Here is a 109,435-nt window from a genome sequence, read left to right on the forward strand (position 1 = left end):
ACTCGGCATGAGTGTCACCCACTGGGGAATGCCAGGGGGGTTGGCAGGGGGAGACCCTTCAGGGACCGTTGATCTCCGGTGTCGGAAAAGGGCTGCTGCGCTTCATCAGGCCAGCAGCTGCTCGGAAGGCAGAAAGTCCTTTTCGGCGATTAGCGTCTGAGTTAAAAGACAGGCGGGCAGCTTCTCCGTTTTATCCTTTCAATCGTTTTGATTAAAAGATTTTACATATATAATGAGAAATACATTCAAAGGAAAAATGTAGTGAATATGAAAAAGAAAAAAAAGGAAGAGACAATGAAGAAGGGAGAGAGAACAGAACAGAAAATATGAATATATATATATATATATATATAAAGAATTGGCTTCTGATCTTCCTCTCGCATTTCTAATCAAACCTCTCTAAGATTACAGCATAAGTCCCTTCTTTCTATAATCTAGTCTTTCTAATCATCAAAACCATAAGTCACCAAATCATTTTCTTGTTTATGCAAAAAGCCCAAAAGGGGTTTCTAGTCATTGATGAATGTCAATAATGACCTTTCTCTAATCCAGTGTTTCTCAACCTCAGCAACTTTAAGATGTGTGGACTTCAACTCCCAGAATTCCCCAGCCAGCCTTGGCTGGGGAATTCTGGGAGTTGAAGTCCACACGTCTTAAAGTTGCTGAGGTTGAGAAACACTGCTCTAATCAAAGAAGTCAGTTTCTCCAGCAGGAAGCTTTTTCGCTTGGAGCACCGCCATTGTTCACACAGTATTGCCATGATGATGATGATGATGATGATGATGATGATGATGATGACGATGATCATCATCGTCGTCGTCATCATCATAATCTGTCCTCCTCCACCTCCTCTTCTCCACCATCTCAACAGGTGAGAGTACCTGGCTGATTCTGTCCACTCCCCCCGCAGCCCCAGAGCCAATATGGGGTGAGGGTGAAGATGCTGGACTAGCAGTGGGGAGACCCAGATTGTGGTCTCCCTTCAGCCATGGAAGCTTCCGGGGGACTCTGGATCCCCCCTTCCATGTTCGATCCGGATGTCATTGCAGGAAAAATAGGAGGAAGAACCCTTATATGCACTACTTTGCCCTTCAATCATTTTTCAATGCTAGAAGGTCCACATGTGCGTGGAGCAGGGTTTCTCAACTTTGGCAACTGGAAGCTGTGTGGACTTCAACTCCCAGAATTCCCCAGCCCTGGTGTGGAGGGTTCTAACGATCCATCTGATCCCTGAAGTGAATTGTATATTAACAGGTGAGGCCTGGAGAAAGGAAAAGCAAAGCTAAAACTGAACCCAGCAAGTTGCAGACGTGTCCTGGAAAGGACGCAGGCTCAGCTCACCATCTTCTCCTGACCCTGACGGGGAAAGTGGTTGTGGAAACTGAACGTCGAGCGAGTCAAGGGAAGAAAGACCCCCCCCCCCGCTCCACCTGTCCCTTTCCTTTGCTGCTCTGGCCAGCCGGGGGATGGATGGGGAGGCGCGAGAGCCAAGTAGCGGCGAGAACAGGAAGTCGTGGCTTCCCGTGTAGAAATCGAGGCGTAGCCAGGCAGGGCTGAGAGGCAGCGGAAGCAGCCGTAGGAGAAGCTCTCAAAGCAACCGTCTAAATGAGCTGAGGGGGAAGAAGGCCAGACGCCAGCAAAGCCAGAGCAAACATGAAGGGGGTGACGAGGCGCTGCCGGAAACTGCCAGCGATGTGAACACAAGGGGACCAGACAGGTGAGGGGTGGGGGGCTGACAGGCCACAGAGAGTGGCTTCATCCAGTTGACTTTGCTTATAGGCAAGGAGCTCTCCTGCTTAGGAAGTGCCTGTCCAGCCGAGAGGGTCTCAGGAGGCCTCCTGACCTGGGACCTTAGACCGCTGCTCCAACCTGCCGCCTTCCAGATATTCGGGGTACAGCCCCATCCTTCCAAGCCAAGGGACTAGTCATGCCAGACCTGTGAAGACCTGATTCTTCCACCAAGCATTGGGCTAGGATGGGGGGTGAGCTGTGATGGGGGGCCGGGTACCTTCGCTTTTAACCACGTTTTATGGATTGGGTGAGCTGCCGAGAGACACCGGGAGATAGGCAGCCGTATAAATCCTGTAAGTAAGTGAATAATGAATACGTAAATAAAACCAGATTGTGGAAGACTGGCTGAGAGAGGACTCCCTAGACAGGGTGGACCACAGCCCCCAGAATTCCCAAGTCAACCAGGAATTCTGGGAGTTGTGCCCCAACACATGGGGGAGATCAGACTGGAGAAAGTTGGCATAGTCAGTCCTACTGCACTGGAAGTTTTTACTGCAAATGCTTGCACAGAGAGTCAAAGAGGCAGATGTTGTGGTATTTGGCTGTGTCTAGTTGTGGATCTTTATGAACCAGGTTGCTAATGCGAGGAAAGAAAAGCTGGGCCAAATTGGGAACATGGTATGTAGGAACTGGGGCTTGACATCTTTGCCCCATCATCAAATCTGGGCCATCTCGTGCCTCCAGTTTATAAAGGAGAGAAAATACTACAGTACTGTCACATGCTAGTTGGGAGGAAGGCTTGATTTAATCAGATTGAGGGCAAAGAGCTAAATACCTCCACCCACAGACTTTGATCCGACTAAACGTAAAGCTGAATCATCATCATTATCACTGCAATAAGGCTAAACAAGCCACTAGCTTGTCCCCGGTGAAATACACATTTGTGCAATTGTCACGGCATAAGCTACAGGTGGCAGGGAGGTTGTGATTTTTCTTATACTGGGAGCGAAGCAGAGAATTCTGGATTTTAGGGCTCAGAATCTTGGAAATGTATGCTGAATGCCACCTCAAGTAAGATAATTTATGAATCTCCCCTCCCAAAAGAATTGCTTGTTGCTATTGTTAAGATCAGAGTGATTCTGAACACGTTCAGAAAACATTTCACTTTCATAAAAATAAGGCAGTAAAAATGCAAATATTTTCTGGCCAGGATGGCTGATGTGTGTGGCTGTTTGGGGTATCTTAAAGAGAACGCAAGGGTGATAGGCATGGGAGTCTTCCCGAAATCCTACTTTCTTGTCATCCTACACACCCCTTGGATTACAGTCCCTGTGTACACAGCCAGCACGGCCATTTGAGTGAATATCCTTGATGTTGTAATCCATCAGATCCAGACAGAGCTAGATTGAGGAAGTCCTGCTTGAGTGCAAATCCCTAATGTGAGCAAAACAACAGAATCCAGGCCACAAAGTGGACCAACAGCTGGTTTGGGGAAGAACTGAAGATTTGCAAAACAAATCATCCCTCTATAAAAAAAGAAAAAAAGGGGGGGAGGGAGAGTTTAACTGGAGGAAAAACACTTTAAAAATCCTGTCCCATTAAGATGAGTCTTAAACTAGCAAGAGGAAAAAGGGAATTGAACAGATTATCATAGAAGGGGTACTGTATTTCTGGGGCACTGTTGATTTGCAGGAATATTTTATACTGCAACATTTTGCTGCTGTTCTCCTTTTTATGATCTCTTCTATCCTGGCCACTGGCCATATTGCAGGCAATGGTTTCTGCGAATGAAAAGAGGGTGAGAGAGAAGAAGGTAGGCAGTTTGCAGAGAACCGCATGTTGTGTATGTTCAGAGTACAGATAGCCCTTGTTTAACCACACGGATTGGGACTGAAAACTCCATCGTTAAGTGACACAGTCGTTAAGTTGGAAAACCACTTGGTCCCACCGCTTAGCAGCGGTAGTTCCAGCAGTCCCTGTTGCCGTGGTTAAATGCGGACCACACAAGTCGTTAAGCGAGGACCTCATGTGACCGCAGCTTCCAATTTCCTGCCGGCTTCCCCATAGATTGCTTGTGGGAAGCTAGCAAGAAAGGTTGCAAATTGCATCATATGACTGCAGCTCGCTGCAACAGTTGTAAGGATGAGGTCTGGTCATGACTACCACTCGTTCAGTGCCATCATCGTAAGTTTGTTCGCTGAACAAGTGGTCGTTAAACAAGGACCAGCTGTAAAACTGTTTCATTTGTCTCAATGCGTAACACGTTTCAAGTGTCTTTGAAGCGTCGATACACACACATTTTATTTATTTATTTATTTATTTATATTTCAAATTTGTCACTGCCCATCTCACTGCGGGGTGACTCTGGGCGCACACACACACACACACCAAAAGTCAGGCCCCACAGACAATTTATTACATAAATGACATTAAATATTCCACTTAGCCATTTTCTTCTGAGCATTTCCTTACTTGTTTGATGCATGAACTCTGAGCATTCTTGAGTAACCTTTTTTCTCCAAAAAAAATTAATTATTAATTAATAAAGCATATTGTTATGATGATTATTTATTACATTTATTAGCTTCCCAACTCCAGTGGACTCTGGGCAGCATTCGAAATTAGAGAAAACATGAAAACGGCTAAAAGCATTGAATCAAACAGACAGCTCAGATTAAACTCATCTAATAGACAGCAAAAAATAAAAGCAGGGGTCATTGAACAAATAATACGCAAATAATAAACATACTGTGACTGGCTTATGGGGCCTGGCTTTTGGTACACCACACATACACACATACAAACATGCATACATACTTAGACACCCACACAGCATGTTGTGACTCAACCTAGAACCACAGATGGAACTGAAAGTCCTTGTTTTACATGTTTAGTTCTTAACTAGAGAGAAGAGGCAGGACAGGAATCAGGCTGAAAAACTGTGAGTCCAAGCAACAGGTAGACGGCCACTAGCCTAGGATGCTTTACAGTACTTGGGATTCCAGCATGCCAAAGGAGTGGATGCTCTCAGTGGCCCTTCTAGCCCTAGACGTCTATGGAAAAACCTTCGGAGGCTCGGCATCACTAAGACAGAAGGTCCGCAATGGCCGCTTACCCAACCGATGCTGAAATCTCTTCTTCTGTGCCAGTCTTTCTCAATCTCAGCAACTTTAAGAGGGGCGGACTTCAACTCCCAGGATTCCCCAGCCAGCATATTTTAAAATTGCTGAGATTGAGAACAACCGTTCTGTTCATTTATTAAAGCTAGAGAAGCCCCGATTTCATTCCGCCCAACCCCTCCAGACTTGGGAGCTCATCCTTTTTCACCCTTCAGGGCTCCTCCATCTTTAAAAACTGCTAAAATGCATTTCCATCCAAAGAAAAGGATTATATAGTGAACATCTGATCCTAGGATATCTCTTAACTATGCAAGAGTGCACGAAGAATGGGGCAAAACACGTAAGCCAGTGTTGTCCAAACTTGGCCACTTTAAGATGAGTGGACTTCAACTCCCAGAATTCCCCAGCCAGCCAGCCTGTCCCATTAAGATGCTGGTTGGGGAATTCTGGGAGTTGAAGTCCACTCATCTTAAAGTGGCCAAGTTTGGACAACACTGACGTAAGCCCTAGACTTCCTACTAAACTAAAACCATTTCTTTTATTTTTATGTCCTCCTTCTGGTTTAGGTAGTCTTCATGCAATTGGGCGGTGTTATTATTGCTTTATTTGATAAACAAGCAAATAAATAATCCCCAGATTGACTAAGGCTGCAATGTGCAGCAAACTTAGTTGTAGTCCTGCTTGATTAATAATAGGTGGTTGAAATGTTCCCGTTTGTGTCTTTCTCCAACACGTTGGTATTTCTGTGTTCTTATGACGTTTATCATTTTCTATACTGCTTTGCCTCTTGGATTTGGTGGTCTTAGACATCTAATAAATAACATCATCAACAACAACAATAATGAAATAGGATCCACTAGGACTTGTAAACTTAATTGCTAGTACAAAGTTAAGGTTAGGGACAGATCATCGTGGAGAAAATCTATCTGTGTGGCTGCTAGGAATTGAAAATGACTTGATGGCATATAATCAATCAATCAATCAATCAATCAATCTGCTGTTAAAAAGGCACCAGAACAGTGTTGGCTGGGAAAAAGGGCAACACTGTTTGAAAGAACCCAAAAATATGAATGTACTCACTTACCCTCTGTCAGCTTTTAGCTAACCATTTTTGCTCCTTTAACAGCAACTTGAACAGGCTGCTGTAACAGACAATCCTTTTTTTCCCCTCATGCCTCAAAAAACTTGGCTATGCTGCTTTTCTCCCAAGTGAATCACTAATTAAAGGCCCAGGAGCAGGAAATGACTTTTCCCTGGTAAATTGGCAACCCTAATTCCATTTCTTTGTAGGGTTGCCTCTCCCTTCCATTAATTGTCTTCCTAATTGTTCCGCTTGTAAATTTACAGGACGAGGAGCTAATATGCTTGGGTATATTTCTCCCCCAACAAAGAATATGATTTATGCTTATGTTTAAATACGTAAGTGCTGACGGCAATATATGCCTGAATTAATTGCACTTGGAAGCAATTCTGATTTATCCAGAGCACACTTTATCTTAATTTATAAACACACAGACCCCTCCTTTCTCTTAGAACCAAGAACTTCTACACCTGAAATTTTCAAATAGGGCAGAATCTATTTTTTTCTTTCTTGTAGCAAAGCAGAAAAACCTTCCACGTAAAAGAGTCCTCAGGCAATCGGTTTGGAGCAAGCAAACAAAATGGAGCATGAAATGAATGCCATAGAAAAAGAAAAGACACCGGAGTGTAGTGTTTCTGATGCAGAAACTGCAAGAAAACGGGTAAGGGGCATATCTGTCAAGCAGCGGCACGTTATGAAAACATTATCAGTCCTGCTATAACGCAAATGCTATCGTTCCCTATCTCTTGAGGGAGGCTGTAGCATAGGATGAACCCCCAAGTGTGCAAAAGTACAAATTAAAAACACACGCAGAGGCAATTTCTCTGAACAGTCGTGGGGAATAGACTAAGTGGGAGAGATGGAATGCAGCTGGGAAAGAAGAGAGAGGAGAATGAATTGGCCCTTTAAGAAAAGCCATAGACCCGCCTTCCTTAATGTCATGCCTTCCGGATGAGGTAGCACTCGAGGTCCTGGAATTCCTCAGCCATCTGGGGATAGTAGCCCCAAACATCTGGAGCGGAGTTTCCCAATCTCGGCAACATTAGGGTGTGTGGACTTCAACTCCCAGAATTCCCCAGCCAGCATGCTTCTGGGTGAGCCTGGAAAAAAAAAGATGCGGCTGTTTTAAAGAGGCTCGACAGTTCATTAAACCAGCTGCATCTTTCTTCAGACTGTGGTAGAAAAGAGGTGGTGTGCTCCTGCAAGGTCCTAAACGCTTCTCCCAAACTGTTTCTGAAGCACGCGCAGCCCTAGAAATCCGGGGCCTGCAAAAGAGTTCATTGTGAACCATTTCAAGTACAAAACCATGCAAGATTCTGAGAATTTTGGAAGTGGCAGTTTTGCAGGGTGAGTTATATCGAGGTTTCACTCGCAGTGGTTCAGAATGAAACATCCCCACTACGGCGACTAAGTTTAGAGTTTTCACCTGCTTTATTTCCTCAAAAAACAGCTTGTGCCTTTAATAACAGCACGGCAGACAGAAACGTTGCTGATTTGATGGTTTTACTTTATCTGTTTTCAGCTGGGGCTAAATGACAGTCCCAGCGGCCCGAGCTAGCAAGGATGATCGCATTTGTTGGAAGATGTATGTAGTTAGGCGCCCTGGGGATGTATAGGTTCCCGACGAGCATCTCGGGCTATCTTGCTTGCTCCGAGGGCCCGCCATCGGGTGCTGGCCCTAGGCTTTGATCTGCATCCAGTAACAATGGTGATGCTTTTACCACACTCTTTCTTTAAGAAGTTTTGAAAAGTACAGACAGCCTTTTAGCACCACCATCCCCTCCCTCAGCAATGGCGTATAGGATTGTTTATTTATGGGTGTTTGAAATGGACATCCTGCCCTTCCAAACCAGGTTGTCTCAGGCAGTAAGCCGTTGTATAGAACAGATGTAAAGTCCTCTAACAAGATTCTAAAACAGTAGAACGTACAACAATCTCTAATTAAAACACAACCCACTAGAGCAGTGTTTCTCAACCTTGGCCACTTGGAGATGTGTGGACTTCAACTCCCAGAATTCCCCAGCCAGCCCCCAGCTGGCTGGGGAATTCTGGAAGTTGAAGTCCACACATCTCCAAGTGGCCAAGGTTGAGAAACACTGGTCTAGACTCTACTCAGATAAACACCCATTCCACTTGTGCTGTTTCTCTCTCTTATTCTTCCCATCCAGAGCCTCTCTTCTCAAGTTGATTTCAGTGCTCCGCCAATCCAGGGTGAATGTATTTTGAGATCGAAGCAAAGAATTCGGAAACACACACCTGCCCGGCCTTGGAAATCACTGCCCCCGACTCCTACGGGATTACTGGAGAATGACCAGACAGGTAAGACAGATCTGTGTATTGCCCTCTCTCATTTCCTAACACCAGGATCGCCATTTATTGACCCATCTGAGCTATTTTTATATTGGATATAATTAAATGATTACAATGGTTGTTCACAGCATCACCAGATGTTTAGACTGGATTTGGCATTTCTGTCCACCTATCGAGCCCTTTCCAAGGATCTCAGATGGGCAAATGTTGTTTTATGGTGTTAAAGGTATCGTTGCAGGATGTAAGCTGTTCATTATTATTATTATAATAAGGATATAGTTTTTTTCCTTTTATTTCTGTAAACGTGTGCGGTTGTAAATTTTAACTGTATATCTATTTATTGCTTTAATATGTTGTGAGCTGCCCAGAGTCCCCCATTGGGGGGAGATGGGCGGGGACAAGTTTAATAAAATAAATAAATAATAATATCGTTATAATAATAATAATAATAATAATAACGAACAGCTTACATCCTGCGTTTATATTTACAAACAATATAATAATTATAAATGACTTTGTATCGTTCTTATAAAATAATTTATAATAAACCGTTTATCATAAATAATAATTTATTATGATAAATTGTCATGATAATAATAAACAGCTTACATCCCGCGTTTACATTTCTAAAGGATATCATTATAAATTATTTTATATCGTTCTTATAAATGATTTTATAAGACCGATATAAATAATTTATAATAATTATTATAAACTGCTTTATGTCATTCTTAGAAAATAATTTATCATGATAATGATAAATTATTATTATTTTACATGAATAAGAACGTAAAATTATTCCAAAGGGGAAACTCATGGCAGCAACTCACATCCTGCATTTATATTTATAAACGATACAATAATGATAAATTATTGTATCTCATTCTTATAAAATAATTTAGAACGATGATTGTAAACCATTATTATTTTATATGAATAAGCATATAAAATTATACCAAAGGGGAAACTGATGGCGGCGACTCACGTTCCCAGAATGCCTCTGCTTGACCCACAGCTCCCATGGGCACGCCTAAGAGAGAAATAGGGTAGATAAATAGGGTTGCTTTCTTCGGACCTGCCCAGAAAAAAAGAGAAAAAGTGAGTAGGTTTCAAAGAGATGCCCTGGTGTCAGGAGAGGGAGAAGAAGACCACCTTACCCAGATGATTTCTGGACGTTTGGGGATTAGCCATTTTGTGAGCGTGCCCACAACACAACCTCAGCTCTCCAAACGTACCAGCTGGTGCCAAAAGTTTGCTTACCCCGATCTGCAGCCATTCATAATGTAACCTTTCTACCCATATTATGGAGGCTCCTTAGCGGGGTTTTTTTGCATTTCCAACACCTGCTCAAGAGCGCTGGAGTAGGTGAGCGAGTTGGGCTACCTCTTTTTTCCTAGTTAGTTGGTAATCCGAAATCTAAGGATCTGGAATCAGAGATTAGTGTCTTTATTTAATTACATTCGACAGAAGATGCCATTCGGGTTTTTTTGTTCAGAGGTTGAAAAAGAAGTTTCTAGCCCTCATTTAAGCAAAGGCCGTGTCAGTTAAAGACCTGGCAGGATCGTTTCCGTATTCCAGTTTCCACCTTTGTGGGCGGGTGGCTCGCTATGGGGTTTGAATCTGTCTGGTTTATTTATAATCCAAGGAGCTGCATGAATTCAGAAAGCGTGCGGGCTCAGGAATCAAGTTTGCAGAATGAAAATCAATTCAGGGTGTTTTTCCACTTATTTTCTTTCTTTTTTCCCCTGCACCGGAGAAAACAGGGTACCCTCCTTCCTTTAATTCAGTTATTTATGCTATTGAGTGTCAAAGTTGGGCCCTACTTTAAGCATCATGCAATGAAGCGATTGGGGGGATAAGATAGTGCTGAGTTTCACAAGGCAGGGAAATTTGACATTCCTCACCCACCACAACTGGGTCATATCAGGGGAATGAAGCATTTAGGAAACCCGTGTGCTTAGATCCCAACCATGTGACAACTCCATTGCTGTTCACTGGTTTCACTGGGAAAACTGGATGTCTGCTCAGCCCCGCCCCCTGTGGCAAAGGACGAGACCCCCAGGAGCTCAACCTTTTAACCAAAATGTGGTAGAAGTATTAGAATGCCCAGGGAGTCAAAAAGGTCAAGATGGTGGTTGCAACTGGGTTGGGAAGCCCCGCCCCTTTTTACACGCGTGATGGGTATCCTTTTGCTTTTTGGTTTTGCGTTCGGTATCTGACAGAAGCCGAAAGCCAACCGCTTGAGAAAATACACAGCAGTTATTTTCTCACTTCCTAATTATAGCATAAACTCGGTTTCTTAAAAAAAAGCCTTTGGGGAACCCTCCTCAATTGTGCAACAGAAACTTCAGCATTTCGTTCGAAATGAGGACTAAGCCAAGTTAGCTTGAAGTGGCAGTGATTAAAATTTCCACAAGATGCAGCTTTTCCGCCAGTTTCAGAAACTCATCTTGCACAATTCTTTTTTTTTTTTTCCTTTTTCAAAAGAATGTGTTCGTGCACAACAAAATAAGAGGAACATTTGAGCATCTGAGGGCTGTGTTTGATGCTCTGGGGACAGAGGCATCTCAGACACGCAACTGGAATTTTCATTTTTTCCCCATGCTGGCTGGGGAATTCTGGGAATTGACGTCCACACATCTTATAGTTGCTGAGATTAATGCTGCTGTAGAGAGTAAGGAAGATGGCCTTGATGGAAATCTGCAAGAACTATTACCTAGGCAAAAGGGGCTGAAACATTTTTTAAGTCCAGAACAACGAGATAACATTCAGAAACGCTCTGACAGGCACCTTCTTGATTCACCGGGGTATAAGAAGGACGGGAAGCACAACAATGTAATGGTATGTGGGAATGACCTTGGGAGACTGGGCCCAGAGACGCTGCCTAGGGGACGGTCAGATAAGAGAGAGCATAGCCCTCAGTTGCATAATGGATGGGGCAAGAGGTTCAGAAGAGATCCTCCCTAATTTCTCCAGGGTAAAGGAGATGGGAGGAGAATGGTACTCTCAGAGTTGCAAGATTCTGTTAATGTAGCTTTGCAATAAAATAGAATTAGCTGAACTGGTAATGAAACTGAAACTGACATGTTTCCTGTCTGGTCTACCTGGTAAGGCTGACAAACACAGACTTGCAAGATTGTATTATTATAGCCCGTCTCAATAAAAGCAGTCTTAGCTTCCTGTGGTGTTGATTTCCTGGTCTAGTTTAACCTAGTAGGGCTGGCAGTCTGTTACCTCAAAATGGTGAAAAGCTAAAGGGCTGATCTTTGACAATTGTCCACAGAAGGGGTTCAGGGCCACACAAAAGGGACTCAGATGATACATTTCTCCCCCGATATATTAGTAGGAATTTCTGAAATGAAAAGGAGAAGCTATTTTTTTTAAATTTGCAAATTTGTGTCTGTGAATGTTTCCCTTTTAATAAGATGCATTAGTCTGAAAAGGTGCTACCAAACTCCTGATTTCTGGCTACCACAGAGGAACATGACTCCCCTCCTATACAAATGCCTGATTTTTAGTGCAAATTGTTCAAAGAGGCTTACTGTTACTGATTGTGAATGACCATCACTGTGAATATCAATGATCTAACCTGGCCTCTGCAACAAACTTCAGAGGCCTAATGCTCTTCTGTGAAGACGTGATCTCCAGAAACCAGGCTGAGGATTAAAAAGTCATTTCCCCTGACATTTCTCTTAGGAAACTCAGGAACAGAATGGACCATTGCCCTCCACCCTCCCATTTTGCAAGGAGATGCCCTTCACCCACCCACCCCCAAAAACCCCGCAGATATTTTATTCCTATTTTATTTTGTTGAAAGGGGGTCCAAAATCATTACCCAGGATTCCCTATCCAGGATTCTCTTGGGGACAATTTCAAGTGTGGGTTTTGTGATGCCTTGTCTCAGTTCTCACTCTACGCTTAACCGAGTCAACATTTAGGGCTTAGTAGCAGCGTTCCTACAACACACACAAACTAGTTAGTTTTAACCCTGGTTGTTGCTGTTTGCACATTGGGTTGGTGCTTTGCTTTGTGGATTGTGCAAATCCAACCCCTTGGGGAGATGATGGTTCAGTGGATTGTACAAACTCAGAAAAGGGGTGAATTTGATCATTGTCATCTCCTCCTCCTCCTCTTCCTCCTCCTCCTCCCCCCTTTTCCAGTCTTCTTCTCGTCTCTGACTTCCCTCCAGGCTGAAGAATTTTTTGACATGGTGGCCACAATCCAGGCCCGGAGGCTCAATGACCAGCGGGCTGATTTCGCGGGGGCTGAAGCTGCAAGTGGAGAGAATTCTGGGATATCGGAAGAGCAACTCTATGACACTATCCTGGCTCACCAGGTACGTGCCATCGACCCTCCCAGGCGAGATCCCAGGGGACTCTTTTCTCTTTCCAGGGCCATCATTGCCCTCCCAAATTGTCAGATTGTAGATTTAGGGCTTAAGCTGTTGTAACAGGATGGTTTTATGGCTTTATAAATCCTAGGGTTTTATGGTTGCAATCCCCCTTGTGCGCCACTCCTTTGGAGCTATCATCGTGGGAAGGGAAAAGGGGTGCTGCCCTTTATGCATAAATAATAAAATAAATGAAGAATAATTCCAGGGTCAGGATTTATTTATTTAATCCATTTCTAAGGCCACCTCCTCACCAGCCACTCTGGGCAGTTTATGAATAAATAAACTGACAATAGCAACAAAAGACAACCGTGCTGGGGAGGAAAAGCAAGATCAACATAATACCGTTAACAATGACAATTACATCACCCTTACACAACCACACAGCCACGTAGCCCAGGATGGAAATGCCATTGTGTGTTTAGACAAAAATAGCATGACCCGTCAGGGGTGAGAAGTTTCAGGAGATTTGCTGAAACCTCAAGCTTTGCAGAAAAACAGAAGGATTTTCAAGGAAAAACCAAAAGCAGCCCAAAAGGTGACCCCAAATGCCCAAAGGAGAACCTTAAACCATTTCCGAGGTTTTCATTTTATCGCAGTTCCCACTTCTCATATCAGCGATACACCCAGAGGGTTTAGCAGTGCCAATTAGAAAAGAAATTGGCCCAGAGCCAATTGTTGCGGCAACAGGCAGCGAACCTGCTACAGGAAGTGTGAGAACAGACTTTGCTTCCCTGTGTTGTAATTATTATTTTTGTTGGTCGCACCATCAGCCAGACGTTCAGGAGGGACGTGGCATATTTGTCCATCTATCCAGTCCTTCCCAAGGCCCTGGGATAGACAGATGTTGTTTGAGGGTGTTAAAAAGGTATCGTCGCAGGATAGAAGCTGTTCCAAGTAAAGCTGCCTTTTGCAATTGACTGGTGGTGATTTTGTCACTGCCGATGGTCTTCAAGTGGGGCTCCAGATGTTCTGGGATTGCACCCAAGGCGCCTGTAACTATTGGTACCATCTTTGCTTTCTTTTGCCACAGTCGTTCTACTTCTATTTGCAGGTCTTTGTATTTTGTGATTTTCTCCAGTTCTTTCTCTTCCATTCTGCTGTCTCCAGGGATTGCAATGTCCCCTATCCAGACTCTTCGTCTTTCTTATCAACAATGGTCAAGTCTGCGGTGTTGTGTGGCAGGTGCTTGTCTGTTTCAATTCTGAAGTCCCAGAGCACTTTAGTTTCTTCATTTTCTATTACTCTGTTTTGTGGTCCCACCAGTCCTTGCTTGCAGGCAAATGGTATTTCTTGCAGATATTCCAATGCACCATCGTTGCTACTTTATCATGCCGTTTTTTGTAGTCCGTCTGTGCAATCTTCTTTTTTTTTTAATTATTATTATTATTTTAAATGTATACGCTGCCCGACTCCCAATGATTCTGGGTGGTTACAAATAAAAACGTTAAAAACAAGACAAAAGACAAAAGACAAAAACGAAGGGCAAAGATGGCAAGAAGGACAAACTAAAAACAGACAGGAATGAAAAGAAACGAAGCTACGCCGTCCAAAGGGGGCTTCACTTTCCTTCGCCAAAGGCCTGGGTGAAGAACCAGGTCTTCAAGGTCCTTCAAAACAGCAGCAAGGTGGGGGCCCATCCAGATCTCAGGAGGAACCTCATTACATGTCTCCCCAACTTAAAAAACTGGAGAGAAACCTGAAGTTTTGACCCCGTCTATACTATTTGATCTGAGGCTGTAGGAAATCGAAGAGAAACAAGATCTACTGTTGCCTTCCATTCGTTCAGACGATAGTAGAAGATCAAGACCCAACCCATTAAGAACAGCTTCTCTCTTTCTTCAGAGTTAAAGAAGCGTGCTTTGTCGTTGTGTTGGTCATTGTGCTGCTTTCATGTCTTTATAACTTAGTGGACATCGTTTTGCTAGGAGCACTTCTGTGAGTGCTGGAAAGCTTCTGCTTATCTCATATCTAACTGTTTTGTCTTTAGACCAGTGTTTCTCAACCTCATCGACTTTAAGATGTGTGGACTTCAACTCCCAGAATTCCCCCAGCCAGCCATGTCAGGATCTGGGGTTGGATGGAGGGGTCTCCTCTCTTGGTGGGGGAGACGTTTGATTGGTTCTGCTCCCCCACATGCCATGGACACCTCTAGTCTTGCCTGTTTGTTTTTAGCTGTAATTCATCTGATGATTCTAACCCTAGGTATAAGACAGGGGTCTTCAAACTTTTTCAGGCCACAGAAACTGTTAGTTAAAAAAAAATCAAGAAGCAAGAGGCAAAGCCATCTGTGATAGGGGGTTCTGCAGAACATAGTGTCAGCCCTTCAAGGAAGACCAGATTGGGAAACAGGATGACCAGAACGATGCTTTCTCAAGATAGGCTATAATAACAGAATCTTGTAAGTCTGTCCATGTCTTCCCTTCCCTCCTCCTTATACCCCAGCAAGGGGCTGCCCTGAGCCTCTTTGTAATCTCCCACCCCTCTGGACTTAACTCACATTTCTTGCGCACTTGATTTTTTCCTAATGGCCTCTGGATTCCTTCTCCAAGGTCATCTCCCTGGCTCTCTACACACAGTTTGAGTGACTCCAGTGTAAGCCACCTACCTCTGAAGCAGCACACAAGTTGGCAAATAAATTAAACATATCTAACATAAATGTTTACTTTTAGGGGTGGGTGGGAATTCACTAACTGATAAAATTAGTCGGGTGAGGGTTTTATTTGTTGTATTGACAGGCTCTGCAAATGCTTAGTTTTATGATTCAATCGGCGTGAGTCAGAAACAACTTTAGGTCATTGTCTTCATCTAGTAGCAGTTAATTTTATTATACATGAGAATAAAATAAATATAGCTCTGTCTAATAAATATGTAACTGTTGATACAATTTACTGCTTCTTTGAAATCTATCTCACATACATACATACACAGCCTTAAAAAAGCTTAAAACTACACTAACTGCACTTTTGGGACTCTGTGTGTGTGTGTGTGTGTGTGTGTAAAGCACACATACACATTCAATCCTGCCCTTTTCCCCTTCTATGACAAAAATGCTGTGAGAAGATGGAGGATGGGATTTAGGGTATCTTCCATTTAAAGCAGATTCTTCTTAGTTTTACATCTGCATTAAGCCTGCTGGTGGCCCAGAACAGGAACATCTCTGGAGGGGTCACCAAGGTCAAGAGGGCAGCTTCGATCCCATCCTTGTGGCTGCCCACTTGGCCTTTTTGCATCTACCTTGCTGGACAACCCTGGCCCAGTCCATCTCTTGGCTTCATTTCCCCCCCAAAAATCCCACTGTGAAATATGAGCAATACAAATGGGGTGGGGCGGAGGGAGGGGGACTCTGAAGAGAAAAGAAGCTGATGGCTACAAGACTTGATGACCCACTTCTGCCCAAGCCCATAGAGAGCTGTGTAACCATTAGAGGTAGATCAATTCCTCTTCTGGATCAACAACTTGGTGAAATCCCAAGGGATCGTTGGCTTCCCTTCCCCTGCAAGCAACTTGTTTCTCCCCTCCAGAAACCAGCGGTGATCCCTAACTCTTTCTCCCTCTTCTACAGAGCCAGCGTCTGGAGGATCAGCGCACGGAGCCTCCTATCCCGGTAGGAATTCAAGGGCTGCTGGATTTACTGCTCACAGCCCAAGGAACCAGGATGGAAGATCAGCGCTCTGCACCTCCTCCTGGCCTTGCTGCCCCACCCTTACTAAGAAGACATCCCTCCTTTCTACATGGTATATGAAACTCCTCCCAAGGCTCTCCTTCCATCATTTGGGAGTTCCAGAGACTTTTGACATGGTTAAAAGCTGGAACTGTGTTGACCTCAAATGAAGGTTTGGGGGACTGAGAAATCAAGCTCTGCTATGTTGGGAAACTTTGTACAGTAAAAGTGCCATGGTTTGTAGCACAAGGATGAGCAAAACTCAGGCTTCACCCCACTGCAGCTTTGCAAACGGCTAATTGTTTACTGGTTATGACATCTGTCCTTTCTAACGCTCGGTGGAGACACCTTCCACCCATCTCTACTTCCTCCCCACCAAAAGCCCTTAGTGGCAACAGCAATGCATTTACAAGGACCGTGAAAAGTCACAAAGTGGTGCCATGATTTTAAAGGTTTAGTGGTGGCATGAGAAAGAACATACTCTTGGTAAAGGGGATGGGAAAAGCCCTATTTGCAATATATGACAGTCTTAAGATGCTTCGAGGCCGTGGATTTAAGCTTAGCACGTTCATCCCAAAAGCATAAGGCACAATATTTCAGCTAACGCGTCCCTGCAGTGGATAAGCTCTTAATTTAGCACTTTTCCTAAATAATTTGATGTTGAGTGCAACCTTTCTGAATCTGGGGCCCTCCAATTGGGGCCATGCAGGGTAAGAATTAGGGAAATGGGTCAACACATCTAGTAAGTTAGACCTAGAGTTTATTTGAAAAGCACAAAATAAATTCAGCTGCTTTCATTTGCTTGCTAAGAAAAGAGACAGCTGATGGACTTCTAATTCTTAAAAACATTATGGACCCTGTTTTATTTAAGAATTTCAGGAGAGGCCTGCTGGATCTGGCCCTCCACCCATGTAATCCAGCATTCTGGGTCACGCAGTAGCCCACTAACTATGCTGGGGAAACTCACAAGCCTAGATTGGAGGGCTTGAGTCTCCTTTTCTTGTTTCTCCCTACTCGTGGGGCTGGGTACTTTCAGACCTCAAGCCCCATGGCAATCTCTCACCCATTGTCTAGGTACGGAGTCCCTGCTGTGAGATGGGCAGGCATATAAATTGTTTAAATAATTATACCATAGGTACTTCCCACCCCAAATATTAAAAAAAAAGGGCTGTCGAAATTAGATTGTGTTCCCATTTGGGGAGAGTACGGTGTTCATGCACGACTTGGTTGCACACGTGAAGTTTTGGAATTTGTAAACTTTGAAGAGAAGGCTTTGGAATCATCTTTTGGGGGTCTTATGTACATCTTGGACCCCCAGATGCTATGTTGCCAACTCTCATTCTTCAGTCTGCTGGACTTCAATATGTTGGGATCATAATTCCCAAAATTCAGGGTGTTGTTGTTCCAATCTCTGTAGATTTAAAGGCTCTGTGGTCAGACTTTTGAGTTCCACACTCCCCGTGCATCTTTGTACTGGAAGTGGAACCGTGATTGGATTTTCTTACCAATTAAGCTATTTTCCCCCATAACATATATAGCACATAAGAGCTAACAAAACCTGCAGCAATTGACTGCTTCTCATTCTTCATGCACAATTGCGCTTTAACGCGGTTGTAATAAATTATGTTGTGAAGCTACAGTATTGTGATTCTATGCAAGAGAAATAGTCAATTCAAGATTAGGTGAGCATGTTCCAGGGAAGTGAATGGTGAATGAACAAACAGGTGATGCTATAGAAAAGTAACAATGGGCAAACCAGCACCACCTGTGCTGGCTCAGAATGATACAAGCCCTAATTCCTGATTTATTTTGAATGAGTGCTGTATGGGTGTAAGCAAACTGTTTCCTCTCGTTTTGTTCCAGCTAATCTAGAAATGGTTTGCTGAGAATTATATCTAAACCTCTTTTCTACTCAAAACAAGCTGGGATCATGACAGAATTTATTTGGGAATAGCAAATCAGGATCATGGGTTTGTCGTAACTCTAAATTATTTGTAGTTTGTTTATCTCCTTGCATGAATGAGAGATGTAAAACAAGAGTGAATGAGCCCTGTGTGCTATTATACGTTGTCCAAGGACACCCAGAATAATCTAGATTTATTCTATCTGAATGTGCCAATTAACACACATTAAAATACAGGCAGAGTTTCAAACACAGTCATGGCCACCATTTTGACTTTTTTGACCATATCTTACAGACAACCCTGGCCAGATGCGTAAAGGGAAGATAAGCGCTTACCACATATTAGAATTGCTTGTGGATTATCGCTGGCTGTTTGGCCAAGCCACTTCTTGTTCTTCTGAGGTCAAAATTAGGGAAAACAATGAGAACAGATTGCGGAAAGTAGAATAAAGTTGGCGGCGGGGGGGGGGGAATTTGACTCCTCTTGTGATTTCTATTCTCCCCATCCAATTGCAGAGCATTAAATGGTTTTGTTTTTTAAGAATGGCTTTCATTCTTTTCATCTGGCAATTTAAAGAGGAACTGATTTGATTTTAATTTAATTTGGGGGAATAAAGAGCATTTAAAACACACAGACACACACACGTGCATATATACAACTGTATCCCCAAGACCCTTGGGGTAAATATTGTTTAATGCCTCTTAAGGGAGTTTTGGCCAAAATGAAAGCTGGCCTGTCGCTCTCCATGGATGAACAGGCTCTCCAAGGAAGGGCTGTGTAAACTCTTGCAAGCTAAGGGGAGAAAAAAAAAATAAAGTGGATACGATTTTAAATTAATTAAAAATGGGTAACATAATTGCTTTCTGTACTGAATTTTTTAAAATCTCTGTCACATTAAAATTGCATTTGGGGGGCTCCTTTTGGAGGGAGTCATGTGTTGAAACACAGTCGTCGTTGCAAGTCAGTTGTAGGCAAAGCTAACTTTTATTTATCTATTTATATTTTTTACAAGGCCACCCATCTCACAGTAGTGACTCTGGGTGGGGTACAAAGTTAAAACCAGCCATTAAAACAATCCAAATAATAAGTTCCAAGGCTGCAAACAGCAAATTCCAACTTAAAATTTATTTATTTGATTTATCCTGCCTTTATTTTTTGTCAATTCAAGGCAGCATACATACCGAAGGCTCCCACCTCCTATTTTCCCCACAACAACAACCCTGTGAGGTGGGCTGGGTTGAGAGAGGACTGGCCCAAAGTCACCCAACCAGCTTTCATGCCTAAGGCAGGACTAGAACTCACCATCTCCTGGATTCTAGCCCGGTGCCTTCACCACTAGACCAAACTGGCTGCCTAATAATAAAATATAATAAAATAAAAAATAATAAAATAAAATAAAAAATAAGGTAAAATACATCGACCGGCATAGCCAGCCCCAATCCTGGAGCAGTGTTTCTCAACCCTGGCAACTAAGATAAGTGGACTCTAACTCCCAGAATTCCCCAGCCCAGCCCAGGCTGGCTGGGGAATTCTGGGAGTTGGTCCACCCATCTTAAAGTTGCCAAGGTTGAGAAACACTGCTGTACTGTATTATGTATTATGCTGCAGCAGCCGCATAATAGGCCAATTCATCCAGTGGGGCAGGGGACAAATTTGGAGCCGCATCAATGGCAGTCTTTAAAGGGTGCCAAACATCAGACATTCATTTTGTGATGGATCTCCTTGATACGCAATCAGAGAAATTGAATTTGTTGGTCTTCGCCTTGTGGAAAAGCCGATAAAGTTTTTGACGCTGGGCGGTTTACCTTTATGGGACAATCTAGACTTGATTTGCCCTTCAAGGTCGCGGGGTGGATTACAGCGTGGCTCTCTACCCACGGGGGGGGAGGAGGTGTTTCACAATGGCCATTATGACGTCACAAACGGAGCGTTCTCTTTTTCCGACGGCTTGAAGGTTCCATCGTACCGTGAACTGCCTTGAGTTCTAAGGAGCAGGCGGCCTATAAATTATTGTAGAAGTCAATCGCCCCAAGATCAACCTGTTTAAACCATAGCAAAAATTCTCAGCGGAGCTAAAATAATGCAACTTCAACAAATGACGTGGCCCACCGTTACAGTAATAAGAACATACTCCAAGGACTAAAAGGCGCTGCTATGGCAGACGGCCGATGCACCCTGGCTACAGAGGACACCGAGAGGGAGGACCTGGAAGAAAACTCGCCGATCCGCCCCCGCCCTCGCCAGCTTGGCCAAAGCAAACTTCTTGGCTGTCTCGCTCCGCCCCTTTCTCCCCCAGCTGCATCGGCCACGTCAGCGAGAAACTCCGGTCCGGCTGCAAGCTTGACAGAGAAACGGGGGTGAGGAAGAGGAGCTGGGGGCGGGACGCTCTGCCCCCCCTCCGCCGAGGACCCTCCTCTCTCGCTCGCCGCCCTTCCTCCCGCCAGCATGGTTCTGCTCACCATGATAAGCCGGGTCCAAGACGGGCTACTTTTGGCTGCTTCCATGCAAGAAACGGAACAGGTAAGTGGGGAGCAAGAACAGGGGCACCCTGTATCCCCCCACGGCTCCAGCCTCTGGATTGGCCACCTCGGTGGTTCTTAAGTGCACTTGCGATGCCTTAAACCAGTGTTTCTCAACCTTGGCAACTTTAAGATATGTGGGCTTCAACTCCCAGAATTCTGGGAGTTGAAGTCCACATATCTTAAAGTAGCCAAGGTTGAGAAACATTGCCTTTGACTAATATTGGCATGATCCGTTGATGTAAAGTGGTGCTTCCCAAACCCAGGTAAATTACCCAAAAGTGGGTAAAAGTGGTTTTTCTTTAGGTAACGACACACGAACCCATTATCCATCACAACAGGGACATTTAAATGGACTTAAAGATTGCCACATGTACTAAAATATATTTAAAAATCTCCCCGAGCATTCCTATTATGATGAAAATCGATGAAATTACCAAGGGTAATCTGTTGAAACGACCTAAAGATCATTCAATGAGATGGTGTTTATAATATAGATACAGTAGTCCTCGAGTTATGACCATTTTGGGGGGTAACGAAGGAAAAAGTTTGGGGAGCACCGCCTTAGACACGCCGTTGTTGACAACTTTTATTGGAGAAAATGGATGGCCTTGGTTTTATTTGCTTTTTAAAACCCTGAACAGCCCATTGTGAGCAAGAAACGCAGCGAGGCTTGCTTTACGAGCACGGAAAAATAATTTGCTTGGTTTTATTTTATATCTCCCCCCTCCCCACTGGTTTATTTGCTGGCATTCTTTGGTTACTGTGGGCCTCCTTAGGCAGAGTGGCAGGAACAGAATAGCAAAGGGCATTCTATTCCTGGCACGTTTTCTCTGCTCAGAGTTCGGTTCGGACCGAAGCAAGGCTGGAGGGTCTTGCTCTTCCAAATGGGGCCCTTCGGTCTTTCTTGTGGGGTGCCAAACTGGCTTGCTGAGGGAAGAAGGCTGAAAATACTGCATTTTCTCTCTTTCTCCCGTCCCATCATCCTTCTTCCCTCGGCAAACGTGGATTTTGCTGCCAGCGGTTGTGGCCAATGGCGGTCGTTGATTTTCCAAGAGATGTAGTTGAGTGGAGGAAGGATCATGCTAACCATGCCTCTAGGACTGACAGCTCTTTGCCTCTTCCTGGGTCATAAGTTCAGGTCAGAATTACCAGTTGTGGGAAGCAGCAAGGAAAAGGGAGTCTCACTTTCCCAGATTTGGAGTTTCTTGAAGACATCCTGGCTGCTGGATAAAACAGAACGGATGGACCGACGGCCGGATCCAGTAAGGCCGTTGTGACATCCTTAGCTGTGCTGAGCATTGGATTCCTTTGGTGGGAATGTGTCAATGCGCTACCACGTGCTGGCAGGAGGCGGACTAGAGGCCAGATCAGAACTAGCTGGGTGGGCCCAGAGTAGAAGTAGGCGGGGCCATCCTCTCTTCCTTGTTCTCTTTCTTAACCCTTTTTCAGTGTTTTTCAACCTTGGCCACTTTAAGATGTGTGGACTACAACTCCCAGAATTCCCCAGCCAGCCATGCTGGCTGGGGAATTCTGGGAGGGCTGGCTGGGGAATTCTGGGAGTTGAAGTCCACACATCTTAAAGTGGCCAAGGTTGAAAAACACAACTGTTTGCTTCTTCCCATCTTCCAGAAGGATGCTTGTATGTGGAGGCAAAAGCATCTACAGGGACAGTCCAAAAGTCAAGATGGCAGTTGTCACCATGCAATGGAAGCCCTGTTTTTTGTTTTTTTTTACGGGTGACCAATGTGCCATGCTTGCCAGTCACTCTCTAAAGAAGCTGTATGGTCTCAGGAAGGTGTATGCTTAACTCAAGAAGGTGCTACAGAGCGCTCAACCCATCCCAACGCATCTCGTTGCACCCTTTCACTGCCTCCTTAGCTCAACAGGACTTTCCTGGGATTGCACGGCTGTGGGAAGCCCAGTTGCATGCCATGCTTCCTCTGAAGAACCCTTTCAGCTTTTGGCTCCGAGAGTTGGAATCTCCCCTTGTTTTATTTCCACATAACAACCCTGCGGGGTAGAGTAGCCAAAAGCGAATTCCTGGCCCAAAGCCACCTACTGCACTTCCATGGATGAGGCCGGACCTGAATCTGGGTCTCCAGAATCCAAGATCTTACCTACTGCATAATATGGACCGCCTTGGAGATGCACCGTTCTTGCCCTTCAGTGCCTTATGGGTCTTCTCACTTGAGTTTTCCCCCACAGCATAATTTTCTGATTGGGGTCTAAATACTGCAAAGGAGAATCGGTAATTTCCCTCCATCACTTAAGTTAGGTGAGATCGATCGATTGATTGATTGATTGATTGATTGATATTTCGAATTTAGATACCACCCACCTCACCACCCATCTAGAGATTGCCCTAGATTTCTCCAACCTGATGCTGTTCACACCTGTATGGGGTTAAAATTTCTCTCCTGCTTTCTGGATTACACAAAGTTCTTCTTTTTCATTCCTATCCATAGTCAAATCGGAATTTCCAAGAATATCACAGTCAAGCCAAACAGCTCTTCCGAAAACTGGGCGAACATTCGCCAAATCGGTGCTCTCTGCAGGCTGGAACGATGACTTTTCAGTAAGTGTTTCCGATTCACAGCAATGTGGAGAAGAGAATACGCCTATTCTACCTGCACTTGAAATCTCTTGCAATGCCCCCAGGTCTTGAATTATAGAAAGAAAAATGAGGGAACACACTTGATGCTCTCCCTCCAATTATCACCGGATTATAAACTCACACCAATATTTGGTAACTTTTGAAAAATAGTCAGCCGGTGCCCTTCTAGCTTAAAAAATTGCAGTGGTGAAACACATAGGGGACTGTGATCATATTTTCACCCTAAAAGACTTGGTTGGATAATCTGATCTTACTTAATTAAGCTGAGAAATGTATGTGCCAACTTTGCACAGCTCCTTTGTATGAACTGTAATTGAACCTTGAAGCCTCTACCAGCTATAGATTCATAATTGTTTAAACTGGGAAATTGCGGTTTAACACAAGCCAGGAAATTAATCCACCTTCAAACCTCAATTTAATAACCTGGCTGTTTCGAAAGCATCTTAACTGAAGCCTTCTTGTTTTATCTACTGTAAAGAAACAACAGACTCACCCACTTAAGTTTATTAATCCAAGCTATTTTCTTGGATCATTCCTGATTGATTTACTATAAAGTCCTGAGAGTCAGTTGAAAGTGGCAGTATGTAAGATGGATGGACGGACGGACAGACGGATGGACGGACGGGCAGATAGAATGATGATCCAAGCAGCTGTTCTCAGGAAAAAAAAACTACAATTTTTAAATTAGTGTCCAGTGAGCACAATATTTCCCATTGCACTGAACTCTGCAGAGCAAAGAAGAAATGAGCTAAATTCCCCTCAGTATAACTGCATGTTGTATGTTTTTAGTTTGTTTGTTTATTTCAGTGTCTACAACTGCCCATCTTAATGTCATGATTCCAGGGGGCTAACAAGAGTTAAAAACACAATATCACAATAATGTCACAATAAATACAAATTTATTCAGCAGGCAGTTGTAAACTTCAGCACCCAGGGATCTTAGCGGTTCCACATTGCAATGCCAGATATCTCCCGCTTTTGGCCAGGGAGATGAGAGAGTCTCTCTTTCCTTGGTTTTATCCAAGGTAGATTTAACTATTTCCCCCCAAACAACTAGGGTGAGCCTGCTAAGGGTCCCTACCTACTGAGGGTACGGTGGGAGGGGACCTGATGGCAGGCCTTCCCCTCTTTCAGCTTGCCCCCCCCCCCAAAGCAAGGATGGCTCTTATTCTTCCAGAAAGAGGTGAAGCTTTTAGGGATTAATTGTAACCATACCAAATGCCAATTATTTTAGTATTGAAATTGGGAAATAGATTGTGGATTTTTATTTAATTAACTTTGAATGCTGGTTTTGCACTGTGGCTATGTTGTAAATTCTGTAAGCCACCTAGAGTCTGTTAGGTTTCAGGCAGTAGATAAATCGCAGGCATGCATGCATGCATGCATGCATGCATCCATGAATGGATGGATGGATGGATGGATGGATGGATGGATGGATGGATGGATGACAGTAAGCTAATTTTTTTCATACAGAGGGGCTTTTTCAAGTGGTGGCACTCTGTTTCTGGTGCTTTCATCCCAGAGAGGGTTGCCTTGCACCACTGTGCCTTTCTTTCAGTACCATAGAAAGACCTCTTTGGTTTCCCAACGTTTGAAGGTGCAGATTTATGACAATTTAATCTCACTTTTAAGCTTTTGTGGCAGGAGAAGAAAATACCTAGAAGGTTTGAAAGGAAGTAAAAATGGCTAAGCCAGCCGAGCCAAACAAGTCTTTTGCTTGGTAATTTATGATGAACGAGAACACCAGCTTTTATGACCAGCTGACAGATTTGCTGCCAATTTTGTAAGGGGATACATAAATCAGGAGATACAGACATCGCCAGGGGTATCCTGGTGCCACTGCATGGCAAGCTTCACCCATTTTGGACTTGCGTGTGACATAATGATGTGTGACATAGCAATGCACATCCAGAAGGGGTGGGACTTGTGTCACGAGGGGTGTGACACACACACACCCCTGACATATGCTGCTGCACCCGCAAATAATTTAAAGATGTATGCAGCACGTACACAGGGAAGTTTATAAAAATTCTTGTGGATTATTGTTTCCAAACTTACATGCAGGCTTACTTCTCCCCAGATCAAAGCCCTTTTCTTCCTGTTTCACCAAATCTTTGCTGCCTTCTGCTTCATTTTGCCTACAGTTACCTGATCAGCCAGGGAGTTTGTTACCTGACACTCTGTGAAGCTACATATTCAAAAAAGTTGGCATTCTCCTTTCTGGAGGAGCTGCAAGCCGAATTCTGGGAGCTTTACGGGAAGAAGGTCTCATCGGTGTCCCGACCTTACGCCTTCATTGAGTTTGGTAGGTGTAATGGAGAACAGGGTCTCCCTTGGCCATGAATCTCATCATACAGATGTCTGTAACATGGCACCCCTGGACACCAGGGTCTCTGTCCCCCTCCCTAAGGGTCATCTGAAGGCTCAGCATGGCCCCATCTTGACTTTGTTGTATGTAGACAAGAACCGGGAACGTTTGGAATGAGCTTTCAAGGTTCTGGTGTCCTATTTGACTGCAATAAACAGCATTCCTAGAATTCTTGCCACGTCTGGTTCTTGACCTGGCTGTCTCGAAGAGCTGAGCTATCCTCGGTCTCCCACCATTTCATTGCATTGGATGATTTTCCTCCACAGGGTGCAAAATTTTATCTGCCACTGTCATCTGCCTCTTGCTCTTAAAAAAAAATTAACCCCCACCCCACCCCCCAGGGTAGTCTTCATGAAGTTGTGCTTGAGACCCAGAATCATTTTTGAGGAGTCTCTCCTGCATCTTTGTTTCTGGATTCCAGTTGCTGGCAGGGAAGAAGAGCAGGGAAAGCCTTTGTGGAGTCATGAAAGTTGGATTGACAGGATCTTGGTTAGACCACAAGCTGTCTAGATAGCTGCCAGAATGAAGGTTGCCCAACAGTGAGTGGGTTGCAGGTTGAATTGGTTTTCTGGAGAGGGGGTGTAGATTAGCAGGTAAATTCACTGAGTTCATCCCAATCATGATTTCTCACTTTTATCTACCGCTTAGGATTGCCGTGAAGATAAAGTGGGGGGAGGGGGAAGTTTACCGCCTTGACCTCCTGGAGGAACATCAGGGCTATGAATACATGCATAAATAAACTCATCCACGTTTAAGTGTGGGTTGTTTTGGCATGCCAAAAGATTGGAGCCAGACCAAGGTGGTTGCACTGTGTTTCCATTGCAATCAATGGGACTGATGTTGTAGAATTAGCTTGCCCACTGATTTCAGTGGGACAGAAGGAGAACTAAACGTAATCTTTATCCAACCCAGATTCTGTCCAGTATGTTGAGATCTTGCCAGGGTACTCAAAGTGGCAGGCTTCCCAACTTGGATGCCCTCTTGGGGGATTCTGGGAGTTAAAATCCATGCATCCACCATGACTGTAGGTCATGCCAAGCCCCAGGCAGTTGGATAAGGCCAAAGAAGGAAGAACTATGCAAATTCCAGTCGGAGTTCTTTAAGGCTCAGCTGGGGGGAATATAGAATCTTGGAATCTGCAACACTGGAAATTTCCCACCCTGATTTCCCTTGAATGTTTCTCTGAACGTTATGGAATGCTTCTTCCCAGGTTTTCTTGCCACCTGGGCTGAGTTGCCATTTTTGAGATAAGCTACCATCAGATTCTCACTTCCTATCTCTTGATTGTTTATGTCTGTTCTCCCTCCCTTTCCTTTCCTAACCACCCCACAATCTCTCATAAGTTGGTCATTACCAAGAAATTAATGAGGCCAAGGCTAGAAGGAGATGTTTCTCTGCTGCGGACCTTGTTTTGTAGAAAATCTTCCTATTGGGGGTCCAGATTGCCCTCATCTTGCTGCCTTTCCAAAAGTCAAAAAGAAGTTCTTCCAGAGGGTCTTTAATTAAGTAATTAATTAACATAGCATTAGGAGGGTTGTTATTGGGATACCATTTCATGTTAAACTAACAATCATGGTTTAAATAGTGGAGTTCTTGGGGCTCTCTGAGCTTGGTTGTTTGCTTGCAGACATTTCGTTGCCCAACTAGTTGTACCAAAAACTCCACAATTCAATCCTGGGTTGTAGATATCCTCTTATAGTGGAATGGTTTAAATAGTTTTACTATTTATTTTATATTGTTATACTGAAGGTATTCCTATTTCTATCATCGTAAGACTGTAAAAGTTTAACTAATAAATAAAATGGGAACCAAATGTTTCTTGCTCTCTTCTGTGGTGGGAGGAATGCAAGGTTGGGCCACAGCTGAGTAAGGAATCTTTTAGTGCCATGGTGGACTGGGAAAAATTTGGGGGGTGCCAGGTTGGAGAAGGTTGGTCTAGATGAAACAAAACACCTGTAATGCAAAGATGTGAATCCCCTTATTTTTCCTTATCAGACATTTACATCCAGAAGTTGAAGAAATCCTACCTAGATACTTGGTCAAAGCGTCACCTAAGCAGCATCAATTTGGAGCTCCAGGATGTTCAGAAAATCATGGTGACCAACATTGAAGAAGTTCTCCAGAGAGGGGAGGCCTTATCAGGTACAGGAGGGGGACACAGTGTATGTGGTCAGACATAGCCATCACCTGACTGAAAGGAACTTGAGGATATAGCTCCAAGGAGAGAGATGATTCTTAGAGACAAGGCTCTTGATCTTGAAGGAGTGGAAATGGAGACAGTGATTGGATGGCAAAGAGCATTGGGATACAAACTGCACACACACATACACACACACACACACACACACATAAAGGCAAGAGGGAATGATGGGGCAGGTGTCAAAGGAATTGTCTGTGAGCACGTTAGTGTCCACCAACACGATGTTGGAGATTCCAACCATAACTGCTTCTTGTACTGTGGCTTTTTCAGTAAGCAGAGAGTGGCTGAGAGGCCTTGCAAAGTCCCTTTATAGTTTTCCAGGTTCTTTCCCAATTCAGGAGCAGGAATCCTATTTCTACAGCTATCCTGGGTTCATCCTGTTTCTTGGGTTGGTGGGGCACATACAGGTAGTCCTTGTTTAGTGACCACAATTGGGACTGGCAACTCCACTAAGCACCATGGTTGCTAGGTGGAAAATCATGTGACCACAACTTGCGATTTTACTTCCATATTCTCCATTAACTCTGCTTGTTGAGAGCCGGTTGTGAAGCACATAAATGGTGACCACATGACTGTGGGATGCTGTGACTGTCATAAATGCGAGGATTGGTCACAAAGCTGGTTTTTTCCCACCATCATAACTTTGAACAGTCACTAAACGAGACAGTTTGTAAACAAGGACTACTTGTACTCATGTTTTGATTTTTTTATAATATATTGTTTCTTTGTGTAGTTGTACATTGTATCCTGTTCCAGTCCCAAAGGACTTGGCTGTTCACTACTCCCCAACAATTAACAATCAATGTTGTATCCAAATCTGATGCAGAATTAAACTTAGAAACAGCATAAAACATGGTAAACATGGCACAGAGTCCAGCAGGCATCTGTTTGCCACCCAAAAAGAATCATGTCCCAAATACCATCTGGAAAAGCTCGGTTTTAACTGCTTCCAGAAGGCCATCAAAAGTGGGAGACTGTTGAAGAATTTTGCAAGAAGGGACAAAGGAAAAAATGAAAAGAAATCAAGCTTTAGGACATTATTTGAAGGGACTAACAAAAGATTTGTATTGTCGGAGGCTTTCACGGCCGGAATATGATGGCTGGTGTGGGTCTTCCGGGCCGTGTGGCCGTGTTCTGGAGGTTTTGTTTCCTAACGTTTGGCCAGCACCTGTGACCAGCATCTTCAGAGGGCAGGAGCACAGACAGGAGCAGTTCTCTCTGTGCCCAGGATGATGCGACCCTTTTTGTGGGTATTTATAGAGATCACCGAGGGTGCCTGAAGGTGGGTGGGGCTGGGGGGATGGGGTTGGGATTGGGAAAAATACAGCCTGCAAAAGGTCAACGAACTCAGCTCAACCACCAGGACCTGTGAACAATTCACACAATGAACATGCTAATCACCCCCAGCAGCCGCTCGTTAACAACTCAGTAGAAAAAACCCTGCCTAATCCCCAGGAAGATACACACATATCTGACACCAAAACAACCAGCCACTTGTTAACCCCCCCAACCCCCCCCCACCTTCAGGCACCCTCAGTGATCTCTATAAATACCCACAGAAGGGTCACATCACCCTGGGCACAGAGAGAACCGCTCCTGTCTGTGCTCCTGCCCTCTGAAGATGCCGGTCACAGGTGCTGGCCAAACGTTAGGAAACAAAACTTCCAGAACACGGCCACACAGCCCGGAAGACCCACACCAGCCATCGTATGCCGGCCGTGAAAGCCTTCGACAATACATAAAGTTAGTTTATTTGATCAAAGTTAAAATAGATACATTGTTATTTCTGGTAACCCTTAATGGACTTTTGCTGATATCAGGAATGAATCAACAAGGTTTTAAGGATTTGTTTATACATAAGAGATGGGATATGGGAAGAAGACATCATTTTTTAAAGAGAAGGTGATAAGTTACTAAAATTGTTTACACTTCTTGTGAAGGTGGGAAGTCATTTCTTTATATATTCCTTTTTTTCTTTACTATATTCTTATTTTTTCTTTCTTTTCTATTTTTCTATTTTTTTCTTTCCTGGACTATTTTTTTTCTTTTTAGTTTGTATTAGTTTTTATCTTTTTCATTGCAATTTTTAATAAGATTACTATTAAAAAAAAACCATCTAACTTCCCTGGGGAGGCCATTCCAGGGAGCTGGCGCTGCTCCTGAACAGCAGCACTTCTGAGCCTTGGCCCCCCTCCATCCCCCGAAAGTGGGGAACCACCAGCAACTTTTCCTGGCAAGGTTGAACAGGAGGACAAACAGAGGCAACTGTGTTTTCTTGATCTTCTCTCCTCCTTCAGCTCTGGACTCGAAAGCCAGCAACTTGTCAACCCTCTCCAAGAAATACCGCCACGATGCCAAGGTCCTCAATAGCCGCTCTGCTTATGCCAAGGCTGCGGCCACCAGCCTCATTTTCGTGATGTTCCTGCTCTACGTACGCTTCTGGTGGTTGGTGTGACCAGGTGTCTCCCTCCATTCCCGAGGCCCGATGTGACTTGTGAAGGAAGAAGGGAGGTTTCTGCTTCGGGGAGAAACATGGAAACATCCCAAAACTTGCCACTCAGGACAATGTTGTTATTTTTCGCATCACCCTTTTGGCACCTCAAGGTCAACCTAGAATGGCAGCTGCGAGATGCCAAGGGAAAAGAGGACTATTTATAATGGGAAAAGGCTGGTTGGCCTGCCTTTTGTAAATTTTTTTATAATAAATTTTATTAAAGTTTACAAATGCAAAGATAAAAGACTTATGCAAACTAAGAAGAATATAAAACGTAAAGAAGAAAAAGTGAAAGGTGCAGAGAAACAGAAGAAAGAATAATAAAATTGCTGATTAGGACAAGGATGAGTTTTTACAATTTGTTTGTTGGTAAGAGATGAGATGTGGGAAGAAGAGACCTTTTTTATTGAAACATTACAGACGGTGTTAAGTTACCTTGTAAGTTACAGAAGTTGTTTATACTTATCTGGAGGGAGAGGGGACTCATTGCTTTATACATTTTTTTCTTATTTTTTTCTTTTTATTCTTTTTTCTTTCTCTGCACCTTTTACTTTTTTTCCCCTTTACTTTTTATATTCTTCTTAGTTTGACCCGCCTTTTGTAAATGAGGAGAGAGTCACTGCCTCTCACTTCTCTTTCAACAAAGGCCTGCAGCGTTTTCAACAGCTAGTGGGGTTTATTGTGGCATTGACCCCTGCCACAATAAATCTGTAAGGTTTTTTGTTTTTTAACATACCCCAAGTCTACGAGTGTATATGCTGCTATCAACAAGCTGAGCCTTCTGATCCCACCGGTGGATGTAAATGTTCCCTCCCACAATCCCCCCAATCCCTCCACACTGACATATGACATCTCAGTTGCTTTTGTTATGCACTAACTAAGTGTGTTTTTGCAAAGGAGTAACCAACACAAGGAGAAAGGTGAGGGGAGAGAAATATTTCTCACCCAGGAGCTAAGCTGAAGCCCACAGATCTTCCAGGCTGAAGGAGGAACCAAGCAGGGTGAAAGAGGAATTGAAGCAAAGGGGAAAGCTGTGGAGGAGGAGGGGAGGAGTGTAAGCTGCTACAGATCAGTAGTGTGTGACTTAAACATTTTAACTTTGAGCCCACCAAGATGTCAAAACATATAGTACAATCACGATGATATTAAGAAATTTAAAGCTGCAAGAAGTTTTAAGAGACCAGGGCTAATTGAATTAGTTGACCCTAAGGACTCTGGAAGCCTGCAGCGCAGATGGTCCATTGGCCATGCATGGTGACTGAGGATAGAGGTGCAGTATGACTTGTAAATTATGGTATGCACTTTTAATAACTACCCCCTCCGCCTCCAGCCAAGGGTTGTCCAGCTGCTCAAAAGACATCATGATCTGCACATCTACTTCCCTGGCTTAGAGGGAACACTAGGAGAGCACGTTCTTGAGAAGGTCCCAAATGCAGAGGGTTCTTCTTTTCAGGGAATGAGTTGTAAGGTGTTTCCAGATGTAGCTTTTATTACAGGATAAAACCAGGTCTCATCTGAGGACTAGAATAGGGATGGGACAGGCATTGTCTTATGTCTAGAACAACCAACTTGGGGGCTGTTCTCGTGATGCTTTTTCCACCTTCTGGCTCTCGTCAGAAAATTCCCCCCAGGGAGGAAAGATTCTGTGTTTTCCATGTTTGTGGACCGATAGCACTGAGACCTCCCAGGGGTTTTCACTGGGAGTTGAACATGGGACATGTTCGTGTGTCTAAAAAGTCAAGATGGTGGCATATGAAGAAGGGATTGGACTTTGATCGCAACTGCCATCTTGACTTTTTTGACCCACCCCATGGACACTCCTGATATTTTCACCAAGTATCCTTATTCTGGAGACAGGTATAAAGGTATACTGTATAAGGACTTAAATACATTCTGGCAACAGAAGGGAATATTTCTTCACTTCTCCCAGTCACATACCTTCTTTCACCTTTCCACAAACTGCTTCCACCTGAGGAAAATGTAATCACCAGGAACCAAATTCAGTTTGAGGGAGTTTTAGCTTTACTTTGTGACTCTAGGCTTTTGCACAATGAGTATAATTGGTAACAATATTCCAATCTTTAGACAACTCTACCTGACACATTCTCAGTGGAAGGTGAGCTGAGTTGCATCAATACACGATGGAATTACAAATCAGAAAAATGGGATGGAAGGTTTGATTGAACGTTCTAGCTTGTGATTATCCATTTCCATCCTACATCTGCTTTTTCTAGCTGGAGAACCTCCATATATGTTCGACTTCAACTTCCAGAATTCTCAGCAGCCTAAATTGGAAGGTTATGCAATCCTTCACTGCACCTCTGGAAAAGAGGCCAACTCTGAAGACTTAGCCTGTATCTTAAGTCCCTCTGAGTTTGAAGAGACTTCCAACTCAGTGGCTATATACTGACCTTTCCCATTCTGCTGCTTGCCAGATGGGCTGGGACCTTGCTGCCAGGATCACCAGCCATATTCTGACAGTTGAAGTCCAACACATCTGGAAGATGTTCTGGGGAAGATTGTCTAGCAAAGTGTGATGAACTGCCCTCTATATGCTTCAGATGTTATAAGATGACCTTAGGATCCAAGTCAAGTTGTATCACATCCCCACATGTCACAGCAGAAACATCTGGAGTACTTGATGTCACTGCTGGAACATCTTCATCTCTCCACATTGCCCCTGGGTATTCCACCCTGCACACTTCACTGGGGAAAGCTACTTCTTTGGCCAAGGCAGTCATCGCTGACCCACAGTGTCCTCACATAGAGGGCGAGGAGTCACTCCACTGCCTGCCCCATGGCCTCTTCTGACGGGATAGCCTCCTTGAAAGATCCCTCGTTCTCTGGAACAGGAGTTAGCTGGGAATGGTTGGGTGGGCGTGGCCATCTGTGCAATTTGAATGAAGGCTGTGGGCGGGGCCTGTGTGGTGAAAGCTGACCAGTCCCATGAGAGGGGCAGGGTCTGTCCAAGAGGGAGAGGATGTCGTGGTGCAAGCGCTCCAGTGCCACATCTTTGGGGAGACGACCCATATGATCTCGGAGGTTCCGCTTGGCGCCATGTTGCAGAAGAAGACACACCACTTGGTAGCTTCCCTCCCGGGCAGCCAGGAACAGCGGGGTCTGTGCCTGCAGACAGAGTGAAATGGGACAGGTAAGACAGGCCTGCATGATCTGGGACCAGTTCTGTTCTCAGATGGTCCACTGGCCTTGTTCTCCGACTGGTAGAGACTTGGAAAAAAAATCTGAAGTCGCCTCTGTGGGAAATATTACTGTCAGATGCCTTGTTGTCTGCCAAGCCTAACCTCAACGATCTAGAGATAAACCCCACCCCTGTTATTTGTCTCCAGCAACTGGTTCGTAGAGATGCACCTGTCCCCGTGCTCAGGTTTCATCAAACTGCCCCGTTTTGCCCAGCATAAAGGCCGCTCACTCCATTATGGTTTTCACTGCCATCGTGTTCACGTTGGCATGGTGCCAGGCTAGGTAAGGATTGTGCGTGTTGAATTTGAGTGCCACTGGCAGCTATCAGGCTGGGGACAAATGAATTCCTGTAGTCTCACCTCCATTCTATGATGCACTTGGGCTTAAGCAATTTTATTGCACGACATTTGTGCTAAAAGTTCTAAACAGCCAAACTTTGAATTTGTTCGTCTGCAGGAAAGGACTGTACCGTCAAGCAGAGCACGCCATCCCAGTTAGCCCAAGGGCAGGGAACTTGTAGTCCTTCAGCTACTGCTGAACTACACCTTCCCAAAGCCCCAGACAACATGGCCTGTGGCTGGAAATTCCACAACCAACCACCTCCCCATCCCTGAGTACTGGAGAAGGGAACAGATCCAACTCTGCCTCAAACCCTGTTCACTTGCTACTAGTGCTAAGCCTGTCATCTCCACTTTGTGGCAATCCAGATATGTGGGGCTACAACTTCCATCATTCCCAGCTAGGATGGTGTAGGTGTGAAAAAAGTTAAGAAGTACACTCTGGGGCAAGGCAGCTTCCTTCGTACTCTAATGTTTTAAAAACTTCCTCCAGATTGAGAAAACAGCTTCTACCCCCATGAGCATTTGAGGAGTTCATTTGGAATCTTCACCAGTTGGTAGCCTTCTAGAGATGGATCCACCAGAAGGAGCAAACGCACATTACCTGGTTGTCCAGAATGTCCTTGTCAGCTCCATTTCTGAGCAGAACGAGGGTGGCTGGAATGTTGTTGACTGCTGCAGCCCAGTGGAGAGCGCTCTTCCCTGTGGGACAACCAAATCCAGGGATGAAGCAAAGAATGTGAGTCTAGGATGGTGGATGGGAAAGTGGACTTGATTCAGTAGTAGTGGGCAAACCGTCTCTGAACTTTTTCCTTCCATGACTTTAGGGAATTCTGAGGAACACTGGAGTCCTGCTCTGGATTCTAAAGTGTATTCTTAGGTAATAAGTGGATGGTGGGGGAATGGTAGCCCTTAGATTGACCTTTCTCAGCCTGGTGTCCTCAGAGAGGTTGGCCTTCAAAGGCCACAGTTCCTAGCCAGCATGTCTGTTGGCTAGACCTCCAACTTGATACCCTGCAGATGGGTCTGGCTTCAAACACCATAATGCTAGCCAACCACAATTGCAGGCTAAGAATTGGGAGAACTGAACAGAGACTCTCCTGCTCTGTTCTCCTAAAACTCTACTGGGCCAGTCCCATGTTTAAAGACAGGAACCTTCAAAATAATTGAGGAGGGTGTTACATAGACAAGGGACAGGGTTTGTTTTCTGCCCCAGAAGACAGAATGAGATTTAATGGCTTTACATTATATATTTATTCACCACATTGATAGACCAACCCATCTGGCTGACTAGTACTAGTAATAGAAAATGAAGAAGCTTCTGGGACTTCAGAATTCAAACAGACAAGCACCTGCCACACAACACCCCAGACTTAACAAGTGTTGATAAGAAAGACAAAAAAGTCTGTATAGTGGACACTGCAATACCTGGAGGCAGCAGAATGGAAGAGAAAGAACTGGAGAAAATCACAAAATATAAAAACCTGCAAACAGAAGTAGAACGACTGTGGCAAAAGAAAGCAAAGATGGTACCAATAGTTATAGGCGCCTTGGGTGCAATCCCAAAACATCTGGAGCCCCACTTGAAGACCATCGGCATTGACAAAATCACCACCAGTCAATTGCAAAAGGCAGCTTTACTTGGAACACCTTATATCCTGTGACAAAACCTCTTGACACCATTCCCAGGTCTTTGGGAAGGACTCAATAGGTGGATAAAAATGCCAAATCCATTCTAAACATCTGGCTGACCAACCATAACAATAATAATAATCTGATAACACAACACATAAGCTCCTCTAATCACTGTAGGGCCAAAAAGCCCATGGTAGTAAGACTGTTTTAGGGCCTTCCTGAATGCAAGGATGGTAGGTGTTAATCACACCTCCTGGTATATCGCATAATATGGAGGCTACTACCAAGAGAATCTGACTCCCAGTCCACATCCCCTTATGGAGGTAAAACATACAAGGGGATATTTACTTATCAGTTTCTATCTTCTCCAGCCTGGATGTCCTCCAGGTATGCAGACTTCAATTCCCAGAATTCTCAGCAAGTGCTGTGTTTTCTGGGGAATTCTGGGAGTGGAATTCCACACATCTGGAGTGTCCCATAATTGGAGAAGTTGGTCTTGACAGTAAAAGCTATTTAATAACTAAACCCTAATTATGCACTGGAGTAGGTAGAGACATTCAAGCAGAGATTAACCATCCATCTTTTGCCAATGACCTTGCTTAGGTTTCCTACCTAGGCAAGACTACATGGACTTCCGAGCCTCTTCCAACTCTTGGGGTTCTATCTAGTCTGACATCTTGCATCTGACAGTGGCATGAAGACAGTATCTGTCCCCTGTGCAGCTTGGGAATAGCTGGTTTCTGTGGATCAGAACATCAATAGCCCCATCCTTTCTCTAGGGTGGCTTCATCCAAGCTTCCTTCCCTTTCTTGGTCAGGAATGAACCTATCTCAGAACTGCAGTCCTTTGGTCTTGTCCATATCAGTTCCCTGGAACAGTTGTCATTAACACTACATAAGCTTACAACTAAGCCAGCACCCCGAGCCACCCATCAAGCTCACCTCTCTTATCTACGGCTTGGATGTTTGCGTGATTGGCCACCAGCTCTTCCACCATATTTTCGACCCCAAGCCGCGTGGCAAGAATGAGTGGGGTGGTGCCATCGTCCGCCAAAGCATCCAGGTCTGTCTGTCTGTGCCGGAGAAGGATCTGATGGAGGCAATTTCACCATCAGTAGATGTCAGAGCAAAGACAAAATGGAATAGTGAGAGATGAAGCTTTACTGATAAACCACCTTGCCTCAGTGGCATTTTCAGCAAATTGTTCAGTTTGGCATTTCTTCTGTTTGGGAAATCAAAATAAACCTGCCACAAGCAAGTTTTCTCACTGCCTGCCCCACTGCCCAGTCTGCAGGATGATCTTGGAGGAAGTGCAAATAATGTAGCTTTTTCCTATGTTTAGATGGCTAGAGAATGGCCTTATCCTCATAAAACAAATACCAATTTACTAGGCCAATGATATGGCCTGGTATTGGGGCATCTGCAATGCATGAAAAAGGGGTGGGGCTTCAACTGAGCAGTCACAGCTCTCAACTTGACTTGTTTGGCCCCCACCCCCTCCTTAGTATATGGCCATCCTAAAGTCTGGAAATTGTGTTTTTCAAGAAAGTTCTTTCAAGATTCTTAGGAGATGGATTGAATGCCCAAGGGCACCATCATCAGCTCTTCTGTGCTCCACCAGAAGCAGAACTTGGGCAAAAAACACATCCATGAGTAAATGACCAACTTGTGAAGCATTGGCCTCGGGGACACAGGAAGGGGGAACGTGTAAAAAAACATCACACTTTCCTGAGAAAGAGGAAGTGTGAGGAAGAAACTCAAAATAACCCCACTGGTTTTATTTAGTATAAGATGGGACAGAGAGAAACTTAGAGAAGCTTTCAAGATTGATATCAGCCCTCTGGGGTTGGCCAGATCAAATAACAGACACCACAAGGTTTCCAGGAGAGCTACTTTATTGTTGTAGGATATTAACAACAGAATCTGGAAAGCCTGACCAAGTTTCTCTCTGTCCCATATTAACCTAAACAAAATTAGGTGGGATTATTTTGACTTCTTTGTTATGTTCTCCTCTTTTCAGGACAGTGTAATCTTTTCTGCAGATCTCTCCTTAAGGGCTTGTTCAATCCTTTCCTACCCCAAAGACTAGCAACGCATTCCTTTACACCAGTGCTTCCCAAACGTTTTCCTTTATTACCCAAATTATGGGTTGTAAATGCGAGCTAGCTGTTAAGCACCTGAATTTTGTTCACATGACCACAAGGGTGCTGCAACTTCAAGGACCAGTCACAAGTCCCTTCCTTCAGCACTGTTGTAACTTCAAACAGTTGCTGAATGAATGGTCATAATTCGAGGACTATTTACATTATAAAAACAATATCACTGAATGATCTTTATGTCATTTCAACAAATTACCATTGGTCATTTCATCGATTTTCATCTTAATAGGAATACTTTGGGAGATTTTTCAAATATATTTTAGTACACCTGGCAATCTTTAAGTCAATTTAAATGGCTTTGTTGTGATTGGGTAATGGGTTTGTGTGTCATTAACCCAAAAAAACCCCACTTTTACCCAATTTGGGGTAATTTACCTAGGTTTGGGAAGCACTGTTTTACACCAACGCATCATGCCAATATTAAGGCAATGTTTCTCAACCTTGGCAATTTTAAGACCTGTGGAATTGAAGTCCACATATCTTAAAGTTGCCAAGGTTGAGAAAAACAGGTCTAAGTTATCCTTTTTCCTCTCTCCCAGCCTTCACTAGAAAACTTTACTCTGGATGTCCCTCCAGCAGCCTCTGTGTTAGACAATGTGCCTTTTTCCCCTCTTTTTCTGACCTGGAATACCCCCAGAGCATCAGCTGCTATTGCACTATGCAAGGGGGTCCGTCCCCACTGGTCCCGGGCATTAACATCAGCTCCAGCTGTCAGGAGTCTGCGGGCAGCATCTGCACGGGAGTATCGAGCAGCTAGGTGAAGAGGTGTCTCCCCAGAGTTCTCCGTCTGCCTGTCTGTCCAGGAGCTCTCCATCTCCAACCCAGAAGAACAAGCCAAGGGCATCGGTGGGGTCAGGCCACAAACTGGAGGCATAAAAAGACCACAGGTGAAAAAAAGGAGCAGAAAGGCAGAGGTTTGTCTACCATCACACATGAAGATCAGATGGGCTACTTTAGCTTGGTTTGCAATCTCTAGCCAACCTTGGATGATCCTGAAAAGATAGCAAGGTTGTTTCTCGAAGAAGACCAGGAATCTGACTTTATTGTTGTAGGGTATAATCAGAAACCTGAAAGACTTTCCCTCTGCCCCCTCTTATATTTTTATTTTCTTCCTCACATTTTCCCTTTCCCAAGACTGAGTTGGCTCTTATTTGTTCTTAACTGTTTCTGCAGCCCTTCATCAAGACTGTCTCTCCATTCCTCTACATCTTATCAGTGCATGGATGAGACACCACCAGGAGATTCCAGGGCTGTGGGCTAGACTAGAAATTGAAACAGTATCCTCGAACAAGGGTATGGCAAACCATTTCCATATTCTTGTTAAAAAATTTTCTTTGAAGAGATTCCCTTTAATGCAATCAGTGACTGGAAACTGGTGATAAACTGCAACTCCTGGCATCTCTTACTATTGGTAACAACATGATTGAATAGCAACATGATTGAATAGCATCTGGACAGCTGGATTAGATAAATACTGTACCCACCACTGCATTAGATGAATACCTGGATGAACATCTGATATAGGTACAGAGACCATATATCCTTTATAATAAAAGATGGTCCTTTATTTCAGAAGGCTGTCCTTTAGATGGATTGATTTTTCAAAAACTCACTTTTGTCTTTTATTTTGGTCATTTAATTTTTACCGTACAAATGGTACCACTGATTACACACGTTTTCACATTCATGGGAAAAATATGGAAAGGGAATTGTCTTTTTAAAATACATTGACCTATACTGTTTGATTTTAGATATTTGTATTAGAATGTGCATTTTTGTCAAGTTTTTCTTGGTTCTGCTCTTAAATTTTCCTTTGTAAAGCAACGTTATAAACATAAACAATTAATTTTTTTTATCCTTATGAACTTCTTTCAGATTTGCCCCTTTTTCAGGCTTGTCCTTTATTTTTTCCAAGGAAATATGGTCCCTGTAGTTATAGGAGAAAGGGATGGCAAGAAATTTCAGCTATAAAGTTTGTCTTCCCATTGAAACTGACTGAAGATTATTAGGGTTTAAGGTGGCTGCCAAGGTTCATATTCATTAATGCTGCTGTTCCTTGGAGTATTTTTTGTTGCCAGTGTTAACCAATCATGCAGATTGTCCTTCAATGCATTTTTTCATAGGTTAATCATTCATTTCTTTATATTGGATTCCTGAAATTTTGCTGATCTTATTTCAGTTTTGCTTAAGCTCCTTAGAATGTATGATATTTGTGGAGTCCTTGGGGTTTTCTGAGCTTGGCTGTTTTCTTGCAAACGTTTCATTACCCAACTAGGTAACCTCTTCAGTGCTAGAATGGAGTGGGGGTTGCTCTGTTTATATACAGTGGCTTGTCCTGCCAGTGTTGCTCTGTGTGTGTGTTGAGTAAACTGCTCAAGGAGTAAACAATACCCTAATCAAAGAACGACCAGGACAGAAAACACACACACACACCCCAACACTGGCAAGCCACTGTATATAAACAGAGCAAACCCCACTCCATTCTAGCATTGAAGGTGCTACCTAGCTGGGTAATGAAACATTTGCAAGAAAAGAACCAAGCTCAGAGAACCCCAAGGACTCCACAGTTCAACCCTGAGCTACACATATTCTCTTCTATTGGTATTTTATTTTATTTTATTCTGTGTCCTCTTCTGAGCTGCTCTGGGTACCATTTTCCCTGAAAAAAGTTGACTACAAATAAACAGGTGATGATGGAGAAATCAATGTCCCCCACCCATGTTAGACACACATTTCTAACCCTGATGCCCTGTTTTCATCAGCTGCAGGGGCACTCCCCAAAAGTGAGCAGAACTGGATCCATTTGGGGAAATTCAGGGTTTTGAATTTGTAGAATCTGTAACTTAAAATGCAAAAGTGGAATCCAGAACCCCCTACACCTGCCAGCCTCCCCAGAGGCTTTATGGGGTCCCAGATTTGACTTTTGGCACCCCTGACTTACAGGAATGAACGTGCATCCTTGTTCTGGGCAGGATTAGAGTTTAAAGATTATGATGATATCCTCTCCTTTATGTGAATATCCTTAACAAGGTACGGCTGGATTTCCACGTGGAACTCAGCCAAAATCCCCACATTACAAATCACAATCGTTTGTTTCACACGTGGCTCTAAGGCAAAACCAAACTGCATTATTACTTCGTACAGGGAGTGAACAAACCCATTTGTTTGTCTGGCTGTTGAAAGTACACAGGCTTAGCAACTTGTTCATGAAATCTGTGCAACTCAGCGGGTGCCAATTTCCTAAGAGTTGCCAGCAGCAACAATTACAACAAAATCCAAACTGCTCAGGCTGAGACCCACCCTTCCTGAGCATGCACAGAGTATTAAAAAACCAACCAACCAACCTGAATGCTCCTAAGCAAGTACAATGCAATCTGATCTCATCTGATTAGAACCAGGTGACCCTGTTTTATGGATGTTACCCCCATTCTGTATCTTGTAAATAAGAAGAAAATAATTCAAATGTAATCATGATTTGGGGGGTGGGGGAAGCAGGGCTTCGTTCTCCCTTGGTGACTGAGCAGGAAAATGAAAAAAATGTAGCTGGCAGCTTTCACCAATATTTAAAATTGTAGCTAAAATGCTGGCTTGTTACAAGACCATCAGCAAGACATGGTGTTGTAACAAGCCAGCATTTGAGCTACAATTTTACTGCCACAGCATTTGGCGTGCTCCCTAGTTGCTCAGTTGTACAATCCTTAATTTGGTTCATGAAACCCCGGAGTTTGCATAGTAGGTTGGATCACAAAGGGGTTAGACCAGTGTTTCTCAACCTTGGCAAATTTAAGATGTGTGGACTTCAACTCCCAGAATTCCCCAGCCAGCATGGCTGGCTGGGGAATTCTGGGAATTGAAGTTCACGCATCTTGCTGGCTGGGGAATTCTGGGAATTGAAGTCCACCCATCTTAAAGTTGCCAAGGTTCAGAAACACTGGGTTAGACTGACATAACACACTAAGACATGCATATGTAGTACACACAAATACAAATCCCTAACCAAGATTAAAACCTTCCAAGCTTAGTGCATTGTGTGGATGAGGCCACAAGGTCTTTGACTTAGATAAGCAATATTCTGCTGGAAGGGAAATGGATCAGCTTCTTCCCCATCACCCAGTCCAGCTTCCCAAGATGGTCTCTATCCATCTCAGCTTCCTATTTATTTTCTCAAAGTTATATAGAGGATTCTGAAGATTTGGAAACGAAGTGATACTTCTGATTGGCACTTTGTTTTGCTATAAAGCAGTGTTTCTCAACCTTGGTAACTTAAAAATGTGTGGAGTCAACTCCCAGAATTCCCCAGCCAGCATCTTGCTTGCTGGGGAATTCTGGGAATTCAAGTCCACACATCTTAAAGTGGCCAAGGTTGAGAAACACTGATTTAGACCAAATGTAATTTCTATGAGCTAAGGGCTATTACAAGCCAGCCATGGCTTTATATGCTCTTCCATTTTCTTCCTGTGCAGCACATGGCAGATTTCTGGATATTTGCTCTCAAATTCTCCAGGAAGGCAACTGCAGGGTAGCCCTAACCATGGTCAGCTTCAAAACAGACTAAGGATGATGAAGCTGTCTTGTTGAAACTAATCATAGCTAGCGCTAAAGCTAATTTTCATCCTTGCCTTAGAAAGTATCCCAAACCGAGTTCCAGAGCACGGAGAACAGAAGCCACCAGAGGCCCTTGATTATGGGAAGGATGTGTGAGAGAGAGGCTTACCAAAGTTCTGCAGAGTCCTTGGGGTTCTCTGAGCCTGGCTCTTTTCTGCAGACATTTTGTTACCTGGCTAGGTAACTTCTTCAGTGCCAGAAGAGAGCGGGGTTTGCTCCCTGTTTATATACAGTAGCTTGCCCTGCCAGTGTTGGAGGGGGGGCGTTTCTCCTTGGTAGTTCCTTGATTAGGGTATTGTTCTCTGCTTGTGTTAATCCTGGTGTTAATCTCTGTTTAAATGGGTGCTGATGGCTGGCGAGGAGGTGCTCTGGTCTTTTTGTTTCCTTTTTATTGTCTCTTTTGAATAGTATGTAGATGTTGTTTATCTCTATGGGCCTGCTGATGGCTGCCTTGTCTGAATACCAAGCTGCGATTCCTTTTGGATTTAGCTTAGTCTAAGATGCTGAGAGTTTCCCAGTTGAAACTATGGTTGAGTCTGTCCATGTGTTGTGAGATTAAGGAGTTTTCATCATGTCTTCTGACTGCTGGCTGGTGTTCATGGAAGCCCAAGGACTCCATAGTTCAGCCCTGAGCTACATATATTCTATTGTTACTAATGAGCCTTCCTGCTGTTGTGGTGTATGCTAATTCAAGGTTCATTGCACAACTCTCTCCCTCTCAGATGATGGGGCCTGAAAACCACCTCCCACTTCACTTCCTAACCTGCTGTTTCTAAACTTGGGCCAATATGTAGGGTGGATCTATCTTCTGCTTCCTGATGCAGATAGGACTTCCCATCTCCCCAACTCATTTCTTGGCCATTAGCTTTCTTCCTTTACCTGGCTCTTGATTTCTGGCTCCTTTTGGCCTGGTATCCTTCTCCAAGATTGGGACCGATGCGTTGCACAATATCTGTTTCTTTGGCCTCACATGGCCTTGATCTGAGATGCGGATGGAATCAAGATCCTCCTGTGCAGAAGAGATGGTTGTAAGTGAGAACCCAAAGAGCATCTGTGGGATGGGCATTTCCCACAGCCTGGAAATCATCTCTTCATCCAGCATAAATACCTTTATATCTTTGGGGTTCAAAGGCCCATCAAAATGGGGGCTGGAGAAGGTATCAGGATCCTCTGCAAAGTCAGCACTGAGTTTTGTTGGCCTGCATTGCAGGGAGAGAGCAAAAGAAAAAGTGGGAGGAAATGTTGTCATCTTATGAAGGCCAACCTGGTCCTCAGGTAGAAAGAAGCAGTTGCCTTGGGCAACAAAGCCTGAGAGCTGGCCAAAAAGAGGCAGAGAAAAGTTCTCCACATCCTGAGATTTCCACAGACCCCCTAAATTCATCTGCTGTCTGTAATCCAGAATGTTGGAAGAAAAACCAAAATATCAGCTTTTGTACATGGAATGGATGGATACCACCTTGAAGCCACCTTAATCTAGGCCAGATCATTTGTTCATCCAAACCAGTACTCTCTTTGGCTGGCATCAGTTTCAAGCAGAAGTCCTCCCCAACACAGTTGCTGGAGACCTTTTCAAGTGGTAGATGCTCAGATCTGAATCTGGGACACTTTTAGAGCATCTTTGGTGCCTCCTTTACTTTTCTTCCACCATCAAAAATAGAAATGCAAGTTCTCTACATTTATTGTTGACTGGAAACCCCTTATAGACTTTTTGTGTGAAACAGACAAAATGAATTTATGATTTATGGTTTTGATGATTAAACAGAAAAGATTATAGAAAGAAGAAAGATACATTGTAACCATAGAGTAAGAGGTAAACTTACAACTGTACTTGTAATTGCTGTAAAGAAAATTGGAAACTACTTTATATCTTTTTTCTTTTTTCTTTTTTCTCTTTTCTCTTTTTTATTTTTTTTCCTTTCATGCACTTCTCTTCCTTTCTTTCTCTTTCTTTTCTTTTTCTTACCTTAGTTTGTGTTAGTTTTTATATTCTTTTTAAAAATCTGATACATATTTTTATACACACACGCGCGCGCGCGCAAGTGATTGCTTGTAAACAAACCTTGCATTAGAGACTTTATCAGGCCCTGATGTTTTTGCAATGAGGTGGCTATTTCATTCCTCCCAGAAAAATGTTCACTTTCTTCTTTCTGAATTATTAAATTAAGTTATTAGCTGAGGTTTTATTTTGCCACTATTAAATAAACAATTTGTGTTCTGCCTTCCCCAGAGAGCTGTCTTCCAGCTGAATTTGGCCAGGCTCACTGGAGGCTGTGGGACTTAATAGTCCAACCATGTGGATGGCTGTGGTTTGGGAGCCAAACTGCAAATTTACATGCTGCCTCTTATCTGACCGTTCCCGTGGCAGCATCTCTTTGCCCCGTCTCCCAAAGTCTTTCCTACATACCATTATAGCCACTGCCTTATGGCTGCCAAGAAGACATGGACATGTCCTTAAAGTCACCAGGATTTGCACTCAATTGGAAGAAAACTAATTACAGGTAGTCCTCGCTTAATGACTACAACTGGGACTGGAATTTCTGTCGCTAAGCAATGCGGTCGTAAACCGAGATGTCACATGACCGCATTGCTTAGTGACCACAATACCGGCATTCCTGGTTGCCTTCGTTAACCAAGAATTGCAGGTCATTGAGTGAGGACCCACCCTCATCCAAGCCATTCCGAGCCTCAGTAAGGTAAGCAACTGCCCCCAACTCCCCCCACCCACCTATCTCCCCCCCATCTCTGCCTTTCTGGCTGCCCTGCACCCAGCTGCTTGCCACGCCTTGGGAAGCTGCAGCCGCCCTAGCCCAGTCCCAGCTGCCCTCACCACCCTGCGCTCTGAGACCCCTGCCACCCTGCGCTCTGCTGCCCCAGCTGACCTTTGCCATCTTCTCACTCCAAAAAGACCCTCTGCAAAAAGCTCCTGGGCGGGGTGGGGCGGGGCTTTTGCTTTGCAGTGCCAAAAGGAAAAAAAAGCCAAAAGCCCCATCTAGCCCTGCCAGAGGACTAAGGCCGGCCCAGTCTACTTGGCGGCTGAAGGCAGAACTGGTCTGCCCGCCTTCTCAAGAAGGAAGACCACTCTACCTGCAGAAAGCAGAAGGGAGGAGGTCAAAGGTGGCTGCAAGGGCCCGGTCTACCCACCTATCATGGCTGGAGGTTCCCAGGAGTGTGCCGGTCTACCCATGAGGAAAGGAAAGAAAAAAGAGGAGAGGGGGAAGAAGGCGTGCTTTTTTTTGGCAGTGCGAAGCAAAGCCCAGCCCCGCCCCACCCAGGAGCTTTTTCCAGAGGGTCTTTTTGGAGCAAGAAGATGGTGAAGATCAGCTGGGTCAGCGGAGCACAGGGTGGCAGGAGGCCAAGAGGGCATAGAAGTTGGGGGAGATAGGCGATGGGGGGGGTTGAAGTGCTCCGGCAGTCATAAATGTGGGTGGGTGGCCAAGCGCCTGAATTTTGATCACATGACCGCGGGGGCTGCTGCAACTGCCATAACTTGGGCACTGGCCATAAGTCACTTTTTTCTGCATGTTCATAACTTCAAACGGTTGCTGAATGAATGGTCGTTAAGCAAGGACTATCTGTATCTGCATTACAGGTGGACCTCAGGTTACGACCACTCGTTCAGCAACCATTCAAACTTGCAATGGCACTGAACAAGGGGGACTTACGACTGGTCCTCGGAGTTCCAGCTGTTGCAGTGTCCCTGCAGTAATGTGATTGCAATCTGGGTGCTTGGCGCCCAGCTCACAGTTACAACATCGCAGTGAGCCCCGCTCACATCATTATGATTTCCGGCATTCCCTGCCGGGTTCCCACAAGCAAAGTCAATGGGGAAGCCAGCAGGAAGTTTAAAGTCATGATGAGGTCCTTGCATAACAACCCTGATGATGACAACCAGGACTGCTGGAATTGCCATCACTAATCGACACAGTCATGTGACATCACACTTTACGACCACATTGCTTAGCAACAGCAGTTCTGGTCCCCACTGCTGTCGCAACTTGGGGACTAGCTGTACTCCATTCAAAGCACAGCTCCCATATGCTTTTCCTTCACTACTCACTTCAGTCCAATTGCGTCTTCGCCCACCGGTTCCCTCCGACAGCGACGCTTCTTCCCTTGGCGTGGTGCAAACCCCGGCGGGAGCCAGAGAGATCCATGCTCCCGATGCTGAGGCCGACGGACTCTCCACACGCCGATAAAAATAACCAGGGCTACCACCAGCGCCCCAGCACCCACACAATAAATGAGGGGCCCAGAAAAATGGGAGACGGAGGCCTGCGGATCTGGTTGAGGGAGAAGCGAGGCTGTCAAATGTCTGTCTCATGCTTTCCCCCACTGCCCCCCATTTTTGAACCCATCTACCCTAGAGACTTTAGATCAGTTTTGTACCAGTTCAATGATCAAAGCTTCTCCCTCTAAAGCCAAGAATTTGGGTTTGGTGGACGTGCTGAGTATTCCCTATTAAATACCCTCACTGAATTCCTACACACAGTGAAATGCATGAAAACACATACGTGCATGCTTACAAAACCCAAGAATATTGGAGAGAATACTGTATTGCCTTTACACATATCTGTAATCTGTATTTTTAATGGATTTGTTAAATCCATTTAGCAAATCCGTTAAACTCTATTTGATCCATTTTTGTTTAACAGGAGGAGGGGGTCTAATGCTAGTTATTTTAGCCCCAAAGACCCCTCCTCCACTGCAGACAAGACTTTGGAGTCAAAGAGAGAATGTGGACCCCAACAGAAGAAACTGTTTCTTCTTCAGAGTCAAAGGGACCAAATTAAGGATGTTTTTATCAAAAACAAACAAACAACCCAAATAGCATTAATATGCATTATAATGCTATTTGGGTTGTTTGTTTTTGGACATACAGGTAGTCCTCGTATAGCAACCACAATTGGGACCAGCAACTCGGTTGTTAAGTGAAGCAATTGCTAAGTGAAACAGCCACTGTGCTTATGATCTTACTTCAGCTTCCCTTTGCTTTATAGACCTGTGAAGGCCACAAATGCAAGGATTGGTCGCAAAGTTACTTTTTCATCACTGTCGTAACTGCAAACGGTCACTAAATGAGGACTACCTGTAACAGGTTTCAAAAACCTAAGGATATTGATCTCTGCTGAATAAGCACAGGATGGGGGATCTGAGATTGTAGAAAATTATTACAAATTCAAATCTAATCCCCCAGGCATGTAGGACTCCCACAAAATTACCAGTAGATTAAAAACTTTACCAGATCATCCAAGTAGAATCATAGAATCCTCAGGTTGGAAGGGACCCTGGAGGTCTTCTCATCCAACCCCCTGCCCAGTGCAGGAATCCTCAGACCCTTCCAGACAAGGGGCTGGCCAGGCCAGTCTTTTCTTGAAAGCCTAGTGAGAAGTAGCTTTCTTCTCACCCAAGATGTTATGGCCTTCCGTTCCCATAATTCCCACCCAAGGCCATGATGTGGTGATGTGGTCCAATACACCAACTCTCTCTTTCTCAAACTCTCAGAAATTCCCTCTGTGTGCATATGGTGGAAGAGCAGTCTGCTTAGCAAAATTGCAGGCCCCTGTGCTGCTTTCTGGCCCTGCCATTTGAGCCTTCTCCCCAGCATCAGCAGGGCAGAGTTGCCAATAAAGCTGCAACCTTGACACGTGGGGGAGAAGATGGGAGGAGAACGGAGGAGAGACACGTGTTTTGGAAGCTCTGCAGCCACCGGCAAACAGAGCAGTGTTCCTCAACCTCAGCAACTTCAAGATGTGTGGACTTCAACTCCCAGAATTCCCCAGCCAGCATGGCTGGCTGGGGAATTCTGGGAGTTGAAGTCCACACATCTTGAAGTTGTTGAGGTTGAGAAACAGTGAAACAGAGTAAAGCAGCCAAATAAAAGAAGGTGTTTTTCCTTCACAGAGACTGGACGGTCCAGCGGAAAAGAAGTATAGAGGCAGAGCGAGGAAAAGCACAAGTACAGAAGAACAATGTGGAAAGATGCAAATACTCTACCCAGAGAGAGAAATTAAGTCAGAATAGTGTTTGTAAGAAGAAAACTTTGCTAAATAATATTATAGGGTATAGTATAGTAATAGTAAAGAGGAACTGTTGTAATAATAATAGAATAGTTATAATATAGAGCAGTGTTTCTCGGCCTCAGCAACTTTAAGATGTGTGGACTTCAACTCCCAGAGTTCCCCAGCCAGCAAGCTGGCTGGAGAATTCTGGGAATTGAAGTCCACACATTTTAAAGTTGCTGAGGTTGAGAAACACTGATACAGAGTACAGTATAGAGGAAATATTGTAATTGAATAGCAATAGAATAGAATATAGGATAGCGGCAATAGAAAACACTCACACATGGATCTGTATGTTTCACATTTCACTTTTGAATCTTGTTTTTTTTTTTAAATAAAACATCCCCCCAACCCTTATAGGGAGCTATGAAGAAGCCACCTGGTCCAGAGTCCATTGCTTCTGTGTCTCTCTTGAGTCTGGGTCAATCTAAGTGGGTACAGTTTTTTTAAAAAAAAAAGAATCCGTGACAGATACGTACCATTTTCTACCGCTTCAAGCCAGGCTGCTACCACTTGGCGTGGGACCAAGGACGACAAAATCCCCTTGGCCATCAAGGAGGCCAGAAGGTTCAGGACAGATCTGGCAGAAGTGGGGCACTGCCCTGAGCATGAACTCCCGTCCACAACCAGAAAGATGGTGTATCTGCAGTAAAAAAGGCAGAACGCTGAGCGATCGGTACAGTGGCCACATTTTCCTGGAAAAAATAAAGGACCGACCTGGAAAAGGGGCAAATCTGAAAGAGGATAAAAAAGAATGGTTCATTTATAACTTTGCTTTACAAAGGAAAATTCCAGAGCAAAACCAAGAAAAACGTTGCCAAAACGCATCTTCTAATAAAAATATCTAATATCAAACCATGTACTTTAAAAAGACAATTCTGATTTCCGTGTTTTCCCCATGAATGGGAAAGAGGGTACCATTTGTATGGTGAAAGTTAAATGACAAAATAAAGGACATAAGTGAGTTTTTGAAAAATCCATCAGTCTAAAAGACCACTTTCTGAATTAAAGGACTGTTCTTTATAACAAAGGGCGTAGGGTCACTGTACTGTAATGACAGGTAAGAAATTGTATGTCAGCAGCCCCCGGAAAGGAAATGGTGCATTTTTTAAAGTGAATTGGACCCAGGGGGCCTCCAAAACAAAACAGGATCAACACACAAACACCAAGTTTTCAATTATCACCTGCCTTGCACTATTGGGCTTGTACAGTATTGTCCCTTGCACTAAACTGGGCCTTACAGAGAAAATAGATCCTCTTATTTCTTCCCTACCATCGATAAAGGTGATAGAAATGGCTGAGTAGCTGGGGATCAAGTTGATTAAGGTCATGTACTTCTGCTGAAACTCACCAGACAAGGGCACGCTTCTCTTTTCCGTTGCTATTTTAACCTGCCAGTTCGCCTGTTTAAATTATTTTAATTCTTAATTGAATAATTATTTTCCCCAGCCTACTGAACTTTGCATGCCAGACTCACATCTGGTGTGCTATTTGTGTGATTCTAGGTGTGGGATTGGGATCTTGCAGATCCTCACACACACACACACACAAACACACACGTATTTAATTTTCCTCCATCCGTCCCCCAAATGTCTGCCAACCGCTTTTCACCCCCTTCAGAGACGATTTCTGTAGGTTGATATGCAGTGCTCTCTCCACAGAGATGAAGTTTCATAATATTTTATAAATCCTGGAGTACCCTATAGAGCAGGGTTCCTCAACCTTGGCAACTTTAAGACGGGTGGACTTCAACTCCCAGAATCCCCCAGCCAGCCCTGCTGGCTGGGGAATTCTGGGAGTTGAAGTCCACCCTTCTGAAAGCTGCCAAGGTTGGGAAACCCTGCTATAGAGACTTATTTATTCATAGACACCATTGCATAGTGTTCTAAAATTACTGAGAATTATGAAATCCTGAAATAAATGTTGACATGAACTTTATCATAATTGCATCCAGCTTAAGGACATGATTTGCTCCACGTGGGTATTTCATGATCCTCTGCGTCATAACGTTAAGCCTCGAAACTGAACGAACTGGTTTCTGACATGCTTTGAGCTGGTTGAACGTTGCCAGGTTCTCGTTGTCGTTTTCTTTTTCAGGATTTTTGTGTTGCAAATAGTGGACATAATAGTTGACTTATGATATAATGGTTTGTCACCCAGAAATGTCCAGCTACAGGTCATCTGCTAATTGTAATCAATGAAAAAGAAGACACTGTGCTTGGAAGCCACAGAGCATCAGGAAATTTAAAAAGCTGGCGTTGCTACAGAAAGGCTGGGGAGGTCACTCTTGGTTCGACCGGATTGACCATTAAAGGTGGGGGAGACAATCTTTGGACCCACTGGAATTTCGAAAGGTGTTCTCTCCAAATGGTTCCAGGGGATGGGATTTGCAGGAGCACAGCCAATCTCACTCACCTGTTTAGCACAAAGCAAACTGGACTGAAGGAGCCCCCAAGGACAGCCCCAACCTTACCCTTTCCTTACCCCCCTCCTTTTCCCTTCTTCCAAATAAGCATAGCCACTACCAGCTGCCATTTAATTTACTTAGCACTCTTAAGGTATGCGTGGACCATCTTGTAAAGGACAGTGTTACTGGAGGCCGATGCTTTCTTTTGCAAGATGCCAGCATCCCATTTGATTTTTGAATTACTGACAGACCTCGCTTAGTGACTGCCTCGTTTAGTGACCATCCGCAGTTACGACGGTGATGAAAAAGTAACTTTGTGACCAATCCTCGCATTTACAGCCTTTGCAGGTCTGTAAAGTAAAGGAAAGCCTAAGTCAGATCACAAGCCCAATCACGATTTCACATGGCGACTGTTTTGCTTAACGACTGAGTTGCCCGTCCCAATTGTGGTCACTAAACGAGCACTACCTGTAAAATGTTTCTTTGTGGCAGGCATACAGAGGGAGTTCTAGAATAAAGACTGCTATGAGAAATATGAGAATCCGTCGTACCCAATAGTCTCTGGCAAAGCTTTTCTCTGAACCCCTGTCCAGTTGCTCTGGCTCCCCAACTCTTCTTTCCCTGTGTAAGGGTAAATCCGCTCCTGGTCCTGACGGTCCCGTTGAACTCGTAGTGCTGCCCGTGTAGCGGCGACCAGGGAACGCAGGAGCTCCGGCAGGCTCTCCTGGGACAGCAGGACCACCAGGGCCAACACGGACTCTGCCGGTGGAACAGAAGATGCGCAGTCCCCACCATCCCAACCACAGGATGCCGAGTGGCAGCCTCTGTCGCAGTGTCCATCCGAGAAGCGGTCCCAACAATATCGCGCGTAGGAAGGGCTGAGGAGAAGTGGTTCTTAATGGGGGCATACTGGGCAAAAGGTGGACACATATCCCTTCTGTTCCCTCTGCTACAACCCTAGAAGGGGGCAGTGGGGACAGCAGGACAGGAGCGGGGGCAGTGGTCTGGGGCCCCCTCCGCAGAAGGAGCAGGAACAGCCCCAAATGCATCAGAAGGACCAGCTTTCTAACCGCTGGGACTACCGTTATAAGCAGGGAAGGAAACCATTCATTCCAATGTCAGAGACAGGAATAGGTAGACCATGGGGTGGGAGTGGGGGCAGGAAATATGGGCTGGCAAGAGCTGCAAGGGGTGGCACGATCGTGCTGTGTCATGGATGGACCAAGTCAGATTGCTCTCTTTTTCCCTGCTTTGTGGGGAAGGGGAATGGGCCAGATTTAGGGGTTTTCATTAACCAGCTGATTTTCCAGCAGTGATCATCAGGGGACTCATGGGGTTGCAAGCAAGAAATTTGGGGAGTGGACCTAGCCCTAAGGCCTCAAGGCCACCCCCTTGTGTTCTAAAATGGGTTAACAGCATCAGGGTCACCCAGTGCAGAATTGATTCTAGGCACACAGCACCATTAGTAGTTGTGCAATGTTTCGCCTCCTGCTATTCAATGGGAAATCCTTTCCTGCTAGCCCCTCCCGGTTCATGGCACCACCTGGGGGTAACTCACTTGCACTCCTTCTGTGGGATGCAGTCAAACCCATCATACAGGCAGTCCTCATTGTCACAAGGGGGCTGGCAGTGCCCATCCCGGAATGCCCCCTGGCACAGCTCTCGCTTCGGGCAGTTCTTCCAAGGATCGAGCAACCCCAGCGCACAGTCCCCCCCATCCCAGCTGGTCTCCGGAGAGCTGCAGACCCGGTCACAGTGGGCATCTCCTGCCAAGGGTGGGCACCTGGAGAGTACAGTGGCATTGGCAGCAGGGCAGGAAGCTGGGGAACACGGAGGCTGCTGGCAGTCTGGTCCAGAGAAGCCTTCCTTGCAGAGACATCGAGGTCCAGATGGACGAGCAATGCAAGTTCCTCCGTTGTGGCAGTATGAGGATCCACAAGGTGGTGCAGGCAGATCACAAGTGGATCCATCAAAACCCTGGGGGTGGAAGAGATCCTTTTTCAGTCTTTCTGGATTATTTTCATTCAAGATACAGGCAATAGGATGGCACTCAGCATTTTCCCACTTAGCTCTCAGGGGGACACAGGAGCAGCCTTATGCTAGATCAGATCCTTGTCCCATTCAGCCAAAGAACATCTCCTCTACCTGGCAGACCTTTCCTTCACCTTCCCAAAGCTCATACCTATGTCTGTATGAAGAGCAGTGCCATCATTCCCAATCAGCACAGATGTGGGACCACATGACTAGGAAAGAAGGGAACTGGAGACATCTGGCGTAGTATCTCATGGGAAAGAGTCCTTCCCAGTTCTGGGTGTCCAACGGCCATCAACCTTATCTTCCCAAAAGCCTTTTGTTTCACCACCCTCCTTCTATTGTTTCGCTCTTTAATTTCCATCTGGTCCTCAGTGTTAATTATCAAGAGCCAGGAAAAGCTTCATCAGCAAGCAGAATTAGCCACTGTTCATATTCCTCTGGGCAAGGAAGTGGCCAGGGTCGTTTTGCCTAGGCAAAAGGACGCTATAAAACACTCTGTGAACTACTGACCAGGTTCTCACTACATGCTGAACCTTAAACCCAGGTTAACCAAACACAATAGCTGTGTTCATATCATACATCATGCCCCAAAAATTCTGTAAATTTGTTCGGCATTCTTGCATGATGTCTTATGAGACTTTGGAATTTTAAGGGATCTCATCAATTTATTATTTCTCAGAGACTGACCGAGTCTCTTGCCTATTGGATGGGTCTCTGGGTGTAAAGTTATTAACTTCTGTGTTAAACTTTAACCTAGCCCACCATCTAACTTCTGCTCCTCAATCTCAGTTCTCTTTGCTCACCCCCATTCATACCTGTGGACAGTGGCAGGTGAATTCAAGAGGGTTCCTGAGCATCACACTACAGCTTCCCCCATTAAGGCAAGGATTTGACTGGCAACTGTCAATCACAGATTCACACAGAAGCCCTGGAGGGCAGGAAGAGATGAACAAACACAGTGTCAAAGAGTACAAAGTTCATTTTAGTTTTTGCTTCAGTTGGGTTCTTCTTTGCAATCTACCAGTGATGTCCTTCTCTTCCCCAAACTTCTGGCAAGACTGATCTTAGCATTACCTACCCCACAAGGTCAGTTTCTGATGACTTACTGATTTTCTCCTTTGACAATATAAAGCAAAACAGGGTTGGAACTGGACATGCACAGTTACTGTAGAGTCAATATCTTCCAGGTAAGAAAGTATAAGAGGCAATCAAGGTCTTTGTGAGGAGGTAGGCCCTATGCAAGTTGGGAACAGCATCCCAAAATGGTCGACGCTTCAGCGGTTCGAGTCCAGCCTTCGCGTTAGCAGGGTGAGCTCCTGTTTCCTCCCCAGTTCCTGTAAACCCAACAGTTCGAAAACTCACGTGAGTAGATAAATGGGTATTCTCACTCCGGTGGGAGGAAAAATGCTGGCGGCGCCTTGCAAAAAAGGAGTCGGGAGCAGTTGCCGGTAAGCGCGAAAAACCGCGCGCGCCCGAAAAGGGCGCGAACCAACAGAAACCCCGCCTCCTGCGCTCGCCAGCTGGGCTCTGCTCTAGGAAGGAGGCTCTGGCAAACCACTTCCGAAACAATTGCCTTGAAAACTGCAAGGACTCGTCCAAGCAGTCACTGCAGAGTCGGTAACGACTGAGCGCAGATTAAAAAAAAAAAAAAAATTCATTCTCAAGGAACGAGGCTATCCATTTAAAATGTAATCCCCAATTATTTCAGTATTTTAGCATTTCCTCCATGGTTCTGTTTACTGGACCATTGACTTCATAAGACAAATAACAATTTAAAAAATAGACTGACATAAGTTGCTATGAGAAGAACTTGAGGACACCAGCTCAGCTGAACTTCTGCTTTGGAGTCTCTCCGACTCTTACAAAAGGCCTTTGGAGTAATTACTGTAATATTATGAGCAGATTTGCTCTGATCTCAGAGATGAACTTCTTGGATCTGTTTCCTGGTGGCCTTTGGACCTTCAGCAACACATTTCAAGGTGCATCTATTCTAGAGCAAACACTTAGAAAGGAAAGAAGGCCCAGATCCTTGCTTGCTTGGTCCCCACTTGGCAGCACTTGACTATCTCCATGATGCTCGAAAGACTGATTCAGAACAGCTTGTTTTTGCTTCATCTGGAATATCAGTGGAAGGACTCAATGTGGTTATCAAACTCATGGTTTGTTCTCCTGTGGGCCAATTCCTAAGATCTTCTTTTTCCTTTACTTCCTTGATCTGGATTTCGGTGGATAGTACAAAATGAGTGGCCTTTTCCGTTACATGCTGGCTGGGAAATTCTGGAAGTTGAAGTCCAAACATCTTAAAGTTGCCAAGGTTGAGAAACACTGCTCTAAATTTGTAATGGTATATGGGAATGACCTTGGGAGACAGGGTGAAGAGATGCTGCCTAGGGAATAGTCAGATAAGAGAGGGCATAGCCCACAGCTGCATACCGGGTGGAGCAAGAGGCTCAGAAGGGACCCTCCCTAACTACTCAGGCTGTAAAAGAGATGGCAGGAGATTTGTACCTCCAGACTTGCAAGATTCTGTTAATGTAGCTTTACAATAAAGTAGAATTAGCTCATCTGGTTGTGTTCCCTGTCTGATCTACTTGGTAAGGCTGACAAAATTGTTGTTAGGTTTGTTTATTTATTTATTTATATGTCACATTTATATAGCAATCCTGTATTTATTAAATCTTACTAGATTTTCAGTATCTGTCTGAGATTGGCTGTAAATTGCCTTGGGGTTGTGGGTTTTCCTCCTGGGTGGGACACTGCATTTATATACAAACTGCTGGGGGCTTTTTATTGCTTTCCTAGAAGCTGAAAAAGCTGCATTTTTAAAAATTGCTATTAGTAGAAAGGACTGGGTCTTGTCGAAGAGATCCAGACCTTCCAGATTAACAAATTAATTGGCACTTGGATTTCAGGTTTTACAGGCATTTCTCTCAAAATGTGAACATAAATGTGCATATTTAAGGGTAAAATGTGTTCAGAAACGCATACTTTGAGAAATTTTAGTAGGTTAAGAGTGACACTAGGGGTATTAGATCTAGGTTACTAGACCATGCTGCCATCTAGTGGCTATGCAGAGCTTAACAGCCCAGGTCTGGTAGCTCTAATAATATAAATATTCAGTTTTAAAAGTTACTCTGGAAAGAAAGGAAAACTGACTTTGAATGAACACATGTAAAACAGACATAGGTCAGAAAGGGGTTTCCAATCCCTAAATGTTACCTACTCTGATGCTTCTGTAAAAAAGTAAGGTCTAATGTTTGAAGAGTGAGACCCTGAACTATGATTCCCAGCAGCCTTAGCTAACATGGCCACTGGTTTGGGATCCTGGGAGTTGTAGTTCATCAACATCTGTGGAGTCCTTGGGGTTCTCTGAGCTTGGTTGTTTTCTTGCAAATGTTTCATTACCCGGCTAGGTAACCTCTTCAGTGCTTCATCAACAATGTCATTAACATCTGCAAGGCCCCAAATTCTTCCCCTCTGAGAAGAAATGGAAGGATCACTTGTACACATTTTAAAAACAGGATAAGTGACTCTGCTGGGATAGATATACCCATTTTGTCCCATCCGGCTCTCTTCTGCTTCTTTTTCCTTACCGGAATATCCAGGGTTGCATAGACACTGGAAGCCATGTTCGTGAGACTGGCAGCTCTGGGAGCCGGGTGGGCGGCAAGGCTGGGAGAAGCAGGCGTCCACCACTCCCTGACACCTCTCCCCCACATACCCAGCGGGGCAGATGCACGAAAACCCTTCAGGCTGAGCCACACAGGTCCCGCCATAGTAGCAGGGGGTGCCGAGAAGCGAGCAGGCGTCCGAGTTGCAACGGGGACCTGGAAGAAGGGCAGAGAGAGCCGTCAGATTGCTCCGTCCTTCCTCCGTGGCTCGAATCAACCCCATTAGTTTTGGCAAAAGGTCCTTTTAATTAAAATTATGGTAATGACAATGCTGCCGGGAAAATTGCCAGCACTGACCTGAAGATATTTCTATCTACCGTGTATACTCACATATAAGTCCATCCGCGGATAAGCAGACCCTCAAATTTTTAACCAAAATACCATGAAAAATGTGCCACCCATGAATAAACTGACCCACATTTTTCATGGTATTTTGGTTAAAAATTCGAGGGTCTGCTTATCCGTGGATGGGCTTATCCACGAGTATATGCAGGAAATACGGGTACTTTTAAAAAGCATTACTGTAAATATTTGCAGATAAACATGTCTGCAGCCAAACCCAATTTATATGTATACATATATTTATGTATCTATCATCCATTTTCCTATTATCTGTCTACCATCCATCCATCCATCCATCCATCCATCCATCCATCCATCCATCCATCCATTTTCTATATCAATAGAAGAGAATATATGTAGTTCAGGGTTGAACTGTGGAGACAGAAGTCTGTCTGTCTGTCTGTCTATCATCCATCATCTGTCTATATTTATTCTCTCTCTCTCTCTCTCTCCCTCTATATATATATATTTATGTACCTAAGTATCTACCTATTATCTCTCTCAATCATCTACACGTTGATCTACAAATCAATTCAGCACCCTTTCTCCCCCCCCCCCCGCTCCCCAAAAAACCAGACATAAGTTGAGATTGCCACAGTGGCTGAGGAGATCCATTTGGAAACCCAAGCAGCTATAAGCGCTTCTGAATCAAATCTTAAACATTTGAAAATACAGAGTGATCAGGATGAATCAGCGCTGGCGGCTGAAGGTCCAAGGGAGCCCCCCTCGGCCTGTGGAAGCACTGAGGCCTCTGTCCGCAGCGGAACGTCATTCACACCTGCGTGCAGGCGTTCGTTCATCTTGTAAGGCTGCCCGGTTCAGAATGACTCTGGGTAGCGTACAATGTTGAAAATAGTATTATTACTATTCCAGATTTGGAAAGGCTGCTCCGTTGCTGTGGACAGCTTGATGTCATCCTTGGGGGCCAGAACTCAGGGCCCTCCTGGATCCCTTCACTCCATCAGCCAGTCTGTGGGGCAGGGGACATGGGGGGCAGAGAGCCTGGGTTGGGAGGAGCAACATGGGCCCCAACCTGGGAGGCTTGTGTGAATGGGCAGGAAGAGAAGATAACAGGCCCCTGTGGCTCTAATCACTCTAATAAAACTGATAGAAGAAATCACTCTCTGTATGTGAAAAAATACTTGTATCCATCAACTAGCGGTGGTGTATTCCCCTCTGGTGAGCTTCCTGCAGAGGCTGGCCCTTTTGTTTTGCGTGGGGCACACCCCATTTTCCTTGGGCTGACGTGGCAGCTGACTCCCGGCACCATATGCCCTTTTGGGGCACAGAATTTATTATCTCAGTTTATCTTAATTTGGGAGCTTCCACCTGGGGCTGGCTCTCCAAGCCTTCTGCTACTTTATTTGATTTTTGGAGAGAGTTGTTTGCTCCTGGCTGCGGGCATTCTGCACATGTTTACGCAAATCTCTCCCTCACCTTTTGTTCCTGGTGGACACAAGCATTGAAAACCATCTGCTGTCTTGGTACAGGTTCCTCCGTTTAGGCACTTTTCTGTTGGTGGGCACTGCAAGGGAGAGTTGTCAGCAGATTCGTCATTACTGTACTAGAAATGAAAAGGTCACCAAGAGGTGATCTTCTCCTTTTTTGGAATTAAGTGTTTATTTCAGCACTACAGTAGCTGTGTCTGCTCCAAAGAATGCCTTAAGAGGGTGCTGATTTCACTACAGGTAGTCCTTGCTATCCAAACACAATAGGGACTGGAATTTAGGTTGCTAAGTGATTTGGTCATTAAGCAAATCAGGGCTGATTTTACGACTTTTTTACAATTGTTAAGCGAATCACATGGTCGTTCAGTGAATCCAGCTTCCTCAATGGACTTTTTTGCCAGAATTCAGTTAACGACCATGTTTTGCTTAACGACCATCACGAAAAAGGTCGCAAATCGTGATTACATAACTGTGGGGGCCATAAAGCATTTTTCCCAAAGTTGTCATAACTCCAGACCATTGTTAAACAAATGGTCATTAAGCGAGGACTACCTTTACAAGCTATTACACCAGAGTAAGCCTTCTGCTCTAGTGATAATAATAAAATCAGACTTGGGGCTATTTAGGTGATCATGTCCAATTCAAGTATCACTTACAGATGGCTGGTCAGTTTCTGCATGAACACGTTCAGCAAAGGGGAGCCCACCGTTTCCCTCGGCACTCGGTTCCACTGTCGAACTGATCTTACGATTAGGACCTTTTTCCTAAAATTCAAGCAAAATCTAGCAACACAAACTACTAGAAAGATAATAAAGTCACAAATGAGGGCTGAAGTTGAGAAACTGGACGTGTTCCCTGCGTGGAGCAAAGCGAGTAACTTTGCCAGCTGGAGCCCCTGCATTTTCCACAGCAGCTTGATTTGCAGAGCAACGCCAAAGAAGATCACGGAGCGGATTTCCACGCTAGGAAGTTTTCTCTGCTCGTATCCGGCAGATGCCAACCCCTCTCCTTTCTAAGCTCACCTGGCAGCCGCCTTTTCCAGCCTGATCCGTGCAGTTGTCTCTGTTCTGATTTGCCCTCTGCTGGCACTGAGGGCCACCCCATCCTGGAGGGCAGAGGCAGTGGGGCGCAGACTCCTTCACTACGCATCGGCCGCCATTCTTGCAGGGGTCTGTGGCATTTGGTAGAAAGAAGCAGATGGGGAGATCAACGTAGCCAGGCATTTTGTTCAGGAAGAGTTTTGAGAGGCCAACTCCTCCTTCCATAGCATTCTGCAATGCTTGGAAGCGGAATTCCTAAAAAGCGGAATTTCAGTGTTTGAGCCTTTATCCAGGTGGCCGATGCAAGAATGGGAAAACTTTTACCTACTGTATTTCTTCTTATTATGATGCAGTTAAAGGTACAGGGAAGGGTGCAAAGAAAGTTGTACCCTGCCCAATTCTATATCATCCTTACTCTCCAGAGTAAATGCCTTACTCTCCAATGGAGAGCAAGGATGATGGCCTTAAAGAGTGTAAAACTACTAAATTTGGAACGTCTCATATAACTCGATCCTATTCTGCACAGTTTGAATCAGAACGTTTGAATTTCAGTCCCGCTAGTTCTATTAAATCGTCATAAACTGTAGATAGTTAGAATCAGAACTCAGGTTGAATTGGAGTCGGGTCTAGGCCAATAATGTTTTCATACCGGAGTCTTCCTTTGTGGTTATTTTATTTCTCATCTGTTCTAACTCAACCCTCTGTCGGAGTCTCCTATTAATGGACATGTATATTCCAACTATCTTAGATCACCGTTCTGCATACGACATATATAACCTCGGGGCTGTTGCCTGGGGTTCTTGTGGGTGCAAAAGATCAGTGACTTTGGAAGCAATAAAATGAATATTAGGATCTTCTCTAGTGGTTGGTGCTTTGAAGGTGAGTTTTCCATCACATAAACCAGTGTTTTCCAAAACTGGGCAACTTTTTAAGATGGGTGGACTGCAACTCCCAGAATTCCCCAGCCAGCATGGCTGGCTGGGGAATTCTGGGAGTTGCAGTCCACCCATCTTAAAAAATTGCCCAGTTTGGAAAACACTGGATAAAGGAAGCATTCCAACCAACTTTGAACTCTCGCTTTTGCATTTTTAAAGTGCACTTTTGCAGGGCAGTGACGTGTGAGAGAATAAACCAAGAGGATTCTTCCGAGACCGTGCCGAGCTGGCGCTGCTGGATACTCACGGGCTGAGCAAAGGTCCAGGGTAACCCGACATTTGGGTCCGGTGTAACCCCTGGAGCAGAGGCAGTGGAAACCTCCAGGGCTGTTCAGGCAAGTGCCAGAATTCCAACAGGGGCTGGACGAGCACTCGTCTACATCTGCCTCGCACGTCGGCCCTGCAAGGGAGGAAAGAGTCAGGGCTCCAGGGAGGAGGGGCCGCTGCGCCCGAGAGCGGCTGGGCTGTCCGGAGGCGGAGCTGCGACTCGGACGGAAGACCGCGTTACCTACGTAGCCGCCGGGGCAGAGACAGCGGAAGGCTCCCTGGCGGCTCAGGCAGGTGGCCCTCTGGTGGCACGGGCTGGAAGTGCAGGCGTCTACCTCTGCGTCACAGTTCTGGCCAGTCCAACCTGGCGAACACGTACAAAGTGGTCTGGGAGGGAGGGGAAGGGGGGAGAAAGAGAGAAATGTTTTTTTTATTTTATTTTATTTTATTTTATTTTATTTTATTTTATTTTATTTTTCATTTCACTATTTCATTTCATTTCACTTCATTTTATTTCATTCATTTCATTTCACTTTATTTCATTTCATTTTATTTCATTCGTTTCATTTCACTTTATTTCATTTCATTTCATTTCACTTTATTTCATTTCATTTCACTTCATTTGATTTTATTTCATTCATTTCATTTCACTTCACTTTATTTTATTTTTCATTTCATTTCACTTTATTTCATTTTATTCTATTCTATTTTATTTTATTTTATTTTATTTCACTTCACTTCATTTTATTTTATTTCATTCATTTCACTTTATTTCATTTCATTTCATTTCACTTCATTTTATTTTATTATTTCATTTCACTTCACTTCATTTCATCTTCACTTCACTTCACTTCACTTCACTTCACTTCATTTTATTTACAAATTACACAGCATCCCATCTCATGGCAGGGACTGCATTTTCAAAATTTTTAGAGTGCCCTCAAAAGTTCAAAATCCTCACACCAGCATAACAGCCAGGTGGAACTTTGATCACACCGTCATGACCACCATTTTGACTTTTCTGACCATACTTAGCAGACACTCCTGATCAAGGCCGAGAATCTGACTTGTCTCAAGCAGTGGTGGGTGGGTGCCTAGACGGCTCTTCCTCTTTTTGCCCTGCCTGACCGGGGCCCAAGATTTTATGGATGTGTTTTTGAAGGATCTAAGAGATTTCAAGGAGCCACAATGCCCTTGGGGGGGGAAATCCCCCTGTCCCCTTTTTCCAACCCTGCTCCTTCTGGAGGGCTCAGGGGTCGGGGGATGAGGTCCTATACGTTGTTTGACTGGTGATGTCCTGAGGAGCATGGTGACTTCTGCCCCCCACTTCTCCCCTGGGGACACCCAGGCTTGCCCACCCACCCCCTGCCATAACACTACAGGGCTGAACTGCTTCTTTCAAATCACGTTGCAGCTATCGCTTCACACGATCATCTCGTGACCTCATGAGAAAGTCAAGATCCGATTCCACAACTGTAATGCTTGACTTATTGGCCAGATTCACTCGCCACGGGGCTGGATTTGTGCATCTTCAAAGCCATGGTTTGGCTTGGCATCACTGAGGACCCCGTGGCTTTTAAACCATGGTTTACTGCTTAGTGTTATGTGTGAATCTGGCCAGGGTGGCTCATTCAACAAAACATGGTTAAACAAATCCATGGCTTGATATGATATGTGAACCCAGGCATTGTGGCTTCTCTACTCAACCATCGTTTAGAATCTAAATCATTCTCATCTCCATAATCTGGTTTATCCGAGATTTGTACAGAAGTATCAACATTTGTTTCATGGTCCATATTATTCATCTTTATCAGCAAGAAATGTTTTTTTCAGTAGGGTGGTGAAAAACAAGGAAAGTCTCTTTGGTTTAATACCTCTGTGTGTGACTGGGTGTGATTGTTTAAATAATCCTGTCTACGGAAAAGCTTTGGTCCATGGTAAACCTGAAATGAGTCTGCTTCGTATTATCCCAGAAGAATTTTGCAATATTCCAACAGAACGATTGCAGGATTACAGGGCAACCCACAGTTTCACAAGCCAAACAGAGAAGAAAGTTTTTGTCATTTGCAATTCTCAGTTAAATGCCAGTGTCCCTCCCCATCACAGTTTCCATGACTTGCATGATAACGTGATGCAAATTATGTGGATTAGGTCATGCACATCAGTTCATGTAATTATGTCATGATGCCAATGACGTTAATTGCCACAAATGATTAATTAGTGCCATTTGCATAAAGAGGCTGCAGTGCTAATGAAGGGAATTGCTGGGAATAAGGAGCACTGGGTTTGCACAGCTTTTAAGGGACTTGACTGGACTCCTTTGGATGCAACCGGCCCATGTGCTATTTGGGGAGCTGTTCCCATTAAACTGGGGACCATTCAATTGAGGTTCTGTTCTGGGATTTGGGAAGGTAAAATTATATAGTACGTCCACCAGACTTTTTTTTCTTTTTTCATGTTCTGGGCCTCTGACCCACAAAAATTTAACAGAGAAGAAAGTCCCTGCCTGAGATGAAGAGTAAGTCACAAGGTGTCCACAGGGTGTGGTCAAAAAGTCAAGGTGGTAACCGTGGTGGTACGATCAAAGCTCTGCCTGGTTTCTATGTGTGTTGCATATGTGATGCACATTAAAAAATTGGTGGTGCTTTGATCTCAGCGTCCCAGTTGCCATCTTGACTTTTTTTATCATACCCTGCAAGCAGTCTGGTAAAACTCTTCATCTCCTTAACCTTTGTGGGTCAACCCCCTGCCAAAGGCATGGAAAGAGAGCCAGGGAAATGCTCATCACTTCATGGTTAGACAAAACACTCAACATGGGCCTGCCTTGAAGAAGAGGTAGAAGCTATCATTGATCCAGAGCGTGGAAGCCTGTCTGCTGATCATGGCAGAAGTTTTAAGTGTGACTCTAATACGGGTAGTCCTCAACTTACAACCATTCATTTCAGTTCAAAGTTACGATGGCGCTGAAAAAAGTGACTTATAACTGGTCCTTGCACTTATGACCATCACAATGTCCCCGTGATTATGTGATTGCCATTTGCGACCTTCACCGCCAGTTTCCAACAAGCAAAGTCAGTGGGGAAGCTGGCAGGAAGTTGTAAGTCATGGTCATGTGACTTGCTTAACGACTGCAGCTGGAACTGACATCATAAGTCAACACAGTCACATGATGTTTCACTTTACAACTGCGTTGCTTAGCAAAGGAGTTGCCAGACCCAATTGTAGTCAGTAACTGAGGACTACCTATAGTTTAATTTATTATTGACTCAAAAATAGAGGGAGAGCATTTCAACTGAACCCTGGGGACAGGCCCCGGGTTAACCCTGTCTTCCTAAGGCTTAGAGCCTTTTCCCATGACTAAGTTGAAACATCTTCCATTTCTTCTTGAGTCACCAGAAAACCAAAGTGGTGTAAAATGTTCTGTCCCCACTGCCAGTCCTTATCCTGTCTCTGTTGTGTATGTAGCCAGTCCCCACACTCATTAGACTTCCTTCCAAGGAAGGGTTAAGCCTAGCAGATAGAAAGCGTCTCAGACAAGATCCTCCCTAGTTCTCACGAAGATGAGGGAGGGAGGGAGGGAGGGAAGGAAGGAGGGCGACAGTGCATTCAGACTTGCAAGATTCTGTTACTATAACCTTATAATAAAAGTAGTATTAGCACACGTGACTCTGGTTTCTTAGTTTACCTTGAAGAGCTGACAGATCCATCCTTACCCGGATTCTGTCCCATGGCAACTGCCTCCGTTAAGGCACTGAAACTTCCAGCAAGGGTCACTGAATTCCTTGCAGAGAGGTCCTGTGAATCCCACAGCGCAAACACATGTGAAGGAGCCGGGGGCATTCACACAGGTTCCGTGCTCGCAAGGGGCACCGCGGCAGAAATCAGTATCTGTCTCGCACTGAAGTCCCTCGAAACCTGGGAGACAAAGCCTTGACACCATCAATCTTCTCCTGCCCTCGTCATTTTGTCCTGTCCTTACCCAAAGCTTCTTTCTATCCCAGGGGTGGCTGCAGGGGTATCAAAAAAGTCAAGATGGCAATGCACATTTTAAAAAGGGGTGAGACTTCAGTCCCATGCTTGTGGCCACCATCTCGACCTTTTTGATACCCTCCTTGCAGACACCCCTGCTCTATCCTGAGTAAAATCAGAAAAAGTTGGAAGGAGGCAGAATACAGGTAGTCCTGAACTTGTGCCCATTCATTTAACAACTGTTCGAACTTATGACCGCACTGAAAAAAGTGACTTACAACCGATTCTCGCATTTATGACCATTGCAGCATCTCTGTAGTCACATGATCAAATTTAGGGCACTTGGCAACCGGCATGTATTTACGACACTTGCAGCATCCCGGGGTCCCGTGATTGCCATTTGCGACCTTCCCAGCCAGCTTCCGACAAGCAAAGTCAGTGGGGGAAGCTGGATTCACTTAACAACCGTGGCAAAAAAAGTTGTAAAATTTAACACAATTCACTTATCGACTGCATCGCTTAGTGACAAAAGTTCCAGTCCCAATTGTGGTCATAAGTTGAGGACTACCTGTTTTCAGCCCTGCCCTGAGAAGAAAATGTGCCATAGTTTCAGCCCAAAATTGCAGCATGCTTAAGACCTACTAGAGAAGTTTAACAGAAATGGTCTTCCTCTTGGTATCCCTAAACAATTCTTCAGAGTTTAGTAAGGGCCACAGCAAGTCCTAACTTAGGGACCTCATTAAAAATGGGGCCCATGCAATCTAGTTGTCATCTCTATTTCCTATCATAAGACTGAACAGGGGCATCTGTAAGGAGTGTATCAAAAAAGTCAGGAGGATAGCTGCAACAACATATTCATAGCTGCCATTTTTACTTTTTTGACTTCCCATGCAGACACCTCTGATATTGAGGCAGCATTATTCTGAAGCAGCCTTCTCCAACATATTGCATTCTAGAAATTTAGGTTTTAATTCCCATAATCCAGAGCCATTTTCTTCCAGATGACACCAGGACAAAGAAATTGGGAAGGAGGGAGGGAAAATTTATACCTTTATTTTAATAATCAAATACAGCTTATTTTATTAATTGAAATCCAATCCCGTTAAGTGTATTGAAATCCAATTAGTGGCATGGCTCTACCTATTGCTATTTCTTTTTTTAACTTCTTCATTTTAATCAATGTTTTTCAAACTTGGCCACTTTACGACGTGTGGACTTCAACTCCCAGAATTCCTAGTGACCCCATAGATAGATAGATTTCCTCCAGCTTGTTGGGGGACATCCTATTAATATAATTTTTGTTTGTTTGATTGTTTGTTGATGGGGCTGTCCTCCAGATGGGAGGTTGAATTCAACTTCCATCATCCCCGTCAGAGTAGTAGCTGGGAGTTATGGGGGTTCGTTAACATCTAACAGCTTTGCAAGGGGAAAGTCGCAGCAAGGCTGCTGTGACGTTTGGGAGAAATGACAACATAGCTGGGTTTGTGGTTCAGGACCACAAGGCTTGTTGTTTTGCTGTCGCTGCCTCCTGCTGGTGGGTTTGGGAAGGGGAGGCTGAGTTTTTTCAATCAGTTGGGGTTCCACGAGAGTTTTTACTCTTAAACTCTCATGGAACCCCAACTCTGATTGAAAAAACTCGGCCTCCCCTTCCCAAACTCACAAAAAAACATCACTCAAACACAGCCAACTTTTTATCCCTAGAGCTTTGCTTCTTGATGAGGGGTTCCAGGGCATTTTTAAAAAAAACTAACAGCCTGAAAAAGGCAATAGATTTATGCAATTCAAAGAGAAGGCAGAGAAATGAAAAAGAGCAATCTTGTTCCAGAGATGAAGGACTGGCTTTTGGAAATGGGTAATTTATTCATTTGGGAAAAGGCGATACGTTCAGCTAATCAGAAAATGAAGCAGTATGTTCTTTCCTGGTAATAGATTGCATGGTACCATCGTACCACAGAAGAGCATGTTGAGATATTTCAAATCCTTTTCTATTGGATAACAGAATAGTTTTATAAGGTATTTTCTGGAAACCAGTGACTTCTACATGATGACTATATATGTATTTTAGATTTTAGTACTGGCACTTCTTAATTTTTTCTGGGTTTTTTAATTTGGGGCGGCTTTTTCTTTCTCTTCCCTTTGTTGATTCTGTTTAGTTTCTTTTGACATTTTTATTGGCTTTAGTATTTCGTTGTCTCTTTCATTACTCCTTTTCTATCTTTTGGTGCTCTGTTGCTTGTAATCTTGTCGTAAAAAACAATATAAGGAAAGAAGAAACAGAACTGGAGGATGAAAACGTTTAAGATCAAACACGTTAGAGCATTTGCAATTTTAGAAAAGCCACAGCCTGAAAAAGTTTAAAACCCCCCTGGATGAGGCCTTTCTCGGAGCTGAGACTGATCCCAAAGGATGTGCATGCCTGAAAACACATGTACGTTTTGCCAGGAACGACTCACAACATTTTGTTGCCTGGGATGGAAGAGCAAATGGCAGCCTTCTGAGAGCAGCAACAAGACCTCGTGCTCAGAAGACGAGATTTAAACCGCAGGTGGTTGGGCGTAAGAGAGGAAGGTTAGAGAGAAGGTGTTAGAGATGTAGAAAATGGGAGGCTTGGCCGAGAGGCAACCTTCGCTTAATTAGCATGGCAAAACACACACCCCAAAAGTGGGGATTTTAGAAAACATAGAACAGGCTAAGCTTATTATAGCATGCTAATAGGTAACATGGAATCAGGTGCGTCTGCGCAACGTTGTAACCAGTTATACCTATTTTCTTATCTCAGTGTAACCAGATATGTTTATTCCCTTTTTTTTTCAACAAGTATAAAAATAGATGTAAAAGTTTGTTCGGGGCTCCTCTCCCCTTAGTGAGACGGAGTCCTTTTTCTTGAAGCGCTTCAGTAAAAAGAGGAATAGCCAATTCTCGTCTTTGGGGTCTTATGGGGGAGAACCCGGGGGAAAGGGGTTTCACACTTTGCGGAAAACACTTTGAAAAAGTTCCAAGTCCTCAAAGATGGCCTTTTGATTCTGGCACGTGAAAAATCTCACTGTAGGTAGTCCTCACTTAACTACCACATCTGGGACCGGCAACCCTGTCGCTAAGCAACATGGTTGTTAAGTGAGACATCACATGACCATGATGGGCTTATGACCTCACTTCCACTGCGGTCATTAAGTGAGACATCACATGACTGCAACTTATGATTTTACTGCTGGCTTCTGTATTGACTCTGCTTGTCGGAATCCAGCTGTGAAGTGCACAAATGGTAATCACATGACTGCGGGGATGCTGCGATGGTCGTAAGTGTGAGGACTGGCTGTAAAGTTACTTTTTCAGTGCTGTCATAAATTCGAAAGGTTGCTAAACAGGGCAGTCATTAAGTGAGGACTACCTATATTGACTTTCCCTGGCTGTAAAACTACAGTGGCATTATCTTAAATCAAGCATAAAGTCGTCTTCTTTCCTGAGACTCAGGATCGCCTTCCCCACTCTGACTAAGGTAGGGTCAGCCCTGTCCTTTCCTTGTTATCTTCCTCCCCTTTTTATCATGTGACTATCAGTGCCAGGGGTCCAAAAAATCAATATGGCAGCCACAATCATGCAACTGAAGGTCACTCCATTCTTACATGCACATTCAGAGGGCATTCAGGGTGCATCGCATGTAAAAAAGGGGCGGGGCTTTGACCACATAGCTGTGGCTACCATATTAATTTTTTTTACCTCCCTGAAGACCCTTTTGATCAGTGGCACCTATTCAGAAGCTTTAAATCTTTGGTTTAAATACTGTACTGATTAGATCAAAATCAGCGTCAACCTCAGTCTGGTTGATCCATTTGCACACTTGATCTCCTGACCCTCACAAGCAAATCCACAGCTTGCTCAGCAACTCTCCAATTGTTACATCTGGTTGATTCCCATTCTCTCTCTCACACATTCACATGCACCATTACACAAATAAGAACATACGATGAAGATGTTCTGCTGGATCAAGCCAAGACCCATCCTAGTCCTGCATTTTGTTTCTCACCACTGCAACCCAATGCCCAAGGAGAAGATGGTGGCCTCCTTGTCTTCTCCCATTGCTCCCTTGCAGCTGCAATGTGGAAGCACACTCTTCCCCTACCTGGAGGCATCCTTGATAGGCCTGTCCTTCATGAATCTATCCAGCCCCTCTCCAAAATCCTACAAGTTCATGGCCATCACCACATCTTGTGGTCATAAATTCCACAGATTAATTATTGCCTGTGCAAAGAAGTACTTTTCTTTGTCTGCTGTAGATCTCATCTATACATTTACTTTGGGGATGGGTGCAACAGAACCCCCCTGCTGAACTCCAGCACTAGAACCCATTCCCCCCAGGGACACTGTCCCAGCTCCATCTGGGTTCCTGAAAACCAAAGAGTGGTGCATTCAGAGTGCATTCCAGATGCGTCTCTCTCTCTCTCTCTCTCTCTCTCTCTCTCTCTCCCCTCCCCCTCCCCCTCCCCTCCTCTCTCTCTCTCCTATCTTAAAATGGTAAGAAATCTGTGAATTTCATCCACAGAGCCATGAAACAGAGGCTTGGGGATTCTAGGTGGCCCTGGAGATGAGGCTGGGATGGACTGTGTGATTGGGTACAAAGAAGGAATCAATGCTCTTTGGGCCACCTCTTCCAGCATCCAGGCTGGGCTCTCTGTTCCCCGTCCACTCACCAGGAGGACACAGGCAGGCAGTTCCATGGCTCTGGAGGACACAGGTCCCCCCATTCAGACAATGGTCTTGGATGCACTCCTCAACTTCACAGAATGGCCCGCTGAAGCCTGCAAAGGAAAGATCTTAAGGAACCAAAAGGAAGTAGGACGCACCTCTTCAGATGCATTATCCCCAGCTCTGTCACAACCTCTCAGCCCTTCTGGCTAATTTGTTTATTCCCCTAATCCTAATAACCAATCCCAATTTTGCTCCTAATCCTTACTATTCAAAATCTGGCTGCTTTCAAGGAGGAGATGGGGTGAGAAAATGACCAACAGTGTCAGGTGTAGAAGGCTGAGGGTCCCCAGGAATTACTGGGGGACTCTGAGCCAGTCATTCTCTCTCCGCCTAACCCACCTCACAGGGCTGTGAGGAAAGTAGGAGGAAGTACTGTGTATGTCACCTTGAGGAACTGAAGGAAAGGGGGATTATAAATCAAATAAAGAAAGAAAAAACATGAGAAAGGGGTAGAAATTATAAGCATGCTCAGCGTACCACTGTCATTAGGATGTGATGTTTCACAGATCCTGGTTAGCTTGGTTCTGTAACATTGGTAAATATTTCTATTTCTAATGTTTCTATTTCTGTTTCTGATTTCCTATTTCTAAAATTTCTATTTCTAATGTTCCTATTTCTAAACTTTCTATTTCTAATGTTGCTATGTCTAAGCTTTCTATTTCTAAAGTTGCTGTTTCTAACTTTTCTGTTGCTAATAATTCTGTTTGTAACTGGGGTGCCTGTTTCTGGAAACACTTGCAACGGGGCTTTTAATGGAGTTAAGACTTAGGGTAAACATGTAAAACATTGCTTAAAATGTTTTTTAAAAAGAGGGAAAATTAGTAACAATGGCTTAAGAACTGGCAATGTTACCAACTGTTAGAAAACTGGATGCGAATCAAGCATTTCTCAAATGTTGTGCAATGTGTATGTCTATCGGTTAAATCCATAACAGGAGAGCCGTGTTGTCTCGCCAGAAACCAGGAGGACCTAGGGGTACCTTTTCCAACTATCAAAGGCATAAACGTCCGTGAGCTGCAGCTTAGCCCTTTTAATAAAAGCTTATTGAATAATGTATTATTAAATGAAATTAAATATTTTAAGAAAAGCTTATGCCTTTGAATAAAATAGGTTAGCCACCAAAGGGGCTGCTGGACTCCTGGTTTGGTTTTTTGGGGTTTTTTTTTTTGCTATTGGCTCAAAATCCTTAAAAGCGATCTGCATTTTGCCTAACCCAAAGTCTTACCAGATGGGCAGAGGCACTGGAAATAGTCCAACAGGTCCAAGCAGGAAGCCCCATTCTGACAAGGCTGGCTGAGGCACTCATTGATGTTAGATTCGCATCGGGAGCCTGTGTAGCCCCTGAGGCAGGAGCAGGTGAATGAGCCAGGCGTGTTGTAGCAGCTTCCTCCGTGTTCACATGGGTTGCTCCCTGGAACAGGAGAGAGGAGGAATCCAGAGAAAAACTCTGCCAACTTCATTTCAAGGACAAAGTTTGCCAACCATTTTCCTGACATTTGAGTCCCGTTCCACCAAGAGATGTCTGTTGGTGCATTGCAAAACTCAGGAGAGTACTGTACACATTTCTAAAAACACCCTCTTATTGTTGTTTTGGGTTGTGCGTGGATTTGAAGGTGCAAAATGAGGTTGGTGGCAATCAAAGGTGTCCGTGGGGAATCTCTTCTCCTTTCCTTCCTCTCTCCCGGTAAAAATCAGCGGCTGAAATCCTACCAATTCCAACATTCTAATAGCCTAAATATTTAAAGGATGGAAAGAGACCCTGCTGAAATTGTCACTGTTGATGAGAAATAAAAAAAGGATAGCAGATGAGGTAGAAGCTCAGATGCTTCTCGGCCCTTTGTGGTCTGCCTCGACTGGGGGTAGATTCTGCTCCTTCATTCTGGTACAAAATAATTACCCAAATCTGTTTCCCTTCTGTGCAGATCCTCAGTTTCCACTGGTCTCTCTGAGAAGCAGCAGCATGCCCAGTTCTAGGGAACTCCAGGGAAAACCCAGTGGGTGGAGCTTCTCAAAAGATAAGCAGTCCCTGATTGCTTCTACTTTTTTGCACAGAAGGGAAAAGAGTATCTTCACTCATTAGTGAGTTAACAACAGCCTTTGCTTTTGACCTGATGCAGCATATGGAGGAACTCAGAAATTTGCACGTTTTGGTGACACTTGGTCTGGGCCAGAAGTAAGTAGTCCTCGTTTAGTGACTGCCTCATTTAGCATCCATTCACAGTTACAATGGTGATGAAAAAGTAATTTTGCGGCTAATCCTTGCATTTACGACCTTTGCAGGTCTGTAAAGTGAAGGAAAGTTGAAGTAAAATCACAAGCACAGTGGTGGTTTCACTTAGCGACTGCTTTGCTTACTGACTGAGTTGCAGGTCTCAGTTGGGGTCACTAAATGAGGACTGCCTGTATTGCTCAGCTGTGGGTATTGGGGGTGTTTTCCTCCACAAGAGCAATGCAACTGTTGGGTTGTGATACATATTGCACCTTATCCCGCCAGCCCACCTTACCCATCCGGCACTCGTCAATGTCTTCATAGCATAGAGCTCCAGCATAACCCAGCTGGCATGTGCAGATGGCATGGCCAGTTAGGAGGTCCGTGTCACAGTGGGCATCGGGATGGCATGGATTGCTGAGGCAAGCATCATGCAGGTGGCAAAGAAGCCCTGAAGAAGTAGATATGGATGGTTAGCAAAACCTTCTGGTCTCTAGAGATGGAACCCACCCCTCCACACCCATGTTCTGGGGTTCTTCAAAATTAACACCAACATTGCATGCTTTGTGACCATAGCCCCAGGCTCCACCAATGTTATCATCTGTTATTGGCAATGTTGCAGTGATGTCAGAGAATGTTCATACTTCAGTTTGCAAGATGGGAAAGGTCACTCATGACCTACTTAGACAGAGGACAGGCCATTCTGGTTGCATGTGCCATTTATGAATGATAAAACCAAATTCTGCCCATTCTCCAGCCAGGTATCTTTCAGTATAGTTTTTCTTCCCTTCTTTTTTGGTAATGTTTTGTATAATTTTTTAATGTTGTATGTATTTATTTATATTTATTGTTTTAATGCTTTGTGTGAACTGCCCAGAGTCCCCCACTGGGGGGAGATGGGCAAAGAGAAATTTAATAAATAAATAAATAAATAAATAGTCCTGGACAATAACTCCCATCATCCCCAGCCAGCATGCCTGTGTGACCTGGTGGGTGATGGCATTCATAATCAGATCCATCTGGAGGGTGCCCAATTAGGGACAGTTATCTTAAGCATTCTAATAAATAAGTTGGATTTATCTGTATATACAGTATTAGTAACCAAGATCTCTTGGCCATTCCACTCTGGAAAATGTAAGCAGAGAGAAAGATATAAAAATAAATAAATGTCCCCCCCCCCCCCGATTCTTCTGGCTTCCAGCCCTTTGGGGATATTTGTTGAAGCAAGATTTTTACTCCAGGTTATTTGAAAATTTACTGTCAGGCTTTGCTAAATGCCAGATCAGCCTATGCCAGCTGGCTCTTCTCGGGAACAAAATTCATTCTGATTGACACGGACTTTGGGCATAAGCCTAAATTAACCTGAAGAATGTTGCATTCAGCATGTTGAAACTAAAACAGCTTACCGTAGGCCCAGAGGCCAAAATGAGGAAAGTTATGAACTATGGACAGGTTTCAAAAAAAGAGGGCATATCCTGGGGTGAACTGGTAGATTATGAGATGTGGGACTTGGAGGTTCTCTGGAGATGGGCCTTCTCCAACCTGGAGTGCTCCAAAAATGTGGGATAATTCCCCAGCTGTGGTAGACCAATCGATCCAGCTGAGGAAGGGCTGGCAGCAAGATCGGCTTGTTGTAATGAAAGGCGAAAGGAAAGGCTTAGTGAATGTTGCATCTGACCTGTCCAGCCTTGGAGGCAGTGGCAAGCATATGACCCAATGCCATCCTGGCAGGTGCCACCGTTGAGGCACTGGTGTCCTGCACAGTCATCTGGATTCACCTCGCAGTACTGGCCGGTGTAGCCTATTGGAAGAACCGGAGGAAATAAACTTAGACGCCTTGTGGACGAAACAAAACTGTCATCAACAATTACTAGCGGGGCTTCCAGATGAAAAAACTCTGAGAGCACGCAGCTCTTCCAACCTTTCGTTTCTTACGGTACCTTGGCATCACACTGTTTCCAGTTCCCCAAACCCTCAAAAAGCAATCTGAAGTAGACTTGGGACCATCTTCAAGTCTGTTGACCTCAAAATGCTAAGAAATGGCAGGAACATGTAGTGACTTGTTTGTAAAAAAACAAACAAACCCAGTGGTCATTATGAGGGGAAACGTCCTGGCTGTTAAGCCACCATTCCTCTGTTGTATTTAAAAATCTTGAAATGGTGACCTGGCAGGAATTTTGCAACCATCTTTCCTAATACAGGTAGTCCTTGTTTAGCTACCACAATTGGAACCGGCACCTTGGTTGTTAAGCAAAGCAGTCACTAAGTGGAAAATCACATGACCACGACCGTGCATAGGATTTTACTTCAGTTTTCTTTTTTCCCCACTGCCCCGCCCTTGGGATTGCTCACCCCAGTGCTGGGATAATTAGCAAGAAGAGAATTAATGTTCGTATTTACATTCACTGGAGAGGAAAGGATTAGAAGAGAGTAAGCAGGCACACAACGGGGAATACACATTGAAAGGAATGTGCTGGAGGGCGGAGCTGGCGTCGCGGCGATACGGCGGGCGATCCTGGGCTCCCAGGATGGCAGCCGATATCTCCTCCCCCGGACGGTCCCGATGGACCTAAGCCGTCCCGTAGAGATGGCGATCGCAAAGGGCACGTCCCGCGGATCTCAGGGACGCCGCAAGTCCCAGATTGATCCGGGGAGAAGCTCTTGAAGCCGGCGGAGGAGAGCCAGCCAAAATGGCTGCGAAAGCCGGGGCAGCTCCAAAGGAAGAAGGAAGAGAAGGGTGTCAACTGGGTGAGATGGACTTTTACTATTTAACTATTCTTAGAGAACACCTTAAGTAACTTAAAGAGATTTTTAAAAGTGAAGAAAAGTGGATTAAGCGGCGAGATCGAGCCTTATAAAAAAAGGGGGAATTTTTTTTTTTTTCTTTTCAACTTTCCCTTTTTAGTGGATTTGGCAAGATGTTTTTCTCTTAAAAAAATATATATTTTTAACTGGATTGGCTTTTTCTTTTTAATACTCAATAACTTTTTATTTTAAGCCTTTTTTTGACTAAGATTTCTTTATTGTTGTAAGAAATTTATACTTTTTGATTTTGAAATGGGGAAAGTGGAGTTAAGAGAAAGTAAATGAAAGAAAGTTGCACTGCCATTTAGAGGCTCGACATAGTGCTTTTTTTCTTCTATTGTGACGCATGCTCAAGGACTCTGTGCTTTCTAAAAAGATAGTGGGATGTGCATGTTTATACAGGTGCCATCCGTAACTATAAACAAGAAAGTGGAGTTGAAAGCGATTTTGAAAATATCAAGATGGAAAATTTGAGCTAGTCACAAGAGCCCTGATTAGTGGCAGTAGCTCTTCTTTCTGCTAGAAGCTCTGCTTTGCTCTCCACTCCCCCCTCAGTTGGGTTTTTTTTTAAAGAGACTTAGTCTTTTCCCTCCTCTTCTTTTTTTTTTTTTTTCTCCTCTTGCTTTTATTTTTTTTTTTTTCTTATTTTTGGCAAGAACAAAGATAAAGAATCCTTTGACTCAATGAAGGTTTATCAAGATAATAAACTACACGAGAAACACAATGCAGAAAAAGATCTCTAAACTATTGAGGATGACTATAAAAAACTGGAAGAAGAGCTGAAGAAATTCCCACAAAAAAAGAAAAAAGATACTAAAGCTAAAATGGACTTAATTAAATATAAAACGGGATCAATGGAAAAGGAAGAAATAGTACAAGAAATCAGAAACATTAAACAGAATTATTGTGGTTAATTAACTGATAAATGAAGAGGGACAGACTTGTTCTTGGTACTGAGGGTGAGAAAAAGACTATATAAGATTATAATGGAAAATCGTACTAAAAGAATGCACAAAAAGAAGAAGTAAAACAATATTGAAAGAAACTATTTCAGATGTTTAAAGAAAAAACGAGGGGAATACAACAATGATGGAACTGACAGAAGCTTCAAAAAGCAGAATGTTTGAAAGGACATTTATTATTGCTTTCTCTTATCTAATAATATAGAAAAAGGAATAAACAGCTAGATATTTTGGGATGTTGAATGAAAAGGGTGAACTCAAAATTATGCAAGCGCTGGAATAAAGTATAAATCTGAGATATATAGTTAAAAATTGTATTTGATTCTAAATATTTTAAGAGATTAGACATTTACATATGGTTGAATATAGTAACATAGATTTTAAACTAGAGATATTTTTGTTGAAACATGTAGTGAAGAATTTGGTTAGAACTGTAACCCGGTTAGAATTGTAACTGATATTGTAACTGATACTGGTTAGAACTGTAACTTTTAAGAATTGGAAAAATTAAAAATCACTTATGCAGGAGGAAGTTATGGAAAATTATGAAATGTGCAGAGATGAGTTAAACTGAGATTTGAAATTAGAGTAAGAAGATAAGTAACTTGTTTTTATTAATGATTGGATGAGAAAATATAGTAATGTAATGGATTAGGAAACTTTATAATAGAAATTTGATATTAATTATTATATATATACACATATAATCGATAGATGAAAATGTATTACTAATCCTATTGAAAGTTAAAATTTCTTGTAATAAATGATTTTATAGATTAGCTATGAATGATTAATAATTGTTAATAGATAAGTATACAAGTATATTTTGAATAGATGATATGAGAATTTAAGATTATGAAAGGGGCACCAACGAGTTGGTAACTGGTTGACACACGCTATAAAATGGAAGATGCTTTTTTTTATGCCTTTTTGTGGTTTTGTTTGTCCATGTATGTTTTGTGTTTGTTGTAAAAATAAAAAAAAAAGAAAAAAAGAAAAAGAAAAAGAAAGGAATGTGCTGGCGCTGGCTGTTTGCCTATGCGCTCGGGGCTGGGAACCATGAGTACCATAGGGAAACAGCAGGGGTATTCTCCATTATGCACCTCCTTATTCTTTTGTAATCCCTTCCTCTCCAATTTCTCTTCTCTCCGAGGGGAGAATAAAAAAAAAAAAGGTCAGCCACAGGACAGCACCTACTAACTGACTAATGACAAACACGTGAGTGAGAGAGAGAGACACTGCAAAGGTTATAAATGTGGCCCTTGGTCGCAAAGTTATTTTTTCAGCACCGTTGTAACTTTGAACGGTTGCTGCACAAGATGGTCAGTAAGCGAGGACTACCTGTACAGCTAAGTGCTACTGGGGATTGCTGTGGTGGCTGAAATGTGGAAGGGGGCGGTAACTTTCTAAATCATGGCTACAGACTGGCACCACTAACAGTAATGACATCAGTTGTTTTGGGGGCTAGCTCAATTCAAGGCATTGGTTTGAAATAAAGGGGTAAACAAATCAGTCCCACCCTTTCTGGGACAAATTTTGGGAGAAAAGTGTGGGGGGGAAAAGAACCATGGTTGCATTTACACAGTGCACTCAATGTGGTTACTGAATTAATTATGACAAATAAGCTGACTTGCCACAAGATGCTATGCTGCAAAAATATTCAGAAGAACAGGAGGAGGAGGAGGAACATTTAATCTCACCAACCTGCCATCTGCAGCCTGAATTAATAGCTTAGATGCAGCCTGTCTCACTATGAACATGCCTGGTTACTAAAGACTGTGGGCAGTGGACTGGAGGGGATGGCACTCAAGACCTCCCCCATCCAGAGTCCCAATCGTTGGGCAAATGGAGAAGAGTTTTCTCCCCTGGAGCTCCTGAACAGTGACTTGCTCTCCCTTCAGAATCCCACTTTTCCTCTGGCTTGATCTTTGAGAAAAAGCTTCCATCCACACTTCCTTCCTTGGGTGTCTTAAACTACATTTTGGGGGCTTTGGGGTACGGCCACAATGCCTTATAGCCAGCAAGGGTGACAACAACGCTAATAACAAAGAACCATAATTCCCTGGCAGGCAGAGGCAGCCGTGGTATCTTTCATCGACGTGATGGCAGGTGCCCCCGTGGAGACAGATCTCCGGGGAACAAGGCCCCAGCTGGTACTGGCAGAGAGGACCGGTGAAGTTGGGCGGGCAGAAGCAGCGGAAGGAGCCGATGCTGTTGACGCAGCTGCCGCCGTTGAGGCAGGGGCTGGGGGACCCAAAACATTCGTTGATGTCATGCTGGCAGGTGTGGCCTTCGAAGCCTGGCCAGCACTGGCAGACGATGACAGGGTAGGTGATGACACACGTCCCACCGTTGGCACAAGGGTTGGCTGGGCAGAAATCCATCAACTGGCAGTTCTTCCCTGGAACAGAAATCAGAGTCAGCATGGTTCCCAGCTTCTCCTCCAGCCTGGGAGGTCAACGGTCAAGCTCCTCCAGCATCTTCTTCCGAACCACTGTCAGCCCATGACTTCCAGGAAACCCCCAGATGAGTGGGAGATCATCACCGTTCCTACTGTCAGGGATACCCTATCTGCGCTGAAAGAATCTTGCAACAACTGGCCACGTTACCGGAACATAACTGGATATTGCAATAGGACCAATCTTATGTGGGTACCTTTTCTGGCACGGCTTCTGCCCAAAAGCACCTTAACCCCAAAGATCAGATTGATGCCAACTCTGTTGGCCTTTCAGAAAGTGATTAATATCTGGAGGTTTGCCCAGGCCTGGGGGTCAGAAAGTGGCTGACGTTCACGGTATTTGTAATGTTTTTATTCTTGGCTGCCATTTCTCTTTAATTATGTATTATTATTGGGTATTATGGGTTCTTACAGTTATATACATTATTGTTTTCGTTCTTAAAGTTCATTTGCTGAATCATTTTGGTGAATACAGCAGCCGTGTAAATCAAGTTAAATATCCCCTGAAAATACTTATTTATTTATTAAACAAACTTATACAGCCTACTTCTGTGAAACAGAAAAAAATGAACTTATGATTTACGGATTTGTTGATTAGACAGGATAGATTTATAGAAAGAAGAGAGTTATGTTGTAACCATAGAGCAAGAGCTAAACTTATAATTGTATTTATAACTGCTGTAAAGAAGATCAGAAGCTACTTCTTTGTATCTTTTTCCTTTCCTTTCTTTTCTATTTTTCTTTTACTTTTTTTCCTTCTCTTGCACTTTTAACTTTCTTTTTTCTTTCTTTTTCTTTTCTTTTTCTTATTTTGTATTAGTTTGTATTCGTTTTTATCTTCCTTTTAAAAATCTTTAATAACATTGTGTGTGTACACACATACCCAAACTTATATAGCTGCCCATCTACCAAAACAATGAACAGGAATCAAAACCACAATATAATGAAAGCAAAAAAACTTTTTAAACCATGTTGAGGCCTCAGTAAAACTTGCATTTGTCCATCAACCACACCATGGCTCCTATGTCTAGGGGAGAAGCCATGGCTTTACTGAAGGCCAACAGGGTTGGCGCCATCCGTATCTCTGGATAATAGATAAATAATAATTTCTCTATTTAATCAATTTAGGACCAAGATCACATCTGAAACAGGTCTGATGTGAAAGTGAAAAAATTATATTCTTCTTGTCAAGAGTTGCCCTGTGTCACCAAATCAAACTCGATGTGCAAATGGTAGGATTTTCACGTACAAGAGTTAAAATAAGCTGGAATAGCATTAGAACTAACACAGCATTTAAAACTTGGTTCACATCTCCAGCAGTAATTCTCTCATCCGCAGCTAAACTAAAAAGATATTCAAAATTCCTATGTAAGCTCTCTGGGTGATCCTTAATATGGCCCTCGTAATGAATGAATGCGGTTGTTAAAACATTTAATCAACAATACTAAAAGAATATCACTCTGGACCGCTTCTTTCTGGCTCCATTACAAATTTTGAAGGCTGATATCAAAGTTACTACAACCCTAGCAGAGTTCCCGCTGATGCAGTTGCGATGAACCCATCTTCCAGATAAAAGAACTTTTTCACACAAAGGGATAGGAGTATCGATAGAGTATCAATAGAGGTGAATATGTGTAGCTCAGGGTTGAACTGTAGAGTCCTTGGGTTCTCTGAGCTTGGTTCTTTCCTTGCCAACGTTTCATTACCTAGGTTACCTAGCCGGGTAATGAAACGTTGGCAAGGAAAGAACCAAGCTCAGAGAACCCCAAGGACTCTACGGATATGAGTATCTTGTAAAAAAAGAAAGGGAGGAAGAAAAACAAGCTTCAAGTTTTAAGCTGCCCAATTGAGTAAGTAGCTGCCTTCCTCGGAAGGAGATCTAAGGCCTTTTAAAGGACGGGGAAGCAACTACAGAAGGACCAAAGTGAAAAATAAACCCACACGTAGAAAAAAAACTGCATTTCTGTGGGTCAAGGGAAAAAAGAGAAAAGAACCTTCATGAACTGAGATTGGCGTGTTAATGAACTAAAAGGAAAAACACGAAAACCGCAAATAGAAAAAAGAAGAAAACACTGAAAACCTTAAATGAGACCACCGAACATAATACAAGATTTTAAAATCTGGGTGATCCCGAGAGGAGGGCAAACTCAGGTTGTTCCCTCTAGTGGTGGCCGTGGTGTTTGCAGCTGTGACAGGGCAGCCTGGCTGGATCCTGCCGGGGTGGGGCGGAGGGGATTTGATCTGTATCCCCAGCTATGGCAGAGCTCACCCAGCTGCCCCCAACCCGTCTCCAATCTCTCTCTCTGTCTATAACAGTGAAGCTGCTCTCACCTCCAGCTTCATTTCTGACGAAGAGGCCGATGTGGTTTTCTTGCAGCGATATGGAAATGACCGGACCCTGCCTTTGGCCAGGAGGCTCGATCCACTTCCTCATCTGATTTACAGCCGGGGAGTTCCTTACGGGCTCCCCTCCAAGGACTAACCGGCTCTGACTCAGTTTTGGGGAGAAGTACTTTGCTCAGTACTTAGCAAAGAGGGGCTAAGTACTGCTAAAACCCATGCATACACACACACACACACACACGTGTATATGCACATGCATGCATAACACATGCACTCATACACATGAGCATACACGGATACACACCTATAATATACACACATATAAAACACATGCAGCTGTATATACGAACATATATAGATACACATACACATATATAAAACACAAGCCCATATGTATGAGCATACGTGGATAGATATACACATGTATAACACAGACACATATATAAAACATAGGCCCCTACATATGAGCGTGTGTGTGTGTGTGTGTGTGTAAAACCCCCGCATACAGACACACTTACATGCATACATGCCTGGCAATGCCTTTGTCTGGATCCTTTTGGCTTCTGGAGGGAACGGGATGAGCTGAAAAGGCCCCAGCTGGGGACCTCCTTCTGGGATCTGCCCCCCCAGCCTGTCTGCCCAATTTCCGGCAGGGAGTTGGATGAGTGTTGGCCTGAAGTTCTCCAGAGGAAGGGACAATTCTCCAGGAGCCCTTCCAGGAGAAGACCCGCCCTTAGAGGGGAAGGAGCCCATCTGCCCACCAAAGTCCCACGGACAGAGTTGGTCCTCGGGAATGAGAGGGGGGGGGAAGGGGAGGAGGCTGTGCCTCGCTGGCCAGAGGATTGGATCTCTTTGGAGGGGGACTTCCCTTCTCCCCTGGCCCGAGACCATCAGTGAGAGCCGGATGCCACATTCCGGCAGAGTTTCTCCCGTCCTTTCGTCTCCCGAGCTCTGCAACAGCCTCTGCCCAGAGTCTCATTCAGCCCCCAAACCACCCGCCTTCAACCGGGTTCCAAAATCCCAGTTCTTCTTCGGGCCTCGGTTAGGGGGTCTGGCAGGCCCTTTTAGGTTGGCGGTGATGGGTCTATTGTAGGGGATGATTGACACACAGAATGTTGGGTTTTTTTCTGTTTTTAATTTTGTGAAGCCACCCAGAGTCAATTTTGGGAGTTCGGTGGCCTAGAAATCAGACTAATAAATCAAACGGTCCCTCTAAAGTGAACTCTCTTTCCACAAACTCTAGGAGAACTTAGGAGTGTTGGCAGCGTATGGTCAAAAAAAGTCAAGATGGTGACCACGGTGGGGCAATCAAAGCTCTGTGGGTTTTTTATGTGCATGGCAATGCACAGCCTGGGGCAATTCCAAGGTTCCCATCTGATCCCCTGCCTTACCTGTCCATCCTGACAGACACTGGCATTGATGGTCTTTCCCAGAAACCCGCTGGCATGTTCCTCCATGTTGGCAGGGTGATGGGAAGCAGGGATCGCCAACCACTCCCTGGCATTTCTCCCCAGTGAAACCAGGAGGGCACACACATATGTACTCGGGGGCAGCTGAGGGAGGCAGAGCCCTGGACGAGCAGGTGCCCCCGTTCTGGCAAAGCACAGGGGTGCAGGGATCTGCAAACTGGCACGTGTCTCCTACATAGCCAGGAGGGCACCTGTGGCAGTCAGAAAATGGGAAGGAAACAGAGAAGGCAAAAAAAAAAAAGCTTGGTTTGAAACACAATGTTTTTGAAGATCTGGATTCAATCTGGAGCTAGGATGGAGAGTATCAAGGTAACTATAGGTAGTCCCCAACTTATGACCACTCTTTCAGCAACCATTCAAACTTGCGACGGCGCTGAATTAGTGGTACTTACAACCAGTCCTCAGATTTCTGACCATCCCAGTGTCCCACGGTCATGTGATTGTGACTTCCAACGTTTCCTGCCAGTTTCCCACAAGCAAAGTCAAATGGGGAAGCCGGCAGGAAGTCAGAAGTCGCGGTCATGTGAGGTCCTTGCTTAATGACCTGCACAGTCCTTGCTTAACAATGGCAATTGGACTGCCAGAACTGCCATCGCTAAGTGGCACAGCCATGTGACGTCGCACTTTATGACTATATCACTTAGCAACAGCAATTCTGATCCCAAATGCCGTCGTTAACCAAGGACTACCTAACCTGTATGGGAAATTCTAATTGAAAGCCTCTAAGCCTGCAGAGGGTCTCAGTACATCGCACTATGCCCTGCTAATCAGGGTTTGCTGCTGTGCCGGTTTGCACATAACGCTATTCCAAGAAGCATGGCTTCTAAACCACAAGGGTTGTATTTACACAACCTTAGCCTAACCGCATTCTGCCTTACTGCAAGGGGTGTCTCAGGTCAGGTCAGTCAAGCCAAAACTAAAGTAAACACCCTATTTAGTATTGGTGCTTGCAGTTGTAAGCAGGGTAGGAGCAAGAGATCATACTTAAAGGCCCGAAGAGTTGAGTGAGTCAGGGGTGAATAGGGGTGCAAATCCATCTCCCTTGCTCTAGCTGCCAGAGAGACTGGGATTACAGTATATACTCGCAAAGAAGCCAAAAGTTTTAGGTGCCAAAATATACCCCCCAAATTGGGTTCAGCTTGTCTGCAAGTATATGTGATAATACTTTTTTAAAGTACCCGTATTTCCCATACATACTCACGTATAAGCCCAACTGCAGATGAGCTGACCCTCACATTTTTAATCAACATACCATGAAAAATGGGTAATCCATGGATAAGCCAGTTGTGAAAATTAAAACATACAAACATTTTGAGTGTGGTCTCATCCACAGGTGCTGCGTTTTTCACAGTATTCTGGTAAAAAATGTGAGGGTCAGCTTATATGCAGATGGGCTTATATGCAAGTATATATGGTAGCTCCATGATCACAGCTGTACAATGGGCAGAAAACAATTCCGTCTGCACAGCTTTTACCAGAAATGGCATGAATTGAATTCCCAGCTTGGCTTCACCTTCTGTCTCCTTATGATGGACAAAAACTGCAATGTTTCCTGTACAATACACAGAATCACTGAGGGGAGAAATCTCTACCTGTTGAGCTTCTGCTGGTCATACAATTTTAACCCTGATGGGAATCTCCCTTCTCCCTACTCTTCAAAAAGAAAAACAGGAATTAGAGTCTTGCAAACTTACAGGCAGGAAGACGTCCCATTAGAGTGATTCAAGCAAGTCCCACCATTCTTGCAGGGCATCTGAGGGCAAGATTCAGCTGGAGAAAAGAAAAGAAAAGAAAAGAAAAGAAAAGAAAAGAAAAGAAAAGAAAAGAAAAGAAAAGAAAAGAGAGAAGGGAGTGGAGTGGAGTGGAGTGGAGTGGAGTGGAGTGGAGTGGAGAGAAGAGAAGAGAAGAGAAGAGAAGAGAAGAGAAGAGAAGAGAAGAGAAGAGAAGAGAAGAGAAGAGAAGAGAAGAGAAGAGAAGAGAAGAGAAGAGAAGAGAAGAGAAGAGAAGAGACCAAGATGTTTAGAAAAAGCCTCTTACCTTAATGTCTGCAGATCAGGGCGGGGGTGGGGGGTGGGATTAAACCCAGAGTATAAAATGAACTATATCATTGAACACATCGGAATTATATCCAGGAAGGAATTATTTATTTCTGCCTGCCTGTTTCAGAGATCCTTTGAACCCATGGACCCTCATTTGAAGCTTTTTGTGAGAAATAAAGAGGGGGCTTATCCTTAAGCATTAGCACCAAAGTTTGTGTGCAGAAGGAATCAAGTTGTGTCTCTTGCTTGGTATCACCAACAAAAACAAGATCTCTGCCCACAAGTAACATACACAATTACACTAGGGCAGTGTTTCTCAACCTTGTCCACTTTAAGATGGGTGGACTGGGAGTTGAAGTCCACCCATCTTAAAGTGGACAGGGTTGAAAAACACTGCACTAGGGAGATTTAAACCTGTCAGTGGCTAAACATGCAACACATTTATATTCCCCAGTTCTTTTGCAAACAATGACAGAATTTGTTCCTTTGTTTTTTCCCTTTTCTTTTCTTTAAATGCGGATACATTTGATTTTTCAAATGTTATAACAGAGTTTAAAATTACAGCAAATTTTGCAAAACCACAACCCAAGCGATGCAGGAAATGCAGCCTAGAGCCTGAGAGATAAACACAGGGTAAGTAAGGGTCTCTCCCACTTGCCCCTAACCTTGGCACAAACACGCCCTGGCAATTTCCTTTTTTCTGCCATGCCCTCCTGATATGGCCTTCACTTCATTCCCAACCCATATGTGAGGCAGTTGAAACGCATCCTGAGCTTTTCAGGGATAAAGGAGTTCTTTCCCCTTTAGGCAGACACAGTGTCACCAGACAACTGAAGGAGCAAGATCTATCATTCTGCCAGGATCAAGGTGTTCCCTGAGAGGTGGGATCAGCCTGCCATCTACTGGTTACTTTAGGCTGGTGCAAGCCCTGACCCTCCCTCTAGTCTTGACCCTGTTTTCCAGAGTCACAGGTAGCAGAAGAGTCCAGTTCCTTCAAAACGGCTTCTCCTCCCTACCCACCAGATCCCTAAACTGATCTCTCGCTCCGTGATGCGGATCAGCCGTACCAGCTGTAGAAGCAAGAAGGCTGCAGGGAGAAGCAGGAGAAAGGAAGGTGGATCTCTCTCTCTTGCTTTGTGGGGCAACGTTCCCCACCTGTGTCAGCTGTTGTTTGGGGGTGTTTTTTTAATCACTTTTTTTAGCACTTTTTAGAAGAGCACTAAACCCACATCCAGAAGGAGCTCAACAATTAGCTCTGGTTTGGTGCAAATGTTTTTCTGCAGATGAATTCAAAGGGAGTCTGATAATCAGCTGGTAGTAATAGCACTATTCCAGAATAATATTAAACCCTTGTCCAAAAGGAGCTGAGTTCCTTTGAATGACTCCTGTAAAAACAGAGCGAGTTTCGCCAGATGGCTAAATCCAGCGGTCCGACCATTTGTCAAAACTTGCCCGCTTCCAGAAGATTGATTAGTGGATATTTTTTCCACTGGCTAGTAATATGTAGCTGGGGTTGGGGAGGAATACAAAGCTGGTGGGGGGAGGGGGGGAATTCTAGCAACCCCTGACTAGGATACTGTGTTAAGCATCATTTACCAGCATTGTAAATGCTGGTGGCAGGATAGGGATCACCAGTAGGGACAGCAAATGTTTTGCTGCTGTATTTTTCTGCCAGCTCAATGACAGGGCAAAATGTAATATGGATCAACTGCAGATCCATAATATGGATCTATTTATTCAAGATCTTTTGGATCTATAACATTGATCTATTATTTTGACCTTCTGGGGTAGTATTCTACAATAGTAGATTAGAAAGACTGAAATAATAAGAACAATAACAATAATAATATCAATATTTTAAATTCCAAAATATTGTAAATATCCAAGAGAACAGAAGGATTTTAGCTTCACACGGAAGCAATAAGAATGTGTTGCTAGGCAAGTTTTGTGAGGATAATATTTCAGAAGCAACGAAGAAAACACCACCCTAACATCCTTCCCCTGGTTGCTCTCCATGTCCTCCCAAAAGCTTTCTTACCAAGCAAGCAGACGTGCAATTGTGCAAGAGTCTGTGTGCACGTACAGAGAGGTGGACTGTCATCCGTGAACATTTACACAATAACAACTGTGTTAGTCCACAAAGTCCCACAAAACTGTTAACAACAGATAGACGCAGCAAGCTCTTTGTAGACATAAAGAAACACACACACCGCACGCACAAAGAGCCCTTGAGCTGAAAATCTGCCCTGAAACTGCTCCAGGGGCTGATGAAACATTAACAGCTGTAACTTGTCCCCTCTGGGGGTGTGCGTGCAACACACTTAACCAGATCAGATCAAGAGTTAGTGGCTGCATTTTTGCAACATGCTAATCTCAGTTAGTTTTTCTGGCGGCAGGAAGTCAACCTACGTGACGAGTTTAGGCTTCAGGGTATCGGACAAACCCAGAAAATGAGATAATCCGTTAAGGATGCTGGGCAAACCCTACGTGTAAAAATCTGCAATCCACTCCACATATGCTCTTCTTTTTAAGTTACCTCCAGCAAACGGGATCAACATAAGCAGTAGCAACGGTTTCATCCTCTTTTAGATCCTTCTTCCACACCCTCATCACTCCTTCCGACGCTAGAAGAGGTCCTGGGAGGCAGAATCCGGGTGTCCAAAGAGCGGGGTCAAATTGAAGCCACGGGTGAGGATGACGCCATTAGAGAGAGCACGCCTGGAATGCACCCCAAGTTCTAGAGACACAACCTATGGCTTTGTGGGACACCCCATCACCCCCCTCCCTTAAAAAACGAGACACATCCTGCCGTTTCTGTTCTCCATTGTCGAAGATTTCCTGCCCCACACAATGCCTGGGACGGGAAAGATTTCCTGTTACCCAGGGCACTGTTGTCAACACTGAAAAAAGGGTGGGAAAGATTAGGGTGGGTTGCCGCTGAGGAAGAAGAGAACATTGCCAAGAAACAAAAGCAGAGTAGAAGAATTGTGAAAGAGGTTGTGCATGTGCTGGGGTACACATAATGACATGCCATCTTCAGAACAGCTCTCCCGTGGTGGGTAAAGGGTGTGCTGTGGTGAAGCGACAGAGATCTGATCTCAGCTCAGAGGAGATGCATGAAGCTCACCAAATCTTCTCGAGCATCAATGTTCCTTCTATGTTGCGGTGGTTCTACTGATGTTCCTTCCATGTTGTGGAAGGCTGGATGTCTAAATAGCATCTCAGAGGTCTCTCAAAGATGTGGAGGCAGGGTTTTTTAAATTCCCGTTGTCCGTGTTCCTCTAAGACAGTATTTTTCAAACCTAGTCACTTTAAGATGTGTGGACTTCAACTCCCAGAATTCCCCAGCCAGCCTGCTGGCTGGGGAATTCTGGGAGTTGAAGTCCATACATCTTAAAGTTGCCAGGTTTGAAAAACATGGCTCTAAGAGTTCTCCACCAGATCTTTCTATTGCCTCCCCTCGAGCCATCTAAGACCTGATTTCTTTGCTTTTCACAGTTTGCTGCCACCAGCTGGGCTCAACCTAGGAAGCTAAGTGGGGCCAGACCTGTTTAGTACTTGAACTGGAGACCACTAGGAAATTCCAGGTTCACAGGATAGATTGGGAAGTTGAACAAGCATTCTAGAAGAAGGAAAGGGTAAACTAATCCCATTTATGAAAAAAAAAGAACCTACACGGAGTTACCAGTTGACTGGCTCTAAAATTATTACTATTATTTTTATTATTATTATTTACAGTTTTCTCTCTTTTCTCCAGGCCCTCTACAGTGGTACCTCCTTACGAATTTTTCGAGATACGACCAGCTCCGGCCCCAAAAATTTACCTCGACATGCGAACTCCACCTCGAGATATGAACCGGATCCGCGGCCATTTTCCCTGCTGCCATGCGGCCGCGGCTTCCTGTGGGCGAGATCGCAGTAGCAAGGAGATGTTTGGTGAGGCTTGTGGTGTGTTTTGTGGCGTTTGGAAGGTTTTTGTGGTGTTTGGAAGGTTTTTGAGGTTTAAAAATAAAATGCATATGTTTCAGAACTGTTTAGCCGTATTTACATTGAACCTTATGGGGGAAATTTACCTCGGGGTGCGACCAAATTCGGAGGGCAGAACGGATTAACCGTATTTACATTGAACCTTATGGGAAACTTTACCTCGACTTGAGACCAACTCGAGTTGCAATCAGAGTCACGGAACAGATTAAGTTCGTAACTAGAGGTACCACTGTATTTCTCTTTCCTCTCCTATGTCAGGTTTGCAACTCTATCAAATCCAAGGACTGAGTTGATAGGAGCCCAAGACCTGTCTGCAATACCACATTAAGTCTTACTACAATTTGACTTTGTTTGTTTGTTTATTGTTAAACTTGTATGCCACCCATCTCCCCCAACGGGTGACTCTGGGCGGTTCACAATAACAAAAAAGGAAAAAACACCAATCCCTCCAACAATGGCTAAAATCCATGAAACGTACATTAAAAATGTCCTAAAACCCCCCTGTAAATTTTAGCCCTAAAACCTTCAAGATGCTGGGGGGGGGGAACCAAACCCATCACCCCGCCAGCCACCTCCACAGATGCGAGTTTGAACCCAGACCATGGGACCGATTGTGAATGAGGCAGAATGCACAATCTTTAACATTCGCTTAGTTGTTGTTAGTTTTTAAATTTTTTATTAGTCCATTTTCAGACGTAAAATAAAAACGGACAGCTCATCACACTCAGAAAAAAAAACACACAACAAATAAAAATGTAAAAAAGACCAACATCCCCTCGTAGTTACAAATAACAATTGCTTAGTTTTGATTAGCTTATCATCACCATGATCTGCGGCGTCATCTGAACTTCTCTTATCATCAAGCGGATTGTAGATTTTTATACGTAGAGTTTGCATGGATTGGGGTCAGGATGATAGAAGATCTTGCCTAGAGAGATGCAGTGCATTTTGGGGGTGTATGTTGGGGGCTCCCGATTGTCTATTATTCCAGAGTCTACTGGAGTGGGCAGCTATAATAAACTTAAATAAATAATAATAGCAATAAAAATAATACTTTCAATTGCTGCTATTTTAATTGTATTGGTGTTTTGGTGTTTTCTTATTGATGGACAATGCCCAGAGTTTATAAAGGTGGCCATATAAATTTAGGACAGGATAGGATAGAAGAGTTATTGGTCCTCCAGGAAAACAACGCAGAATAAAAGACTGGCCACAAAGTAAAGCTGCTTCTGCACCAGCGTTTCTACTGCTCCTTCTTTGCAGCTGTGCAAAAGGTGAATACAAAGGCTATGGGGGAAGACTCGGCCTTCCCTTCCCAAAACAGCAGTGCCTTCAGCCTCATGGGGTTTTTGGCTGTTGCTGTTGTCGTGCTAAACAACAACTTCAAAAGTGCTACCCAGCCATCCCAAAGGCTGCTGGGATACCAGTGCAAATGGTGGGGATTTGCATGGTTAATTTAACTGTGGTTTAATCCATTCACCACTGGAAACACTGTGTGGTGTAGTGGTGAAGGTGTTGGACTAGGAACAGGGAGACCCAGGTTCTAGTCCCCCCTCAGCCACCAAAACTCTCTTGATTACTTTGGACCTGTCCCCCACCCTCAGACCATTGCTGTTGTAAGGTAATAAAATACAGGTAGTCCTTACTTAGTGACTGCCTCATTTAGTGACTGTTCAAAGTTATGACAGTGGTAAAAAACTTAGTGACCAGTCCTCACATTTACAACTTTCACAGCATCTCTCTGCTCTTATTTTCATTTGCTTATTTACCCCATACCAAGATATCCTCAAAGAGAAAGAGAAAGAACCCCAGTTCAGCTGAAGGAAGTAGCAAGAAGCAAAGGAAAATGAAGTAAAATCGTAAGCACAGTCACAGTCACGTGATTTTCACTTAGTGACCACTTCGCTTAACAACCGAGTTGCCAGTCCCAATTGCGGTTGCTAAACAAGGAGTACCTGTAAAGGGAAATTCCCATGTAAGCCACTCTGAGCACCAGGAGAAATGTGGGATATAACCAAGTATAACCATTTAATCCATTTGTCTGAATTCTTGCAACACAGAATCACAAAACTGGAAAGGGCAGTTCAGGCTACAAAGCAGGTTCATAATCATCAGTGAATGACGTGGGGTTGTACAACTGGTTGTACATATTGGAGTGTATTTTCCCTCAAACCAGATCAATGCAGATTTTAATGCAATCTTTTCTCCTTTGCTTTTTACAACCAGTACTTGAGCCAGACTCAGTGCAGATCGACTGAAATGTTTCAGAACAGACTTGGTTTAGAACTGAATTCCACAGTAGGAGCACCTCAGTTTTCACACCAGCTATAGGCAGGATTCAGAAACAGCCCTGGTTGTCAACGGTTATTGCAGTGGCCGGCTTTCCTGCGTTACCCCCCTGACAGCCTTGGATCAATTACCTTGTCTGACCCTCACCACTGTTTTTTTCTGAAATGTGCATTTGTTTCAATAGCAACATCCGTCTTTTCCTGTTTATCTGAGCTTCTGTTTTATCTCGGAATTCGGGACTAGACAAAACCCAGCTCGTTCCACTTTGAAGCACGGACCGGATATCCCCTAGCTACAGAAGATGCTCGCTCTCCCTGCTGAACAGTTACTAGAGATAGGAGCCTAGAGCAGTTTTGGCCAGCTTCTTAAGGGATTGTCTATCCCCTTTGTCTTGCTTCCAAGCGACATACGGTGAGACCCTTGAAGCATGTGATTATTTTCCCAGGAATAGGATGGTACTGGGGCTACTAGTATCATGTTGGGTAGCCCGCCTTCTGGAATATCATCCCTCCGGAGATTAGATTGGCCGCGACCCTGCTGGTCTCCTGCAAGGCCTAAAAGACCTAGTTTTGTGCTCAAGCCTTTTGTGTGATGAACCCTGCTTCCTAGTTGTGTTGGTTGTATGATGTTTTTGCAATTTTCTCTGCGCTGCTCTGTGTTTTATGTCTTTTGTATGTGGTTTCACTATTTTTAATATTGTTAGCCATCCAAAGTCATGTATTTGAGATGGGCAGCCATATAAATCGAGAGAGAGAGAGAGAGAGAGAGAGAGAGAGAGAGACCTTGTTTAGTGACTGATTTGTTTAAAGACCATTTGCAGTTATGACAGTGATGAAAAAGGAACTTTACAACCAGTCATCACATTTATGACCTTTGCAGGTCTGTACAGCAAAGGAAAGCCAAAGTCAGATCATAAGCACAGCTGCAGTCTCACTTAGTGACCACTTCACTTAATGACCAAGTTGCTAGTCCCAATTGTGGTCACTAAATGAGGACTACCGATAGATAGATAGATAGATAGATAGATAGATAGATAGATAGATAGATAGATAGATAGACAGACAGACAGACAGACAGACAGACAGACAGACAGACAGACAGACAATTTGAAAAAGCAGGTAGGGCCAGGACAAGGAGGATGTGGAGCCAGGGCAAGTATCCCATCCATTATACTGCACTTTCTGCTGAAATAATACTTAATCACATTAATATTTTATATTTCTGTGGTGCTTTCAAGTGTGCAAGGCAATCAGTTTTGACTGGCCCAACTCCTGACAATCAAGAAATAGATATTTTACACAGTGGTACCTCGGGTCACGAACTTAATTCGTTCCGCGACTCTGGTCGCAACCTGAATTGGTCGTGACCCGAATCAAATTTTCCCATAAGGTTCAATGTAAATACGGTTAATCCGTTCTGACCCCTCCGAATTTGGTCGCCAACCGATTTTGGTTGCCAACCGAATCAAATTTTCCCATAAGGTTCAATGTAAATCGGTTAATCCATTCTGAACCATATGTATTTTTTTTTTAAACCACAAAAATATGACACAAAGTACACTACAGTACAGTACGAAGAGAGAGAACACTAACCTTGCTTGAGGCGTGGAGGACAGGAAGGCAGGTGGGGAGGTGGTTATTGCTTGGAGGGAGAGTCCCCCCCCTTACAGGAAGCCATGACCACGTGCCACGGGAGGGAAAATGGCCACGGATCCTGTTTGTCACCTGATCCAGAGTTCGCGAACGGAAGCAAAATTTTGCGAACGGTGCTGTTCGTGACCCGAATTGGTCATAAACAGAAGTTCGTGACCCGAGGTACCACTGTACTATAAGATGGTTATTCTTTGGTGGACATCTGCAAAAATTTGCATCATGAAGGAACGGGCTGCAAGAAACTGGGTAAGCATAGCCTTTGTATTCCAGCAGAGCAAACTATAGGTAGTCCTCATTTAGTGACCAGAATTGGGACTGGCAACTTGGATGTTAAGCAAAGCAGTCGCTAAGTGAAACCATGACTGGGCTTTACAATCTGACTTCAGCTTTCCTTTGCTTTACAGACCCGTGAAGGTTGTAAATGCGAGGACTGGTCGTCAAGTTCCTTTTTCATCACCATTGTAACTGTGAATGGTCACTAAATGATGCAGTCGCTAAGCAAGGACTACCTGTATAGGAAAGAGATGGTGATAGCAGGATTGAGGGAATGGCCATTGTTTCAGTCTTTGTGATTTCCACTCCTGGTTTCCAGAACACATTGTTTCCAGAGGGCATAGCTGTGACCCAAGTCAAATATCACCCTGAACCAGGATAGGCCAACCCTGTCCCTGCAGTTCCTCTTTTACTGGTTTCCAGAGCAAACATGGTGTGAACATGCCTTGGAATGAAAAGCCACAACAATTGGGAGGGGGGCTAAAGGTTTTAGCCAACAGAAGAGGGAAACTGACTTGGATTCACCCATTTCATGAAGCTGCCTGGTTTAACCATAGTTTTGTCTTTTGTCACATGTTTTTAGGACTTGCTGGCTGAGGAATTCTGGGAATTGAAATCGACACACCAGTTGCCAAGGGTGAGAAACACTGACTTAGAGAGGTTTTTAAGATTGTTATCCTACCTCATTTGACAAAGAGCACTGCTGGAATCCAGGTCATGCCTGTTTCTTGATCTGGCCTACCACGAAGGGGTGGCGCCAACCTTAAATGCCTTAGAAGTTCCCCGAGGTTAGCTCCACGTTCCTTTGGAATAACAGTAACACAATCTTCACAAATTGCAGCCTCCACAAACCTACCAATTTAGAGAACTCGAAGGGAGCCTCCCTCAGAGACCCTGGGGCGCCCTCTGCTGGGTGCAGCTGGACACTGCAGCCATAGCTCTGAGTTGGGGGTTCTCCCCCTGCTGCGCTTCCTTCCGTAGCACAACAGCATCTTCGGCAACCTGTTAAACTGTTTCTAGCTGGGACGTCGACTGTGAAGAGGATCCACAGAATGAGAAGGAGCACATTTGGGGTGCGGGAGAGCTGATCATCAACCTCCCCCATGTTTTGATGAGAGAAAACACAATGGAGGGAGCCAAGCGGAGAGGTCCTTTGGGCAACTTGTAGAGGTAGCCACTTTTTTGCACAGGCACCCTGAACTTGGTGGAACTGAAATCTAGACTCTTTCCAGCAGAAGGAGCCCTCGCTTCAGCCCTCTGCTATGTCGGATCTCAGGTCACAAAGGCAATGCTGGCTGAGAGTTACAGAAGTTCAATTTCAGATGTATCTCAAGGACACAGCAAGGATTGGGGAGGCGGGTGCCGTAATACAGGGAGTCCACATTTAGCAACCACAATTGGGACCAGCGGCTGAAGCGAAGGGATCGCTCAGTGAAACCACCCTTGTGCTTATGATCTGATTTCAGCTTTCCTTTGCTTTACAGATCTGTGAAGGTCATAAATGTGAGGATTGGTCAATAAAGTTCCTTTTTGATCAACCGCAAATGCCAGGATCCACGACGCTGAGCAGCTGTTCGGCTCTGGACCTCTGGCTTTTCCTTGCATGCTCCAATGTCTCCTTGGCCGCCTCGGCTGTCCCGGCCGTTCCCAGCAGTCCCTCTGGACACGCTCTCCTGTTTAGCTGCAGGGCTGTTCCTCCTCTGCCTTTCAGGGGGTTTTGACCTCCAATTGGGGGGAAGAGCTTCAGCATGAAGGGTTGAAAGGAAAAGTCTAGGAGCTGCCCACCAGCTGTCTTCCTCCTCTTCTTCAGACTCTGCTTCTCGCTCACCCTTGCTCAAAACCACTAATAACCACCAAAAACCACCAAGGATCGGGGTGACCCCCGAGGAAAGGGGAAAACTCTACTGGACGCCTCCCCCCCCCCCGGCCCCACATTGAAGGGCGAGGCCGGGGGCTGGAGAAGGCGCGCCAAGGACCCCCCGCCGAGGATCAGCCCCCACCCCCAGTGAGGAGGGCAGGCAGTGCTGGGGCTGCTTCGATGGGGAAAAGAGGCTTGGGAGGTGCGAAGAGGGAGCGAAAGGCTGCTGGATCCCAGAAGGATGAAGAAAGAGGAACTTTTCTCCCTCTGACAGAACACGGGATCAGCGTCCCCCTCGCCCAACCCTCGGAAACCGAGCAGTAGGCGAACTTTTCCGGTGAAACCAGCCTGAGGAACGAGCTGCCACGGGTAGCAGTGTCGGGTGCGCTTTAGGATGGCGAAATCCCTGGGCCGCAGGTCACCCACCGGCTAGGAGCCCCAAGGACTGGGGGTTGCATTATGGACGAGGGGGGTGTCGGTCAGTCCTGTGAGAGCCACAGGAAGAAGAGAGCTGCCGAGGGCGTCCAAGAGGCTTTTCTAGGCCCCCGAGGGAGCAACGCTGGCTGGCTGGGCCGGGCCTTGTGGCCTGGGAGGGGGCGAGTTCCACAAAATAGTTCTCCTGCCCCCCCCCAGCCTGGTTTGGTACCGCGCTATTTTATATTTTCCGCGGTGCTGAAAACTTCCCAGGCGGCTTCAGTTACCGGCTCCCCCGGCCTCCTCCCTCCCCTTCTTCTCTTCGCTGCTCCGCCGCCGCCACTCCCCGGCTTGATCTCCAGAAGCGCCGTGTGAAAGGACCGCTGCTCCCGACCCGCCCGGCTGTTCCCACTAAACATTCCCCGCGGTCGATCCGAGCGGTGACGGGGAAGCGAGCGGGGAGCGGAGGAGCAACACCGTCCCCCGCCCGTCCGATCACCGTCTGAACTTGGCCGCAAGGGGGGAGCCGTGGCGGGAAGGGTCTTCGGACTGCAAAAAAGGGGATCCCACCATTCCGAGTCCTGCTGGTAAAAAAGCCCCCCCCCCCCCGTTTCTGTTGGTCAAAGTGAGGCAGGAGGTCCCTCCCTCCCTACTCCCTAAACCAGCCTCCCCCCTTTTCATTGTCAGTCAGCAATGGTCTGGGACTACTTTGTCCAGAATCCCCAGCCATCCTGACCATTCCCAGGTTCACTCCAAAGCATGTGGAGGCAGCAGCGGAGCACTGAGGGGAGCAGTGGAGTTCCCTTTCGGGCGGCCCTGTTCTTGGGCACGGGCGGGGGGACGGCCGGGGGCCGCTCAGGGAGAAAGGCTTTGGCTCTGTCACGGCGCTTCTCTCCTCTGAGTCGCCACACCGGCCGCCCAGAGAGAGAGTTTTGCCCACAGACAGCGACGGCGGCAGGAGAGGCGGGGAGGGAAGAGCGGCGGCTGGGCTGGGAAACGCTCTCGGAGGCGCCCGCGGGAGGACGAGTCGGAGCTGCCCCTTTTCCCTCCCCAAACACCCCAAGATTCCTCCCCGTCACTCTGGCTCTCTGCAAATCGGGCCATCTCCCTGCATCCCGAGCGTTTCATCCTCGGAAACCCCGTCCCTGCTGTACTCGAAGCTGGACTGTAGCTCGAGGCATTGTCGGGCTGCCCTGGAAACCCTCCCGATTAAATCGAAGCAGGATTCTGGCGCGGTGCAGTCTCAGGCAGCCCCGACAACCTTTCCGCTTAAATGGAAGCAGGAATGTCTCATGGGGCATTGTCAGGCAGCCCTGCAGTCAAAACCCTCAAACACGCCAGTCGGGCACGGCTCTTCTCATCCGACGACGGGAAACGCACCTTTTATACAGCCGGCTCAGTCCCAGCGCTCCTCCCGTTTCCTTCCAACGGAAAGAGAAGCTGCGGCGGCTCACCGAACCCGGGCTTACATGTGACTTGTGGCTGAAGCATGCACGACTGGACTGCCACAGGTTACGTGTACCTGCCCGAGGGAAGGAGGAGACAGAGCTGCCCCCCTTCCCTCCTCAAACCATGCCCACTGTCCTGGGCCGCGGCACCCCGAGATTCCTCCTGTCGCTCTGGCTCTGCGCAAATCAGGCCATCTCCCTCCACCCCGAGCGACCCCCACCCCGGGAGATCCCTCAGAAAGAGGGAGTTGAAGGACGTTGCCAAGAACCATTTTGAGGTGTTCATTATTTTATATATCAGCAAACAGGCACTCTCCACCCAGTCTCCCTCACAGGGTTGTTGTTGAGGCTCTCCCAGGGAAGCAGAGAAGGGCCCAAGAAGGTCTCGGCTACCCCCAAACGGACCTCTGAATCTGGTCGCTCGGTCCTGGTCGGCGAGCGAGAAGCACAGACACCTCCTGTCTGCCTGGTCCTGCCAGAAGGCACAGAGTAAGAATTGTCCAGTTGATCCCCGAGGAAAATTCATCCTCAATCCACAGGGCGGCTTGGCCGTTCCCAGCAGTCCCTCCGGACACGCTGTCCTGCTTAGCTGCGCGGCTGTTCTTCTCAGCCTTTCGGGGGGGGGGGGGTTGGTCTCCAACTGGGGGGAAGAGCTTCAGCGTGGAGGGTGGAAAGAAAAGGTCTGCGGGGCGCCCACTGGCCTCTTCTTCCTCTTTTCGTTCAACTTCGTGAGTTTCGTGGAAGGTGACGGTCCTGCTCCTGGCCAGCAGGGGGAGCCATACGTCCGCCTGGGCAAAGCTACCTTCTGTCCTCGCCTCCAGACCCGGCTGTTTTCCAGCCACACCAGCAGCAGCGCAGACTCGCCCGCGGACCTGCTCTGGGCCACCGCCACGGGCTTCCCCGATGGGTAGCGCCGGGTTCCCGCTCACGTCTGTTCCCTCCGGGGGGAGCCCGAGAGCCACCAGTGGGAATCCGGTGGAAAAGTCGGAGCAGACTCCCGTTTGGAGCAAGCGGGCATCTTTTAGCAGGAATGGCGGGGCGGATCCGGCTGTATAAACGCAGCGCTTCCTTTCATGGGATGAGAAGAAATGAGCGGGATTGAGGGTTTTGACAGGGTTGCCCCCCCACCCCACCCCCTTGCTGCCAAGTTCAGACGGAGATCGGATGGGCGGAAGGCCAGTTGCTCCTCCGCGCCCGCCTTCGCTTCCCCGCCGCTGCCTGGATCCCCTGCGGGGACAGTTTAGCGGGAAGAGCCGGGCGGGTCGGGAGCAGCGGCCCTTTCGCGGCGAGCAGGTGCTGTCGGGGTAGCGGAGCAGAAGAAAGGAGAGATGCGGGCTGGGAGCGCCGGTGACTGAAGCTGCCCGCGAAGTTTTCAGCACCCGCGGAAAGTGGGAAATGGCGCAGCACCAAAGCAGAGGGAATCAGCTGTAGGCTGCCCTCGGAGGGGGTGGGGGTGGCGAGAAGGGTATTTTCTGGAAGCCCCCCCCCCCGACCACGAGGCCCCGGCCCAGCCTGCCGGCGTTGTTCCCTGGCGGGCCCGTGGAGGCGTTTAGGACACCTAGCCGGTGGGTGACCTGCGGTCCAGGGATTTCGCTGCGCTCTTCTGCAGCCATCCGAAGGCGCGCCCGGCACCGATACCTGTGGCAGCTCGTTCCGCAGGCTGATTTCACCAAAAAAGTTCGCCTACCACTCGGTTTCGGGGAGAGGGGGAGCGGCGAGAGGGGGTCGCTAGAAGAAGAGGGGGGAGAAGGGAGGAAGGTGTGGACTTGAAATAGGGAGACCCGGGTTCAAGTCTCCACGCAACTTCAGCGATCTTGGGAAAATTCGGGGCAATTATGCACTAGCCACCCAGTCTCCCTCACAGGGATGTTGTTGAGGCCCTTCTAGGGAAGTCTCCTGGAGATCCTAGAGAAGAAGAAAGGTTAGGTCTGTCCTGTGGGCATAGCTGTCCTGTGGGCGTGTCTGGCACCGCTGGACATCCCCTCCTCCGGAGGCTGCACCATGCCATTGGGAGCCAGGGAGAGTCCGGAGTGGCGAGTTCTCCGGCACTCTGTGTCAGAGCAAAGCGCAAAGAGGAGATCCTCAGTGGCTCCTCGGTTTCCTAAAATGGGGAGGGGGGCAGGGAGCCGAGCGACATCCATTCCCTGGGCCTCCGACTTTGCAAACCAGCCGCTGTCCCGAGCATGCTGCGACTAAAGGAGGAAGAATTACCCACCGGGTGTGTGTGTGTGCGTGTGTGTGTGCCTCCCCTGCCTCTCAGTGATTTTGAGAGACTCCACGATGCGCCTGGGAAATTGGGGACCTTTCTTAAAAGGGGACGTGATTCATCCCTATGCAGCCTCCCCCCCAGCAAGACGGAAGGGCGGCTGAGTTCCCTTCACAAGCGAGTTGGGAAGAGCAGCGGGGGACAGCGATGTCCCTGAAGCAAGATTCTGACTTAGCCACTCCGGGACTGGGGAGGCCCTGGGCTTTGGGGAAAAGCTTTTCTCCCTTGGAAACCCCGTCCCTGCTGAAATCCACGGTGATTTTAAGGGGGCATTGTCAGGCAGCCCTGAAAACGTTCCTGCAGAACTCCATGGACAATTCTCCCACGGGGCCAAACACCTTTCTCTCGGAAACACCGTCCCTGCTGAATTCCAGCCAAGGATTTTTCCAAGGGTCCCTGCCGGGCAGCCCTAAAGACCCTTCTGCTGAAATCCCACGGAGATGTTCACACGGCCCATTGTCAGGCAGACCCCTAAACGTTCCTGCAGAAATCCATGGACAATTCTCCCACGGGGCCAAACGCCTTTCTCTCTCGGAAACACCGTTCCTGCTGAAATCCAACCAAGGATTTTCACAAGGGGCACAGTCAGGCAGCCCTGAAGACCCTGCTGCTGAATCCAACCACGATTTTCACACGGCCCATTGTCAGGCAGCCCTGACAACCGACCTGGTTGCATCGAAGCCGGATTCTTGCACGGGGTGTTGTCGGGGAGCCCTGAAGTCCCTCCTGAGCAACGCCCAACCCCAACCCCCGGGAGATCCTGTGCAGAGACTGGCCGGATCTCGGCCCCGCGCTCACCGCTCTGCATCGCTTCTTCTCCGCAGAAGTTAACTCCAAACGTCGCACTCCAGGATTTGGTGAACGAGTCACAGCCCAGCACGAACCTCTTATACAGCTCCAGAGCTCCTCCCATCTCGCGGCTTGCAAAAGTGACTAAACTTTCTCTGCGTCCCGATGCTAAAAAAAAACGCCCGAGGGACACTTACACTTTTATTTTATTTTATTTTATTTTATTTAAAGGCTATGCTTCCAGATATTTAAAAACAATTGTCTGAACTATGGTTTGGTTGTGGGGCTTTGGGGATAGGATGTTGACCGCAAGGGGCCTCTTCAGTGGGTTTCTCTGCTCCCTAAACCAGCTCTCCCCAATTTCTATTTCTCACTTAGAAACGGTCTGGGACTACAGTGTCCAAAATCCCCAGCTGTCTTGAGCATTCCGGGAGTCACCCCAAAGCGTGTGGAGGCGTTCACCTTCAAATGGGCCAAAATCTCATAAAACGGATCGTCCCAGTTCTCACAAGGGAAATTGGGGGCCTTTCTTAAAAGGGGACGTGATTCATCCCGATGCAGCCTCCCCCCCCAGCAAGACGGAAGGGCGGCTGAGTTCCCTTCACAAGCGAGTTGGAAAGAGCGGCGTGGGGGACAGCGATGTCCCTGAAGCAAGATTCTGACTTAGCCACTCCGGGACTGGGGAGGCCCTGCGGTGTGGAGAAACGCTTTTCTCCCTTGGAAACCCCTTCCCTGCTGAAATCCACGGTGATTTTAACGGGGCATTGTCAGGCAGCCCTGAAAACGTTCCCGCAGAACTCCATGGACAATTTTCCCACGGGGCCAAACGCCTTTCACTCTCGGAAACATTGTCCCTGCTGAAATCCAAGCACCGCTTCTTCTCCACAGAAGTCAACTCCAAACGTCGCGCTCCAGGATCTGGTGAACGAGTCACAGCCCAGCACGCACCTCTTATACAGCCCCAGAGCTCCTCCCATCTCGCGGCTTGCAAAAGTGACTAAACTTTCTCTGCGTCCCGATGCTAAAAAAAACGCCCGAGGGACACTTAAACTATTTTATTTTATTTTATTTTATTTTATTTTATTTTATTTTAAGGCCATGCTTCCAGATATTTAAAAACAATTGTCTGAACTGTCAGGTTCAGCCGGCGCGGCACGGCTCGGAACTTGCCCAACCAACCGCATGTGAGGCGAGGACGAGGACGAGGACGAGGACGAGGACGGCGCTGGGGACGGCCGGCAGACGAGCGGGGGCGGCAAGCACACGAGAGGGGACGGCAGCCGCAGAGACGGTGCGTTTCGGCGGCGATACCAGGCAGACGGGGTCGAGCCGCGGAGACGACGCGAGAGCCGAGGACCCCACGGAGCTCGAGGAATCGGCGGCCGCAGGACGGAGAGCCGAGGGACGACAAGCTGCAGTGGCGACGGCAGTGGGTCCTGGGCAACCAACCGCACGTGAGGCAAAGACAAGGACAGCGCTGGAGGCGACCGGCAAACGACAGGAGGCGGCAGCCGCAGAGACGGTGGCGATTCCGGGGACCCCCGAGGTGCCAGTGGCACCGGTGGCACCGGCGGTGAGAGGCCCCAGCCCAGCGGCAGGATGGGCGATGACAGCTGCGGAGACGGCGGCAATGTCGAAGACCGCCGAGGTGGCGGTAGCCCCAGGCCAGCGACAGGGCGGGTGAGGGCAGCCGCGGAGACATGGCGAGGTTGGGGACCGCCGAGGTGGCGGTGCAGGAAAACCTGGAGGGCTGTAGGACCCTGCGAGGGTTGCCGCCCAAATCGACGGTCCCGATGACCCAGTCAGTGGCGGGAAGCGGGATCCAAGCCCCAGCAGAGGAGCAGGGGAAGGGAGCAGAGCCGGAGCTGAGGCGAGCCTTCGCGGAAGCGGGCAAGGGAGACTCCTGGCTGGCAAGCCACAAGGACTCCTTAAAGGAACAAGGCACAAGGGGAGACTCTACGTGCCAGAGGCTTGCCATGCGGAGGTGCTAGGGAGAGGGCACATCGACGGGATTACGAGACATTGAGGGTTTGTTAGGACTCTCCACCTCCTGCGCGGACAGTTTTGGTGGCCGTCTCTCCGGAGGGATACGAGGGAATACGTGGCCAGCTGCTCAACGTGCGCGACGACGAAGGCAGGGAAGGAGAATCCTCGGGGACCCGTCCAATAAGTGACCCGGCCATGGTAAGGCTAAGCCCCAAGCCCAAGGAAAGGCTACCACATGGCAGATGGGGGGCAGCACCCTGGTAGCCCAATTAAGGAGGGGGACTTGTCTTCAGGGGGGCGGTATGTCAGGCTCAGCCGGCGCGGCACGGCTGGGAACTTGCCCAGCCGCGCTGAGTCAGTTCTACCGCCCGCTCGCGCGCCGGGGAAAAGAGGAAGTGAAAGCCGCGGCTGATTTACGAGCCACCTGCGTCCGCTTAACAAGAAACCGCAGCGTGGATGCGTTGTATCGACACCGAGGAGACGCGAGCGCCGAGACAAAGGACTGGGCCGCGGCTCGCGGAAAGGCGATCAGCGCGCGATTGGAAAACCCCGGCTTTGCGCGCAACTGAAGAGGAAACACGACCACGCCGGAGGGGCACAGCAATCAAGGGACAATGAGAACTGGGCTGAACCTGCCCCGGGCTATCCTCTCCCCGGTTGCCTCTGCCCGTCCTAGGAAAGCCAGCAGAGGGGCCTGTGACCGGTTCCGTCGCCCGGGGAAGTCCCTTTGGGGGACGCCTTTTCCCCCCAGAGGTGAGGCAGGCCGCGGCCTCCTTCAGCCTCCGGAGGGCCCTCAGGCTCGGCTAGCAGCGGGGGCCGCGTCTGACCGCTGGGGCAAATGGGAAGCAAAAGAGGGGTGCAGGGGCCGGGCCGGGCGCGGGCAGGTGCGGGGTCCGTCCCGCTGAGCTCCTGCGCGACTGCGGACCAGCCCCTCTCTCAGCCCGGCCTACCTCGTGGGGTTGTTGTCGAGGAGGGCAGCGGGAGCACCACATGCGCCGCCGGGCACTCCTGCATGAAAGGCGGGCCAGGAATGCGCTCCGTACCTCAGTCCCGGCGGGTGCCTGGAGCGGAGGAGCTGTGGCTGGGCACCCCGCCAGCGAGGCTGCTGAGAGCCGCAAGAGCAGAGCAGAGCCCCCGCGCGGCTCGCCCGGGAGCCCAAACGATAGACACCGCGGTGCCAGACGGGGCAGAGCACCTTCCCCTTCTGGCCTGGCCTGCCGGGAGGGCTGCGCTCCCGCTGTTCCCAGGGCGGGGGCGGGGGCGGGGGTGCCGCTGGCGGGGGCGCGGCCGGAGCGGAGGCCGGAGCGGGGAGACGCGGGAAGGCGGGGAAGCGCCGGGGCTCTCGGCGTCGCCCCTCCCAATGGGTGCTCGCCCCAGCCCGGGCCCTACGCCTTGCCGGGCAACGGGGGCGGGGTGGTGCCTCGACTGACAGGGTCCAGCTTGGGACGAATGGGTGCGGGGCCGAGAGGCGCGCCTTTTCCGACGGAGACGTTTTGCTGAGAAGCGCGCGCTTCCGTGCGCTGCAGCGCCCTTCGTCACAGGCACCCAAGAGCGGCGAGATGGATGCAGGATCGAAATTGGTGGCGATTTAAGGGTGAACTTGAACCGATGGCGGAGCCTTCCGTCTGGCCCCAGAATTGCCCTCCGCGAGTCGCCGAGCAGCCCCTGCAGGACACACACACACACGCCCCGGCGAGTAGCTCTTCCTCCGGAGTCTCTCAAAATCACTGAGAGGCAGGGGAGGAGGGGAGGAATCCGGCACCGATCAGAGGCCGAGCGGCCGGGGAGGAATACAGCATAAACACACACACACACACACACACACACCCGGCGGGTAACTCTTCCTCCTCCAGGGCAGTGCCCAGTCTCTCAGAACCTGAAAAAGGGGCAGGGGAGGAATCGGCAGGTAACAGACACACACGGCGGATAACTTCCTAACACGGTGGATAAGTCTTCCTCCTCCAGGCGCAGGCGCAGCAAATTTTGAGTTTTTCAAAATCACTAGGGGCAGGGGAGGAATCCGCGGGTAACATACCCCGGCAGGTAACTCTTTCTCCTCCAGGCGGAAGTCTCTCAAAATCAACCTTTCCTGGTTACAGGAAGCTGTTTTCTCTTTGATTTTGTTGAATGCTAAGCAGATGGATTTGTAAACAGAGGCGTTTGGTATAAGATTATAATCTATGTAATAAATATGCTATATTTACTATGGTAAGTATTAAAAGAACAATATACTTGATTTTTTTACTGGTGTTCCTTTTTCCTTTGAAATGTCAATGTACCATGGTTAAGGGATCTTGATATAGAGAGAAATGGTGACCTTGAAGATATTACAAATTCAGTTCGGAGCCCACATTTCTCCTCTTTTCTCCCCAATCACAAACCTCGCTGTTTTCTCTTGCCTGATCTCAAGATCTTCACTCTTTGCACATTTCTATACTCTTGGATTCAGAATTTTCCCGATGCACCACGTGCCTTGCTTTATTTTTTTCTGGCATGCACTGATTTTCTCGAAAAAATAGTTTGTATTTGCTTGCTTTTTAAAAGATAACATATAAACTACTGAAAACTTGTTAAAGTAACAAATAATAGACTCAGGAGCATGATGGGGCACTTTGTATCAGAGCACTTTTGATGAAGAAATGTTCAGCAATTGTTCAGTTAAAAAATATAACTGCAGAACATCTTTTGAAATAGGAAAGTTTCCCCTGGACGTGTACTTGATACCGATTGTGTGTGAGATGGAAAAATAATAAAATAAAGCGAGAAACTCTCCCCCTCCCCCTTGCCTCTCCTGCAGCAAACTCTGTCCCCCCTTTTCATCTGCCCTGCCTTGCCCCCGCCCCCCCACTTGCACACATAAAACTGAATCAGTCCAAGCTATGGCATGACCCAACGATGACCATGTTTCTGCTGCTGAAACTGTGCTAGTGTTTTTGAGTAAAAAATAAGAAAATCATGCTTCCTACATTGAGGAATTCTGGGAGTTGAAGTCCACACATCTTCAAGCTGCCAAGATGTGTGAGAAACATGGCTCTATGTAGTGGGAAAGTAGGAGAAAACATACCATTAACCTCTACTTTACATGTGGGTGACTCATATAGTATCTTAATCGATTTTCTCAACTCTAAAGGAAATCCAAATGTATTTAATGAGGCAGACATGTACTGCTTGTGTATTTTGTCAAAGGCTTTTTCACCATCTAGTGATAAAATGACAAATTGATCTTTGTTTTTATTCAAGCCTATTAAATCTACAACTAACCGAACGCTGTCTGCTGCTTGCCTAGTTTTTATAAGCCCTGCCTGGTCATTCTTCAGAATGAATGATATCACTTGCTTTGATCTTGGGTTCAACACGAATCAATGAGATTGGACAATAATTAGTGCCGCGAGTGTGATCGTGAGTGTGATCCTTACGTGCCTTTGTATAACCGTAATAAAGTCTCTGTACTCCAGCAACTAACCCCATCTTGCTGCTGGAGGGCATCGCGTGGGGGAGGTCGCTCACCTGGGACTGGGGTGGCCCTGCACGGTGGCCAAACACCCTTCTTCCTGGGCAGCTCCCCCCCCCGCCCTGCTGACCGAGCACAGGACTGGCCCCAAAGGAGCTGCTCCTCCCCCAAATACGAAAAAGGGCACCCCGGCGTCTCCTCCCGGGCGACGTGGGCGTCCACGAGAGCCACCCGGAAATGCAAATAAATCTCGGTGGGGGCTAGATGGGGATCCTGAAGATCAAAGCAAGGAAGGTGAAGAACTCCTGTCCCAGCAATTGGCAACTTCTCAGAGACAGAGGCCTGGCTCTGGGCCTTCTGCAATCTCTGGAACTACCTCCTCTGAGTTGCCTTCTCTGACACGCAACATCCATCTATCTCTTTGACAGCTGAGTCTAACAACACTCAACAGGAAGCAATTCGCGTTTCTACCATCCCTCAGGATTCGCCTTTAATAACGGTCACATCTGGGAATTCAGACTGACGTTTGGATGCTCTGAAGCCCCTGTCTATTCTCTCATGGAACACTGCAGGTGGGAATGCTAAATCCAAAGACTCTGCTTTCATACATTATGTTGCTGAATCCAACCTACTCCTACTCCAAGAAACCTGGGTCGACAACGGCTTGTGTATAAGTGGGTATAACTCTTTCTCAATACCTGCAGCCCCTGGAGCAGGACAAGGCAGATTGCGTGGTGGGTTAAGTAGACAAATGTCAACCAAACTACGTTCAAATACTATACAGTTAGACTCAATAGACTCTAACTGTAATAATATGCTTTAATAATGCTCTATTATTATTGGTTAACGTTTATCTTCCGCCTGTTCAAAATAGGTCCCAATTTAACAATTTACGGACTAACTCTGAAGTATACATAAGTACTCTTATGCTAAATAATCCCTCAGCTTATGTAATAGTTTCTGGTGACCTAAATGCTAGGGTGGGGGTGAACAATAAGGCACTTTTTACTCAGTTCCACCAGTACCCCCCAGAACCAGTCACAATTCCCCCTTTGTTAATCTGGCAATCCAAAGACTCAAAGGGGGACTATAAGGGGCTGTGTCTCTTACAAACAATTAACAAATTACATTTATATTTATTGAATGGATCTATCAGTAGTGATTTCCCTGGTGAATTCTCCCACTGGGTTGGTCCAAGACCTTCCCTGATTGTCTATACTTTAATCTCATGGAATCTGATCACTTCTGTACAAAGTTTTATTTAGAAAATAGACCTGATAGCGATCATCTTCCAAGTATTACGGTTATGAAAGCATTTGACAATTGCTTTTTGGACCCCATTTCAGGATTCAGACTCAGAGCTCAGGTGGGTTTGTGTCAAATGGACACAGCAACGTAGTGAGCAAATTTCTCAGCTGCTTCTATCCGAAGCAGCGCTGCAGTTCCACTCCACCGTAGTTAGTGAGAAGTCTGGGGATTCTCCTTTGCAGACGTTTACACAACTGATCCACCTATTCCAGCCAGTGATTTCCACCCAGATATCAAGGAAGAGAGATAATCTGGGGGCAGGACTTATTCCTCTCAGCTGTGGTTTGATGCAGAATGTCCTGAGGCTAAAGGTGAACTGATCAGGGAATTTGAGTTATATAAAGAGAACCCAGTCGAGCATTCCATCCGAGATTTTATGCTCCTGAAGAAACAATATAAATATCTTTTACAAAATAAGAAAAGAGAATTCACTAAGGCTTCTTGGCAGCAACTGATAACAGCCTCTCAAGCCAGAAATGCCACTCTGTTCTGGCACCTGATAGCTTCCCATTCAATTGGCAGCTCACCAATCCACTCACCATTCAGCTCACCATTCAATAATCAATAATCAACCTTTTATCTGCACCTGTGTGGGAAGACCACTTTAGAGCATTACATTCACAAGAAGAGGCCCATACAACTGATTTATATCTTGATGTTAACCTGCTCCCTAACTGGGCTCCTGTCACAAAGGCTCATAAATCAGCTAAAGCCTGGTAAAGCTCCAGGCAATGACTTCATCATGCCCAAAATACCACGCAACAGTCTGGAATGGTGGACCCCTGTTCTTGCTTATCGATCGCACTGCACAAATTGCAGAGGATTGGGGCCCAGCTGTCATCGTGCCTATCTATAAAAAGGGCACCTGAGACCTGCCTGCTAATTATAGGCCCATTAGCTTGTTAAGCGTAATAAGGAAGCTCTACGCCAGACACTTATATACTCAGTTAGTTGACTGGATTGACTCAGAGCATATACTGGCAGATGAGCAAGCAGGTTTCAGGTCCGGCTATTCCCTCTATGGACATGCCCTTATACTTCAACATCTGGCCGAAAAAGATGCGTCTAAAACAGGTTCGACGCTATACACCGCTTTTGCTGATTTTAGGTCTGTATCTGCTCTGGTTCCCAGAGCAAGGCTTTGGTCTAAGCTCCTCTACACTACCGTTGATAGACGGTTACTGTTGCGGCCACCTGAAGGCTCCATAGCTTATAACACTGTTATCATATCATGTAATTATATGTATGTATGTATGTATGTATGTATAATTAAATGAAATAAAATAAAGTAAAATAAAATAAAGTAAAGTAAAATAAAATAAAATAAAGTAATAACTGCAGTTAACACTGTTCTGTAAAGTTCTACTGTAAAAATGCCTGGCCACGGTGTAAAACCTGAGAGCTCTGACAACAATAGCCTGCAGGGTTTGTGAAATCTTCTTTTTCTTCTTTTTTTTAGTGGCTCCTTTTATGTCTGTGTTCAGCTCAACCCCTCCTTTGGGGGGGGGGGGGCTTCTAGCGGTACCAAGTCTGAGTGAGGCTCTTTTGCAATTGCAGTGGCTGCTTGCTGAGGAATGAGTTAATGGGATGAACGCCTGTTTAGATACTGTGGCATGCCCTGCCAGGGTTGGTGGGGGTGGAGGTTTGGTTTTGTTCCTCTGGTAGTTCCTTGATTAGGGTGTTGCAGGCCTCCTGCAGGCCTTGCTCGAAGACCTTGGACGCCGACGCCGTTTCGTGCCTGCGCCGGCCTGGTATCGCTGCGATGCAGACTGGGAGTTGTGGTTCCTGCTCTCCCGCGTCTCTGCCAAAGCCTGCGGAGGACGAGGTGGTTGGAGCACCAGGAAGGTGCCCCCGAGCTCTCTCGCGGGGCTTCTCCTCCCACTGCCACCTTATGGCGGAGGGGCCTTCGCGCCCAGTGGTCCCTCCGTGGCTGCTCTGCCATGGAGGCTGAGACCCACTGCCGGAGCCCAGCGCTGGTGGGGAGGCGTGGGGCGCCAAGGGCGAGGCGCCGCGGGAGGCAAGGACCCGACTGCCCGGAGCGACGCTGCCGAGGGCTCCTCCCTGCGCGCTGCAGCGTCTCCTTCGCTGCCTGGGCTGTCCCAGCGAGGTGCCCCACTCTTCCGTCCGCTGCCTTTCCCTCCTCTCCTGCTGTGAAAGTGTGCAGAGCGGCCCCCGGGAGACACATGAATCTCGCTGCCAGCAGAGGGGCGGAGAAGCGGCTCAATACCGAGCACCGCCGCGAAGCCCTGGAAACCTGCCTCGGAAATGGAAGCTCGCTTGAAACACGGACCCCGCCACGAAGTTGTCAAAACCGTCCTCGTAAACGACAGTCCGGTTCAAAAAGAAACCAGTGCCACGAACACCTGAAAACCTTCCTCATAAATGAGTGTCTGGTTCAGCCCAAAAACTCCACGGGATACAGATTCTGTTGCGTTTATTAGCTTCCACCTCAAGACAGAAATCTCTCCAGACTGAATCTAACTTCCCAAGCCAGCAAGAGAAAACACCATGAATTCCTTAGAGTGGTGCCAGTCTCATCTTCTTAACCTTCCCACGCTCCTGTTGGGGGCTAAGGGAATGCTTATCACCCCGAGCGCGGCCTTCATCCAACCATTCCTTCACAGAGAGCTCAGTTCAAACACGGAGGACCAGCAGGAAACCCTGGATATCTTGCTGCTGAAATTCAAGCCTGTGCCATGTACACATAACCTGTGGCAGTCGTGCATGCTTCAGCCACAAGTCACACGTAAGCCCGGGTTCGGTGAGCCGCCGCAGCTTCTCTTTCCATTGGAAGGAAACAGGAGGAGCCCTGGGGCTGAGCCGGCTGTATAAAAGGTGCGTTTCCAGTCATCGGCGGAGAAGAGCTGTGCTCGATCGGCGTGTTTCAGGGTTTTGACGGGGTTGGCCAGTGTGACACAGGACGCGCGTTCCGGGGAGGAGACAGTCCGCCCGCCGGGCGCTGGAGTCTCGCGGCTTTGCCTCCTGCGAAGAGAAGGAGTGATGCAGAGCGGGGAGCGCGCAGGCGGGCACGCGGCCAGTCTTTCGCACAGTCCGTCGGAGCGTGGGGTGGGGGGGATTCGACCCAGTGGCTCTCTCGCCATCCCCACCGGAGGGCACCCTGCATCCGATTCCATCTGGTTTGGTGCCCTGCGATCTCTAGGTGGCATTTAGGCAGCTTGAAACTGTAGTTGGTGAAAGCTCATCGTCAGTTGTTTCTGGAAGTGAAGAGCGTTATGGAGGGAGAAGTTAGTTCTGGCTTCTGTGCCCTTGAGCCACTGTCGACTCCTAGTGACTGCCTGGACCAGCCCTGTGCTTTTCCTGGCATCCCTTTTGGAAATTTGTTCATTAATTAATTAATTAATTAATTCACTCACTCACTCACTCACTCACTCACTTATTTATTTATTTATTTATCTTGTCCCCGCCCATCTCCCCCCAGTGGGGGACTCTGGGCGGCTTACAACATATTAAAACAATAAATAAATATACAGTTAAAATTTAAAGAGGATGCATTTACAAAGAAGAAAAGGAAAAGGAAAAATCCTAGAGGCCAACGGAAGCAACACCAGGCCACTCAGGGGCTAGCCAACCCCATATCTGATGACCTCCCTCCCCACCCCAGGCCAGATGGCAGAGCCAGGTCTTCAAGTCCCTCCGAAAGGCCGGGAGTGAAGGGCCTGTCCCACCTCCGAGGGGGGGGGGGGCAAGATGTTCCAAGGGGTGGGGCTACAGCAGGGAAGGCCCGCCTTCTGGACCCCGCTAGTCGGAGCTCTTTTGCCGAGGGGAGCATGCCCTCTCTGTGTGATCGGGTGGGACGGGTTGAAATCGTGGGGGAGAGGCGGTCCCTCAGGTAGCCTGGCCCCATGTCATGTAGGGCTTTAGAGGTGATAACCAACACCTTGAATTGGACCCGGAAGCAAACTGGTACCCAATGCAGCTCACGGAGCAATGGTGTTATATGGGTCCTTCTTCGGATCCCAAAAATAGCTCACGCAGCTGCATTCTGGACCAGCTGAAGCTTCCGGATACTCTTCAAGGGTAGCCCCATGTAGAGCGCATTGCAGTAGTCTATCTGGGAGATAACAAGGGCGTGAGTGACCGTTCAAAGGGCATCCCAGTCCAGGAAAGGGCGTAACTGGTGCATGACCCGGAGCTGTGCAAAAGCACTCCTGGCCAT

General features: G+C 45.9%; 3 protein-coding genes and 1 long non-coding RNA gene across 5 annotated transcripts; 3 read left to right on the top strand and 1 right to left on the bottom strand.

Moving 5' to 3' along the window:
* The first annotated feature begins 1,531 nt into the window (after positions 1-1,531).
* Positions 1,532-19,072, top strand: GPSM3 (G protein signaling modulator 3). Its single transcript, XM_015888441.3, has 5 exons — positions 1,532-1,717; positions 6,448-6,592; positions 8,100-8,250; positions 12,402-12,577; positions 16,197-19,072. The coding sequence occupies exons 2-5, from the start codon at positions 6,512-6,514 to the stop codon at positions 16,374-16,376; spliced, it is 588 nt and encodes a 195-aa protein (XP_015743927.1). The 5' UTR covers positions 1,532-1,717; positions 6,448-6,511; the 3' UTR covers positions 16,377-19,072.
* Positions 19,073-20,328: 1,256 nt separating this feature from the next.
* LOC103060873 (vesicle-trafficking protein SEC22b-B-like) lies at positions 20,329-30,870 on the top strand. The gene is made up of 5 exons (XM_007430299.4): positions 20,329-20,719; positions 23,187-23,296; positions 25,480-25,640; positions 27,699-27,845; positions 30,201-30,870. The coding sequence occupies exons 1-5, from the start codon at positions 20,645-20,647 to the stop codon at positions 30,356-30,358; spliced, it is 651 nt and encodes a 216-aa protein (XP_007430361.1). The 5' UTR covers positions 20,329-20,644; the 3' UTR covers positions 30,359-30,870.
* A 783-nt stretch (positions 30,871-31,653) lies between these two features.
* Positions 31,654-86,379, bottom strand: NOTCH4 (notch receptor 4). Its single transcript, XM_088128641.1, has 26 exons — positions 86,074-86,379; positions 83,193-83,268; positions 81,421-81,689; positions 77,290-77,629; positions 73,140-73,261; positions 71,757-71,912; positions 70,478-70,663; positions 69,195-69,302; positions 64,251-64,452; positions 60,779-60,924; positions 60,518-60,670; positions 59,318-59,466; positions 58,952-59,059; positions 58,285-58,372; positions 56,428-56,661; positions 53,650-53,762; positions 52,359-52,777; positions 51,352-51,678; positions 48,873-49,036; positions 46,392-46,614; positions 43,443-43,533; positions 43,214-43,343; positions 38,352-38,593; positions 36,513-36,660; positions 34,541-34,638; positions 31,654-33,523 (listed from the first exon to the last, which is right to left on the bottom strand). The coding sequence occupies exons 1-26, from the start codon at positions 86,114-86,116 to the stop codon at positions 33,176-33,178; spliced, it is 4,683 nt and encodes a 1,560-aa protein (XP_087984767.1). The 5' UTR covers positions 86,117-86,379; the 3' UTR covers positions 31,654-33,175.
* LOC148214085 (uncharacterized) lies at positions 73,293-93,204 on the top strand. Of its 2 annotated transcripts, none has more exons than XR_015793510.1 (3): positions 73,293-74,209; positions 87,295-87,473; positions 92,322-93,204. It is a non-coding gene; the product is annotated as an uncharacterized LOC148214085 (long non-coding RNA). The 2 variants fall into 2 exon arrangements; XR_015793511.1 differs by lacking the exon at positions 73,293-74,209 and adding an exon at positions 86,555-86,592.
* The last annotated feature ends 16,231 nt before the right edge of the window (positions 93,205-109,435 follow it).

Source organism: Python bivittatus, unplaced genomic scaffold (genome assembly GCF_059951505.1).
Source record: "Python bivittatus isolate LINGU-HERP-01145 unplaced genomic scaffold, Pbiv_v1 ctg000800_np1212, whole genome shotgun sequence".
In the NCBI taxonomy this organism is placed as follows: Eukaryota; Metazoa; Chordata; class Lepidosauria; order Squamata; family Pythonidae; genus Python; species Python bivittatus.

What these genes read in the sequence shown, in the direction of transcription:
- GPSM3 (XM_015888441.3), top strand. Translation starts at nt 6,512, where the DNA reads ATGGAGCATGAAATGAATGCCATAGAAAAAGAAAAGACACCGGAGTGT. An exon ending in CAGAAACTGCAAGAAAACGG is followed by an intron (nt 6,593 to 8,099) that starts GTAAGGGGCATA and finishes CTTCCCATCCAG; the next exon opens with AGCCTCTCTTCTCAAGTTGA. An exon ending in ACTGGAGAATGACCAGACAG is followed by an intron (nt 8,251 to 12,401) that starts GTAAGACAGATC and finishes CCCCTTTTCCAG; the next exon opens with TCTTCTTCTCGTCTCTGACT.
- LOC103060873 (XM_007430299.4), top strand. Translation starts at nt 20,645, where the DNA reads ATGGTTCTGCTCACCATGATAAGCCGGGTCCAAGACGGGCTACTTTTG. An exon ending in GCTGGAACGATGACTTTTCA is followed by an intron (nt 23,297 to 25,479) that starts GTAAGTGTTTCC and finishes TTTTGCCTACAG; the next exon opens with TTACCTGATCAGCCAGGGAG. An exon ending in GAGAGGGGAGGCCTTATCAG is followed by an intron (nt 27,846 to 30,200) that starts GTACAGGAGGGG and finishes CTCCTCCTTCAG; the next exon opens with CTCTGGACTCGAAAGCCAGC.
- NOTCH4 (XM_088128641.1), bottom strand. Translation starts at nt 86,116, where the DNA reads ATGAAACCGTTGCTACTGCTTATGTTGATCCCGTTTGCTGGAG. An exon ending in CTGCCTCCAAGGCTGGACAG is followed by an intron (nt 71,913 to 73,139) that starts GTCAGATGCAAC and finishes CTACTTCTTCAG; the next exon opens with GGCTTCTTTGCCACCTGCAT. An exon ending in ATGCAACCCTGGATATTCCG is followed by an intron (nt 53,763 to 56,427) that starts GTAAGGAAAAAG and finishes CCTGCCCTCCAG; the next exon opens with GGCTTCTGTGTGAATCTGTG.